The sequence below is a fragment of the Hemiscyllium ocellatum genome, chromosome 10 (assembly GCF_020745735.1).
Source record: "Hemiscyllium ocellatum isolate sHemOce1 chromosome 10, sHemOce1.pat.X.cur, whole genome shotgun sequence".
NCBI lineage: Eukaryota > Metazoa > Chordata > Chondrichthyes > Orectolobiformes > Hemiscylliidae > Hemiscyllium > Hemiscyllium ocellatum.
This window is the reverse complement of record NC_083410.1, coordinates 79,455,069-79,599,247: the sequence shown is the minus strand read 5'-3', so window position 1 is coordinate 79,599,247 and position 144,179 is coordinate 79,455,069. Positions and strand designations below refer to the sequence as shown.

Sequence of the window (144,179 nt, the reverse complement as noted above, 5' to 3'; positions counted from 1 at the left end):
CTGAAAGGATAAAACAAAGCAATTTTGATGAGTGGATAAGGCTATTAAAAATACATCAAACATACGATGCTCTTAGAGAGACAATTACTTTGGAGAAATTCAAAAATTTACTTCATGAGGTAGTGAGAACTCATGTGGAAGAGCAGAAAGTAAAAGTGGCACGATTAGCAGGTGAAATGGCTGATGATTATGAGTTGGTTCATAAATCAAAGTTTAACAAACAGCGAAATTCACAACTGATCTTGGAGGAACCTGTTTGGGAGAGGTCACAGCCCAGAGACGGATAAGTGAATAGTTTTAAGTATAGCCTTGCTATAAATCTTTCTTGATTATATGTTTTATTGAGACACGTCTCTTAAGTAATTAGTATTAAGTTAGCCTGGTGCAGTGTTTTGTAGAGGAATACAATTGTACTATTTTCTGATTCTGTAGATTGGAAGAAGCAAAAATGGCCTTTAGTAGAGTGATATCTTCTTCTTGTCAGATGTGGGAGTTTAGGGAGAGTTTACGCGTTACTCAGGATTATATCCGCAATAAATGCCATTGGTTGCAAATGCTATCAGATCAAATGGATTCATTGGAGCGACAGTTAGAGGCAATGAGGAATTTACTAGAGCAAGGGGTGTGATGGATGACAGTTTCAGGAAGGGAGAAAAGCCACAGATACATTCAGGTCAATGGGTTAACTCCAGGAAAATAGGAGAGGTAGGGTGGTAGTGCAGGAGTCTTCTGTGACTATCCCCATTTCAAACAAGTATTGGGAAAATGTAGGGGGTGATGGATTCTCAGGGGAATGTAGTACCAACAGCGAAGTTTCTGGTATTGGGACTGGCTCTAATGTCATGAGGAATACGTCGGGTTCCAAGCAATTGATTGTGACAGGGGACTCTCTAGTCAGACACAGATAAACGCCTCTGCTGCCAGCAGCAAAAAATCAGAATGGTGCCAGGATCAAGGATATCTCAGGGTGCAGAATGTTCTCAAAATGGGAGCGGGGCCAACAGGAGGTCATTGCACACATTGGAACCAATGACATAGGAAGGGAAAAGAATGAGATTCTGAAGGGAAAATAGAGGAAATTGTGCAGGAATTTAAAAAGGAGGTCCTCAAGGGTAGTAATGTTTGGATTACACCCAGTGCTGCAGGCTAGTGAGGGTAGGAACAGGAGGATAGAGATGTATACATGGCTGAGGAGCTGGTGTATGGGAGAAGGATTCGCATTTTTGGATCATTGCAATCTCTTCTGGGGTAGAAGTGCCCTATACAAGAAGGATGGATTGCATCTAAATTCTGAGGGGACTAATACTGGCAGGGAGATTTGCTAGTACTGCTTGGGAGGATTTAAACGAGTATGATGGAGGGGGGGAGAGGGGAAGTTACCCAGGGAGATAGTGAGGAAGGAGATCAATCTGATACTGGTACAGTTGAGAGAAGAAATGAGTCAAACAGTCAAGGCAGGCAGGCAGGACAAAGCAGAGAACCAGGTAGGACTGATAAATTCAACTGCATTTATTTCAATGCAAGAGGCCTAACAGGGAAGGCAGATGAACTCAGGGTATGGTTAGGAAAATGGGACTAGGATACCATCGTAATTACAGAAACATGGCTCAGGATGGGCAAGACTGGCAGCTTAATGTTCCAGGATACAAATGCAATAGGAAGGATAGAAAGGTGGGTGGGTGGGGGGCAAGAGAGGAGGGGGAGTGGCGTTTTTGATAAGGATAGCATTACTTAGGGAGGATATTCCAGGGAATACATCCAGGGAAATTATTTGAGTGGAACTGAGAAATAAGAAAGGGATGATCACCTGATTTGTATTATAGATCCCCTAATAGCCAGTGAGAAATTGGGAAACAAATTTGTAAGGAAATTTCAGTTATTTGTAAGAATAATAGGGTTGTTTTGGTAGAGGATTTTAACTTTCCAAACATCGACTGGGACTACCATAGTGTTAAGGGTTTAGATGGAGAGGAATTTTCTGATTTAGTATGTGGATGTATCTACGAGAGAACGTGCAAAACTTGACCTACTGTTGGGAAATAAAGCAGGGCAGTGGGGGAGCACTTTGGGGCCAGCGACCATAGTTCTATTAGTTTTAAAATAGTGAAGGAAATGGAGAGACCAGGTCTAAAAGTTAAAGTTCTAAATTGGAGAAAGGCTAATTTTGACAGTCTTAGTCAAGAACTTTCAAAAGTTGATTGGGGACAGATGTTTGCAGGCAATGGGTCAACTGGAAAATGGGAAGCTTTCAAAAATTAAATAATGAGAATCCAGAGAAAGTATATTCCTGTTAGCGTGAATGGAAAGGCTGGCAGGTGTAGGTAATGCTGATGACTAGAGAAATTGAGGTTTTGGTTAAGAAAAAGAGGGAAGCATCTGTCAGGTATAGACAGGATGGATTGAGTGAATCCTTAGAAGTGTATAAAGGCAGTAGGAGTACACTTAAGAGGGAAATCAGGAGGGCAAAAAGGGGACATGAGATAGCTTTGGCAAATAGGGTTAAAGAGAAACCAAAAGGTTTTTACAAATACATTAAGGACAATAGGGTAACTAGGGAGAGAATATAGCTACTCAAAGATCAGCGAGGCAGCCTTTGTGTGGAACCGCTGGAAATGGGGGAGATACTAAACAAATATTTTACATTAATGTTTACTGTGGAGAAGGATATGAAAGATATAGAATGTGGGGAAATAGATAGTGACTTATTGTAAAATATCCATATTACAGAGGAGGAAGTGCTGGATGTCTTGAAACGCATAAAAGTGGATAAATCCCCAGGACCTGATTAGGTGTACCCTAGAACTCTGTGGGAAGCTAGGGAAGTGATTGCTGAGATATTTGGAAGGCTGGAGATTGGCTAAAGTGGTACCACTATTTTGAAAAGGTGGTCAGGATAAGCCAGAAAATTATAGACCGGTAAGCCTGACATCAGTGATGGGCTTGTTGATAGGGAGGAATACTGAGGGATAGGATTTAAATGTATTTGGAAAGGCAAGGAGTGATTAGGGATAGTCAACATGGCTTTGTATGTGGGAAATCGTGTCTTATGAACTTGATTGAATTTTTTGAAGAAGTAACAAAGAAGATTGATGAGGTCAGAGTGTTGGATGTAATCTATATGGACTTCAATAAGGTGTTCAACAAGGTTCCCCTTTGGAGATTGGTTAGCAAAGCTAGATCTCATGGAATCCAGGGAGAACTAGCCATTTGGATACAAAACTGGCTCAAGGTAGATGACAGAGTGTAGCGGTGGAGAGTTGTTTTTCAAATTGAAGGCCTGTGACCAGTGGAGTGTCACAAGGATTGGGGCTGGGTCCTCTACTTTTCATCATTTATCTAAATGATTTGGATGTAAACGTAGGAGGTAAAATTAGTAAGCTTGCAGTTCACACCAAAATTGGATGTGTGGTGGTCAGCAAAGAAGGTTACCTCAGGTTACAACAGGATCTTGATCAGATGGGCCAATGGGCTGACGAATGTCAGTTGAGTTTAATGTAGGTAAATGTGAGATACTGCATTTTGGGAAACCAAATCTTAGCATGACTTATACAGATGGTAAGGTCCTTGGGAGTGTTGCTGAACAAAGAGACCTTGGAGTAAGGTTCATAGCTCCTTGAAAGTGGAGTTGCAGGTAGAAAGGATAGTGAAGAAGATGTTTGGTATGCTTTCCTTTACTGGTCAGAATATTGAGTAGGAGCTGGGAGGTCATGTTGCAGCTGTACAGGACGTTAGTAGGCCACTTTTGGAATATTGTGAGCAGTTCTGGTCTCCTTTCTATAGGAAAAATGTTGTGAAACTTGAAAGGGTTCAGAAAACATTTACAAAGATGTTGCCAGAGTTGGAGGTTTTAAGCTATAGGGAGAGGTTTAATAAGCTGGGGCTGTTTTCCCTGGAGCGTCAGAGGTTGAGGGGTGACCTTATGGAGGTTTATAAAATCATGAAGGGCATGGATAGGATAAATAGACAAAGTCTTTTTCTCTGGGGTGAGGGAGTCCATAACTAGAGGGCATAGTTTTACAGTGAGAGGGGAAAGATATAAAAGAGATTTAAGGAGCAACTTTTTCATACAAAGGGTGGTATGTGTATGGAATGAGCTGCCTCAGGGCTGAAGATAAATTGGATTGTGGGGATGGGACTGGGGAGAAGGTAGCTGGGAAAGCAATAGTTAGATGGAGGTGGGTGGTGATTCTGAGGTCAGAGTGGATGGTGCAGCAGATAGGTGGGAAGGAAGATGAACAGGTGGGACAGTTCAAGAAGGTGGTGCTGAGTTGGATGATTGAATCTGGGATGAGGTGGGGGGGAGGGGAGATGAGGATACTGGTGAAATCGACGTCGATGCCATATGGTTGCAAGGTAGAAGATGAGGTGTTCTTCCTCCAAGCGTCGGGTTGCTTGGATTTGGCAGTGGAGGAGGCCCAGGACTTGCATGTCCTTGGCAGGGTGGGAGGAGGAGTTGAAGTGGCCGGCCACAGGGTGTTGGGGTTGTTTGTTGCATGTGTCCCAGAGATGTTCCCTGAAACGTTCATGGGTAGGCGTCCTGTCTCCCCACTGTAGGTGAGAGGACCACTGATATTCATGAAGGAGAAATTGTTGAGTCAGAATTCAGAGTCCCCATATTTAGTTACGTGTCAAATTTTAGAGAAGGGTTAAACAGAACGTGGGGAGTTGGATAGACAGCATTTAAAATATCACATTATACAATCAAACAGGAAGCAGACGAGATATCAAAAACTCGCAGTTTTACGAACAAAGTTAGCATGTTAGTGTTACTTCCAGTGATAGCTGAACCTTTAAAAGCAAAATTTTATGGGCCTTATCATGTCAAAAGGAGATTGAATAAGGTGAACTATTTGATAATGACTGCAGACAAAAATAAATCTCACAGAGTGTCATGTGAATATGCTCAAAAAGTATTTTAATAGGGAAGAAAAGAAAAAGGAGCATGTATTACTGGTTACAACACAGAATAAATAACCAAGTTTAGAGGATTCTGCATTGAACATTCCGCAAGTTAAATTGGAGAATGAGAAAGTTGTGAAAAATTGGGATAATGAATTAAGTTAACTTCCAGAGGAAAATGGAAATAACCTGAAAGAGTTATTGCTATTATATAGGGAGATGTGTGGAAAGAAAGTGGGAAGGACTAAACTAATTATGCATGATGTAGATATAGAAAATGCTGTTCCAACTAAACATCATTCTTAAATACTTAACCCTCTAAATTTGGCACAATTTCAAAAAGAGATTGAACGCATGCTCCAAGCCAACAGAATCAAAGTGAGTTTCAGTGACTGGAGCTCACCCATAGTAATGGTGCCAAAACCAGATGGTAGCCAACAGTTATGTGTAGACTATCATAAAGTAAATGCATTTACAAAGTCTGATTCATATCCAATTCCACGTTTGGAAGACTATATTGAGAAGGTTCGACAAGCAATGTATGTTTCTCTAAGTTGGATTTTGGTGGGAACTTTATCTAAAAGAACAAAGACAATTTTGGCTTTTGTAATGCAGATGGAACTTTATCAATTTAAAGTCATGCCATTTGGTATGAAGAATGCAACAGTCACATTTCAAAGATTAACCAATAAAGTCATTTCTGGATTACCTAATTTTGTGGTATACATTAGTAATCTGGTGATTTTTAGTCACACATGGAAGGAACGTTTGCAGAATTTATTGGAATTATTCAATCGACTTCGGGAGGCAGGCTTGGTGATAAACCTGACTAAGAGTGAATTTGCCAAAGCTCAAGTCACCTTCCTGGACCATGTTATCAGACATGGACACATGGCCTAATGGAATGTGAAAACAGAAGTTATTGGGGAGTTTCCCACACCTTTGACGAAGAGAGCAGTACTAGGATTCCTGGGATTGAATGGGTTCTATCGGAAATTTGTCCCAAACTTTAACAGTGTGTGAGCTCCACTCACTGAATTACTAAAGAAATGCAGGATGATTCAGTGGACTGCAGATTGTCAGAAGGTATTTGACAGCCTGAAAGCCATGTTAACCACTTCCCCAGTATTAGCCACACCTAATTACGCAAACCATTCAAGATGGCTATCAATGCGAGTGATGTGGGTGTCAGTGTTGTACTCTTACAAGAAGACAATGAGAAGATAGAAAGATCTATCAGATATTTCTCCAGGAAATTGAACATTCATCAACAGAAACATTCAACAGTTGAGAAGGCGACCTTGAGCTTGGTGTTGGTATTACAACAGTTCAACATTTATATTGCCAGAAAATTGTCTGAGACAATCATATATACCGATCATAATCCATTAAAGGTTTTAGAGAAATTTAAGGACAGAAGTTCCAGACTCTTTAGATGAAGTTTTTTATTATAGCCATTCAATTTGAGAATTATACATGTGACAGAACAAGAGAATGTAATTGCTGATGAATTGTCGAGACTTGGATGAAAAAACTGAGGTGTTTAAGGGCAGGAGTAAACAGACTGAAATCGAATGTCATAGTTAATGTTTGTATGGTTGTAGACAATGTAATGTATATGTATTATTGTGTACTAACAGAGTAAGACTAAGGTGTTTACAATAAAGCCACCTTTGTACATTGATGGTTCATTTTTTTTAAGGGAGTAGGTGTGACAATGTTGTCACTTTAACAAAGTTATTTTGTCCTTGGGTCTTTTTAAAGAGAGGTTGTAAAGGCAGAGGTGCTGAGGGGTGTAGGAAGGGCCCAGTTTAACAATGGCAGGGGAGTGGCCAGTTCTCCCAGTTCAGGTTTTTTCTAGTTTGGTTTAGCTATGGCAATAACAAGACGCTGGAGTCCAGGAAAGGTTACAGTTTCCTGACTGCTTTTCTCTCTGAAATCTCTTTGGAAGTTGTTCCCTCTTGCCTGTAATAATCTGTGTTTCAATTTACATTTTTGCCAAGGGGTGTGTTTTTATGGGATGTTACTGGATTGGAACAGTTCCTCAGTTAAGTTGCTGTATCAGTTTAGTTAAGTTTTCCAGTAGTTAAGTTATTCTAAATTCTGTTTTCTGTTGTTCGTGTTTCAACTGTAGTGTTTAAATAAATTCTTTTGCTTAAAGCTGAGTGGTTTGACAAGCTGCGTCACAGCTGGAATATCCACTTCACATCTGCCTTTAAAATAAGAAAATGTTCAGGTCTCGGCTACCTTCTTAAAATATTTTGAGGGGGTCTGGCCTGGTCTAAAACAAGCTAGAAATTTCATCTCATTAAAATGTAGGTTGCTATTATACCATGGGAGGGACAGAAGTTAGATGCTGAGAATTCCTGATTTGAAGCTCAGAGTGGGTGGCTGGCAATTCCAGCTCATTTTGTACTCCTCTGGTCTGCCATCTCGGACATAGCACCAATGTCTGAGGGCACACTCCTGGGCAGTGGTCACATGTCCCCAATGCCCACAGCTATTTCACTCTCGTATCTACACCATGTGCCAGTAGCTAATGCAGAAAACACACTGCATGTGCTTCAGGCTAACGGCCATGTCTCAACACCTTAAAGGAGTAGTTCTCACTTAAGTCCAAGTCAGGTCTCACAGCGCAGTAATTCAAGGGCAACCTCTGAGATCAGTACCAAAACTTGGGCACAATCATGCATCTGGTTGATGCAGTCAAGGTGGGAGAGTTTGTACCTTCACAGTCTGGGGAGTGGTCATGGTCAGCCTCTGGGTCCAGTGCAGTTAGTGAATCTTGGGGAGTGGGCCCTGGTCAGCCTGTGGAGTTGCAGGAACACAGTTGACAGGGGTCTGGTCGCTCATCACTTGGAACTTATCAGGGGCCACTGCTGCAAGAGAGAGGCTGAGGAACCTAATGGTAGGGACTGGAGGCAGTACACTGGGATGAAAAAGGGGTTACAACCATGAAAGGGGACAACTCAGATGGAGTTTAATTTGGATAAATGCAGAATATTGTATTTTGGTAAAAACAAACAAGGGCAGGACTTATACAATTGAAAGTAGAGCTGTGGGTAGTGTTATAGAACAGAGAGAGACCGCGGGGTTCAGGTACAATTGAAAGTAGAGCTGTGGGTAGTGTTATAGAACAGAGAGAGACCGCGGGGTTCAGGTACAATTGAAAGTAGAGCTGTGGGTAGTGTTATAGAACAGAGAGAGACCGCGGGGTTCAGGTACAATTGAAAGTAGAGCTGTGGGTAGTGTTATAGAACAGAGAAAGACCGCGGGGTTCAGGTACAATTGAAAGTAGAGCTGTGGGTAGTATTATAGAACAGAGAGAGACCGCGGGGTTCAGGTACATAATTCTTTGAAATTTGCATCACATGTAGGCAGGATGATTATGAAGGCAGTTAGCATGCTTGCCTTCATTGCTTAGACCTTTGAATAGGAGTTGGGACGTCATGTTGAGGATGTACAGGATATTGGTGAGGCCTTTTCTAGAGTACTGTGTCCAATTCTGGTCACTCTATTATAGTCATAGATATCCCAACCCAGGGATATGGGGATTGTATTATAGACCCCCTAATAGTCAGAGGGAAATTGAGAAACAAATTTGTAAGGAGATCTCAGTTATCTGTAAGAATAATAGGGTGGTTATGGTAGAGGATTTTAACTTTCTAAACATAGACTGGGACTGCCATAGTGTTAAGGGTTTAGATGGAGAGGAATTTGTTAAGTGTGTACAAGACAGTTTTCTGATTCAGTATGTGGATGTTCCTATTAAAGAAGGTGCAAAACTTGACCCACTCTTGGGAAATAAGGCAGGGCAGGTGACTGAGGTGTCAGTAGGGGAGCATTTTAGGGCCAGTGATCATAATTGTATTAGTTTTAAAATAATGATGGAAAAAAATAGACCAGATCTAAAAGTTGAAGTTTTAAATTGGAGAAAGGCCAATTTTGATGGTATTAGGCAAGAACTTTCAAAATTTGATTGGGGGCAGATGTCCACAGGTAAAGGGATGGCTAAAAAATGGGAAGCCTTCAAAAATGAGATAGCGAGAGTCCAGAGAAAGTATATTCATGTTAGGGGGTAAGGAAAGGCTGGTAGGTGTAGGGAATGCTGGATGACTAGAGAAATTGAGGGTTTGGTTAAGAAAAAGAAGGAAGCATATATCAGGTATAGACAGGATAGATCGAGTGACTCTTTAGAAGAGTATAAAAGCAGTAGAATTATACTTAAGAGGGAAGCCAGGAGGGCAAACAGGAACGTGAGATAGCTTTGGCAAATATGGTTAAGGAAAATCCAAAAGGATTTTATGAATGCATTAAGGATAAAAGGGTAACTAGGGAGAGAATATGGCCCCTCAAAGATCAGCAAGGCAGCCTATGTGTGGAACTGCAGGAAATGGGGGAGATACTAAATGAGTATTTTGCATCATCGAATCCATGCAGCGTGGAAACTGGCCATTTGGCCCAACAAGTCCACACCGACCATCCAAAGAGTATCCCAACCAGATTCATTGCTCTACCCATAAAACTGTACATTTCCCCTGACTAATGCACCTAGTCCACACATTGCTGAACACTATGGGCAATTTAGTATGTCCAATTCACCTAACCTGCACATGGATGGTGGGAGAAAACTGGAGCACCTGGTGGAAACCCATGCAGACATGAGGAGAATGTGCAAACTCCACACAGACAGTCTCCTGAGGCTGGAATCTAACCCGCACTCTTGGTGCTGTGAGGCACCAGTCTTAATCACTGAGCCACCATGCAGCCCATCAGTGTTTACTGTGGAGAAGCACATGGAAGATATACAAAGTGGGGAAATAGATGATGACATCTTGAAAAATGTCCATATCAGAGGAGTTGGTGCTGAATGTCTTAAATCATATAAAAATTGACAAATCCCCAGGACCTGACCTGGTGTACCCTAGAACTCTGTGGGAAGCTTGGCAAGTGATTGCTGGTCCCCTTGCTGAGATATTTGTATCATCGATAGTCACAACTGAGGTGCCGGCAGACTGGAGGTTGGCTAATGTGTTTAAGAAAGGTGGTAAGGACAAGCCAGGGAACTATAGACTGGTGAACCTGACATGGGTGGTGGGCAGGTTGTTGGAGGGAATCCTGAGGGACAGGATTTACATGTATTTGAAAAGACAAGGACTGATTAGGGATAGTCAATGTGGCTTTGTGCATGGGAAATCATGTTGCACGAATTTGATTGAGCTTTTTGAAGAAGTAACAAAGAGGATTGACAAGGGCAGAGCGGTAAACATGATCGCACACTCCTCTAGCTTATCTCTCCACGCTTCAGGCTCACTGTCTTTATTCCTAATGAAGGGCTTTTGCCCGAAGTGTCGATTTCGCTGCTCCTTGGATGCTGCCTGAACTGCTGTGCTCTTCCAGCACCACTAATCCAGAATCTGCAGTCATTGTTTTTACCTCGATGATCTATACGGTTGTCAGTGAGGTGTTCGACAAGGTTCGTCATGGTAGACTGGTTAATAAGGTTAGATCTCATGGAATACAGGGAGAACTAGCTATTTAGATACAGAACTGACTCCAAGATAGAAGACAGAGGGTACTGGTGGAGGGTTGCCTTTCTGACTAAGGGCATGTGACCAGTGGTGTGCCACAAGGATTAGTTCGGGGTCCACTGCTTCTTGTCATTTATATAAATTATATGAATGTGAACATAGGAGGTATAGTTAGTAAGTCTGCAGATGACACCAAAAGTGGAGGCGTAGTGGACAGCGAAGAAAGTTACCTCAGAGTACAATGGGATCTGGATCAGATTGGCCAATGGGCTGAGGGAGTGGCAGATGGAGTTTAATTTAGATAAATGTTAGATCTGCATTTTGGAAAGGCAAGTCTTAGCAGGACATATACACTTAATGGAAAGGTCCTGGGCAGTGTTGCTGAACAAGGAGACCTTGAAGTACACGTTCACAATCCTTTGAAATGTTGGAGGAAACCAGATGCCGGCATGACAAAGGTGGCTGGTGCTGTGCTGTGGTGAACATTGTCCCCACAAAGTTCCTGCTGATCTCATGTCTGCTTGTGTATGTATACCTGTATGAAGTCACAAATGACTAACACCATGGTTCGTCTCCTGCCAGGGGCTGAGCTAGTGCCTGGTCTCCAGCAGTCCAGGGAGTGTCAGCTATGTTTCTCTGTTGACCAGCTGTGGAGACATTGCAGTGAAGTGCTCACCAGCACTTGAGTCTAATCTACCCAACAACAGGGAGTGCAACTGGCAGCTTTGCTGATGCTTCTTCTGAGGAATCCATGCTCAGTTTGGCTGGATAGCTGATTTGTAATGCAGAACGATGCCAACAGCACAGGTTCAACTCTCACATTGGCTGAAGTTTCCATGAAGGTTCTGCCTTCACAAGTTCTCTTCTCAGGTGTAGTGACCTTCAGGTTAAACTCATCACCAGTCATATCTCTCTAATGAGAGTGTTGGACCATGGCACTTTACCTTTATTTTCTTCTCCAGAGTACTAGAGGGGATGTGTGACATGACACCCTCTTGCCATGGGCAGGCCATAGGTATCTGAAGGACATAAAAGCCAAGGCACCACGTCCAAGTGATATAACAGGTGACTGTGGGGTTAATGTGAAAACTTCACTGCAAAGGTTTCTTACTCGGTTGGTGGGAGCATGAATATTTGGATGTCTGTACAGTAGCGGTGCCAGTCCTCTCCAGTGAGGTCTCAGATGCTTCACGTATAGGGAGATCAAGGAGATGGAGTTTGAACACCCCATCATCTTTCTTGGATACTCTGACCCTATTATGGGCCCTTCGGTCCTGGAATGAAAGAAAGGGAAGGATTGTTTGAGGTGGAAGTGTTTGGCACAATGTTAGTGTTGGTGCAGGTGGTACTGAGCTGCCTGAAACACTGTAGCCTATGAGGTGTAGGCGATATTAGGGAGGTGTGTCATGATTTGCTATGAATGAAGTGAAATGAATGTGCTTACATTCATATGAAGTGATATGAATGCCTTTGCATTAACAACATTTTTTGAGGACTTATGTCTGAAGGATTATGAAAATTGGTTCATTTGAAGTAGTGTTGAAATACCAGCTCATGTTTTAAAAATAAAATCACAAAAGGACAATGTACAACACTCTCTTTCAAAACTAGTTATTGGAAGCACATATTTTAAGCTAACAGCCAATGCTGGAAGTTTGTAGAACTGTTTGGATTTATTGGAAGTCTCATGTCAGAGTTTATGGCTGTTAGAAGTTCTTATCTCTTTTGATCTTATGTTCAGGACGTGTGTAACCTAATAAAAGAGAAAGAGCACAAATCCTCCTTTCCCACCTATTTTTGGGAAACCCTTTTGGAGAGTCCAGTGTGAGAGAGCTGAAGTACCAAAATGACTATTCTTCTGAAAAGTTTCTTGAAAACTTCCTCTTGACATCTCCTGTACAATCTGCATCTGAAGAGATTCTAGGGAGAACCAAATGTATCTAGTGACAAGCCTAATGACAACTGTCTATCTGCACCAGCAAGGCAGATCAAAGTTGTAATATTCCACACCCTATCATTTTTTCTTCAAGAACAAACAATAACTTAGTCAAAGTATTTTTGAAAGCTAATTATTGAACTTGATATTGAGCCCAGAGGGCTGCAAGATCTCCAAACGGAAAATGAGGTGTTATTCTTCCAGATTATGGTGAGCTTCACTGTAATGAAACTCCTGTCAGAGACAGCAGCAGAACATCTTCAAGGTGGGCATGCCTCGAAGACATGTGATAGTGAATTAAATACTAAATAAAAAAAACAAAATAACCACAGATGCTGTTACAGAAACAGAAATTGCTGGAAAAGCTTAGCAGGTCTGGCAGCACTTGTGAAGAGAAATCAACAAGGTTTGATGTATGGGGGAAATTTCTGTTTTTCTTTCTGATTTACAGCATCCACAATTCTTTCAGTTTTTATTTAGTATATAACTCACTACCATTTTCTTCTATGGCATGCCCATCTTTAAGAAATGTTGGTCCTCTCTCTGACAGGATTTCATTCCAGCGAAGCTCAGTATAATCTGGATTAAAAATCACCTCGTTTTCCATTTGGGGAACCTGCAGCCCTCAGCACTAAATATTGAGTTCAATAACTTAAGGGCTTGAACTCTCCTATGTGTTAGCTCCCACGCCTACACATCAGGCCTTGTTGATTTTTCTGTACAGATGCTCAGACTTGCTGAGCTTTTCCAGGAGTTGCTGTTTCATTTCTGATTTACAGCATCAACAGTTCTTTTAGTTTTTATTTAACTCTGTGCGAATGTCAACCTTAGAAGATGTGGGACCACAATGTGGTGAGCCCATCGCCCATTGCATTAGAAAGGCAAAAGAATACTGATTCCAGGAGCATACACAGAATCACAAAATTATTATGATGCAGAATGAGGCCATTGGGCCCATCGTGCCAACACTGGCTCTATTATATACTGCCAATCTCCTGCCTTTTCCCCCTTTCCCTGCACACCACTGCTATCCAAAAAAAACCAAACAATGCCCTCTTGAACACCTCAATTGAACCAGCCTCCATTACATTTCCAGGTAATGCATTCCATACACTAACTACGCAATGTGTGAAAGTTTTTCTCACATCACCCTTGCCTCATTTGCACATCATTTTAAATCTACGCCCTCATATTCTTTCTTCTTTATTAGCAGGAACAGCTTTTCCTTATCTACAGTACTCTATTCAGCCTATTCCTGAATTCAGAAACCTCCATCAAATCTCCTCTCAGCTTTCTTCTCTCCAAGGACAACAGTCCTAACTTCTTCAATCTTAATTTACCCTCATAGCTAAAGTCTCTCATTCCTGGAGCCATTCTTCTAAATCATTTCCACACTCTCTACAACGTATTCACATCTTTTCTATAATGTGAAGTCCACTGCACACAAACTAACAAGTATCTTGTACAAGTTCAATATCACCCTCTTGCTCTTTTAGTCTATACCCCTGTTGATAAATCTGAGAAGAGTGTCTGCTTTATTAACTGTTCTTTCTATCTGTCCTGTCACCTTCAATGATCTGTGCACATATATTTCAGATCCCTGTGCTTCTGTACCCTCCTTAGTATTGTACACCTTACTTTGTATTGTCTTTCATTTTCTTCCAACTAAAGTGCATTGCCTCACACTTCACTGCATTGAACTTCATCTGCCACCTATCCACCTGCTCTGCTAACATCCATTTTTTGAGACTCCTCACAGTTTACAATTCTTCCAGGTTTAATGCCATCTGAAAACTTTGAAATTGTCCCCTGCACACCAACATCCAGACTATTAGTGTAAGTCAGTAAAAGCAAATGTCCCAATTCAAATCATTGGGGAACAACTACAAACATTTTTCCAGCCTGAAAAATATCCACTGACCATTACTCTTTGTTTCCTTTCACTCAGACAATTTTGTATCCATGTTGCTAATGCCCCCGTTACATCATGAGCTATATCAAACACCTTTTGGAAATCCATGTATACCACATCAGCAGCGTTACCCTCATCGACTCTCTGTTACCTTTTCAGAAAACTCCAGAAAGTTAGGTAAACACGAATTCCCCTTCAGGGATCCTTTCTGACGCTTTCTAATCAACCCACATTTTTCTATTAATTCTATCCCAAATAATTGTTTCTCAAAGTTTATACACCCATAGAAGGCTTTGTGTCAGCTTTTATCAAAGACCCCACAGATCTGTGTCATATACAGTGTATTGGTCTGTTGTGTATTATGCTGTTTTCTTTTAAAATATCAGTAGGTTTTGCAGATGCATCCCTCAAAGGCTGAGTTATTTATCTCACCCATGCCGCCACTACTCTTGGATGTTTACTTCCCTGTTTTACACTTTCGATATCCAAAAATAATGGAAGGCAACAATGAGTGCTTTTCATCCAGTTAGTTCCAGCTTCCACCTCAGTGAGACCCGGAACATCAAGATTCCCTTTCTGGTAGCCTCTCCCATGAAACCTGTAGACTTTACACCCACCCAATATGTCTACATATCTTTATGGCATCTGACATATAAGGCTGCTGTGGTCATTCAGATGTGGACCCCTCTTGAAGCCACCCGGATTATTGATGAACACCCCTTTCCTGCATATCCCTGCTTGACTGCATTTCTCCCCTTTCAGATATTGGTGGCCCCTCAACAACCATCATCCCCCCTCACTCCCAGTCTACAAACCCCAGCTTTAAAGAATAGGTTCCCAAGTCTCATTCGTGCAACAGAGGGCTCCCTTGACCATGACACACACACACACACACACACACACGAAGTCTATGCAGGTGCATTCTATTTTGTTCAAAAAGCACACAATCTGTAGGCAGTCAGTCAATGTGACATTTTATAAATTCCTACTTTGCAAATAAAACCAGTCTGGCTCCAGGTTGGGACACAGACAGACTCTAACCTCACATCTTTAATGCATTGTCTGAGCTGAGATGTCACTTCTTTTTATATACTGATAAAACCTCAAGTTAACTTGGGACAGTGACTTGAAAGAAATTCTGGGATGTACATTTTGATCAATCGAAACCTGCAACCCCATTCTAAGTGATTAGAGACTTAACAGCCATCTAGGTTTGTTTAATACTTCACATCAATTGTATGATACTTTGATCTTTTACTTATAAATTTTGTGTCCTATATATCCTGCCCCACTAGCTACCTGACAAAGGTGCAGCGCTCCAAGAGCTTATATTTTCAAATAAACCTATTGGCGTATAACTTGGCGCCATGTCATTTTCAACTTCGTCCACCCCAGTCCAACACCAGCACCTCCACATCATGGCATAAAAAATATATGTTTTCCTAATCTCCTTTTGGCTCTTTTGCAAATTATCTCAATCTGTGTTCTCCTGTTATCCACCCTCTTGCTGATGGAATCATTTTCTCTATCTACTCTATTAAAACCAATCATAATTTTAAACACCTCCATTAAAACTGCTCTTAACCTTCTTTGCTGTGTGGTGTTTCTCCAGCTTCTCATCTGAATTAAAGTACCCCCTTTGGTCCAATACTATCTTCCTAGCTATTTATTACATTTCCACACTTTATGTCATCTGCAAATTTTGAACTGATGCCTTATACATTTAATTTCAAATCATTAATCAATAGCAGAAATTGGTGTAGGTTGTACAATAAACTCCTGAAACAATAAAGCTCTTTGCATTAGTTGATGTAGGTGCGATACAATTGCATGCACAATCTGTGTATTGGAGCACTGGAGAACTGACAAAAATGGGGACAGCTGCTGCTTTCCCCATTGATAGAAAGTTTTCAGTTATTTTCATTGGTACAACTTGAACTCCCATTTTCAGATGGTGAGCTGCTTCCCACTCAGACATTCATAGCGAGCAGGTCACAGATGAATCACCGGTTGTGGGGTATCAACCACAAGAGGTAATTAAATTAATTGTGCTCAACATGTATTTCCACACAAAATTTTGTAATGTTATGGGACCCAAAATATTTCAGCAAGATAGGAACTGCTATCAGCAAGGGACCCCCTCACCCACTTAAAACAAAGCTAATTTTATGTGACACACAAGGCCTGCCCTTGGCTTGCCATGCTTTGCAGAAGCAGTGAATATGTAAATCTTTCTTTGATCAATATACTACAGCAACATTAAATCAGATAAGTTGTTACGTTCTCAATAGAATGAAAACCAACCCCTACCACAGTGTTATATTAAATTCCATATCATTAAATGCAGGAAACAATTCTCATTAGTCAGTACAGAAACAGATCAGTCAACATTATCATGCTGATGATAATGTTCCACCGGAATTTTCTGATTCTTTTTAATTTAACAACAAACTTTGCTTCCTTGTTCTGCATTACCCAAAACCTTTCTGATTCAGAGCGTAGGCCAAGCATCAGTATGAAACCAAGAACCCTCAGGAAGAGATTTTTTTCTCTCTTCTTGCTTTTAGATTGTTTAGCTTTCCATGTTGAGCATAATTTAGGAAATTCACACCTTCAGCCAAAGATTAACCACAATAGTGTAAAGCGAAATGGAAGTGGTTGACAAGTGGTGTAAGTATTTTTATTTACCTATACATGAACTAAAGCAGTTGCACTCAGCTGTCTCATTGAAAGTAAAGGAATTTGTGTATAACATGAACTTGGAAACAAAAGTGTTCTGGATAATCTCTTCCAACAGGTCAGATATTTTGCTGCAAAGCAAAATGATTTATTTTTGTTCTGCTTGTGTTGACTATACCATTGTTCTTAAAATGCAAAAAAAAACCCCACAAAACTATTTGAACATTTATTTATCTTCTGTTGAGAGAAAGTTGTTGGAAATGTACAGAAAATCCTCCCACCAACTAAAAATGCTTGAACATTGAAGTCCTGCTGTTTCTGCCAAACATTTGAAACTATGCAGATGTCAATAACAGGACATTGCATTTTCATTCAACTTCACATCATATTGAACTAGGGTTCTGGTCATTGCTGACCTACCAGAAAGAATTTTTCAACCTTCAGTTAAAGTGTTTCATCAAGTGAGATTCTTGGTGCCTGGACCACAACGGCTTGGGGTGAATTTCTCATGCAATCTTTGCTCTTCACCTCATGAATTATACAACCTGGTTCCAGGGCATTATGTCTGGAGAATGTTATAGCAGACAGGTGGTGTTTGCTATGACTGGAACTTTGTGGTGCACATCACTAGCACCATATTTAAAGCTGCTCACTACTTCAGGTGAGGTAATCCAGGAAGAACTTATCACCCAATTCTGGTGCCCAAACTTCTACATTCAGGACACAGCCTAGAGAAAAGCAAGGCTTACTCCTTGCTTCGTGGGCAGGAACCCAGAGATCTTGATGGATAGCTCATGGAGTGGAAGTTTTGGACTGGTGTGGACAAAGCCAGAAGTCACACGACACCAGGTAATAATCCAACAGGTTTACTCAAAATCACAAACTTTAAGAGCACTGCTCCTTCGTCAGGTGAAGTGGAGGCAAGTGCACAGGAACAGAATTTGTAGGTAGAGAGATCAATCCAGGATAATTCCAGGCGATTATGAGTGTAATTATAAGTACGGATGCAGCTGACCAAAAGTGTCAAACGGTGAGAGTAAAATATCAACAGCTGAACAGTAAATGAAGGAATGACCTATGATCTGATTATAAAAAATCAAAAATAGTATGGTGATAGCGATAAACCAAATGGCTGGAATAACATGATAGGTATCAGAGTCACATGATGAAGGTCTAACCAAAATAACAAGGAATCTAAAACTGTACAAACTAATAAAGGTATAGAGATCATATAGTGTGACACAAACCCAAGATCAAAGTTGAGGCCGTCTTCATGACTATGGAACTTGGTTATCAGTTTCTGCTCAGCGATTCTGCATTATTGTGTATCTTGAAGGAGGACACTTACCCGAAGGTCAGAGGCCGAATGTCCGTGATTGCTGAAGTGTTCCTGACTGCTTGGCGATAGTTGCATGGTGTCCATTCATCAGTTGTTGTAGCGTCTGCATGGTCTCGTCAATATACCATGTCCAGGGGCATCCCTGCCTGCACCGTATGAGATAGACAACATTGCAAGGTAATTCCAGGTAATTATGAGTGTAAAAAAGTAGTACAAATACTGTGATTGGAGTGTCATCAGATTGAGTAACAAGTCTTTGCAGGTGATCAAAACTGTCAAGCAGCATGAGTAAAATGTCAACAGCAAATGTCGGTATTACCTATGATCTGAATGATTAAGACAGAAAGATAATTACAAAAAAATCAAAAATAAGATGGTGCTAGAGAAAACCAAATGGCTGGAACAACTTGATAGGTAAAAGAGTCACATAACGAAAGTCTAACCAAAATAACAAGTATTAACCACGTCCAAACACATGGATTTTAAACAAGTCCTCTAGCCTCTCAGGCTTAACAATGCATTGCTATATTATGCTCTTTCGAATATTTCTCTTGGTCATTGTCCCAATCCCCATTCTCATTATTATCCTCAGACTATTGATGTGATTCTCCCATTTTGTCTGCATTCAAGATATTACCACACCTCCCCCATGTCAGTTCCAGTGAAGGAGACAGCATGCCACAAGACTTAAGATCAAATATGTAAGAAAGGGCAAACTGAAGGGTGACCAGTTGGATGTCTTTAAATTATGCAAGAATCTGATAAAGTAGATGTAGAGATAATATCACTAACGGTGGGGGAAAATATAATTAGGAGTCATGAGCTTATATGTACAATAGGAACTTTAACTTTAGAGTGATTAGATTAAAATATTCAATCTCATAAAGGTTAAGATGACTAACAAATTCATTTAAGGAGAAGCAGAATAAATGAGTGAGGAGAAAGCAGTAGAAGGATAAGCTGATAGTTTTGATGGAGAAGGATGAGAGGAAGCAAGTGTGGCAACCAAACATCACCATGACTCTGCTGGATTGAATGAAGTAATTTCATGCTGTAAGCACCATGAAATAATTTCCTAAATATATTTTTTAAGATTTCTTTCAAAGAATCCAGACATGAGCTGGTGGGGCAAACTGCTCTCAGCAAAACAAGGAAACACTCAATCAAAAGCCAAACAAAATTGCTTCCTCATTCAGCTATTGCCCATTAGCTTAGAAAAATTATATAAATCATGCAATGTTTGTATTCACAAGTTTAAGTTTTATGGCAAAACAGAAAGAAATAAAATAATAGCATGCCAATCAGCATCTGTATATTGGAAAAGAAAATTAACATTGAGTGCATATTCTTCACTAAGATGCTAATGTGTTCATTTATGGACAATAGACTGATTTTTAACTTGGAAAAGCCCATGGATTTGGATGCAAGTCAGTGACAGAAAGGGAGGGGCTACGTGGTTAAAATCAACTTCTGCATTTACTTTAAATGTACTCAATTGCAAGTGCACAAACTCTTTGGGAGAAATTGTTTCCATTAACTATATGTGGATCATTCAGTTAAACTGGTTTTGTTTGTAGGAGTTGCTGCAGAAATGACATGTGTAGGCAACAATCTCCCTTTGGGCTTCACTCCAGAATTTTCATTAGGGTTTTTCTCCTTTAGTTTTCAACTCTATTGCCATGTGGATAGCTTGGGAGCCTGGTTCAGGAGTGCCAGGGTGTATGCACTTGGCAGTGGCCTTGCACAGCATGTCGGAGGGCTAAATTTCCCAAGTTCCTCTGAAACTTTAGCCTGGGGATGCACATTTCCTCTTCTTTTTCTGTAGTACGTATGTGGTGCAGACTGCTCTGACTGCTAAGATCTTCCTTGTTCGTGCCCTCAGGCCATTGCAGCAAGTCAGGTCTCTGCTGCAGACTGCTCCACCTCTACCTGTGTTTTGTCTTCTGGTTGTATTGACATCTTATTGTCTGTCAAGTTACAATGCACTAGTCTGTGCATATTTTACCAATAATCTTTTATTGACAGGCTTACGATTTCCACAGTTAACACCTCTATTCATGTGATCCTGTATCAACATTACAACTTGTGCTCTTCAGCTCATGCTGTTCACCATCACCCTACCGATGCAGGACCAGTCACAGCTATCTGGAAATGAGGTGGAATGCAGGTAACTGACAGAGTGGCCTGAGTGTGAGAAGTGGAAATACTTTGAGTGGAGCTTCCATTTGATCCCTCACATCATCATATCTGTCATGGCCCAACTGCATTGCATCTGTGCTGCAGTGTACCTAGTACAGATTACTGTGGTTCTCTGAGGTGAAAGATAAGAATCTATTAACTTAATGAATGTATCAGATATGTTGTGCATAGTGGTTTTGAGGCTGTGCATGGACCCATTGAAAAGAAATATTATGACAGTCCTGGTGCTGACCACTCCAGCAGTGGAATAGATCGCATTTCAGTGACCTGAGACTCACTGCCCTACAGCCTTGTGATCAAGCATTCCAATTACTTTGTCATCATGATAAAGTCCACTTTGAAGATCTGTTAGTGCACTGCTCATTTTCTGCTGTTCCTCCAGCCTACTCCAGGTTACAGCATCTGCAAATTAACAATTCTCCAGATCCTAATGGATTTTATCCTATGTCTTAAAAGAAGTAGCTTGTGAAATATTGATATATTGCCTTTAATTTTCCAAAACCCATTAAATTCAGGGAAGATTCCTTTAGAATGGAAAATAGCTAACATAATGCCTTTTTGCAAAAAAAGGGAGGCAGAAAGCAGAAAACTGTAAGTTAGCTTGACACCTTCCATTAGGAAACTGTTTGAAGCTATTAGTAAAGTTAGGGTGTGTGGCTAAGTTCAAAGTAATCAGAGTCCACATTGTTTTGTCAATGGAAGTGATATTTACCTAATTTGCAGGAGGTTTTCGAAGAATTAACTTGTGCTGTTGTTAAAGGGAAAATTTAGATTTCCAGAAGGCATTTGATTAGGTACCAGATTGAAGATTACTGCAGGAAATAATAGTCACGATTTGGAGATGGTGGTGTTGTACACCCTAGTCCAAAGTTAAAAATCACACACCAGGTTATAGTCCAACAGTTTAATTGGAAGCACACTAGCTTTCAGAGCGACGCTCTTTCATCAGGTGATAGTGGAGGGCTCGATCGTAACACAGAATTTATAGCAAAAATTCAGTTACATCACACTGTAAATGTTTGCTATAAATTCTGTGTTACAATCGAGCTCTCCACTATCACCTGATGAAGGAGCGTTGCTCTGAAAGCTAGTGTGCTTCCAATTAAACCTGTTGGACTATAACCTGGGGTTGTGTGATTTTTAACTTTGCAGGAAATAAAATATCATTCTGTAGGGGGTAGTCTATTGGCATGGGTAGAAAATTAGCTTGCTCACAGAAAGCAAAGAATGAGAATAGATGATTTTTTTCAGGCTGGCAGGATGTCACAAGTGGTGTGCCATTGGGGTCAGTTCTGGGGCCACAAGTCTATAATCTATATAAATCATTTGGAACAAGTGATTGAAGGTACGGTAGCTAAATTTGTGACAATCAAAGATAGGAACGCGAGTTGTGAAGAGGACATAAAGCTATAAAGGGATACAGATGGGTTAAGTGAGTGGGCCAAAATCTGGCAAATGGAGTACAATGAGGGAAAGTGTGAAATAGTCCATTTTAACAGAAAGAATAAAAAAAGGATATTTGTTAAATGATGAGAGTTTGCAGAGCTCTGCGATGCAGAAATATCTGGGTATCCCAGTGCATGAATTATAGATTAGTATGCAGGTACAGCAAGTTATCAGAAAAACTAACAGAATGTTATGTTTTATTGTGAGGGGAATTAAATGCAAGAGCAGGGATGTTATGCTTCAATTACAGAGAGCATTGGGGAAACCTCATTTGGAGTACTGTGTACTGTACTTATCATACATACGGAAGGATGTTGATGCATTGGATGCAGTTCAGAGATGGTTTACTAAGAGTCAAATGTGACTCAATTGAAACATAAGATCATTCGGGGTCATGACTGGATGGATGTTGAAAGGAGAATTTAGAAGTAGAGGTCATAATTTAAAAATAAGGGTGAGCCCATTTAAAACAGAGATGAGATTTTCTTTCTCCAAGAGGGTTGATGGTATTTAGATTTCCCTACCTCACCAGGCAATAGATAGAGAATCTTTAAATATTTATAGAACATAGAAAAATACAGTGCAGTACAGGCCCTTCGGCCCTCGATGTTGTGAGGTAGGAGAGATAGGTATATTCTTGATTAGGAAGGGGATGAAAGATTATTGGGAATATGCAGGACTGTAAAGATGAGGTTAAAATCAGATCAGCCACAGCCTTATTGAATAGCAGAGCCTGCTCGCTGGGCTGAATGGCCTACTCTGGTTCCTTGCTTGTATGCTTTTAATATTCACCCACATTAATATTGCTCAATACCTCTCTGATAACATTCATTTACCCCTTCCAACAATACCCACTCCCAATAATGCTCAAACACCTGTCAATAATAGTCATCAATCTCTCAATAATACTTAACCTTTCAACAATTTTCAACCCTGTTCACACAGCGTTCACCCAGCCAACCACCTAATAATTTAATCACCACTCCTGGCAATGTTTACGGGAAATGTTTACGTTCTCTCCAGCCAATGCTTACCTCATCTACCCATCATGTTCATTCTCCCTTGTGACAACATGTTCACTCCATTTGGGGTTATGAGGATATGCAGGGGTTTTTTTTCCCACTGGAACACAGGTGATTGAGGGGTGGAGGATGATCTTAAGGAGGGCAGTAAGACCTGACAGGCAGGGATGAACTGTATTGGGGTTAAGGGTGTGAGCATTGTCTGGGAGTGGGAGTGGGTGGGGGGGGGGGGGGGGGGGAGTGGATAGCTGAGGCATGGTGACCATCGTCAGGTATGAGGGAGAGGTTGACCATTGTTAAAAAGTGAACATTGCAGCAGGTCAGGCAGCATCCAAGGAGCAGGAGAATCGACGTTTTGGACATGAGCACTTCTTCAGGATTCCTGAAGAAGGGCTCATGCATGAAACATCGATTCTCCTGCTCCTTGGATGCTGCCTGACTTGCTGTGCTTTTCCAGCAACACATTTTCAGCTCTGATCTCCAGCATCTGCAGTCCTCACTTTCTCCTAAAAGTGAACATTGTAAGGTTTGAGGGGGTGAAATTGCCAGGATAAGGCCAAGCAGGTTTCTCATTCTGGAATTAACTCACCACTTGGCCTCCTATTTATTCACTACGTGATTCAAAGTGGAACTGACATGCTAAGTGGAAAAGTATAATGTATCTGCACTGGCTAGCATTTCTGGAACTGACCAGAAAACCTGGGCCTCAATTTTGCAAACAATTCAATCAAATTGTACTTCATCATAACTTTAGAAAGTAAGAATATATAGTGCTCAATGATCCAGTTCCAATTTCAATATTGCGGTTCCTCTTCTGAATGCCTTTTGTAGGGAAATAACTTCCATATATCATCTATATTTGAATGTTTCTATGATTTTAAACAAATGTGTAAGGGGTTTAAGACCCTAGAGTGACCTCTAGTGAGGATGAAATGGAGTTTCACCCTACTGGGCATAAATAACAATGTGTGCAATTAAGTTAGAGTGAAGACAGAAGCACATGGACAGAATAATTTTAATGTAACCACAATATTCAATACTATCTAAATGGAGTCAAGTTAGGTAAAGGGTAAATACAATGAGATCTAGGTGTTCTTATACGTCAGTCAATGAAAACAAGCATGCAGGTACAGCAGGCAGTGAAGAAAGCTAATGGCAGACTGGTCTTCATAATAAGAGGAATTGAATATAGGAGCAAAGATGTCCTTCTGCAGCTGTACAGGGCCCTGGTGTGACCGCACCTGGAGTACAGTGTGCAATTTTGGTCTCCAAATTTGAGGAAGGACATTCTGGCTATTGACAGGGTGCAGCATAGGTTCACAATGTCAATTCCCGGAATGGCGGACTACCTATGTTGAAAGATTGGAGCAACTGGGCTTGTATACACTTGAGTTTAGAAGGATGAGAGGGGATCTGATTGAGATGTATAAGATTATTAAAGGATTCGACACTCTGGAGGCAGGAAGCATGTTTCTGCTGATTGGTAAGTCCAGAACGAGAGGACACAGTTTAAAAATAAGGGGTAGACCATTTAGAGCAGAGTTGAGGAAAAACTTCTTTACCCAGAGAGTGGTGGGTGTATGGAATGCTCTGCCCCTGAAGGCAGTGGAGGCCAAGTCTCTGGATACTTTCATTAAAGAGCTGGATAGGGTTCTTAAGGATAGTGGAATCAAGGGTTATGGGGATAAGGCAGGAACAGGATACTGATTGTGAATGATCAGCCATGATTAGAATGAGTGGCCTACTCCTGCACCTATTGTCTATTGCCCAGTTGCTGATTACCACGTGCATTTAGCTTTAATAAGGAATAGAGTTCTAAAGAAGCCTAAGCTTAAAAACAGCCATTGACCTTGCCTTCTCCTCAACCAGTTTGTCTTGAAACCCAATTCTTAGATGTTGGAATAAAACTGCATGGCAATAGAGGAACAACAAAATCTTATAAATGCAAATTAATATGCAAATACAATCTATTATCTTAAGTTTATCTATTATCTTGGATTTTGCCACCAGCTGGGCGTCTTTAATTGATGCTATATGTTACCTTTCACAGCATAAGGAATAAAAAGTGGATAATGTCATAATAGAGAATCAGACTTTTATTATAGCTCACTAATATATACAAATATTACATCCACACAGACAATAATGTGTAAGTTGACATTAAACTATTTGGTTACAAACAGCAGTATGCTTACATGAGTGTGTCATGTTTCAACTGACCCCAAATAAAGGTTGTCATTCACATAGTCTGCCATTACATAATAGATGAGAGTGGTGCTGGAAAAGCACAGCAGGTCAGGCAGCATCTGAGGAGCAGGAGAATCAATGTTTTTCCCTTCCCAAATGGTTGAAGATGCCCTCCATCGGAGCGTGTCCACATCCTGCACCTCTGCCTCAAACCCCACCCCTTCAACTGCAACAAGGACAGAACCCCCTGGTCCTCACCTTCCACCCTACCAACCTTTCCATAAACCGCATCATTGGCCAACATTTCCACCACCTCTAAATGGACCCCTCCACCAGGGATATATTTCCCTCCTCACTCCTTTCCACAAAGACCGTTCCCTCTGTGACTACCTAGTCAGGTCCACACCCCCCAAACAACCCACCCTCCCCTCCTGACACCTTCCCCTGCCACTGCAGGAATTGCAAAACCTGTGCCCACACCACCCCCCTCATCTCCAACCAAGGCCCCAAAGGAGCCTTCCACATCCATCAAAGTTTCACCTGCACATCCATCAATGTCATTTATTGCATCCGTTGCTCCCGACGCGGTCTCCTTTACATTGGGGAGACTGGATGCCTTCTCGCAGAGCACTTTAGGGAACATCTCCAGGACACTCGCACCAAACAACCCTACCACCCCGTGGCCCAACATTTCAACTCCCCCTCCCACTCTGCTGAGGATGTGCAGGTCTTGGGCCTCCTCCACCGCTATTCCCTCACCACCTGATGCCTGGAGGAAGAATGCCTCATCTTCCACCTCAGGGCGGCACGGTGGCACAGTGGTTAGCACTGCTGCCTCACAGCGCCAGGGACCTGGGTTCAATTCCCGCCTCAGGCGACTGACTGTGTGGATTTTGCACGTTCTCCCCGTGTCTGCGTGGGTTTCCTCCGGGTGCTCCGGTTTCCTCCCACAGTCCAAAGATGTGCGGGTCAGGTGAATTGGCCATGCGAAATTGCCCGTAGTGTTAGGTAAGGGGTATATGTTGGGGTATGGGTGGGTTGCGGGTCGGTGTGGACTTGTTGGGCCGAAGGGCCTGTTTCCACACTGTAAGTAATCTAAACACATCAACCCCAGGGCATCAATGTGGACTTCACCAGTTTATTCATTTCCCCTTTCCCCACCTTACCCCAGTTTCGACCTTCCAGCTCAGCACCATCCTCATGACCTGTCCTACCTGCCAATCTTCCTTCCCACCTATCCGCTCCACCCTCCTCTCTGACCTATCACCTTTATCCCCGCCCCCATTCACCTATTGTACTCTTAGCTATCTTTGCCCCAGCCCCACCCCTCCCATTTATCTCTCCACCCGGAGGCTCCCTGCCTTCATTCCTGATGAAGGGCTTTTGTCCAAAACGTCGATTTTCCTGCTCCTCCAATGCTGCCTGACCTGCTCTGCTTTTCCAGCACCACTCTAGTCTAGACTCTGATCTTGAGCATCCGCAGTCCTCACTTTTGGCATTACATACTACCTATTGTTAGTCACAAATAGTCTCCATTAACAGCTATTCACTCTCCTAAGCAGATCGCTATCCACTCCTTTGTCTGTCCAACTGCTCCTTTCTCTCTTTGGGCTCTAACCCCACCTATTGTTTACTCCTTACCTCCTACCCGACATACAACCGACATTTTCCTAGTTACTATCAATTCTGATAAAGGATCCTCAGACCTAAAACTTTGACTCTGATTTCTCTTCACAGGTTTTCCAGCAATGACTGTTTTTATTCCTAATAAGATTACATTGAAGACCTTTATACCCTCAGGCCACATGCTATGATGCAATGTTTATTGCAATGTCAAACGCATATTTCTTAAAGGTATATCGATAGACTGTGACTCTAAAAGGGATATCGACACACTAATCATGGCGCATAAATTAACCCTTCAATCACCATATTATTTTAGTATATCTGTGTTGTACATTCTCCAAACCCAATATTCCTACAGTGCAGCACTCAAAACAAAATGAACTCTGGATTAATCTGATTGATCTCTATATAACTGGAAAATCACTTTCTTTCCTTTATCTTGAGTTAGAAAATGAAGCTGAGCATATCAATAACCACTCAGACCTCCTTGAATACTGTATATACTTGAGTAATAGTCAAATGTCTTTGACTACTTTTTTGGGTTAAATTTATGGGATTGACTATTACATGGATATTACTTTTGAGGGGCTGAAATTCATCCGTTATCATTAGAAGCTCAATTGATCTCTGAACAAATAAATAATGAAAACACAATGAATTATGATAATTCTGAAAACCTGGAGAACAGTGAGACACTGGCAGACTGACTCAAATATTAATCTGTGAAGAACTGAGGTCGATTTTTATGAGGTATGTGGAAAATTCTAGATTTTTTTGGCCAAAAATAGGATGTTAATGTTTACATGAGATTGACTATTACATGAGTATATGGTAAATCCTTTCCAATACATTGATGACCATTTCAGTGTTGCTTCTTGCTTTCATCCAGAACTAGAAAAAGTATTAATTCTGTTTTTACCATTCTCTCATGTTTCATAACTGACTCTTTCCTTCCCTTCCTAAATTTTTATCTTCATTTCCAGGGGCTGGGTATCCATCAATATTTCACCATAAACTTGACATTAGCTGATTATAGTGTTGATTTTCACTCTCTGCAGAGACAGGTAATTCCAAACAGCTCAGGAAATGGCAGGGTCACTTATCTCAGGCTTCCACATTAACATTACTAAATTGATGAACAGCATCCTGTATCGATGCATGTGTTAGAGGGGAGCAGGAAATGAGTCTCACCAAGACATAAACTTTAAAAGTACTGACTTCAAGAAGGGTGGTGACCATCCTGACAATTTTTTTTTTAGGTATTCATTAAGTCCAATAATTGTCAGAGGGACTTAGCACCTGTGGGAAGACTCTGGAAATAAAATCTGCTCCACAGGAATCCCATTTATCTTTTATTCAGTCCCAAAACTGGGGGGGTTCTCAATCCCTTGCTAATAATGTTTTCTCCCCACACTACCAGTGCACAGCAGTAGTGTTCATACTTTCCTCCAACATCTGTGTTGTGTGTATGTAAATGTGCAGTGACCCAGTAAAGACACCATGTGCAAAAAACTATATTCAATACTTCCACCACTAGGAAAATACACATATGACCAGTGAACCAGTAACAAGCAAAGCCCAACAGAGACAGTACTTACATCAAGAAAGTGAAGGGCGAGGCCAGAGATTAAATTAATAGTTATTTTTCATACAATGTATGTACTTGCTTTGCATTAATATGTCAAGAAGGTTAAAGTGGACGATTAATATAGATAAACTACCATTTACCAGAAATAAAAGTAAATTAACGTGCCCTCATTAGGGAAAGTCCTCTTTAGGAGGCAATACTTCTGATGAAAGATAAATCAGGAAAGCTACATGAAGAGAATAGATACAGGGCAGCAAGTCACAAACTATTAAGCTCAACACATTATTTGTCACATGTTCATTCGTTCTCTAGTATCAGTGACCACCCTTGACTGCCAGTTCTATGCTGCGCTTTTAAAAATTCATTCATGAAATGTAGGCATTGCAGAATGCTTTATGTAAGGCCCACATAAGAGATCATAATTTAAAATTAAAATGCATGCGTTTGGGGTAGTGTACTGACATGGATAGAGAACAGGTTTAGATTAGATTAGATTAGATTACTTACAGTGTGGAAACAGGCCCTTCGGCCCAACAAGTCCAAACCGACCCGCCGAAGCGCAACCCACCCATACCCCTACATTTACCCCATTACCTAACACTACGGGCAATTTAGCATGGCCAATTCACCTGACCCGCACATCTTTGGACTGTTGGTAGACAGGAAACAAAGAGTAGGAATAAACAAGTCATTTTCTGAGTGGCAGCTAGTGACTAGAGGGATACCGTAGGAATCAGTGCTTGGACTCCAGTTATTCATATTATATATTAATGATTTAGGTTAAGGATTTAACTGTAATATTTCCAAGTTTGCTAACAACGCATAGCTGAGTGAAGGGTGAACTGTCAGAAGGATACAGAGATACTTCACTATGAGTTGGTCAAGTTAAGAGAGTGGGCAAATGCATGACAGATGAAGTATATTGTGGATAAATATGAGGTTATCCACTTTGATAGCAAAGCAGGAAGGCAAATTATCTGAATTACAATAGATTGGGCCAAGGGTTAAGGATAGTCCTTGCACACCAATCATACAAAATAAGCACGTAAATGTGGCAAGTGGTGAAAAGGCAAATGGTATGTTAACCTGCATAGCAAATTTGAGTATATGTGTAGGGATGACTTACTGCAATTATCCAGGGCCTTGGTGAGATCACACCTGGAGTATAGTGTGCAGTTTTAATTTCCTTATGTGAGGATATTCTGGGCTATGTGGGACTGCAAAGACTTACCAAACTAACTGCTGGGATGGCAGGACTGACAAAAGAAAAGAAACTGGATCAGTTGGAACTATATTAACTGGAGATTAGAAAAATGAGGGAGGGATCTCAGAAACCTATAAACTTCTAATAGGAATAGTCAGAGTAAACATAGGAAGAATGTTCCTGATTGACCATGTAGAACAGAGATGAGGAGGAAGTTCTTCACTGGGAAAGTGATTAGCCTGAGGAATTCTATGCCAAATAAAGCAGTTGTGGCCAAAACATTGAATCTAACTCCTTGCAAACATTCAGTTCTTAGGGCTAAAGTGATCAAAACATAAAGGGAAAAAGCAGGAACAGGATATAAAGCTGGATGATTATACTTTGACCACAGCAGGCTCAAAGGGCCAAATGATCTACTCCTATTTTCTTTGTTAGTTTGCCATCAACATCGCTGGTTGCTAGATTATTGTCCATCCCTAGTAGCCCTTGAGAAGGCCCATTTCAGGTAGGTAGATTTGCATTGCCATTAAGAATGGAGTTCCTGTAGCTAATACATATGGCTATGATAAATCACTTCAAGATAGGTTATTAAGTATTAAGTTTTATGAACATCCATCTGAACTTAAAATACTATCTCTATTTCTCTCTCTATGGATGCTGCCAGAGTTTCCCCGGCATTTGGTTTTACTTTAATAACATCTCAGAATGAGGGTAATTCCTGCTCATCGCAAGAAGTTGCACTTGGAGTCTTTTAGGTTGGCATGGCTCTGTGGTGGAGTTGTCACAAGGTTCAGTTTGACCAGGAAAGTCTCCTGTGCTTATCATCCAAGACCTGAGGGGGGCTTAAATCCACAACTTCTGGCCCAGAGATAGGGGTGCTATGGCATCTCAAGGTTGTAATTCTTTTGTTTCTTTGAATTGGTTTTAAGTGGCTTGTCCACCTTGTTATCTAAGGCACTTTGCTCCGCCAGTTTCTAAGTCTAATGCCATTAAAAAAAATAACAATTTGCTTTTCTTGGATTATAAGTGATTATTTAATATTGAAATAGATCACCAGTCTGCCCACTGATCTCAAGTTACTTACATCCCTTTGAACTTCCTGATCCTATTCGAACTTGTGTGTCCCGATTTAGCGTCATCCACAAGCTTTAATATTTAACAACATAGTCCTTCATGGAGGTGATTAATTGATATAGTGAAAAGCTGAGGCTTGGAGAATACTACGCATCACATCTTCTTTACACTTTTGTAAGACCATATCAATTAGTATCTGATGATATTTGTTTGAAACTTGCAATCAATGAATCACATTGGTGAAGATCTCATAATGTTACGATAACCAATTATGTATTAAATATCAGGACAATCAGAAACTAAAAAAACAAGCATTTACATTGTGCCCTTTATGACTGCGGGATGCTCAAGCACATTGTAGTGAACTTAAAAAAACTTTCAACTGTAGTACATACATTGTAGGAAAATGCAATAGCATTGCACACCTGATGCTGTTTCAGGAAGAAATTGGCAAAAAACACAGATTTACGCGACTCTACCTTGAATGATGCAGAGATCTTAAACCTTCATCTAAGAGGATACACCTCCCTCAGTACGACATGCAGCATCAGCCTGAAGGGTGATTTTAAGTCTGTGTAAGTGAATGGAAGTTAAAATCCTGACCAATCTTCTGTTTGTGTGTCTCTTTCGCTATCTGCAATCCCAACTCATTTCTATTCTGTTTCTCAGATGTAATTATAACATATAATTTTTCCATTGATAATTAATTAGACCACATTCAAGATAACAAGGTATCCTCTAGTTTCTAAATAGGATAGAAAAGCATTCCAATATAATTTTATGACCAAAGCTTTTTAGATTTAATATATTGACGTATTGGGGAGAGGAGAGGAGAGGGGGTTGTGCATTTTAGCACTTTGCTTACAATGCAGGGTGCACTTTTAACTAACAAGTGATGGGCAAAATTACCAATGCCAAACCTAGCTTTTTGGCTGTAGCTGAGGCCTCCAATAACATGTTTAATAAAAGTATTCAAAATATTCAGGAAAAATCCAAATGAGCACTTTTGTGAAATATAAACTTTTTCAATTTTGTCATCCAGAACAATAGGCTTTTAAAAAAATAACAAAACAACATAATTCTCACTGCCTCGAGAACAGGTGTACACACTTTGAACAGAGGCTGTCAATTTATTTGAATGAAATACAAATGTTAATTAACAACTCCAGGAATCTCCATACTTTAGTTAATGCAATAAAAACAAGATAGTGTCCCTATGCAATTGACACACAGTTCCAGTTCCACAACAGGCTTTGCTCAAGGACACGCATAATAGATGATTTCAGTATTTAGCAATTTTGTATCCTGCCCACTCTTTTATACAGATGCTGAGCACACTGGGATAAAGGTCGAGGGGAAATGGCAGGTTTCTGATTTTCAAGAAAATGGCTGCACTTCATCTGTGAACCTAATGAACAACCGGCTCATCATATCGTAACCATTATGGTCTCAGTCAATGCCCACACAAACAAATCCAGCAGCAATCATAGAGTAAAAAAGTAGCGGGAAGTATATCTTTTTTTCTCATCACCATCTAATTCCAAAGTTAACTAAGTAGCATTAGCTGCTGCTCTACAATTTGGAATATTCTGAATATGAATACTAATTAATAGGTTGCCAAATGCCAAAAGAATTCAAATAAATTTAATACAAACCAATTTAACACTAGATGTTATTACCACTAGTTGATTAATGTTGCATTTTTTGAGAAACAGTTTAAAAGTTTTCATGCAGCTCTAAAAAGATTAGAGATTTTTGATAAGACTTTACGCAATAAAAACACATGGAATATTCAAAAAATAAATCTACATTAAAAATAATTTTTACTTAATATTTTTATATACATTACAATTTCGGACCAAACTGATCCTTTCTAAAGGAGTATAAGCCTCTTCTCGTGGATACTGGAAGACAGTCCGAGGACACTTTCAGACTCCCCCATAGGCACTATTCATCAGTACCATTCTGATTGCATCGGTTTTGAGTGTAACACATGGTCTTTGGTTTTCATTTGGATTAACTGATTTTAAGAAATTCAAGCAACTGTCTGCTAACGGAGGGATTCTATATCAGCCTAATTCCTTTTCCATTGCTTTAGAGCTTCTTCAGAACACCAGAAGTGACCAAAAAACTACTCATTTATCTGTACAGTGAACTAATTATTCATTATGAAGCTATTATGCAACTTCCTCTATATAATCTGCCACATCACTTAAGTGAGAAATGGTGTGGTCCAGTGTCAAATCGTCGACCTACAAAATATAAAACAAAAGTCACTAAAACATTTTCACAGAAAAAATAGCAAAGTTATTGCAAAATGTTTTAAAAATCACAAGGAATAACGCTGTTTAAACTAGTTTTCATCTAAAAGATTAGACTAATTTAAAATTGGCACAGCTATTTAGAAAATAAGTAAAAATATAGACTGCCATTAATAAACATTTAGCAGCTTCTTAGAGCAATGAAATATTTATATTCAGCTAATATTTAATCTGTAACTATTCATTGATAAGATTATATCCTCAAAAGTCACTTTATTAGATTTCAAAAGGCACACAGTTCTTGAATATTTTTATTTATACTCAGTAGTTCTGCAAACCTTATCATCAGTACAAAGATCATCCCCTTCCACAGAAATATCCTCTTCAATTTCTTCACCAATGCTCACTTCACTCTTGGTTTTATCTGAACGCTGACTGCCACTAAGACAAAGACAGAGTGACAATATCATTGGATTAGTACCACTGTTGTAAAAAGCAATCTGGTTCACTAAAGTCTCTTAGGGAGGAAAAGCTGTTATTCTTAGTCTGGTCTATATGTGGCTCCAAATCTCCAGCAGCATGGCTGACTTTTAACTGCCCTTTGAAATGGTTTGGTAAAATCAATAGGTTAAAGGGCAATTAGGGATGCGCAACACTGCTGGCCATGCCAAAGGCATTCACATCCCTTGAAGGAATGAAGACAAAAGAAAATGCAAGAGACTTTTTCAGGGATGTATGGTCAAAAGACTTCTTCAGGGGCTTCACAGGGAATGCAACTGTAGATATAAACGCAAAACATATTAGCGAGCTACAGTTCCTAGTTGTATTTCTCTGCTGATGATGCTCTAAATTACATAAGACCATAAGACATAGGAGTGGAAGTAAGGCCATTCGGCCCATCGAGTCCACTCCGCCATTCAACCATGGCTGATGGGCATTTCAATGCCACTTACCCGCATTCTCCCCGTAGCCCTTAATTCCTTGTGACATCAAGAATTTATCAATCTCTGCCTTGAAGACATTTAATGGCCTCCACTGCACTCTGCGGCAATGAATTCCACAGGCCCACCACTCTCTGGCTGAAGAAATGTCTCCGCATTTCTGTTCTGAATTTACCTCCTCTAATTCTAAGGCTGTGTCCACGGGTCCAAGTCTCCTCACCTAATGGAAACAATTTCCTAGCATCCACCCTTTCCAAGCCATGTATTATCTTGTACGTTTCTATTAAATGTCCCCTTAATCTTCTAAACTCCAATGAATACAATCCCAGGATCCTCAGCTGTTCCTCGTATGTTAGACCTACCATTCCAGGGATCATCCGTGTGAATCTCCGCTGGACGTGCTCCAGTGCCAGTATGTCCTTCCTGAGGTGTAGGGACCAAAACTAGACACAGTACTCCAAATGGGGCCTAACCAGAGCTTTATAAAGTCTCAGTAGCACAACGGTGCTTTTATATTCCAACCCTCTTGAGATAAATGACAACATTGCATTCGCTTTCTTAATCACGGACTCAACCTGCATGTTTACCTTTAGAGAATCCTTGACTAGCACTCCCAGATCCCTTTGTACTTTGGCTTTATGAATTTTCTCACCGTTTAGAAAGTAGTTCATGTTTGTATTCTTTTTTCCAAAATGCAAGACCTCGTATTTGCTCACACTGAATTCCATCAGCCATTTCCTGGACTACTCTCCCAAACTGTCTCGATCCTTCTGTAGTCTCCCCACTTCCTCAGTACTACCTGCCTGTCCACCTAACTTTGTATCATTGGCAAACTTCGCTAGAATGCCCCCAGTCCCTTCATCCAGATCATTAATACATAACATGAACAGCTGTGGCCCCAACACTGAACCCTGCGGGACACCGCTTGTCACCGGCTGCCATTCCGAAAAAGAAGCTTTTATCCCAACTCTCTGCCTTCTGTCAGACAGCCAATCCTCAATTCATCCCAGTAGCTCACCTCGACCTCCCGTGTGGCACCTGATCAAAGGCCTTTTGGAAGTCTAGATAGACCACATCCACTGAGTTTCCCTGGTCTAACCAACCTGTCACCTCTTCAAAGAATTAAATTACAGTACAATGTCCACCCTTGGCAGAAACAATTGGGTAAATAGATAACAAATTATTCTTACACCGTACTCGTCAGTTGAATACTGAATAAAACTACCTAGGACAATAGCAGATGCACGGAAACACCACCACCTCAAGTTTCCCTCAAAGTAATCAATCACCTGGATGTGAACTATATCGCCACTCCATCACAATTACGGGTCAGAAGTCTAGAACTCCCTTCCCAACATAACTGCAGTTGTAGCTATGTAACATGGGCTGCAGCAATTCAAGAAAAGTGACTCATCACCACCTTAAGGGCAATTAGGAATAGATTAAAAATGCATAGATGACAACAAAGAAAATCTAGAGTATAATCTTAATAAAGTGAAAAGGAGTGAAAAAAAACTATTAAGGCACTGCCTAATCTGGAATATCTAAGTCTCACAAATATCATCATGCTGCTGTTAACTCCAGCTTGCAACGAGGTCTTCCCGTTTCTGAATGTTTATAAATATTTACATTATCACTATTACTGTGGCCAGATCCAAATACAATACTCTATATGTTTTCTAAACAACTTGCCCTCTATGAATGTATGATACGAAGGTCAGAAACAGCAGCAGGAGTAGGCCATCTGGCCTGCTGAGCATGCTCTGCCAATATGATCATGGCTGATCTTTTGGGAAATCAGCTCAGCTTACCTACCTGCTCACCATAATCCTCAATTCCTTTATACCTATCTTCGCCTTAAAAGCACTCAACGAGGTAGCCTCAACTGCTTCATTACGTAGGGATCTTCACAGATTCACAACCCTTCGGATGAAGAAGTTCCTCCTCAACTCAGTTCTGAATCTGCTCACCTTTATTTTGAGGCTTTGCCCCTTCGTTCAAGTTTCATCTGCCAGTGGAAACAACCTCCTTGCTTCTATCTTATCCATTCCCTTCATGCTTTTATAAAACTCCCCCCTCATTGTTCGAAGTTCCAATGAGTATCGTACCAGTCTACTCAATCTCTCTCCTCATCAACCAGCCCTCTCAATTTCGGAATCAAATTAGTGAACCTCCTCTGCATCCCCTCCAGTGCCAATTAAGGAGACCAAAACTGTTCACTGTACTCCAGGTGTGGCCTCAACAGAATCTTATATAGCTGCAGCATAACCTCTCTGTTTTTAAACTCCATCCTTCTACCAATGCACTTGCAAACCAACGTTTTGTGATTCAATGCTTTTAAATTATTTTTAACTGCAAAAGACTCAATCAATGTTTCCAATATACTTGCCTTGGCTTTAGTGCAAACACATTACCATTCTTTCTCTAATATTAAAAGCAGTTTTCAATTCAGGTGACAAACTTCTGAATTATTTTATTTTCTCTTTGCTTATGCTCACAAGCAGACTCTAACAGCACAAATCTGATATCGAACCTTCACTGCATTTCAGAAACAATTCAGTATTCAAGTATTTCAACAGTCAGATCCTCAGATAAAAGTTATACCACTGACCAAATGATTTACTCAGTATCTGAAAGTATATCTTTTTGCCAGAATATGAAAGTAAACATGTAAGTTAGGATGATAAAACTTGCAATACCTGACAAAATCATCATCGTAATATTCTTCTTCATCACCTGCTCCTAAGGTAGAGATTTGAAATGAAAATTTTAGCAATATGTAATTGTGTTAAAATACTGTTTCTACTGACTGGTTATGTAATTATTTTGAATTGCTTATATTACTGTTACTGACTGAATTCCTGTGGAAACTTCTTTTCATTCACTACGTTATCAACCAGGCCAGACTCCTCAAAACATTTCAAGTAAGTTGCGTGGACCCTACCTTTGCAAGTTGTTTTAAGCAGGTGTAAGGTGGATAGTCTAGGACTGATGCAACTGGCCCAACCACTTAGCTTTAAGCAAAACAGAATGTATTTGCATGATTACAGAATGAAACAAACAAAAGGGAACTGAAAATAGAATAACAACCTATCTGAAAACACTCCTTTGTGAAAAATATCAAACACAGGAGAGATATCAAAGAGCGGGAGGATCAGCATGGACCTGCTTTTTTGAGTCCAGCAGCTTCACAATGGACTGGTTGCTAAAACCAAACTAAACCAGAGTAACATGAAGCTAGGAGAACTAGTCACTCCCATTTCATTGTACAAGAGTTTTTTCTAAACTTGAAAGCCTTTTGCCTGAGGCAGCATCTGTTAACTATAATCAAATTGGCCCTAAAACCCAAAGCCAGACCTCTCGGCAACTCTGCATTTTTACCCCTCTGAAAAAAAACAAGGACAACATAACCGTGTTAAAGGAGCAGCATCACAACTACTTTAGGATTCTCAACTTTAGTTTTATCACTGAGTATTATCAGCAAAGCAAGCAAAAAGTTAATTCCTGGCAATTTCAGTAATTACTGTTTGTATCAGCATCTATAAAAATTGGAAAGAGCAATTTAAAATTAATTCTGCATATTAGTCATTGATTCAATAGAAGACAGAATGCTGTAGTCAATACTTGCAAGTTAGGCAATGTGACTGAAAACCAAAAATGGAAAGTAGGACAAATGTATTTAAAAGAGTGACTTTATGCACAAGATTGAGTGCTTGACATTGGAGGAGAGAAACAGTGATATTCACAGAGAGTGGGCATGAGAAAACGTAACTAGAAAAGGAGAGGAAGAAGAACGCAAGAGTCAGACATCAACTATTAAGAAAAAAGAATTAGGAGACAGAATATTGGAAAAATGAGAAAATGCAGAAAGAAATGAGGTTTGCAGTTATCTCTTGATTAATGATGGATCAGGTAGATATATAGATGATAAATTAATGAAACGAAATTCCCAGTGAAAAACAGCCTTTTCAGTTTTAAATGAAAAAAATAAATAGAACACAGCTTCCAAACTAGTATCAAAATACAGGAAATCAGCCACCATAGAACTCAACTCCCTCTTCCCCAATAACATTCCCTTAATTCCCTTTACTCCACAACCAAGGAAAACTGAACCTATATAAAACATATCCATAGCATGTAGAAAATTAAGTTAGAAAATAAAATCTGAACTTTCAACATTTTGATAGATCATGAATTTAAAGAACAACTTTTTGAAATTTACTGAAACATTTTTTTGAGGTTTGAGAGGACAGAGGAACTGCACAGCACATTGCACTAGAACCTTTATCTCTAGAACCTGAGTCTAAATATAACCCAGACTGACAATAATAAAGGATATCACTCAAAATTCTTCCATAGCCACTCATCAACTAATAAGATAGACGACATAAATATTTTATTATTCACTATTTTAAAAACCAAATAATCTTGACTTACCTTTTATGTCAATATCTTTTACAGGTACTGCTCCTGCCAGAGACGCCAAGTTTGCATTCAGAGGGGGGGCATCTGAAAGGGATGTAAGGCCACCTGTTGGTTTACTGTTCAAATCTGCATGCCTAGTCATCAAAAAACAAATAAACAAACAAACAGTGAAGCAATTGATTTATTTCCAAGCTTTATACTTCAAACAAAAAAGGGTGCAAACACTGAGCTTGCAAAATTTTTGGTGAATGGAGAAGTTTATAGAAATTATTACAACTACCATTCCAATGTGTCAGAGCTGTTCTTTAACTAATGAGCCAGGTCTTTAAAAAGAAAATGCATCTTCACAACTTCTTCCCTTTGGGAAATAGTGGGGAAGTGGTGAAAAGAGTTGCGTGCTGAGCAAGCAAACTAGTTTTACAAGGGAAGCGATTACTATAACAGAAAATTAAATCTACTGTTTCCACATCCACCTATCATAGTAACAATAAACTCAAATGAAACAGCAATTGTACAATTCATTTACAAGTAATTTTATTTCCAAATAGCTGCTCTAAATAGATAACTATAGATTGTAATATCAAAATTATTTGTAAATGAGCATACATAACAGCTGCTATTTTACGATTTTAGATGCAAATATAGCCATGCTACACTAGGCTTGTTTCAAGTCATGTCTATGGATGTCACACTATATAGTGACTTAATCATTTACATCATAGTATTTCAGACTGGCACTGGTACCATTAAATTGGTTGATTTTAGTGAATTTTGCTTTTTGTTTCGTACCTCAATACAACTGTATATTGTGGTCAGTAGTTAGCACAATAGTTCTCAATTCCAAAGATAATTTGGGTAAGAAATCTGCTAAATACCGCATGAATCAAACAAATCATTAGATTGCATTTACAGGTGTTGGCTGACACATCACACTGGAGCTATCACCTTTTAGGGTTGCTGGTGAAGACTTCTTGCTGTCAGTACAAAGCCTATGCATTTGACTTCAGGCAGCTTTAATGTAATTATTTTCTTATTCAACTTCAGGTTCATCTGGCAAACTCTAGCAGTCACACCACACTTTGACCATGATCAGAAATGGTTTCTCTCATTGTATCTCTGCATCAACAAACTCACAGATCATCCACTATAGTTTCTACTCCACTAAGCCCACTACCTATCTCATTGTTCATGCTGATGCTCTTCTGGAGCCATGGGAATGTCAATGGCATATGTAATCATCTGTATCTCCCAAATGGTAGCCAGAACGTAATTGGAAATTTACTGTTTTTATCCAGTTTTACTTGCCAAAAACCATCCTTTCCATCGAGGGTAATAAGATTTTTGTCTTTTAAAATTGTGGCAAAATTCTTTTGATGGTTAGCATAGACTAGCGAGATATCTCCACAGCTTCACAGAGATTCTTTGTGTGGATGCACATACTTAGCTTTTCAGATATTTTTTCTGCTTTGGTACTGCTAATCTAGTCAAAGTTGCCACTTTGTCAGTTACTCACTTCTTTTCTGTTCTCTACCTTGTCAGGCTAGCTTGGAGGGCAGGTGGAACTTTCCTTAGCAGATGGTGAATTGTTCTTACATTCTCATCTACTTCAAGATATTCTACAGGAAGACATTTTAACAATGTAAATAGGGCGTTGTTCTCCTCGAAGGTCTGCTCTGCTGTCGATGGTTTGGCTGCAATATGTTGCAAAGCTTTTTTGGCATGTCGTGGATTAACAATCCAAGCTTTGAATTGCTTTGGCTGAGTAGCATTTGCTTGCTTTCCAGGTCTGGCACTCCAGAATCTCATTCTTGTCATTGTATTGAGCATGAAGAGAAATCTACCCTCTTGGCACAAATTTGGTGACATCATATAGCTTCAATCATTAGGGTTTGGAGGGATATGGGCCGGGTGCTGGCAGGGGATATAAGGGCGGCATGGATGGATTGGATCGAAGTATTAGATTAGATTAGATTAGATTACTTACAGTGTGGAAACAGGCCCTTCGGCCCAACCAGTCCACACCGACCCGCCGAAGCGCAACCCACCCATACCCCTACCCCTACATATACCCCTTACCTAACACTATGGGCAATTTAGCATGGCCAATTCACCTGACCCGCACATCTTTGGACTGTGGGAGGAAACCGGAGCACCCGGAGGAAACCCACGCAGACACAGGGAGAACGTGCAAACTCCACACAGTCAGTCGCCTGAGGTGGGAATTGAACCCAGGTCCCTGGCGCTGTGAGGCAGCAGTGCTAACCACTGTGCCACCGTGCCGTGGAAGTGTCTGTTTCCATGCTGTACATCTCTATGACTTCTTTTAAAGGGCTTCATTCTTGGTTGGCCAGGTTGAGCCACTTCATGCAGGTCTCTGCACCAACGCTGGACACCCTATGTTGTATTTACGTGCTTCTTCTGCGATCATCATTTCAACAGTCACCAAACCATTTATTAGCTCTCAACTTATTGACTGATGTTGTATGATGTCATGATTAGTCAATAAAGGCTAACATGCTATTCACCTTAATTACTTAATGTACCTGCTTGATAATTTTCTGCATTCCTTACAGGAGTACACCTTCTTAATATCAACACATACAAGTGTTATGAGTAAATGATCTTATACTTCACCTGCAACTTATTTATTTCTCTTTGGAGCCCCAGTGTCCTTCTCACTATTTATAGTGTTTTACATAATTCCAGCATATCTTTCCTGCTCATATGCTTTAGGCCACTATTATTAAAGAAAAAGATGCCACATACTCCCTTTACCACCCTTTTAAAAAAAAAGTGTGTACTTGAATCCATGAAACTTGCCAAAATTGACTCAGACAGTTTCTGGTAAAATTCAGCCCAGTAAGTCAGTTTAGTGATGTGGTCCTGAGAGCATGAGTTACAGTCAAATCCACTTTAACACTGTATGTGATTCTCAGCTATTTGTTTAAACAAATAAAACATACACAAGCCACCATATCTTTTTTAACAGCTGTCCAACATTTAAATGAGCTACGACAGTCTGTGGTTACTAACTTGTTATGCTGCCTTTGTATAACAGATGTATTTAGCTCTTTTTGCCAATGTATTAACTTTATCTGAGCAAGAAGTTTTATCCAGGTTAGGAAAGCACCAAGTAGCCATTTCAGTGAAGTTTCCTTTTCCATCTTATTAGGTGCCAGGACTCAAGCAATTCGAGCAATCAATTCAATGCGCATAATATTTAGGTGTGAAAACCACTTCATCAGATGCTGATGCTTAAGCTGTTTGATAGTCATAACTTAGTCATGTATTACTGATGTACAAACCCACTGGCAAAAACAAAACTACCACAGAAACACCAGGCTGAATTTTCACTTTTGGACTCGCTTGCTGCAAGTCAGGTCAGCTGCAGGTCAGGGTTCTTAAACTCGTGAATAAGTTTTATATTGGCTCTTTATCTAAGCCACAGTATAAGCACTCCACTTCCTGAACAATCAATGAATGGGTATGATCATGATCCATTCCAATTGCTGATAACAATATTTAAAAGGGACCTCCCAACAAGAGAGAGACAATGGGCGCACTCTGCAACTGCCAGCTGAGAGGCAATTATATTGATGGAGTCTTAAGAAGTGCAAGCTCTCCATTCTAATTCTCTGAAACATCGCTGGAGATCAATTTCTGAGCAGTAGGGGATTGTAGCATAATACTGTTCCCCTTGGACAGGAGGAAGAAACTTGTGTCTGTGTTTACACAGTGTTCTGTGCTTAATTCAGCATTGTCATGACTCTGGGGTACAGCACTGCAAATGAAGGCCCGCTACTCCCAGAGTAGTTACAAAAATTAAAGGTTTTTAAAAAGTACATGAAAATTCTCCAATATTTTTCTGATTTTCAAAAGGGTGAAGAAAACACACACCAGGCTTCTGACTTAACAACAAATACTATTTATTCCAAACAATTAGAGTCCAGCTACAGGTAAAGTTATAAACCTTAGAATTTAACACAATAAATTAAAACTAAGACTCTTATAAACCCCCCCTTAAGTACACACACAAACAGAGACAGGCAGGGAATGGGTGAAGAGAAAAGTGAAAAAAAAAGTTCTGTAGCTTTTGTTCACAAAATCTCTTGCGCTTGTTCTTGCTAAAGAAGTTTTCTTTCCACGTTCCCAAGTTTTCTATCCAAATGCTTCCAATGGTTTGCAAGGGTGACTACTTAACTTACAAAAATGGTATCTGTCTTATCAAATTAAAGTCCCAGCTTTATAGCAACAGCTAAAGGAAAGAAAATTTGATTTTTTTAAAGATTAGATTAGATTACTTACAGTGTGGAATATTCATGTTTAAAATGGGGTTTGGACTACAGACAACAAAGAGATAGCCCCTGAGCTGGTGAAGCTCTGATCACTTCTCTTATGTTTTGTTCCCAGGCTCAATCTGTTTAGTTTGCCTAAGAACCAATCATACTCTTACTGAAAGACAAAAAAGGCCCTGGTCATCGACAACTGGTCCTAGCCAACAGACAAATCAACTTCTTGTTGCCCATTGAAGATTCAAGTGAATACAGAATCACTCAGCTCCAGTTAGTCTGCAACCTAAACTTTAATTACTCCTTGGTCAAACAGCTATTTAAATGGTGCTAGACATGAATGTTAGGCTATTTGCTTTTCAAAACATACAAAAATCCTAGCCAAACACTGCTTTTAAAACAGTTATTTATTATTTCAGTTCGCAATTTTAAAAAGAATAAAAATACAAAAGACAAGGTTTTTTTAATAATATGAATTCTACTGTTGGCTTATCAAAACCAATACAGTTAAAACCAAATAGGAAACAGCTCAGTCAATAAAATAGCAAGGCAAGATATTGATTAACTTAATAGTTCTTCTCTGTATTTGAATGTTTTAATGTGAACTTCCAAAAATAGAACGAAACACAGATCGGTCACCTCAAGGGCTAGATGCACAAGAGTTCTATGGGGTGAAAGAAGAAAGTAGTAATTATAACATTAAGTGATAATATTGTGATTTTTCTTCCAATGCTTTTGCAATTTTTATGATTGCTTAAAATGGAGGGAAATGGATTTTTTTTTGTTTCAGTTTGAATTAGCAAATGGTTACTCTTAAAAGGTCAGAAGGCAACTTGGAATGGTGACCTGGTGCTTCCAAATAAACCTGTTGTCTGCAACTTGGTGTTGTGTGATTTCTAACTTTGTACACCCAGTCCAACACTGGGGTCTCCAAATCAGTTCACCAGAGTCAGGGAGCTGAATCCTGTCATATTTTGGCCATGTGTCATTTTGTAAGTTTCGCAGCAGGTTTCCCTCTGCAAGGTCCAGTGAGATTTCTTCCCGTATCATCCTAAACCATCTGTCTATTCCACCCTCCCCAACAAATATGGTACCCCTTTCATTCAGTGATATCTGAATAGACTCATTGTCACATTTGCCGTACCTGGAAAAACTTGGCACTGCTGGAATATCGTGGAATTAAGCTGATGCCCTCCTTTCTAAGCTAGTCATGTACTCAGTCAAGCACACAGACCACAGCTGTCCTGCATGATTCCTGAAACTTAAGTTGGATGTAATACAGAAGGATAAATTGGAGCCTTTGTTATCAGGGATTTGGGGGTTCCTGTGGCTGGTGTGATGCAGAGGAAAGATGTCCTCTTGTCCATGACCAATAAACTACACCACCAAACTCCACCAGTCTGTTCCAAGCTTGCCAACTGAGTCACTGAGGTCTCAGCCATTTAACAGAAACCAAGTAGTGCAAGGTGGTGGTCAACGACTGCTCCCACTCTGCCATGGTAACAGCCACCATCTTCTCTCTGTTACCTCATATCACTCCACCTGTGCTGGAGCCATCTCACACCAAGGCTCATGTTCTACTATTCTCATCATTCTCACTCTCTCATTGTCACATACCCCAACATGAATAAACTTGCATTGCCTCTGTACTGCCTACTCACTCAGTCAGGAAAACTCACTGCGTAGGTAGAGAGACTGGATCTGTTTGAACCGTATTCACTGGAACTTTGAACAATGAGAGGTCAATCTCATCTCAACCTGTAAACCATGGATAGGACTTGACATGGTAAATGCAGGAAGATGTTCTTGATGACTCTGGAATCCAGAGCCACAGGTTGTAGTGTAAGGGTATAGGGTAGGTCATTCAGGACTGAGATGAGGAGAAATTTCTTCATCCAGACAGTGGTGAGCTTGTGGAATTCTCTAACACAGGAAGTAGTTGAGACCAAAACACTGAAAGCTTTCAAGGAGTTAGATGTGATTCTTATGTTAAAAGAATCAAAGGGTATAGTGAGAAAGTGGGAACTGGGTATGAAGTTGGATGATCATCCATGAAGGTCTGAATGGTCTGTTCCTGCTCCTATTTTCTATATTTCTATGCTTTCATTCACCAGCCACTTTCTTCACTTTCACTCCCTCCCTCTCTCTCTCATTCCAGGAGAAAAGAGCCCAGGTGTGACACACTGCTTCACATTAGGCTTACAAGGTTAGGATCACGATCCTGAACACTCCAACTAGCTAACTATATCAAATCAGGAATCAGAGGTTGTACTTAACTTGTTGGAAATCACTTGACTAATGGATGTCTCTCTTGACATGACTGAGGATGGAGGACTGCTGAAAACTACAATAAATTTCCTCACTTTGTGTCTGCACTAAACAGCAAAGTAAGATAGAAGTACTGTGACCTGGTCACTCTGACTGAGGGAGCAAAGTCAGACAGACAAGGCAGAGATGCCGAGTGTGTCAGGTAGGCTCAAAGATAGCAAGCATTTAGCTCGGAGATGCAAGCTGTGAGCTGGGTGCCTGTTTCTGCATTTAAAGCAGCCTTACAGGAGCACTGCAAGACAATCGCTGGTATGCCCAGAGTTGCAACTTTAAAGTAGAGGGTAAGGTGCAAAAGAATCTGAGATATGCCAGGATAAATCAGAGAGGCTGGTAAATGTCCGATGCCAAGGACTATGGACATGGGCCGTGTGTGGCCAACATATATGATACATCCCGAGATGCTGACGTTAGGTGTCCAAGATGGAAGTTTGAAAGAGCAAGCGGTGAATTAGAGATGTCACATACCTGCTCTGACTTTCATGTCAGGAATTCTTGGCATCAAATTCCATGATAGGTAGGATAGGAAATTGCGTATTAATGAGTCAAAATGTGCAGTCAATGAGGGTGCGAAAAAGCAGTAAACACTTTTCATAGGCATTTCACCATTACCCACCAAGAGTAACGGCAACCTAACTGCTCCACAGGGGCCTAGGAATGACCACTTAACTAGAAGCAGTCACAATCCACTCCAACAGACCACTCAAATGTAAGAAACCTGTGAGGTAGCGGGGTATATGTGCCAGCCTGTTAGTAAGACTGAGACTATGTGGTTTCAAGACCGTCCTTCCTAGCTTACTCCTAGCAAATGTACAATCTCTGGAGAACAAGATGGACAAACTTCGATCACGACTCAGCTTCCGGCATGAACTGCGGGACTGCCACACACTCTGCTTCACAGAAACCTGGTTCAACTCATTCATTCCCGATTGTGTGCTTCAGGCTGATGGTTTTTCTATCCATCATAGGGAACGTACAGCGCCCTCGGGTAAGACAAAGGGTGGAGGGGTTTGCTTTTTAATTAACAACTTGTGGTGCACGGACATTGTAACTCTGGGCAGCCATTGCTCCCCAAACCTTGAATTCCTCACCATCAAATCCCACCCCTTTTATTTAACACAGAATTTACTGCTGCTATACTAACTGCTGTGTACATACCGCCAAAAGCAAATGGTTGAGGAAGCCTGGATGTGCTGTTCTCCACCATTAACACCCTGGAGACTGCTCTGGAGACGGAATGCCCCAAAGCCCTGTTTATTGTAACTGGTGATTTCAATCAAGCCAAGGTGTTGCCCAAGTACTACCAGAACATTACCTGCCCCACCAGGGGCCCAAACATTTTAGACCACTGCTACACCACCGTGAAAGATGCCTACTGCTCCAAGCCCGCCCTCACTTCGGGAACTCCGACCACAACGCTGTGTTTCTTCTCCAGGCTTAAAGGCAAAAGCTCAAGCAGGAGACCCCCCCTCATGGATACAAGTCCAGTGCTGGTCGGAGGAGGCAGAGGATCAACTCCGGTGCTGTCTGGAATCGGCTGTCTGGGCCATGTTCAAATAGTCCACAGGTACCTTGGACAAGAAGGCTGATAAAGTCTGTGATGGTGGTGCCAAGTATGTGGAGGACTGCATACTGAAGACGTCAATCCGGGTGTTCCCCAACAGGAAATCCTGGATGAATCAGGACGGACAGAACCTTCTAAAAACCAGGCGTGAGGCCTTCAGATCAGCAGACCCACTCAAATATAAGGAATTCAAGTATGACCTTCGCCGAGCCATTAAGACAGCCAAGGACCAATACCGATCCAAACTAGAGACCCAGACAGACACCTGGTGACTATGGCAGGGACTGAATTACACCACAGGTTCTAAAAAGAGACAGTGCAAGATAGCAGATGATGACACACCCCTCCCAGATCGTCTCAATGCCTTCTATGCTCGCTTTGTGCAGAATTCCGCCGGCAAGGAAACACCCATTCCGACAGGTCCTGATGAACCTATCCCAACAGTCAGTGCATCAGAGGTCAGATCAGTTTTCCTTCCTGTGAACCCAAGAAAAGCGATGGGACCAGACAGAGTACCAGGCCGTGCACTCAGAGCATGCACAGAACAACTGACAGAGGTCTACTTGGACATCTTCAACCTCTCCCTTCAGCAGGCCACTGTCCCTGACTGTTTCAAGAGGGCCAACATCATCCCTGTGCCTAAGAAGGCTCATACAGCATGTCTCAATGACTAACACCTAATTTCGGTGGTCTTGAAGTACTTTGAAAGGCAGGCCATGACATTAATCAACTCCAGCCTCCCCACTATTCTTGACCCATTCCAATTTGCCTATCGGACTGTAATGGAAAATTATCCATTTACTGTGAAATTTAAAGAGAATGTTTCTCTTTAATTCAACGCTGTGCTGAGCTTTGTAAACGATGCTTTGATGAAGGTTTGCAGTTAGCTTATCTCTGTTTGAAATCTGTAAACATTCAACTCGACCTTGCGATAGTCGAACTCAGCGAAAGCTGAAGAACTGTTATGTCTAGGACCAGGGGATGAGAGGATAACAACTTGAGTTTCGCCAGTCTTTGCACTTGAGAGTGTGATAAGGAACGCTATAAGGCAGGCGTCTGTATAATGTTTCGGTACACTTTGCATTGAGGCATCTGACTTAGCATAATGAGTCAAAATCCTGCAGGATTTTTAATAAAGACCCTTTCTTTGCTCTTGCTAATTATTGAGTCAAGTCAATTTAATTTCCACGACACGGACCAGCAGATCCACATCAGATGCCATATCGCTTGCCCTTCACTCCTCTCTAGAACACTTTAACACCAAGAACAGCTACATAAGAATCCTACTCATTGAAGGCTGAACTGCAATCAACACTATTATCCCCTTGAGACTGATTACTAAACTTAGTATTCTCAGACGAAGCCCCACTCTCTGCAACTGGATCTTCAATTTCCTGACCCACAGGCCACAATCAGTGAAGACTGGGGACAATATTTCATCCTCACTAACACTCAACACTGGAGCCCCGCAGGGGTGTGTACTCAGCCCCCTACTGTACTCACTGTGTACCCAATGTCAGCAAAACTAAAGAACTGATCATTGACATCAGAAAGAAAAGGGGAGAACCTGCCCCCATCTCCATCAAGAAAGCTGAGTTTGAGAGAGTTGGGAGCGTCAAGTTCCTAGGAGTGGTGATAACTGACAACCTGTCTTGGACTTCCCACATAGATACAACCATTAAGGCAGCACAATGCCTCTTTTTCCTCAGTTGGCTCATGAAATTTGGCATTTCCATAAGGACCCTCACCAACTTTTCCAGATGCATCATCGAAAGCATAATGTCCAGGTGCATAACTGTCTGGTATGGCAACTCCTCTGCCCAGGACTGTAAGAAACTACAGAAGATTGTGTGCACAGCCCAGGTCATCACGGAAGCCATCCGTTGACTCCATTTACATGGCCTATTGCTGCAGAAAAGCTGCCAACATCAAAGACCCACCCCACCCTGACAATGCTCTCCTACAACTTCTTCCATAAGGCAGTAGATGCAGAAACTTAAACAAATGCACCAGCAGGTTCAGGAACAACTTCTCCCTTGTCGTTATTAGACTGATGAATGAACTGACTTCAAATAATGCTGATCTTGCTAATGTTGATCTTCCCTAGGGCAGGCCCTGTGCAATGTAACCTATATGCCTCCACCCAGTTTTTTTAACCCTCTGATCAGTGTGTCCTTGCTCACAACGATCTGCTTGTACTAGTTGTAAACAAAGCTTTTCACTGTACTCAGATACACGGGAAAATAAGTCAAAATCATCAATAGGGAACAGGTAATGTAATATAATGATGTTGTTAATTCAAAAACAGAAATAAATTCTAAAATGTTGAATATAAACTCCTGTACTTTTCCAGCTGAAGTTTTGTTTGAATCAGTTTTTCATAGAATATAAAATGCATTGTGGTTATATTTACAATTTCAGATATTTATTGATTGTAAGCATACATTTTCTTGCTGACAGTAAAACAAAACCACTACAGGAACCAAGGCTTTCTATACACATTACATACAGGAAATGGTGCACAATGATATTGCAAAATCAAATCAATGGGGTCAAATGGATTTTACTGAAAAACAATTTTTATGGTATTTAGCCTTCAACATACAAATGTAAAAGTTTTAATTCTTCTGATAATCATATTTGAAGAAGGCTGAAAAATATTTTCCTGTTTGCAACTGACATTTTAAACAGCCAAGGTTTTAAGTTCTACTTTATAAGTGGCCTGCTTTTTCCACCAGAAATCCCCTTGTGATTTGCAAAATATTTCCACCTATCACCGTATGATCTAAACCATTGAATCATGCTGGTGATCTCACCTTTCTAGAGTACTCTGTCTACCAACTGCGTCTACAAAGGGATCCACTGCATCTTCTTCAGTATCACTGTTTTTACCAGAGTTACTGCTGTTTGAGAAAGTAAAGCAGAGCAGCAGCAGAAGCAAAGGAAAGAAATTAATACTTGTTGGTTTCACATAAACATTACAGTAATCATTAACAAGAGATAATGACTGGTAATGCTTAGAAGTTTTGAACTGGAAACTATTAAAAACAAGTAGCCTTTAAGCCTGAAATGAAATTTGTTTTCAATTATATGGATCTTTCTTGAACTTATGGCAATTAATTCATGTCAGTGTTGAATACTCTGATTCATTCATAAACTGTGCCAATTTAATCTGGTTAGGCAACTTACTTAAATTCATATTCTCTCTATTTTTTATATGTCAATAAAAAGAATTTAAATTGATGCTCAGCTCAAGAAAAATGTCAAAACATTTGGAAACCACAAAGCTTCAAGCACCTAATTCTGGGTTTTGACCTAACTTGATTTTCAATGAAGACTCCATAACTCAGAAGTAATTAAAAATGCATTTTGCACTTGGCTCTACTTTCAACTCATCACTCAGTTCTTTAGTATCACCACTTTATGGATTACTCATGTACAGGTACAAACAAGTGAGATACTTACGCTTTTTGAATGTCATTCTTTTTGCTACCTGAAGAACGCAACCCTGAAATACTTTTGTCTCCCTGTGATGGACTGATACACCAGTATAGAAAATAAACAGAACAAACAGTATCGGATTATGCAAAGAGAAAGAGAATAAATCAATAATAAGGTTGATTGCTACAAGATATGCAACATACTCATTCATCAGAGATGTTTAGGTTAGAGAATGTTGACAAACAATGACGATTTGCCTTATCAAAAATTAACGTTTCAAACTATGCCCTATGAAAAATGAACATATTGCAATAAATGATGAAGTAAACTAATGTTTCAAAATATAAATCAGTTAAAAGATTAAAAAGGTGCATTAGTGTAGTATATTTCATGCCCATGAGACATCTCAAAGAATGTCACAGTCAATGCAGTTCATTGATGACCTATAATGAAGGAAACTACCATTCTTACCTGATCTGGACTCGGACTCCAGATCCACAGCAACATGGTTAACTCTTAACAGTCCTCTGCAATGGGCAATAAATGCTGGCCAAGCCAGCGGCACCCTCCTCCACGAGTGAATTTTAAAAAAAACTTTTAAAAGTATACTCTGTTGTTGTAGGAGACCCATCAGCTAAAGTGTACACAGCAAACTTCCACAAACAGAAACATGATTATCATGTCATGTTTTCAACACTGTTTGCCTGGTGTTGAACAGGGTTATGTATTAGTAACGACACTGAGCACTACTCCCCTGCTCTTCTACAAAACAGTGCTGTGAGATCTTTTACATCATCCACCTAAGCAGGAAGACAGGGCTTATACCAACTCAGCCAAAGAATGACAACACCAAACACTGCAGTACTGAGAGAATGACGCACTGAGTAACGGCTTTGATTTTTGTTAGCAAAAGCCTTGTGGTGGGATTTAAACCTGGAACCTTGTGGCTTGGAAGTGAGAGTACTATCAACTGGACCACAACTGATCAAATCAGACCAGTACAATTCTAGAGAACTAGCAATGAGAAATTACCAACTCCATAACACCGCTAATTCAAAATGTTGGTAAATTTATTTATTCTACAGATACTGACTCTGAAGCCTAATATTTTCTGAGATGTATATCAGAGTGCATTGGTGGTAGTGGTTGGAGGTTATGGGTGGAATTGATCATAGATATGGTCAGGAAACCCAGTGCATGGGTTTTCCTGAATGCCCTGCAGTTTACCTTCAGTCAAAGTTTTTTTTGCCCAGTTTCCCATGGGATTGTATAATTCCTGCCTGTATAACTGAAAAAGCAAAGTTCAGTTGACTGGACAGATGGTTTGCGATACAGAGTGATGTCAGCAATGTTGGTTCAATTATTGCACTGACTATTGCTACCAGGAAGGCTGTTGCTTCTCAATCTCTTCCCTCACCCGAGGCATGGTGAGCCCTCAGATTAAACCACCACCAGTTATTTCTCTCCAATGAGAGCCCGATGGTTCTCTGAGACTATGGTGACTTTGCTTACAACTGCAGTAGGCAGTTTTAATCATATTGAGGCTGGGGAAGAAGAGTTTGGGTGTGGATTGGAACATAATGGAGGAATGGGAATTTTCAAAAACTTACCTTTTCGTGCCTGGAAAAAAATATTTTGCCTTATGATCCACAAACAGTTGCAATTCCACTTATCTTATGAACACAACCTTATCTGAATTCTTTAACTTGTCACATTTCCCAAGACCTCACGAAATAAACTAAAAATGACTAAACAAAAATTGTCCAATTAATCTTCTAAGAACCCTCACTCCCATCCTAAACCGACCCACATTCTGTCTTTTGCTGCAATTTTTCACAATCCTCTGGGTCTCTAGTGCATCTTTTAAATCTCCATTGTCTTTCATTGTTTCATTTGGTCTAGTGTCATTATCTCTCCTGTCAACTAATCAGCTCCTATGCTGGACTGTTCTTTTTTCTGCCAGCAGCATTTTCCCTGGTTCTGTTCCTCCTAAAGAAAAGTTCCTATCCATTTCTAGTAACAGCTTAGTAACCTGAAATGCTAACTCTATCTTCTGCCAAAAATGACAACTGGTTCTCCAGCATTTTCAGTTGACATTCTAATAAATTAGATGTGTTCTTAAAACCTGTATCAAGATAGCTTGAATGATTCTACAACATGTTAACTGCTAACAATACAAGATTTCCCATTGCTCACACTCTTATGAATAAGCCAGGTAGTTTCAGTGATTTTCAACCATGGTAATACTGGACATGGTTAATAATAGAAACGTGGGTACAATGCAACTAATGCCTGAACAACCCAATCAAAATAAAGGAAGACAGGAAGACAGTTGGTAGCGATATCACACAGTCAAACCAATGAGTGACTTTTATTGGAGGTTTTTGTTGGAAATTATTCTAATGAACTGTTCAAATGCAGTTGGTTGGCTGCCAACGTAAGACTGAGGTTGCACTTTAAGGTTGTACAATAGTATTTCAGGTTTTGTTTAAAAAAAACCCAGTAAAACCAGTGAATACCAGTGTCATTATAACTAAGCTTGTCAGTTTACTACCAGATAAAAGTAACATACAAACCCTTTTAATTGACAATGGCATTCTTTTACAGCTAAGATATTGCACTGAATTTGGCATTTCTTTTAAAAAAAGGAATTGTGGAAGAAACCATTTAAGTGAAATAAATTCTTCATCAAATGTTACATATTATGCTTGATAAAACCTTTTAAGAATCACAAACAAGCAGCAGCAGCTCCCCATTCACAATCTACTCAAATGATTAAGTATGATGCCCACCTTCATTCCTCTGTCAGTTTGACTCATACAAAACTCTAGTCTATGCATTCTGACTCACAAGAAGTCCCCTTCACACTTCACAGTGGTACTTAACTGACCCCCGTTGGCTCCTCATCAATCAATGGCTCAGTTCTAAAATTCTGATCTTAGCCTTCACATCGCATAATGGCCTTGCCATTCTAATCTTTGTCAACCTCTTCCAGTTTTCCCCACCTCCAAGCTGACAGTACTACTTCATCTCTAGCTCCTTGTGCATCTCCAGCTTTTATTCCTGCACTTTGAATTTCCAGCCCTGACTTCCCGAAATCTTGCTGCCTCTTTCCTTGGAATATAAAACCTCTTCCTTTGACCAAGCTTTTGGTGATCTGACCCAATTACACCTTGGGTCAAAGTCAAATTTTATCCACTACTCCTAGTGAAGTGCCTTTGGATTTAAAGTGGCTATGTTAATGCAATTATCTGCTTTAGTTACTACATCTATGTTTTTGCTTACCAGGCATAGATCTTCATTTGCTCAGGCAATGGGTCATCAAAGAATGAATCTTCATCATCGAGGCATAGCTTTTCATTTTTCTTTAGCTCTGGCAGACTGGATGTTGTATTAGGGATGAAGCCTTTCTTTGAATCACCAGTAGAAAGATTGGTTGCACTTTTTACTTCATCAGAGGCTACGCTGATATCTCTGAAGCTGATGTTAGTGAACTTTGGAAAAGTAGTAAAAATATAATTATATAAAACTAATGAACTAAATGGATTAGAACACATGTTTAAAGTAGCAAACTTCTAGAACCTACTACCTACAGATTAGCAGGATGCTTAAATAGACAGATGGAATACTATAATATTCTAACTTAAAACAATGACTACATATATGCATTAACTATGAAATGATAACACAAAAATCTAAGCTTCCATGCATTTTATCTTTGTTAGGTTAAACATAAAACAGGAATACTGAAGGTGACTGCTTTAATATGTATTAGTTTGGGTCCTATAAACTTAGGCTTTTGCAGGTCTAAATAGGAAAAAAGAAAAATATTGTAGATTACAAAATGCATAAATTTCCAAAACTACTATAATTATAACTGCACCAACTGCAGCCTTCTCTTAATTCTTAACACAATGCATAGTTGATAAACCGTTTGCGGATCTTAAAGCACACAACAATTTGAAAGTAATATCTATATTGATTTACACTGTGGAGAATTCCAATTAATTTGTGAAAGATATCAGTATGTTATTGTATTGCTTCCAAGATATAAATCTGTGTAAAGAGATGCTTGAATCATTGGGCTTTGGTACTATAATTAAATTTGGGTTTCATCAGGCATTTTAAACACAATACCATACTACCTAATAATGGCCTGCTTGTCACAGACATTTTTTTGATGGTTCAAATGAAACTTCAAATGTTAGAAAATCAAATACTTCATTGAATACATTGTACCCACAACATTAAGATGAAGGGACAACAGAAGGCTAAGCTCTGTACAACTGTACAGCTGACTATTCACCTGCTGTAGTGCCTTCACAGTTAGCATAGGTCAGCAAATAATATTGAACTGGCAAGGAGAATGTAAGTGTCATAGTACACTACTATATCACAGCAGATCTATATTACCAATCAGATGCTAAGTCTTATTATGAATTTAAAAAGTTTTTAAGACCATAAGAGGAACTTAGCACAATTGTGTGGTTTTCACAAATCTATTATATGGAGTAACTGCCAATATCAAAATAGTTTTCTTTAAAACAAATGATAGTCATCAAACATTTTCATTTCTGAAATGTATCTATTATGACTGCATATATGGGAAATTCACTGTTCTACCCTGGCATGCTAGAGTCTAGCAACAAACTCTTTATCTTAAAATGAACTCATTATTTTCACAATTTGCATAAACCTCAGTAACCAAATTATAAAGCATTTATTCAAATTGTAGAATACCCAGATTTTCTGAAATATCCATTGGTAGTCCCAATATGCTTTTAAGTATTCGCATATCATGCTTGAGTAAAGGCTAACGTTTGAATCATGACCAGGTTTGTAATAACATGCAGTTACCTTCTCACCAGTTTTCTCCTCGCTCTCTTTAACTTTATCAGTTCCTTTGTATCTAGGTATCTGAACATGAACATAAAAAAAAATTAACTAACGCTAAAGTTGGCAATTAATAAATGACTCCATGTCGGCAGCAGGTGAAAAGGTGAACAAATTCTTGGTAACAAATTCTAACTTAATGGAAATCAGTACCTACCAAGCAAAAAAGCAATTGAGATTACAGAAATTGAGCATCTAATGTTTACAGCCTTGAACAATGATACCGAGAGCTGCAAACTACATCTGAACCTAAACAAACTAAATCCAAACTAAACTACAGATAAAACCCACCAGGCTGGTTTGTGAGAACTTTTACTTATATTCAGTTAAAAATATTTTTAAAAAGATCAATACAAGGGAAATAAGATGGAATGCAACACTGACCTCCTCATCCTTGACAGGGACGCATAAAATAAATTTGGAAAATCAGTGAAGAAATTAATACCTCAGATTAGAATTAATGAACCAATCACAAGAGTATAAACACTTCGATTATTCCAATAAAGAGAAAGAAGTCAGGTTTATTTTTATTTGTACACAGGATTTGATGTCAATTAAATGGCTAACATCTATTGCTCCCTCACAATTATTTGTAGGAAGGTGGTGTCAACAATTTATTTAATCCAGAGCAGTTAATCTGACGTATGCAGTTTATATTCTACAAATACTTCCATAAAATATTAACAGCTACAAAGCAATTGTAATTTTCAGAATTTTAAACAGAGATTAGAGAGAAATCCATTCATGTATAAGGGAGTTGAGAGTTAGTGTGGTGGTGGTGGTGAGGGAGGGGTGCCTTAGGATTTAAGCCCACTAGCAGTCAGCCATCACCTCAAACTCTCAAATCTCTGTTCTTCAATTAAGTTTCCATGTCAATTTCAGAAGAGAACCTCCACTCATAGCATTCCAAAGTTGTTCCCTATCTCCCTCAATATTTAGGTTCTGAATATCCCAGACTAGAATCAGGTTAGAATTTATTGTCTATATCCAATTATCCTTGAGAAGGTGCTGGTGAGCTATCTTCTTGAACCTCTGCAATCCATGTGATGTATACACACTACAGTGTTTGCAGGAAGGGAGTTCCAAGATTTTGACTCAGCAACATTGAAGGAACAGTTTCAACTCATCTGCTGCCCTAGCCTTTACAGTTTGGAGAGTTTCTTCATGTGGAAGGTGCTAAGGACCTTAATCAATTATTGTAGTTCATCTTCAGGGAGCACACACTGCTACGGTTCTCTGCTAATGGTAAAAGGTGATAAATGGGATAGCAATCAAGTGGGTTGTTTTGTCATGAATGGCATCGAGCTTCTTGAGTATTATTGGGCAGGACTTGTGGTTTCGAGATGGTGGAAAAGCTCTGAGAAATCAGGAGGTGGGGTGAGTTACTGTAAAAGTTCCAGCCTTTAACCTGCTTTAGTAGCCACAGTCTAAGTTAGTTTCTGTTCAATGGAATGAGAGTTTAAATTTTATGTCTCTTTAACAGTCAAACAGGACATTCCAGAGTTGATTGAGAACAGGTGATATTTGGGTCTCCTGTGGTTCAGAGGTAGTGAGCCAGAAGGCCTGGATTCATGTCCCACCTGCTCCAGAGGTGTGTCATAACATTTTTACAAATTTAAAAAAAAGCAAAATACACTCATGGTATAGTGGCAGTACCCCACCTTCACCAAGAGTGTGCCATGACAGATCTGATCAAGTTGATGCAAATGAGAGTGGGCTCTTGGAGGCCCAGGTTCAAGTCCCACCAGACACGAAAACGTGTCATAGCATATCTGAACAGATTGATTGAAACATCTACAACCTTCATCCCCACCCCTATCCACCAACTGTACTCTTTGCTACCTTCTCCCACCCTCCTCTCTGACCTACCACCATCATTCCCACCCCCAGCCATCTATTATTGTCCTCTTTGCTAATTTCTTCCCAGCCCTAGCCCCTTCCCATTTATCTCTCCATCCCGGAGGCTCCCTGCTTTCATTCCTGATGAAGGGCTTTTGCCCCAAACATCGATTTTCCTGCTCCTCGGATGCTGCCTGATCTGTTGTGCTTTTTCAGTACCACTCTAATCTAGACTCTACATGTGACTCCAGACCCACAGCAAGGTGATTGCCCAGAGGACAGTTAAGAGTCAATCAGGGATGGGCAATAAATGCTACCTGAACTGTGATGCTCTCAACCTGCGAATTAATAAAGAAAAAACAAACAAACAATCTTCACATTTTTTTCATTAAATATTAATGAAATCTTTCTTAATAAATTCTACTTGATTCATAAATATTGTTTGTCCAAGTCAGCATTAAGACTTCAGTTTTATACCTCAAAACCTTTGGAACATCCAACAGCACTTAACTATGGATACATGGATGCAAAGCTCACCTCTGACATCCACAGATTCAGTTGAAGGCAATCACAAGTCAGAACACTTCTCAGCAAGACACAGAAATTTCACCTGGATGAACATTCAGACCAAGCTTGCCCAACTCAAGCCAGAAATGAAATCTTCTCATTCCTCACAACTCTACCACAACATGCACTATGCTTCCTAATACACAATTATAGTAGCTTACAAAGTTAAAAATCACACAACACTAGGTTATAGTCCAACAGGTTTTATTGGAAGCACAATAGACTTCGGGGCGCCGCTCCTGGGGACACAATCACCTGATGAAGGAGCGGCACTCCGAAAGCTAGCTTGTGTGATTTTTAACTTTGTACACCCCAGTCCAACACCAGCATCTCCAAATCATAGTAGCTTACAATACCTTGCTGTTGCAACACTCCCCTTCCCCATGTCAGTCCAATATTAATATAAATTTCTGTTAGCAAATTAGTAAGAACGCTTAGCCACTTTTGCTACATTTCACATCTAACTACAGGATAAAATCCATTAAAAGGTTTGGGGGGAAAATTTTAAAATGTGCTCAGTCTCTGGGAATGGCACATGTGGAAAAGAGAGGTAGGTATGAAGGGCAAGGAAAAGAAAAAAGTATTTTATTTAGTTTTTGTTTGTCACTAAATATAAAGTTTTGAAAAATAAAACTTCTGTTGATAGATTCCATGTCTGGCTTTACAAACCAACATGACTGCTATAAAAGCAGACTTTGAAAGACATGCTTGTCACCAGTCAATTGAATGTTACCTTGCAGAGCTTGAAACTAGAGTCATTTTATGTTGGAAAAGGCTGAAAAATATCCTGCCAAATGTACATCGTTCAAAAGAACAAAACATTGCAGATGCTGGCAATCTGAACTAAACAAAAATTGAATTAAAAAATACTCAGCAGTTCAGGCAGCACCTGTGGAGAGAGGAACAGAGTTAATGTTACTCATTCTGAAGAAGGTCATAACTTGAAATGCTAAATCTCCACAGGTGCTGCTATATTTTCTAAAAGTCCACTTTGTGATGAAGGATCACATATGAGAGCAGTATGAGGAGGTTGGCTGGTCGTGGCCTCACTTTCTGTTTCTGTAACTGCAGTGATTCACATTTATCCTTTCCTTTGGTACAATAGCAGATTTTCCCCAAATGGAGGAACAGCTTTTGAACATATAAAAAGGTGTTTATTTGCCACCAGAGGTCAATCTTTCCCTCCACCCATTCATTCTTTAAATCCGTTATTTCCTACCAGTAACTTCTAAGTTTCAGTCCATTAATCATTCCTAATAGCTTGATAAAGAACCCAGAGCTTGGGGCACAAGAAGCTGAGATGTCAGCTGGCCCTTAACATTCTTTGACTCATCATTGGAATCAAAATAAATTACAGATTCATGTTGAATTTCTGGAAACAATTCAAAGCCTACAGACATACAAGGCATTACGCAAAGGACACCCTAACCGGGTATCTAACTTGACAAACGTATAATTGCAGATTTCATATTGCACCATAAATAAGCCAAGCCACTATCAAAGATTAATTGCACCCACAATATTCACAATGTAAATACAGCAGTTTGTTAAACATGTTGAATCAATTGTCAAGGCTGACCCTTCTGCCACTTAACATTCAGTTTCCAGCTTTTCAGACAGTGAGGCTAGTTTAGAAACTGCAGTAAGTTTCAGTGTCTGAAGTGACATTACCATCCAGTTTTTGCTGATCTACATTTGCTTCCAATCCCACAAAATTTCAATTTAAACAACATGGATTATATGGCAATAGTAAAAGATTTAACATAGTAAAACATTCCAAGGTTCCAACATTCCATTCCTCACAGGAATGCCATCAACCTACGTTTGATAAGAGTCACAAGTATATTAAATGCCTCATCATCTGGCACGTACAGGGAATGGGCTGAAGTTGGTGGACAGGGGGTGTGGTGTACAGGAATCTGTTGATTGTAGGAGGAATAGACTCTCATAGAGGCTCCACACAATATACTCTAATCTTAAAGCTAAATCTCAATTTACTCACAGAGTTCAGGAAACTCAGTATTTCACTATGTGCATCAATGGAACTGGCACTGGCATCTTGAGCTGCAGATGTGGAGGGCTGAGGAGATAGGGATTTAGGCCCTGCAGCTCTCTTGAATAAATTCCTCATATCTGCCTGCTTGCATGCTTTCATTCTCTTGTGCAGATATTGGGAACATGACGTGGAAACTACATTACATTTGTGCAGTAAACTAATTTTGATGCTCAACAAATTTCAGACCATCATGAAACTCTTTCAACCCTGCTCTCTCTTGTCATCACTTCCCTCTTCTTGAACGTTAGACTTTAGATTCCCTACAGTGTGGAAACAGGCCCTTCAGCCCAACAAGTCCACACCAACCCTCCGAAGAGTAACCCACCCAAACCCACTTCCCTCTGACTAATGCACCTAACATTATGGGCAATTTAGCATGGCCAATCCACCTGACCGGCACATCTTTGGACTGTGGGAGGAAACTGGAGCACCCGGAGGAAACTCATACAGACATGGAGAGAATGTGCAAACTCCACACAGTCATCCAAGGCTGGAATTGAACCTAGGACCCTGGTGCTGTGAGGCAGCAGTGCTAATCACTGCACCACCGTACTGCCTCATGGTCACATCTCAAAACATTGTCTATAATTTCTGTATTTAAAGACATTGCAACAGAAGCATTATTGTTAACATCCAACCGTTCATCCAGTTCATTTCTGGAAATGTTTTTGACAGCACTAGCACAGTTCACTAATTCCATGATTTTTTCATGCATAGTCTTTACTTATTTGCTTTCTTGCACACAAAATCCATCAAAAATGTCTTTGTCTGACAACCCTTCTGCGAACATTATGAAAGGCCTTCAGTTTCACCAGCATCTTTGCAGTTTCACTTTTCACTTGGTTCCATGCACATAACATGTTAAAAACAGCATGTCTGATACAGTATCTGGACTGAAATTTATTAATTTTTGCTTGGTGGTTTGTCAGTTTTCCCATCAAATCATATGGATAAAATATTTCCAAAATACTGGATCACACCCATTGGCTGAATGAAACTTGTCACATTAGAATGGAGAAACACACAAAGATCTTGCCTTAACAAAGTTTTGCTTTCTTCAGACATTCTTATGTTTTAGCGCTGAAAAGGTGTTGCTGGAAAAGCACAGCAGGTCAGGCATCATCCAAGGAGCAGGAAAATCGATGTTTCGGGCCTGAGTCCTTTTTCATGCCCGGAACGTCGATTCTCCTGCTCCTTGGATGCTGCCTGATCTGCTATGCTTTTCCAGCAACACATTTTCAGCTCTGATCTCCAGCATCTGCAGTCCTCACTTTCTCCTATTCCCATGTTTTACAAATGTGTTTTTACACCAGGCACAAAAACATGATGAAACCATCATCAAGTAAAAATGTCTGCATCTATTTAAGCATCACGTCATAATTAAGTGGAAGATGTATTATGCCTTTGAACCATCTTAGTTTTACATATTTTCCAATAACAGTCAATTCCACTTTATATATTCCTGTGGCATTCCAAATACAAGTACGGTTTTTCAGTCTTTACTTTTCTTAAAGCCACAAACAACCTTTTCATCAGCACCAACTAAGGTTGCGCTTAGAAGCTATTGCCACATTAACCAACAGCATTATTGATTTGTTTGGCAGTTATCATAACTGTATTAAAAATTTCACAGAAATCTTTAGCTGATTTCATATCTGCAGATTTCTGTTCAACTGGCTTGTCGGCCTTTTGCGTCCCATGTTGTATCTTAAAATAAGTGAGCCATACTTGAGAAAGAGGTACACACCTCCATGATTTTCAGCTTCTCATAAAATTCCTTTGTCTTTTCCACCAACATTGGTCCAAAGATACATGCACCTTTGTGCTCTTTAATGAAAACTATTTGCATAGTGCACAACCTAAGCCTTTAAGCTTAGGAATATGAACCGTTATGCTTTTATCATTCACAAATTTCACACAAGTTTTTTTTAACTATCCACTTGTGCTTCAACTGCATAGAACATTGACAAATCAACACTGAATTCTTGAAGTAGAGAAGAGAAAAACAAAATTACAAATTCCTGGTCTTTGAAATAGAAACATGGAAATATGTGAAAGTCAAAACGACATTTTTATTTTAGTTTTTCCTTGGGAGTCGTCTTAGACTACCTGGCAGATTGATTGGGTAAGATTTTGGATATAATGAGATCACATATTGTAAAGGCCTTTCTGACAATAGGCAGTGCTGCTAGTCGCATCTGTGAGAAATACCACAGCAAGGGTGAACATATATGTATTGGATCTTGGCAGATCAAATTCAAAACTGATGTCTTTGAAAACTTTATTAAAACGTTCAATTTTCTTTGAAGGTTTTGCTGCCTGACAGGAATTGTAGGTGGTATGGTAAGGGATAACGGGTAAGATGCCTGTATTGGGATTAGTGGAGTTAAGCTTTAAAGCAGTTCTAAAAGATGAGAGGGGTAAGAAAGCAGGGATTGGAGGTCGAGGAGTGACTTTATAGAGGTTGATAAAATCATGAGGGGGATAGCTAAGGTGAATAGCTAACCTTTTTCCAAGGTTAGGGGAGTCCAAAACTAGATGGCATAGGTTTAAGGGGAGAGGGAAAGATTTAACAGGAACTTGCTGTGCAACATTTCCATACAGAGGGTGATGCAATAATGGAATGAATTGTCACAGGAAGTGGTAGAGGCAGGTACAGTTATAACTTTTAAAAGACATTTGGACAGGTACATGAATAGGAAAGTTTTAAAGGGATATGGGCCAAATGGAACTGGGATGAAAAAGATTGTCTTAGGAGAAAAAGGTTTACAAAAAGTTGGCCTATACTCACTGACATTTAGAAGGATCAGAGATAATCTTATTGAAACGTAAAATTATGAGAGGTCCTGACAGAGCTGATACTGAGAGGAGGTTTGCCCTCACTGGGCAATCTACAACGAAGAAGCAGAGTTTCAATATCACTCATTTAAGGCAGTGATGAGGCAAAACTTTTCTTATCTAATGATAGAACAGACTTCAAAGACTACATGGACAACTGCTGTTATCCAGGAACTCCATGTTTCTAGTGGTCTCTGGTTCCAATGACATGAAATTGTTCTGTTGAGTGGATACAGACTCAGCAACACTCCACATGCATAAGTGCACAATGGATTCTAACATGCTGCAAACATCATCTGGCGAGCCCAGAACATTCCAGTAGCATAAAAATTATGTGCTTGTGATTGTAATTCCTAAAAGGCAATGGAAGCCTGACTGTGCTGAGATAGAATTTCCTGTCATGAGGCCACAGATCACCATGATTCCCTTTTCATACACAGGTTTTGTAGCAGAAACTATTACTGTAAAGACTCTGGGTGGATAGGTCATCCTGTTGAGGGCTCTACTGTATCACTTAAGGTTTCGCTGTTGGTCATGTCTCCTTCCATTCTTTCTCCAGATCCAGAGAAAACCTGAGCAAGATCCCCACAACTTATCATTCCCCTTCTCCTTATGATACCAGGGAGATCTCCAGAAAGATATAGTGGGATAGACTCAATGTTTTTAATATATTGGTCAAGCTCTTAGGAATGTCCAGAAAAACAGTATCAGTGAAATCTGAATTAAATACTCAAAAATCTCCTACTGTGTCAAAATGCCTTTCCAAATGCAATACAGTCAGTCAATCTCAAGCAGCAAATGTGCATCAAAAGCTGAGTAAAACTTTTAAGTCGCATTCCCAATCCAAATCACTGAACCTATCAAAAACATAAATTGCAGGAAACATTCAGCATGTCTGGCAGCTGGAACTGGGTCTAAAAATAATGGTCATTCTACCTGATACATTAATTCTGCTTTCTCTCCACAGACACTGCCAGATTTCCTGAGTTTTCCAGCAATTTTGTTTTTGTTTTTGATTTTCAGCATCCACAGTTCTTTGATTTCTTTTGTTTAGCGTCTATCAGCATGTTCAACTGGTCATCCTGAACAATATTAAGCTTCTTGCAGTGCTGTTGGAGCCATACTGAGTCTGGGGAATTGAGACTACCCTAAACTCTGATGAATTATTTAACAAAACATTTTCCAAAAATGAATTTTAAAAGTATTTTGAATAAAATATTTAAGAACACAATTGATAATCCAATGCTGTGCATGAAACCAGGGTTAAAGAGTCCCATTATCTACAAACTGAGCTAATCCATCCATGGAGGAATGTCATGTGCAAAGACATTTTCATTTCAAGTCATATACAGTAATCCAGAGAAATATATTGCTTTGTGGTTAAAATTGAGGTGTTACGTAACAGTATTACCGCCTGGCTGGAAGCAAAACCCACCCTCCAATCCTGGCACTTTCCCCTGCCACCGCAGTAACTGTAAAACCTGTGCCCATACCTCCTCCCTCACCTCTATCCAACGCCCTAAAGGAGCCTTCCACATCCATCAAAGTTTTACCTGCTCATCCACTAATATCATTTATTGTATCCGTTGCTCCCGATGCGGTCTCCTCTATATAGGGGAGACTGGGCGCCTCCTAGCAGAGCGCTTGAGGGAACATCTCCGGGACACCCGCACCAATCAACCACACCGCCCGTGGCCCAACATTTCAACTTCCCCTCCCACTCTGCTGAGGATATGGAGGTCCTGGGCCTCCTTCCCCGCCGCTCCCTCACCACCAGATGCCTGGAGGAAGAACGCCTCATCTTCCGCCTCGGAACACTTCAACCCCAGGGCATCAATGTAGACTTCAACAGTCTCCTCATTTCTCCTTCCCCCACCTCACCCTAGTTCCAAAGTTCCAGCTCAGCACTAACCCCATGACTTGTCCTGACTTGTCCTACCTGCCTATCTCCTTTTCACCTATCAACTCCACCTGACCTATCACCTTCATCCCCTCCCCCACTCATCTATTGTACTCTATGGTACTTTCTCCCCACCCCCACCCTCCTCTAGCTTATCTCTCCACCCTTCAGGCTCTCTGCCCTTATTCCTGATGAAGGGCTTTTGCCCAAAACGTCAATTTCGCTGCTCCTTGAATGCTGCCTGAACTATTGTGCTCTGCCAACGCTACTAATCCAGAATCTGGTTTCCAGCATCTGCAGTCATTGTTTTTACCTCATTAAAAAGACAAGTACAAGGGACTTCCATTTGGAATAACATCTACACCTATGTTATTCCAACATGCTATGAATTAGATTTTGAGTGCAGCAGCATCATCTGGACAATATTTCAATCACGGGAATAAATGAGAAAACAGCACCTTGACAATTTAGATGCTACTTTGCTGAGACGCGAAGATTATGGGCTCAGAGTCAGGAAAGACAAATATGAATGTTTAAATCATCCATCAAGTTACTTACGTCATGTCATCAATGCCGAGGTGCTATACAAGTCACTTTCAAAAAAGTGAAAGCCATAACTGAAGCACCAGCACCTAAGATTGTTAAATTTGATTAATCTATAGAGGATAGAACAGTGTTACACTTGAGCAGGTCCTTTAGTCCACCATTTCTGCACTGACCATGATGCCATTCTAAACAAATCCCAGGCCTGCATATGATCCATATCCCGTACCTTTAGTTACGTCTTTTACTTGATTATCGATTATCGTGGGTTTGCTAACTTACTAGAGCAGGTTTGCCCCAAACCTTGCAGCCATTCTCAAACCAATACACAAATTATTGTGCCAAAAAAAATGGAAAATAGCAAGATCAATGTGAAGGAGTCTAAAAAAAGAGTCTAAGCCAAACAGATTTTATTAAAGTCAGAAGCCCTGACCCAAAGTTACTGTTGAAACTGCTCTCAACATATGGAGTTGGAGCATTTATGTCTCTTATTACCCAATGGTGAAGAAAAGCCAATATCTGGATCTTTTGAATGGTGAATGTTTTTCAGTGGTTGAGGTGTAGACTAAATGGCCTGACATTGCCATCAGGAAGCTGACAACTTCAAAGAAAACCACTGAAAAGACTGAAGCAGATCTTGCAAGATTTGATTATCTGGATCAATTGTTTGTGATAATGGCCCATAGTCTATATCACACGGGTTTACAGACTATGTAAAGCAGAGTGGAATTCAACATATCCAATCAGCTCTTTACCATCTAGCCACAAATTTGGCAGAAAGATTCGTTCAAAAAACAAACATTCCTTAAAAGCTTACTCTAGAACAGGGATCATTTGATGACTCTAAGTTCTCCAGCATTGCTCAGGGTAAAAAGCTGCACACAGCTTTTGATTTGCTGAAACCACCCATGACAAAAGACACTGCTGACAGCAAGCGGGATTTTCAAAAGGAGAACACGGCAAAATGCCACAATTTCCAAAAAAGATCAATAATTTTGGTGAGAAATTACACAACTGGTGAGATTAAATACCAGCCAGTACTGAAGATTGGACAGCACTATTAAACTACACAAGACACAATACGACATCATATGGAGTAGACATGCAGGTCAACTTCTGGTAACCAGAATGAGTGTGTCAGAGACATTAAATGAAGATCAAAAATAACTGCCGAATAGAGACTGGATATGTCCGAGGACAGAACAGTAAATAGAGCATCTGAGGCAGACAGTACCTTAGTGGAGAATGCCATGACCTTGTGTGAACCTCCAAAGCATTCTGCTGTCTCAAGAAAGGGTGTCAGAAGAGGTTCCTAGTACACCTAAAACACCAGAGGTTAAATCCAGCGAGAAAAATAAACAAATGCTTGAGGTGTGCCAATAGCCACACAGGAACAATGTCCTCTGGAATGACTTACCTTCTGATTACAGTATTTGATTGTAAATACTCCACATGTTTTCATTTGTGGAAGGGATATTTTCTTTGTGTATGTATGCTGGACTGTCACCAAGAGTCCAATCACAGAGTCATATAGCATAGAAACAGACCTTTCAGTTCATGCCTAACATATTCCCAAACTAAACTAGTCCCACCTGCCTGCTCCAGGCCCATATCCCTCCAAACCTTTCTTATTCATGTATCCATATAATCATCTTTTAAATCTTGTAATTGTACCCGCATCCACCACTTCCTCAGGAAGTTCATTCCACATGCGAACCACCCTGTGTAGAAAAACTTGCCTCTCGTGTCTTTTTTAAATCTTTCTCTTCTCACCTTAAAAACGTGCCCCCAATCTTGAAATTCACTATCTTACGGAAAAGATAACTACTATCAATTCTACCTAAACCTCTCATTATTTTATAAACTTCTATCAGGTCACTTCTCAACCTCCGACGCTCCAGTTTTGGATAAGAAACATCTTCATTTAACCTTGCTTCCTGTAAACATGTCCATAATAAAGTTCCTGCTGTTTTAACACTTTGGCCTCCTGGTCCATCTTGGAACTTAACATAAATGTTTATTCTCTTCATCACCAATGCTCAGATTATGTACATAAGATGCAAAGCAGAAATTCACCAAGGCACCTTAGACAGCACCTTCCAAACCTATTACGACTACCATTTAGAAGGACAAGGATGGCAAATACATGGGAACACCATCACCTGCAAGTTCCCCTCTACCCAACATCTTGACTTGGAAATATCACCAGTACATCAGTATTTTCACACCAAATGGCATTGAGTGTACCTGTAACAAATGGATTGCAGTAGTTTATGAAGACAGTTCACTAACCTCTCAAGGACAAATAAGAACAGGCAATAAATGCTGGTCCAGCTAGCAAGGATCACATTCCGTTAATTAATTAAAAAAGACAGGCTGTACAAAGGAAGGAAGGAAGGAAGGAAGGAAGGAAGGAGAAAGAGAGAGAGCGAAAGCGAGAGGAGGGAAGAGAAAGACAAGGAGAAAAAGACAGCAGTTCTGATTAGTATTCCCACTTCCAGTCAGAGATGTGCTTTACTTGGCCTAAAATAACGCTGGAGTGTGAGGCTTTAGCCAGTTCATGTTGAAAGCCAGTTTGAAGGTTCTGTAGGGCAGTCAAAAAGTTACGGATACAAATAATAAGGTTACGAGCCAAGCAGATGATGCACAATACTGATCACCATTTTAGAATTTGGCAGAATTCAATTTAAAAAAAGATTATAATTCACAATATTATCATAATTGGGACATGTCGTTTCATCCAAATCAGATTTGTCTATTAAAGATGTTGAATGAATGATATCATTGATTAGTATATTAGCTAAAAAGCCACCCTTTCTTAGCTAGTGACAAGAAATTTCTAACATTTTGAAGAGGTAACACATGCTGTGGATGAAGGAAATGGTTCTGTACTCAGAAGGCATTTGATTAAGTGCAACATTAAAGGCACTTGAAAATAAAACCTCATGATGTAGTGGGCAGCATATTGTCATGGACAGAAGATTGGCCAGCTAAGAGAAAATAGAGAATAGGTATAAATGGGTCTTTTTCAGGTTGGCAGTTGCAATGAGTGGTGTACCACAGGAATAAGTGCTCGGACCTCACCTGCTTACAACTTAGATAAATGACCTAGATCAAGGGACAAAAAATATGGTGACTGAATTGGCTGATTATAAAGAGTGCAGATAAAATGAAATTAAGCTTAGTGGGACAGGAACAAGAAGAAACAATAGATCTAGTAGGGCTGTCCTGTACATAGATTTTGGGAAGAAGGTAGAAACAGGTTGTGGAGATGTTGGGGAAAGCTGTGGAGCTCAAACCTCCAGAGCAGATGAGGTCTGTGACGGTCCTAGAATCAGTGTCTTGATGTTTAGTAGAACATAGAACAGTACAGCATAGGAACGAGTCCTTCAGCCCACAAATGTTGTGCCTAACATGATGCCAATTGAAGCCAATCCCTCTGCCTGCCCTTGGTTCATATCCCTCCATTCCTTGTGCTTATCTAAAAGTACCTTAAATGCCCTTGTCGTATCTACCTCGACCACCACCCCTGGCACTGCATTCCAGACTCCGACCACTGTCTGTGTAAAAAACAACTTGCCCCTCAGGTCTCCTTTGAATTTTCCCCTTCTCACCTTAAATGCACTCCTCCTAGTATCAGACATTTCAACTCTAGCAAAAGGATTCTGCCCATCAACCTATCTATGCATCTCAATGTTATAGACCTCTATCGTCTCCCCTCAGCCTCTGCCACTTATCAGAAATCAAAATGAGTCTTTCTAAACTCTCCTTATATCTCATATCCAATGTTCCAGGCAGCATCCTAATAAACCTCTTCTGTACCCTCACCATAGCTTCCACAATCCTTTCTATGATGTGACGACCAGAATTGAACATAATACTCTTAGTGGAGCCTAACCAAAGTCTTATAAAGCTGCAAAATGACATTCTAACATTTGTACTCAATTCCACGACCAAGAAAGACAAGTATACCATACCACTCCATTTACTTGCATGGCCACATTCAGGGTGCTATGGGCTTGAACCCCAATATCCATCTGTACATCAAAATTGAAGAGGGTCCTGCCATTAACTGTATACTTTTCCTTAACGTTTAATCGTCCAAACGCAATACTTCACACTTATCCGGATTAAACTCCACCGGCCATTTCTCTGCCAATATCTGCAACTGATCTATGTACCACTGTATCCTCGACAAGCTTCTACACTTTCTACAACTCCACCGATCTTTGTATCGTCTGCAAATTTACTAACCCACCCATCTACATTTTCATTCAAGTCATTTATATCACAAAGAGCAAGGTCCCTGTACTGATCCCTGCGGAACACTACTAGTTACAGACTTCCAACCTAAAAAACATCCTTCCATTACTACCCTCTGTCTTCTATGGGCAAGCCAACTCTGAATCCACATGGTCAAGTCGCTGTGGATCCCATGCACCTTAATCTTCAATAGTTGGGTCATGGTTTGGAGGAGATAGGAAGTATTGCTGGCATTCAGCCTCTGCAAGGTAGAGTTTAGTATGCTTGACGACAACAGCACCACCCTTAAAATGTTGGATTGATAACAATGCCAGGATCAGACCTGAGACCATACATAGTAAATTCAGAAAGAGTCATGTTAGAATATGTGACAAGAGCAGAGAAATTCAGAAGTTTGATGTCGTGCTCACAGTTCTTGATGAAAAGATTAAAAGCGTACAAGAGACCAAAGGGTCGTGTCTGTGTGGAAGGATAAAATTGCATATGGGTGAAAATGTCAATGAAGTGAGGAAAAAGGACCTAAAGAAGTGGGCATAGAAGCAAAAGTGACAAAAGAAGAGTTCAGCCTCATGTCACATCTGAAATTCATGAAGGCTGGAGTATAACTGGATAAAATGTAATCCTTTACTGAGCATAGATTATTCAGCATCAGACACCAAAAATCTACAAATCAGTAAGTTTGAATTCACCAACATTTAATTAAGAATAGGCTGTACTGCAAAATCTTTAATTATAGTCAAATCCTAACAATTCTAGTCTGCTTGAAACTTAAATTTATTTAAATTAATTTGTTGGATAAGTCAAATGTGATTCAAGATGTGGTACATCTTGGTGCCACCTAGTGACATAATCAATGCCTGCTAATTCAGTCATTTTGTGGTTGTGCTGAGAAAAATTATGTAAATAATGTAATAAAATGGGACCTAACTGGCTGGAAGGAATGAGCAGATAGTTTCAATCAAGCAACTTTGAATTACAAAATTTGACAGTAAACAAAAGAATAGGTACATTGTTCTGTCTCATATTATACAAAAATAAAATCTTAATGCTGGAGAAACTCAGCAAGTCTAGCAGCCTCTGTAGAGGGGGAAGTAAAGTTTGTGTTGCAAGCAATATTCTGCTTTAATATTATGCTGTAACAATTCCTCAGAATCCAAACTAATGATTTTTTAAAAAATAAACCACAAAATTCCACTGTACCTTTACCTAGTTTGCTTCATTAAAGTTATTTGATCGTTTAATTTCTAAATGAGAACAAAAACTGACTAGATCATCAGATTGTAAATGTTGCAAATTGAGTAATTTAAAGAAATATTATGATGACTTTATTCTGTCTATGCCAATTAAGTGAAACATCTTTACTTCAATAGTACATTTATGTTACTGATGCTGTAAATATAATTTGATTGAAAATCTTGTATGAATGATTATGATGTTTGTGAACAACCATATCAACAATGTAGGAAAACCTGCGTCCAAAGAAATTGCCAAAGTTAACAATACTCTTACCTTGGTCCCTGTACTTAAAGCAGCTTGCCTCCCTTCTGGGAGCTTGCCACGAGACTGTACAGTATCAGTAACAGCATCATCTTGGATTATCTAACATAGAAACAGACAAAAGCAGTTGCAAAGTTGCATTTTCCCTAAAAACCTGTGTTACAAGAAAATCATGCTATAACAAGCGACAAGATAACATCTCTTTTTTAAAATTCTTTTATAGGAGCTGATAAGCTCAAAATGGTGGTGGAGAGCCACCTTCTTGATCTGCAGCAGTCCATGTAGTGTGGGTACATCTGCACTGCTGTTAGGTGAGGAGTCGGAGAATTTGAACAGTGATAATGATGGAATAGAGATAAAGTTCCAAGAAAAAGGGGGTGTAACTTGGAGGACAATTTGGAGGTGGCACTGCCAAGCACCTGCTGCACTTGATGTGGAGGTGCTGGTGTTGGACTGGGGTGGACAAAATCAGAAGTCACATGACACCAGGTTATAGCCCCAACAGGTTTATTTGAAATCACAGGCTTTTGCAGTGCTGCTCCTTCGTCAGGTGAAGTTACTGCACTTGATAAAGAAGCAGCACTCAGAAAGCTTGAGATTTCAAATAAATCTGAAGCACTTGTCATTCTAGGTGATAGGAGCTGCAAGTCTGGAAAGTGCTGTTGAAGGACTATTGGCGATTCCTGTCGTTACCGCAATTCTTTAAGCAATAGGTCAAATGGCCTCCTTCTATGAAATTGATTTTGTCTCAGTTGTATGGTACACTGAAGGAAAACAAAGATTGTGCATTATAGTAGGATTTTGAAAGTTTAATGACAATTTGTTAATGCTCCTGTTACTGTTTAAGAAAAACAAATTACTGGATTCAATACAGCAAGTGTGGAGATAATAGGGAATACAAAGAGAGGAATATACGGGCAACATTTTTCAGATAGGGAATTCCCGGCCATGTCACCCGAAGACTCAGATTCAGTTGAGTGTACCTCTAATCACAGCAAACCAATTTAAAGACAATTTACTGGAGGTGGAACTTTAGAATTCTAATTAGTTAACGAGATATCAACATCTCTGTGGGCCTGCATTTATTCCAATACATAATTGCCCTCGAGATGCTGGTGATGAACTGCCTTCTTGAACTCTAACCCTATTACAGGTTGAAGTGTGGGGACAATCACAGTGCTGTTAGGAAGAAAGATCCAAGATTTTGGCTCACCAACAATTAAAAAAAAAACTGTGAAACAGTTTCAAGTCCCAATTGCCTGCAAATTGGAAGGGAATTTGCGGATGGTGCTGCTCCCAGGTATTTGCTGCCCTTGTCCTTCTAAGAGGTCATAAGTCGGATGATGTTGCTGATGCAGCCTTAGTGAGTTGCTGCAGTGCATCTTTTAGATAACACACATTGCTGCCATTGTGCATCAGCAGTGTTGAGGGTGAATGCTTAAGTTGGTTAATGAGATGCCAATCCAACTGACAACTTTAGCTTGGATGGTGTTGAGCTTTTTGTACATTGTTAGAGTCGTACTGCATTCTATAATTCCCTGATTTGTACCTTCCAGATGGTGGACAAGCCTTCGGGTGCAAGGGAGTGAGATACTTGCCACTTTCATAGCCTCTGAACGGTCTTGTAGCTTCAAGGTCAGGCATATTAGAGTGGGCACAGGACATTCTGATAGGGGAGGGTGAATAGCAAGCAGCCATGGTCCTTATTTGTGTTAATGGCATAGACAGGAAGAGAGATTACTTCCGTAGAATGAGAATTTAGGAAGTTCAGTACCAAGTTGAAAAGTAAGAGCTCTGGGGTTGTGATCTTCTGGCACAGGGTGTAATCGTGTGAGGTGAGAAATATTAATACAGGTTAACATGTGGCTAAAGAGCTGGCGAAAGAGGGAGCGCTTCAGAAATCTGGATCATTGGCATCTCTTCCAAGGCAGAAGGGACCTGTAGTCGGTCAGGTCGCACATTAATTTGGCGGAGCACTAATATCCTTGTAGGGAGTTTGTTATTACCACTTAGGAAGATTTAAAGTATTGTGGACGGAACAGGGAGAGAACCAGCAAAGTCAGTCAGCACGTAAAGTGACTGAGGACAAGGTAGAGGTTAAGGTTGAGAGTGTGGTGCTGAGAAAACGCAGGTCAGGCAGCATCCAAGGAGCAGGAGAATCGACATTTCAGGCATAAACCCTTCATCAGGAACAGGCTTGTAGCCAGGGGAGCTGGGAGATAAATGGGACAGGGTTGGGAGGGGGAGGTAGCTGAGAATGAGATAGATAGATGAAGGTGAGGGAGAAGGTGATAGGTCAGAGAGGAGGGTAGAGCGGATGGATGGGAAAGATGTCAGACAGGTCAGGAGAGCAGTGCCAAGTTGGAGGCTTGGGACTGAGATAATGTTGGGGGGTAGGAGAAATAAGGAAACTGGTGAAATCCACATTGATCCCATGTGGTTGCAGGGTCCCAAGGTCTTCCTCCAGGCATCAGACGATAAGGGTTTGGCAATGGAGGAGGCCTCAGGACCTGCATGTCTTTGGCGGAGCAGGAGAAGGAGTTGAAGTGTTCAGCCACGGGGCAGTGGGGTTGGTTGGTGCAGGTGTCCCAGAGATGTTCTCTGACATGATCATTAAGTTGGATCTTGTCTCCCGGCTGTAGAGAGACCACATGGGATGCAATGGATACAGTAGATGAGATTGGTGAGGTATAGGTAAAGTTTTGTTGGATGTGAAAAGATTATTGGGGCCTTGGACGGAGGTGGCAGGAGGATTTAGGCGCAGGTTTTGCATTTCCTGCAGTAGCAAAGGAAGGCACTGGGATTGGGGTGTGGGCTGGTGGGGGTCATAGATCTGACGAGAAGTCACGGAGAGAATGGTCTCTCTGGAACGCTAATAGGAGCAAGGAAGGAAAAATTTATCTGGTGGCGAAAGTGGCAGAGGTTGATGTGATATATATGGAGATTGGTGGGGTGGAAGGTGAAGACCGGGGTTTGTCCATATTGTGTTGGGAGGGGTAGGATTCAATGGCCGAGGTGTGGGACATGGAGGAGATGCGCTGGAGGGCATTGTCAATCACGTGGGAAGGGAAATTACGATCTTGGAAAAAGGAGGTCATCTGGGATTTTCCAAGGTGGAATTGGGAATAGAAAAGTAATCCAAGGTGGAGGACAAGAAAAATTTCTGGCTGTAACAGCTGTTCCTTTTTTGATGTATTTTAGGTTAGGAGGTGATTTCCTCGAATTCCAGGAGTAGCAATTACTGTTTCATATGCTGTTGCATTGTTTTGAACCTTTGGAAAAAAAAAGTTAAAACAACAGCAGTTTTAAAAAGGGAGAGGTAAGTGCAGGAGAGACAAAGAGAGAAAGAAACTGACAAAGCAGTGAACCTGCACAGTTACTGCCTTTGCTGTTTGAATTTGCTGGACACTGGAGTGCATCTGGGAAAATCAACAAGCAGTGAAATTCACAACTGATCTTTTTTGGGCGAAGTCACAGCATAGAAACAGATAAGTGAATAGTTTTAACTGGAGCAGTGTGTTGTAAAGGAATAAGACGGTGTTATTTTCTGGGTCTGTAGATTGTGAAGGAGCAGAAAATGTCTAAAGGAGAGCGATATGTGCTTCTTGTCAGATGTGAGAGTTTAAGGAGAGTTTACAGATTACTGTGGATTATACCTGCAATAAATGCCGTTAGTTGCGAATCCTATCAGATCGAATGGATCAGTTGGAGAGACAGTTAGAGGCAATGAGGAATTTGCAACAGCAACGATATGTGATGGATGGCGTTTATAGGGAAGGGAGAAAAAAAAAATCGCAGATACAGTCACATAGATGGGTTAAATCCAGGAAAGGCAAGAGAAGTAGGCAGTTAGTGTGGGAGCCATCTGTGGCTATCCCCATTTCAAACAAGTATGCTGTTTTGGAAAATGTTGGGGCTGATGGATTCTCAGGGCAAACGTAGCACAAACAGCCAAGTTTCCGGTATTGAGACTGACTCTAATGCAACAAGGGGTACATTGGGTTCCAAGAGGTCAATTGTGTTAGGGGACTCTCTAGTCTGAGGTACAGACAGACGCTTCTGTGGCCAGCAGCGAAAAATCAGAATGGTGTGTTGCTTCCCTGGTGCCAAGATCAAGGATGTCTCAGAGAGGGTGCAGAATGTTCTCAAGGGGTAGAGGCCAGCAAGAGGTCATTGTCCGCATTGGAACCACCAACATAGGAAGAGAAAAGGTTGAGATTTTGAAGATTTCAGAGATTTAGGCAGGAATTGAAAAATGAGATCCTTGAGAGTAGTAATATCTGGATTACTCCCAGTGCTACGAGCTAGTGGGGGCAGGAATAGGAGGATAGAGCAGATGAATGCATGGCTGAGGAGCTGACGTATGGGAGAAGGACTCACATTTTTGGATCATTGGAATCTCCTTTGGGGTAGAGGTGGCGTGTATAAAAACGACAGATTGCACCTAAATTGGAAGGGGACTAACATACTGGCAGGGCATTTGCTAAGCTGCTCGGGATGATTTAACTAGTAAGGTGGAGGGGGGGGGGCGGGAACCCAAGGAGATAGTGACGAAAGGGATCAATCTGAGGCTGGTACAGTTGAGAGCAGATGCGAGTCAAAAAGTCAGGGCAGGCAAGGAGAAGGTAGGACTAATAAATTAAACTGCATTTATTTCAATGCAAGGGGCCTAACAGGGAAGGCAGATGAACTCAAGGCACGGTTAGGAACATGGGACTGGGATATCATAGCAATGGCAGAAACATGGCTCTGGGATGGACAGGACTGGCAGATTAATGTTACAGGAAGGATAGGCGGGCAACAAAGGAGGGGCACTGAGGTTTTTGATAAGGGATAGCATTACAGCTGTACTGAGGGAGGATATTCCTGGAAATACATCCAGGGAAGTTATTTGGGTGGAACTGAGAAACAAGAAAGGGATGATCATCTTACTGGGATTGTATTATAGACCCCCTAATAATCAGAGGGAAATTGAGAAACAAATTTGTAAGGACATCTCAGCTTTTTGTAAGAATAATGGTGGTTATGGTAAGAGATTTTAACTTTCCAAATATAGACGGGGACTGCCGTAGTGTTAAGGGTTTAGATGGAGAGGAATTTGTTAAGTGTGTACAAGAAAAGTTTCTGATTCAGTATTTGGATGTACCTACTAGAGAAGGTGCAAAGCTTGACCTCCTCTTGGGAAATAAGGCAGGGGGGGTGACTGAGGTGTCAGTGGGGGAACACTTTGGGGCCAGCAACCATAATTCTATTAGTTTTCAAGTAGTGATTGGAAAGGACAGACCAGATCTAAAAGTTGAAGTTCTAAATTGGAGGAAGACCAATTTTGACAGTATTAGGCAAGAACTTTCAAAAGCTGACGGGGGGCAAATGTTGCAAATGTGTTGCTGGTCAAAGCACAGCAGGCCAGGCAGCATCTCAGGAATAGAGAATTCGACGTTTCGAGCATAAGCCCTTCATCAGGGGGGCAAATGTTCACAGGTAAACGGACAGCTGGAAAGTGGGAAGCCTTCAGAAATGAGATAACGAGAATCCAGAGAAAGTATCTTCCTATTAGGGTGGAAGGAAAGGCTGATAGGTATAGGGAATACTGGATCACGAAAGAAGTTGAGGGTTTGGTTAAGAAAAAGAAGGAAGCTTAAGTCAGGTATAGACAGGACAGATCGAGTGAATCCTTAGAAAAGTATAAAGGAGTATACTGAAAAGGGAAATCAGGAGGGCAAAAAGGGGACATGAAATAGCTTTGGCAAATAGAATTAAGGCGAATTCAAAGGGTTTTTACAAATACATTCAGGACAAAAAGTAACTAGGGAGAGAATAGGGCCCTCTAAGATCAGCAAGGCAGCCTTTGTGTGGAGCCGCAGAAAATGGGGGAGATACTAAACGAGTACTTTTGCACTAGTGTTTACTGTGGAAAAGGACATGGAAGACATTGAATGTAGGGAAATAGATGGTGACATCTTGAAAAATGTCCATATTACAAAGGAGCAAGTGCTGGATATCTTGAAACGCATAAAAGTTGATAAATCCCCAGGACCTGATCAGGTGTACCCAAGAACTCTGTGGGAAGCTGGGGAAGTGATTGCTGGGCCTCTTGCTGAGATATTTGCATCATCGATAGCCACAGGTGAGGTGCCAGAAGACTGGAGGTTGGATCACGTGGCGCCACTGTTTAAGAAGGGTGGTAAGGACAAGACAGGGAACTATAGACTGGTGAGCCTGACGTCAGTGGTGGGCAAGTTGTTGGAGGGAATCCTGAGAGACAGGATGTACATGAATTTGGAAAGGCAAGAACTGATTAGGGATAGTCAACATGGAAATCACGTCTCACAAACCTGATTGAGTTCTTTGAAGAAGTAACAAAGAACATTGATGAAGGCAGAGCGGTAGATGTGATCTATATGGATTTCAGTCAGGCGTTCAACAAGGTTCTCCATGGGAGATTGGTGAGCAAGGTTAGATCTATGGAATAGAGTGAGAACTAGCCCTTTGGATACAGAACTGGCTCAAAGGTAGAAGGCAGAGGGTGGTGGCGGAGGGTTGTTTTTCAGACTGGAGGCCTGTGACCAGTGGGTCCACTACTTTTCGTCATTTATATAAATGATTTGGATGTGAACATAAGAGGTATAGGTAGTATGTTTGCAGATGACACCAAAATTGGAGGTGTAGTGGACAGCGAAGAAGGTTACCTCAGATTACAACTGGATCATGATCAGATGGGCCAAAGGGCTGAGAAGTGGCAATTGGAGATTAATTCAGATAAATGCGAGGCGATGCATTTTGGGAAATCAAATCTTAGCAGGACTTAAACACTTAACGGTAAGGTTCTAGGGAGTGTTGCTGAACAAAGAGACCTTGGAGTGCAGGTTCATAGCTCCTTGAAAATGGACTTGCAGGTAGACAGGATAGTGAAGGTGGCGTTTGGTATGGTTTCCTTTATTGGTTAGAGTTTAAAATCTGATTGAAGATTAGAGTATAGGAGTTGGGAGGTCATGTTGCGGCTGTACAGGACATTGGTTTGGCCACTGTTGGAATATTGCGTGCAAGTCTGGTCTCCTTCCTATTGGAAAGATGTTATGAAACTTGAAAGGGTTCAGAAAAGATTTACAAGGATGTTGCCAGGCTTGGAGGATTTGAGCTACAGGGAGAGGCTGAATAGGCTGGGGCTGTTTTCCCTGGAATGTTGAAGGCTGAGGTTTACAAAATTATGAGGGGCATGGATAGGAGAAATAGACAAAGTCTTTTCCCTGGGGTGGGGGAGTCCAGAACTAGAGGGCATAGGTTTCGAGTGAGAAAGGAAAGATATAAAAGAGAGCGAAGAGGCAACTTTTTCATGCAGTGGGTGGTACGTGTATGGAATTAACTGCTAGAGGAAGTGGTGGAGGCTGGTACAATTGCAACATTTAAAAGGTATTTGGATGGGTATATGAATAGAAGGGTTTGGAGGGATATGGGCCAGGTGCTGGCAGATAGGATTAGATTGGGTTAGGATATTTGGTCTGCATGGACGGGTTGGACTGTAGGGTTCGTTTCCGTGCTGTACATCTCTAAGACTTTATGTGGTAGAGGTGGAGGAATTGAGAATAAGGGATTGGTGTTTTTACAGTAGGTATGGTGGAAGGAGGTGTAGTCTAGGTAGCTGAGGAAATCGGTGGTCTTGTAGTAGATGTCCGTGGTCAGTTGGTCACCGGAGATGGAGTTGGAGAGGTCCAGGAAGGGGTGGGAGCTGTCTGAGATGGTCCAGGTGAATTTGAGGTCAGATGAGAAGTGTTCAATTGGGACTCCTCCATCGCCAAACCTTACCACCCGATGCCTGCCTCATATTTTGCATTTGGAACCTGCAACCACACGGGCTCAATGTGGATTTCACCAGTTTCCTCATTTCCCCTCCCCACATATTTTTCAAGTTAAAAGCCTCCAACTCAGCACTGCCTTCCTGACCTGTCCATCACCTTTCCCATTTATCCGCTCCACTCTCCTCTCGGACTTATAACCTTCTCACTGACCTTCATCTGCCTATCTCACTCTCAGCTACCTTCCCCCAACCCAACTCATCTCCCCCCTCACCACCATTTATCTCTCAGCACCCCCGGCCCACAAGCCTATTTCTAGTGAAGGGATTACGCATTCTCCTGTTCCTCGGATGCTGCCTGACCTGCTGAGATTTTCCAGCACCACATTCTTGACTCTGATCTCCAGCATCTGCAGTCCTCACTTTCTCCTAGAAGGTAGAGGTTAAGTCAAGTAAGTGCAAAGGAAGAACAGGCAGGGCCAGATAACAAACATAATGGGACTGGCAATATTAAGTGAATTTATTTTACTGCAAGGAATACAACATGTAAAGCAGATGAGCTTAAACCTGGATCAGTTTATGGAACTATGATGTGGTCATTACAGAAAACTGGTTAAGAGAAGGGCAGGACTGGCAGATCAGTGTTCAGCGTATTGGTGTTTCAGGTGTCAGAAGGAGGAATGTAAAAGGGATGAGGGAGTTGCATTTTTGATTAAGGAGAGCTGCACTAAGAGTGGACAAAGGTGTGTAATACCTCAGTTATCTGTAAGAATAACAGGGTGGTTATGGTAGGGGATTTTATCTTTTCAAACATTGACTGGGACTGCCAGAGAGTTAACAGTTTCGAAGGACAGGAATTTGTTAAGCACGTACAAGAAAATTTTCTGATTCAGTATGTGGATGTACCTACTGGAGAAGGCGCAAAACTTGACCTATTCTTAGGGAATAAGACAGGGCAGGTGACTGAGGGGTCATTGGGGGAGCAGTTTGGGGCCAGTGACCATAATTCTATTAGTTTTAAAATAGTGGTGGAAAAAGATTGACCAGAACTAAAAGTTGAAGTTCTAAATTGGAGAAAGGCCAATTTTGAACGTATTAGGCAAGAACTTTCAAAAGCTGATTGGGGGCAGATGTTCGCAGGTAAATGGACAACAGTAAAATGGGAAGTCTTCAGAAATGAGATAACGAGAGTCCAGAGAAAGTATATTCTCGTTAGGTGAAAGGAAAGGCTGGTAGGTATAGAGAATGCTGGATGACTAAAGAAATTGCGGGGTTGGTTAAGAAAATGAAGGAGGCATATATCGGGTATAGACAGGATAGATTGAGTGAATACTTAGAAGAGTATACTTAAGAGAGAAATTAGGAGGACAAAAAGGGGACATGAGAAAGCTTTGGCAAGGAGAATACAAAGGGTTTATATGAATACATTAAGGACAAAAGGTTAACTAAGGAGAGAATAGGGCCCCTCAACGATCAGTAAGATGGCCTCTGTGGGGCGGCACGGTGGCTCAGTGGTTAGCACTGCTGCCTCACTGCACCAGGGACCCAGGTTCGATTCCAGCCTCAGGCGACTGTCTGTGTGGAGTTTGCACATTCTCCCCACTGTCTGCGTGGGTTTCCTCCGGGTGCTCCGGTTTCCTCCCACAATCCAAAGACGTGCAGGTTAGGTGAATTGGTCATGCTAAATTGCCCATAGTGTTGGGTGCATTGGGTCTGTGTGGATTACTCTTCGGAGGGTCGGTATGGACTTTTTGGGCCGAATAGCCTGCTTCCATACTGTAGGGAGTCTAATCTAAGGATGGCCTTTGTGTGGAGCTGCAGGAGATGTGGTAGATACTGAACGAGTATTTTGCAAAAGTGCTAACTGTCGAAATGGAAATGCAAGATATAGAACGATGGGAAAGAGCGATATCTTGAAAAATGTTCATATTACAGAGGCCGAAGTCTTGAAATGCATAAATGCTTAAAAGTGGATAGTTCCCCAGGACCTGATCAGGTGTACCCTAGAACTCTGTGTAAAGCTAGGGAAGTGATTGCTGGGCCTATTGCTGAGATATTTGTATCATCGATAGTCACAGGTGAGGTGCCGGAAGACTGGAGGATGGCAAACATGGTGCCACTATTTAAGAAAGATGGTAAGGACAAGCCAGGGAACAATAGACCAGTGAGCCTGACATCAGTGGTGGGCAAGTTGTGGGAGGGAATCCTGAGGGGCAGGACTTACACGTATTTGGAAAGGCAAGGACTGATTAGGGCTGTGTGTGTGGGAAATCATGTCTCACAAACTTGATTGAGTTTTTTGAAGAAGTAACAAAGGATTGATGAGGGCAGAGCGGCAGACGTGATCAACATGGACTTCAGTAAGACGTTCAACAAGGTTCTCCATGGGAGACTAGTTAGCAAGGTTAGATCTCATGGAATACAGGGAGAACTAGCCCTTTGGATATAGAACTGGCACAAAGGTAGAAGACTGGAGGCCTGTGACCAGTGGAGTGCCACGAGGATTGGTGCTGGATTCACTTCTTTTCGTCATTTATAGGAATGATATGGATATGAGCTTAGGAGGTATATAGTTTCTAAGTTTGCAGATGACACCAAAATTGGAAGTGTAATGGACAGCGAAGAAGGTTACCTCAGATTACAATAGGATCTTGATCAGATGAACCAATGGGCTGAGGAGTGGCATTTGGAGTTTAATTTAGATAAATGCATTTTCGGAAAGCAAATCTTAGCAGGACTTTTACACTTAATGGTAAGGTCCTAGGAGTGTTGCTGAACAAAGAGACCTTGGAGTGCAGGTTCATAGATCCTTGAAAGTAGAGTCGCAGGTAGATAGGATAGTGTAGAAAGTGTTTGGTATGCTTTTCTTTATTGGTTAGAGTATTGAGTACAGGAGTTGGGAGGTCGTGATGCGGCTTTACAAGACATTGGTAAGGCTACTTTTGGAATACTGTGTGCAATTCTGGTCTCCAACCTACTGGAAGGATGTTGTGAAACTTGAAAGGGTTCAGAAAGGATTTACAAAGGTGTTGCCAGGGTTGGAGGATTTGAGCTAAAGGAGAGGTTGAATAAGATAGGGCTGGTTTCCCTGGAGCATTGGAGGCTGAGGGGTGACCTTACAGAGGCTTATAAAATCATGAGCGGTATGGATAGGATAAATAGACAAAGTTTTTTCCCTGGGGTGGAGGACTCCATAGGTAGAGAGTATAGCTTTAGGGTGAGAGGGGAAGATATAAAAGAGATTTAAGGTGCAACTTTTTCACACAGAGGGTGGTGAGTGTGTGGAATGGACTGCCAGAGGAAGTGGTGGAGGTTAGTACAATTGGAATATTTAAAAGACATCTGGAAGGGTATATGAATAGGAAGGGTTTGGAGGGATATGGGCCAGTTGCTGGCAGGTGGGACTAGATTGGGTTGGGCTATCTGGTCATGATGGGTTAGGTGGACCAAAGGGCCTGTTTCTGTGCTATACATCTCTCTGATTCGAACTTGGAGGGCTCATCCAGCGAGGTCATTTGGGTAGAACTCAGGATTAAGAAAGAATATGAAATCAAAATGATGAAGTTACGCTATAGCCTCCTATCAGAGGTACAGGAACAGATATGTAGGCAGATCATGGAAAGATTTGAAAACAACATGGTGGTTGTCATTGATTCTTTTGATATCCTCAATACTGACTGGGACTCCCTTACTGCCAGGGGCTTAGATGAGGCAGAACTTATTAGATGTATCCAGGAAGACTTCTTAAAACAAAAGGTAGATGGTCCAACTAGGTAAGAGGCAAGGTGTTCAAAGTTTTAGTGAGGGAGCATTTTGGGAACAGTGATCATAATTTTGTAAGGTTCAAAATAGTTATGCATACAACTTGGGTGAAAGTGCTAAATTGTAGGAATGATAATTACAATAATATTCGGCAGGAACAGGAGAAATTAGGTTGGGGTGGTTTTTTGAGAATACATCCACAACTGAAATATGGGAGTCTTTTAAAGGCCAGCTGATCAGAGTTTAGGACCAGGATGTTCCTTTGAGGATGAAAGATAAGGCTGGCAAGATTCTGGAACCTTGGATGACAAGAGATATTGAAAGTCTAGTCAAAATAAAAAATGAAGCATATGTAAAGGTTTAGCAAACTAAAATCAAACAAGACCTTTCAAGAATATAAGAGGAAGCAGGAAAGAACTTCAGCAAGGAATTAGGAGGGCTAAAAGACACCACAAAATGTCCCTGGCAAGTAGGATTAACGAAAATCCCTTGGCATTTTATATATATTAGGGGCAAGGTGGGTAGCTAGGAAAAGTTAGGCCCATCAAGGGCAAAAGAATGAAGAGAAAATGGAACCAGGGAAAGTGGGTGAGGTCCTTAATGAGTGCTTTGTATTGGTATTCTCCAAGGAGGAGATGGATGATATTAAGATTATGAAGGGTATGTTGATATTTTAGGGAATGTCGATATTAAGGAGGTGGTAGCATCGGGTGTCTTGGAAATGTTAAGATAGATAAGTTCCCAGGGCCTGCTGGGACCTATCCCAAGATATTAAGGGAGGAGATTGTTGGGGCCACGACAGAGATATTTCTATACTCTTTAACCACAGGTGAGAGCCTAGAAAACTGGAGAACAGTTAATGTTATTTCTTTACTTAAGGAGTACAAGGATAATTCAGGAAATTATAGGCCAGTGAGCCTTACGTCAGTAGTAGAGAAATTATTGGAGAAGATTCTTACGGACAGGATTTACTTGCACTTGAAAAAGAATGGACTTATTAGGGACAGTTAGCATGGGGTTGAGGATAATGAGGAAGGTTGTCAAATGATACAGCAGGACATAGATCTGCTGCAAAGTTTGGTTGTGAAATCGCAGATTGAATTTAATCCAAATAAGTAAGAAGCGATGCATTTTAGGGGGTCAAACACAAGAGGAAATGGCAGGACACTTAGGAGCATTGATATACAGAGAGATTAGCGAGTTTGGAGATTTGTAGCTCATGTTGAAGTTCTGTATGTAAGTTTGTTCATTGAGCTGGAAGGTTTGTTTTCAGACGTTTTGTCACCACACTAGATAACATCATCAGTGAGCCTCCAGTGAAGCACTGATGTCATGGCCTGCTTTCTATGTTTTAGGTTTCCTTGGCTTGGTGATGTTATTTCTTGTAATGTCATTTCCAATTCTTTTTCTCAGAGGGTGATAGATGGGATCCAAATCGACGTGTTTGTTGATAGAGTTCCGGTTGGAATGCCATGCTTCTGGGAATTCTCGTGCATGTCTCTGTTTGGCTTGTCCTAGGATGGATGTATTGTCACAGTCAAAGTGGTGTCCTTTCTCATCTGTATGTAAGCTTACTAGTGATAGTGGGTCATGCCTTTTTGTGGCTAGTTGATGTTCATCTATCCTGGTGGCTAGTTTTCTGCCTGTTTGTCCAATGTAGTGTTTGTCACAGTTCTTGCAAGGTATTTTGTAAATGGCATTAATTTTGCTTGTTGGCTGTATAGGGTCTTTCAAATTCATTAGCTGCTGTTTTAGTGTATTGGTTAGTTTGTGGACAACCATGATGCCAAGACGTCTGAGTAGTCTTGCAGTCATTTCAGAGATTATAGCATCCCTACAGTGTGGAAACAGGCACTTCAGCCCAACAAGCCCACACCACCCTCCAAAGAGAATCCCACCCAAAGTCATTCCCTTACCCTACTATACATCTACCCCTAACTAACACATCCCTGAACACTATGGGCAATTTAGCATGGCCAGTTCACCTAACCTGCACATCTTTGAACTGCGGGAGTAAACCGGAGTACCCAGAGGAAATCCACACAGACATGGGGAGAATGTGCAAACTCCACACAGACAATTGCCCAAGGCTGGAATCAAATCTGGGTCCCTGGTGTTGTGAGGCAGCAGTGCTAACCACTGAGCCACCGTGCCACCCTTTGATGTAGGGGTGAGTGAGTAGAGTTTCTGGACACATTGTATCTACTTGTTTGGGTTTGTTGCTGAGGAATCAACGGACTGTGTTCATTAGGTACCCATTCTTTTTTAATACACTGTATACCCACAAACGAAGTTGTATTGGAACATAAGTTCAACGAGCCACCACACACTGCAGCATTCAGGAACTACAAAGAGCAGAAGAAAACCACCGATACAGCATATGGCATGAAACAGGCCTTTCGGCCCAACATGTCCATGGCGCCCAATTTTCAGATTTAAACTAGTCCCATTTGTTTATCCCATCCACGTACCTGTCCAAATATTAAATTACAAAATTGTAGTCACTTGTTCCAGATACTCACCTCCCTCTTAAAAAACAACTGTCCCTTTTGCATTTCTTCTCTCTTACCTTAAACGCATTCCCTTTAGATTTAGATTCCCCTACCATGGGTAAAAGCTGTTGACTATCTTAGAATTAGTGTTATTGTCACATGTATTCACCTATCTTATTTCTGCCTCTCATGACTTTGTAGACTTTTATAAAGGTCACCCTTCAATCTCCTACACTCCAGTGAAAAAAGTCCCAGCCTCTCTTTATAACTCAAACTTACCAGTCCAGGTAACATCTTAGTAAATCTTTATCCACTCTTTAATAAAAGATCCTCCCAGGAAGAGTGATCATTGCATGGTGGCATTTCAAATTCAGTTTGAGACAAGAGACTTTGGATCCCACCCAAGTTTTCAGATGTTAAAAAAAGAGATAATTACATAAGCATGAGGACAGATTTGGCCCTAGTGAACTGGACAGAAATATGAAAGATAAAATAGTTGGTGCACAGTAGCAGACATTTGAGATATTCAATTCCTTCCAACTAAATATATATTGCAGACAGATAGGTTCTAAGAAGGTAAAATAGTGCCCATTGCTAAGCAAGGAATTTAATAAAAGACCAAAGAACGAAAGCATACCATATTGCTAAGATCAGTGGCAGGCAGGAGCACTGGGAAACTTTTAAAGACCGACAAAGGGTTACCAAAACAAAAACAGAGTAAGAGGTTAATTATGAAAGAAAAGTAATGCAACAAACACTACATTGGACAAACAGCAGAAAACTAGCCACCAGGATACATGAACACCAACTAGCCACAAAAAGACACGACCCTCTCTCACTAGTATCCTCACATTTGGATGAGGAAAGACACCACTTTGACTGGGACAACACATTCATCCTCAGACAAGACAAACAAAGAGTAGCACAAGAATTCCTAGAAGCATGGCATTCCAACCGGAACTCTAATCAACAAACACATCAAGTTAGACCCCAACTAACACCCCCTGAGAAAAGGAACAGGAGGTGAGCTCACCACAGGAAATGACATCACCAACCCAAAGAAACCCAAACATATAAATAGAAAGCAGGAATTTTCAACATTGCTTCACCTGAGGCCCACTGAAGATGTTAACCAGTAGGATAATGAAACGTCTGGAAATGAACCTTGCAGTTCAGCAAGCAAACACTCTTATTCAGAAAGGAGAGATAGGCAGAAAGCAGGAAGTTATAGACCAGTTAGCTTAGCATCTATCATTGGGAAATTGATGGAATCTATTATTAATAGAGTAGTAAATGACATCTGGAAAATCCCAATGTAATCCATCAAAATCAGCATGGTTTTACAAAGGGTAAATTGTGTTTAACTAATGTGCTAGAGTTCTTCAAAGATGTAACAAATAAAGTTGATAATTAGGGTCCTGTAGATTTATATATCAGAGACTTCCAGAGACATTTGACAAGTTGCCACACAAAAATGTAATACATGAGGTAAGGTCACACTAGGTTAGGGGTAATATATTAGCTTGGAGAGGGGAGTGGCTAACCAGAAACAAAGCAGAGACTCAGGATAAATGGATATTTTTCAGGTTGGCAAGCTGCAACCAGTAGGGTACCACAGAGTTTGTTCCTCAGGCCTGCAAATGAAGACATGATTTCCCATGCACAAAACCATATTGACTATCCCTAATCAGTCAATGTCTTTCCAAATGAATGTTAAACCTATCTCTCAGAATCCCCTTCAACAAGTTACCTACCAATGACATCAGGGTCACCAGTATATCGTTCCAACTTTTTGTTATCACTTTTCTTAAATAATGGCACCATGTTAGCCATCCTCAACTCTTTTAGCACCTCACCCATGGCTGTCAGTGATATAAATATTTCAGCAAGGGGTCCAGCAATCTCACCCCGAGCTTCCCACAAAGTTCTGGGATCATCTAATCTGGTCCCAGGGATTTATCCAGCTTCATGTGTTTTAAGACCTCCAGCACATCTTCCTCTGTAATATGGCCACTTCTCAAATATCATTATTTATTTCCCCACATTCCCTAACTTTCATGTCCTTCTTCACGTTAAATACGGATGCAAAATATTTGTTCAGTGTCTCACCAATCTCCCGAGGTTCCACACATAGCATCATTGGATCCTTGCTGATCCATCAGGGGCCCTATTCTCTCCCTAGTTACTCTTTTGCCCATAAATATATTTGTAGAATCTCTTTAGATTATCCTTAACCCGACTTGCCAAAGCTAACGCACATCACTTTTTCGCCCTCCTGATTTCCCTCAAGTATACTCCTACTGTTCTTACACTCATCTCGCGATTCACTATCTAAACCTACAAATGCTTCCTTCTTTCTCTTGACCAGAATCACAGTTTTTCTAGTCATCCAGCATGCCCTGCACTTTCCATCCTTGTCTTAACAGGAATATACTGTCTTTACCCTGAAGGCGTTCCAGCATCCAACTGTCCCTTTACCTGTGAACAGCTTCTCCCAATCAAATTTTGAAAGTTCCTGCCTAATATTGTGAAAATGGCCTTACTCTAATTTAGAACTTTAACTTTTAGATCAAGTCTATCCTTTTCCATCACTATTTTAAAACTAATAGAATTATGATCACTTGCCCCAAACTGCTCCCCCATTGACATTTCAGTCACTTGCCCTGGCTTATTTCCCCAACAGGTGGTCAAAGTTTGCTCTTTGTCTAATAGGAACATCCACATATTGAATAATAAAACTTTCACATACACACTTAAAATTCCTCTCCATCCAAGCGCTTAACACTATGGCAGACCCAGTTTATGTTTGGAAAGTTAAAATCCCCTCCTTTTACAACTGGATTATTCTTACAGCTATCGGAAATTGCCTGGTATATTTGCTTCTCGCTGGACTATTTGAGGGCCCTATAGTACAGGCCCAGTAAGGAGATAATCACTTTGTTATTTCTCAGTTCTACACATATAACTTCCCTGGACATTTTCCCAGGAATACCCTCACTTAAAAACGTCACTTCCCTTCCAATAGCATCTATTCCGTGGAACACTGAGTCCTCCCCCTTCCTGACCCATGTTTTTGTAATAGCTATGATATCCCAGTCCCACATTTCCAATCATGACAAAAGTTCATCTGCCTTACCAGTTAGGCTTCTTGCACAGAAATAACTATAGTTTAATTTATCAGTATTACCTCATTCTCTCCCATGCTCTTGCCTGCCTGGACTATTTAACTTGCTCTCCTTATCTACTGTACTAGCTTCACACATCTCTTTTTTATCTTATCACAATCGATTACTTGGAACCTGATATTCCCTTTACTCTAGTAAAGCCAGTCAGGGTACAGAAACCTGTGTCAGTGTGATATTTCCCCAAGAAGCGTAAATCTCTAAGTTGATTGAGTATTTTGACAAGATGACAAAAGATAATTGATGAAGGCAGAGCAGTAAATACTGTCTATACAGACTTCAGCAAGACATTGGACAATGTTCCGCATGACAGACTGGTTAGATCACATGGAATCTAGGGGGAGTGAGCCAATTGGATACAAAATTGCAATTCTGGTCTCCCTGCATTTGGAAAGATGTTGTTAAACTTGAAAGGGTGCAGAAAAGATTTGCAAGGATGTTGCTGGGAATGGAGTTTGTGAACTATAGGGAGGGGCTGAATAGACTAGGGCTTCTTTCCCTGAAACATTGGAAGCTGAGGAGTGACCTTATAGAGGTGCATAAAATCATGAGGTGCATGGGTAGGGTGATTGGTCAAGGTCTTTATCCCGGAATAGGGAGACCAAAACTAGAAGGTATAGGTTTAAGGTGACAGGGGAAAGATTTAAAAGGGACCTGCATTGAGAGAGTGATGCGTGTATGGAACAAGCTGCCAGAGGCGGTGGTGAAGGTGGGTACAGTTATAACATTTAGGAGTCATCTGGATGGATACATTGAATAGGAAGGATTTGGAGGGAGAAGGGCCAAATACTGGCAAATGGGACCTAACTCAGTTTAGGTTATCTGATTGGCACAGAAGTGTTGGACCAAAGGGTTTGTTTCTGTGTTGTACAACTCTATTACCTTATAACTACTGCCAATCTATTTCAATGATAAGAATACACAGTAGCTAAATTTGCAGATGACACTAAAATCAGGAAAAGTAAGTTGCAATGAAGAAATAAGAAATTTACAAACCGAAGGATTAGATGAATGAGCCAATATGTGACTAATGAAGTTTAACTTGGTTAAGTGTGTAGAATTGACAAAGTGGACATACAGCAGATGTTTCCCCTTATAGGGCAATCTAAAATGAGAAGTCATAGTTTTAGGCTAAGGATGGCATATTTAAAATAGTTATGATCAGGAATTACTTCTATTAAAGTGTTGTGAATCTGTGGAATTTCCAACTAGAGTGGACTGGATGCTGGGATATTGAATAAATTTGAGGAGGAGGAGATGGTCAGACTTTTTAATTAGTCATGGGCATTGGGCAAGTAAGAGGCCAAGATGAGATCCGCCATGACTGTATTAAATGATAAAGTGGTTTGAGGAGGTGAATTGCCTACATCACTCCTAATTCTCATGTACCACAATGAATTCAAATTTTTTTCACTCTTGCTTAGCTGAACATTCCTTTGGCCATTTTAAAACTTGCTGTGAAGATGCAATACACTTATACTGACTAACTTTTGAAAGTTTGCAGAAAATGGATTTATTTCAAGTTTTTTGAATATACTGGAAATGGTTTCTTTAAACAAGGTCAATTAAAATTCACTGTAGACGAGTTTTTTTTAAAGAAGGAATCTTGTAAATCACCTAACTGTTTACTTTGCTGCCAACTCCTGCTAGAGTGACTGGCTTAGAGAGAGTAGCTTACATTATCTGATTTAATCAGAACAAGCTAAGAACAAGCTGAGATATAGTAATTTTGCTGCTCACATGATATTTCTTGCACGTCTGAAAAGAAAACCCTCTTATTGAGTTCAGGGTGAAACCCATTTCCTCTTTTGATGTCACAATTCAAGCAATATTTCAAGTTTGCATTTCCTGAGCAAGCAGTGTCAGCAAGACATTAAAGCCAAAAATACGAGATTAGTGATTTGACCAGATCAGCAAGAACAGCAGAGCAAGAAACTCCGAAGTATTTACACTTTGTCATTTTGCCTTCAAGAATAACCGAAGTATTTTCTTTTTCAGAAAGCTAATCTCTGCAGAAAAATGTTTTTTTTCACATCTTTTCCAGAAAACAGAGATAGAGTGAGAGTGACAGTGTGTGTGTGTTTTTTAGGAATATTCAGAGGGATATTTATACTTCTATATTACAGGATATGACGTGTATAACCAATTATTGCATCTTTACTGAATAAAATTTGTTTTCATAGTAAACCAAGAATTTTGTTTAACTTTGATAATTTTTCAAAACCAGATACAGACATGGTTTTAAATTGGTCATCTTGGCATTTCAACAGGCAGGTGGAAATGTTTGATGAATAACCAGGATGTCTCTATGCATATCATTATTTCCGTCTGCTGAGATAATGCCTAAAGTGACCAAAGTAAAACACAGCATTAATAGAATCTTTTGACTGCTTCTTCTACAATTTTACGTCATTATTGGGGGGGGGGGGGGTTAGAAAAACTGTGAATGTACTGTTCAAATGAATGCACATACCTGTTTACTTCAGAATCTCAAATGTAAATTTTTGCTTGGAGGATTGTTTATGTTCATTGGCTTTTTTTTAGTCCAGGCATCAATTTTTGAAGTCTCTAAAGGACAGTGGACTGTTTTTAGTATTCAGAACAACTATAGGTATGTCAGGAATAAACGGATGACTAGGGTAGGTATCGGTCCAGTCAAGGATAGTAGTGGGAAGTTGTGTGTGGAGGCGGAGGAGATTGGAGAGACACTAAATCAATACTTTTCATCAGTATTCACTCAGGAACAGGACACTGTTGCTGATGTGAATATGGAGTCACAAATGATTAGAATGGATGGCCTGGAAATATGCAGGGAAGAGGTTCTGGGAATATTGGAAAGGATGAAAATAGATAAGTCTCCTGGGCCTGATGGCATTTACCCTAGGATCCTATGGGAAGCTAGGGAGGAGATAGCAGAGCCATTGGCCTGGATTTTTATGTCGTCATTGTCAACGGGAATAGTACCAGAGGACTGGAGGATAGCGAATGTGGTCCCCTTGTTCAAGAAAGGGAGTAGGGATAGCCCTAGTAACTATAGGCCAGTGAGTCCGACTTCAGTGGTGGGCAAAGTCTTAGAGAGAATGGTAAGGGATAAGATTTATGAACATCTGGATAGGAATAACGTGATCAAGGATAGCCAGCATGGTTTTGTGAAGGGCAGGTCGTGCCTCACAAACCTTATTGAGTTCTTTGAGAAGGTGACTAAGGAAGTGGACGAGGGTAAAGCAGTAGATGTTGTGTATATGGATTTTAGTAAGGCGTTCGATAAGGTTCCCCATGGTAGGCCAATGCTAAAACTACGGAGGTATGGCATTGAGGATACATTAGAGGTTTGGATTAGGAATTGGCTGGCTGGAAGGAGACAGAGGGTAGTAGTTGATGGACTATGTTCATCTTGGAGTGCAGTTACTAGCGGTGTACCACAAGGATCTGTTTTGGGACCATTGCTTTTTGTTATCTTTATAAATGATCTAGAGGAAGGGCTTGAAAGCTGGGTAAGCAAGTTTGCGGATGACACAAAAGTCGGTGGAGTTGTGGATAGTGAGGAAGGAAGTGGTAGGTTACAGCGGGATATAGATAAGTTGCAGAGCTGGGCAGAAATGTGGCAAATGGAATTCAATGTAGCTAAGTGTGAAGTCATTCACTTTGGTAGGAGTAACAAGAAGATGGATTACTGGGCTAATGGTAGGCTACTTGGTAGTGTGGATGAGCAGAGGGATCTTGGTGTCCATGTACACAGATCTCTGAAAGTTGCCACCCAGGTAAATAGTGCTGTGAGGAAGGCATATGGTGTACTGGGCTTTATTGGTAGAGGAATTGAGTTCCGGAGTCCTGAGGTCATTTTGCAACTGTATAAGACTCTGGTGCGGCCTCATCTGGAGTATTGTGTGCAGTTTTGGTCGCCATACTATAGGAAGGATGTGGAGGCATTGGAACGAGTGCAGAGGAGGTTTACCAGGATGTTGCCTGGAATGGTAGGAAAATCTTATGAGGAAAGGCTGAGGCACTTGGGGCTGTTCTCATTGGAGAAGAGAAGGTTTAGGGGAGATTTGATAGAGGTGTATAAGATGATTAGGGGTTTAGATAGGGTCGACACTGAGAACCTTCTACCGCTAATGGAGTCAGGTGTTACTAGGGGACACAGCTTTAAATTAAGGGGTGGTAGGTATAGGACAGATGTTAGGGGTAGATTCTTTACACAGCGGGTTGTGAGTTCATGGAATGCCCTGCCAGTAGCAGTGGTGAACTCTCCTTCTTTAGGGTCATTTAAGCAGGCATTGGATAGGCATTTGGAAGTTATTGGGCTAGTGTAGGTTAGGTAGGATTCGGTCGGCGCAACATCGAGGGCCGAAGGGCCTGTACTGCGCTGTATCTTTCTATGTTCTATGTTCTAACTAGTTATAGAATTCCAGAGTCAGGGTTTAGAAGACTCCTGACTGCATGTTTCTTTTTTCAAATCTCGGTATACATAATGGACATGGGAGTTTTTTTCTCAAACAAATACATCATTATTATTTTTAATTACAAAAATTGGTCTTACCACACTTCTGCACTGGACGAACAATCTTTTGTACATTCCCAGAAACTCATCAAAATCAACCACTAATTCAACAAACAAGAAATAAAGCAAATCACTTTAAATCTTAACTGGATAAATAGTAATTTTAAAATATTTTTGATATGCAACCTGCTGACATATCTAATATTGTATCAAGTGAATGACAAAGCACAATAATAACTTTCTTCATTGCCATTTCTTGCTTGCTGAGGTTAGTTATCCTGCTGATTTCCTTATCTACAGGAATTGTAATTGCCCCTGGCTGAATATGACAAAATGGCTATTAGAAGTTTTCTTTTTAACTGTCACAGACAAAAGAAAATATAGCTGATGTAGCATTTCATATAGCTCAAATCATGGCCTTCATAGACAAACAAAATGCTGGAGTCTTAGTAAGATGGGACTAGAATGTATACAGTAAGACTCTGTTAAGGCAGCTCAGGTGAAAACCATCTGATTTGAGATTTCTGATTTTTGTGTGAAGTAGAAAAGGGAAGCTTGATCCACCTGAGATGAGGCTTTTAAAACAAAACTACATATTAGAATTGACAAATTTAAACTTCTATCCTTGTACAAATGTATTAGATATTGGGGAACTAAATTTCTGAAGGCAGTTAGCCTTGGATGAAGATACCAATTTCAACAAACGCTCTTGAAGAAATTGTTTTCTCTCGTCAGCAAGATTAGGACACAGTGGCTCAGTGGTTAGCACTGCTGCATCACGGAGCCAGGGACCCTGGTTCGATTCGATTCTTGGGCAATTGTCTGTGTGAGGTTTGCATGCTCTCCCAGTGTCTGCATGGGTTTCTTCCAAGTACTCCAGTTTCCATCCACAGTCCAAAGATGTGCAGGTTAGGTGGATTGGCAATGCTAAATTGCCACTTAGTGTCTAGGGATGTGCAGGCTAAGTGGATTAGCCATGGAAAATGAAGGCTTATGATGGTGAGGAGGTGGGGTTATTGTAGGTCTGGGTGGGATGCTCTTCAGAGGGTTGGTGTGGACTCCATGGGCTGAATGGCCTGGTTCCAATCTGCAGGGATTCTATGTAGAACTAAGAGACAAATAACATGGCGGGGGGCAGAAACAAATTTTTGAAACAGGGTCACTATGACCTTGAGTGAATAAACAAGTCAGTTAGGAGGGGAAGTTGTTAACGAAATTGTTAGTTTTGTCACAGAATCATAATATTAGGTTTAATTATGTATAATTTTATTAATAACTTTATATTAGAGCTGATATTATAAATATTATAACAATTGGTAGAAATTCACATCATTTTTAATCTTCTGTACTAACATCAGCAAGGGATATGAATTGCATGACCTAATTTGAAAATTCGTTAGTAATAACGAAATACATGATGTGGCTGGCAAATGTCCAGGAAGGGTCATAACAATCGATGTTGGACTGTGGTCGATAATTGTAGGAGCCCAAGGACAGGTAATAAGGAGTCTGGCAAACATCGCAAGATGCTGGGATGACCCAAGATGGATCAAGTTGTCCATCATTGAACGTGAATTCACAGGATTAGTTCACAGGACATCACAAGCACTGATGTCAATGTTGATTGTAACTATTGTAATGCAGTAGGTACAAATATCCTGTACTTTACTGGGAAAGGTAGATCTGAAAAATGTGTTGCTGGAAATGGTCAGGCAGCATCCAAGGAGCAGGAGAATCGACATTTCGGGCAAAAGCCCTTTTTCAGGAAAGGTAGACTGTCACTGACCTGTGACCTGAACTGTAATTAAGAGGGCAACTGGGCCCAATGTGAAAGCTAAATTCAGAGCAGTCTCTGACCTTTCCCACACTTGTGGTAAAGGAGCTTCAAATAAAGATCAATTTGTGCTGCTGAACATGGGACTCAAGACTCCTCCAATATTTACCCCAATTTTTCTTGTAAATTTGACCAAATTCCCTCAATCTTCTTGATCATAGCAAGATGTATTTACATACCTAAATATTATCACATAACCCATTGCCTACAGAGAGCAACCATCTTGTCATTCTTACAAACTCTTCAGAATCAGCCAGATCTTTCAATGTCAACAATGGTGAACATCAAAACTTTTGTTGTTGTGAATCAGCATCCCAGGAAGTCCTAAACCACACAGACATATAATAATTATTCAAGAAGTCTAAACTTCTGAGAGGTAGTTTTGCACTACCTGGTAACCTCCAAATATGCTCCCGAATTAGACTCAGGATCAGAGACTTCCCAAGCAACATTTGTTCTCGAGTTTTCCACTTTCAATTACTGACCTATATTAGAAATTTATAGCAAAGCCCCTTCCTTGGTGTCAAGTCCTGGGGTGGGACTCTAACAGAAAGCTTCTGCTTAAGAGGCAAGTATGCCACTAAATGTATATGAGAAGAGGGATTTTGGTGTCCTTTTATACTAATCACGGAAAGTTAGCACACCTGTCTAGCATCAACTTTGCGAAGTAAACAGTACATTAACTTTTGCCATGAGGCTTGAAGGATTTCTTATGTCGGTGAAGCATTATTTTTAATATAGCATCATTACCCAAGTTATTGTTGGAGGAACAAAGAAATCTTTCTGCAATTATATAGGGATTTTGAGAGACCGAGAGTATTGTGCAAAATTTTTACCTAAAATAGTATACTTCCTTTGGAAAAGACAGAACAATGGTTTCCTAGATGTACTGCTTATATGAGAAGACTGTCCTATGAATGAAGGTGAAGTAGAATTGCCCCGTATTCTCCAGAATTTTACAAAAATGAAGGGTTACTTCAATGAAAAACAAAAGGTCATACAGGGTTTGACAAAATAAATGCTAAAAATGTTTCCCGTTGAACTTGGGGCGATGGTCTCAATAATGAGCATGTTTAAGACTGCGATCAATAGATCTTTTGAGAGCGCCAATGGAAGTCAAAAGGATATAGGAAGAAAGTAGAGTTAACAGAGATAATCAGGCGTAATACAGAATTGCCCAGCAGTTTAGAGCCGCTGAATATTCTACTCCTAATTTCTCTCATTCTTTATGAAACTGCACATTTTTTAGATTTATCAAATGATTACCAAGACAGGAAAGTTCCCTTTTTGTTGAAGTATGAATGTCAAAGTAGAATGAATCTTCAGAGGTACATCTAACAATATTAGCAATAAAATAAACACGCTAGAAAGATTAAACATTAATTTTACTGGGATCAGATTACAAAATTCCAATTACTTCAGCAGCCTTAAATCTATTTTAAAAGCTTATTGTCAAATATACTTACCATTATTAAAAGCTTTAGATTCATCATTTACATATTTGTCCAGCATATTCCTATCAGTGAAACAAATTACGGTTACAATGGTTAAAATGCAACAAAAATCAAGGTTTGAAACAAAGTGCAATTGCAAAATAAACAGTGAAAACTGACTTACTTGTGAAAGCGAGGAAAGAGGTTTATGAATAGTTCCTTCAGTTCTTCTTTACTTATCTCACCATTTTTGTCCTAAAATCAAGGCAGGCCATGGACTTTTTAAGACATTAGATCAAATGCACATTTCCAAATTTTTGATGAACAGAGAACACTTCCAAAAGATTCATATTCCTTGCCTGTACACTAACTGAGCTAAATCTAGTATTTAATTGAATATTGAAAAAACAGAATTCAAAAGGATTCTCCTGAATTACAAAATATCACTCCTCATGATTTCTTGCATTGAGTCTGTATATTAAAGTTCAAGTTCATAAAATCATTTGTTATGGGCCTGAGATTTTCTGACATGCTCACCTGGTGAGCAATCACAAGCAGTGATTAAAAAACAGTTTATTTTATTTTCATGTTGTACTATATTTTTATATTTGATTGTTTGGTGTAAATTTACACATTTTAATTACACATTCATAAAAATAGATCTTTATGACAATAGTGGTAAAACTTTAACCTCACAAATCAATGAATAACAAAAGGGCATCAAAATACGTATGAAATTGCAATATACACAAAATGCAGCACGTATTTACAATCCAATTTAAACTGGCAGGAAAAGTTAAAACTCACTTTATCATAAAATTCAAACTTTTTCTTGGCTTCTGCTATATGTTTTGCTGACAACTCCTGAAAAACAAAATGAGGAAAAAATATTTGAATTGTTACACGGTTGCAAATTTAAGTTAGGCAGCAAAATATTTACCATCCCTCTGTTACGTTTTGTTGTACACTAAAACAATGTCAACAATTTCAAGTTTCTGAGAAATTGTGATATTGGGGTAACATTGGTTCATGCAGCTATGGTAGGCTCTCATAATGTGCATAAACAAGACAGACAAGAAGCCATTCAGCACATCTAGCTTGCACCGGCTCCTTCAAATAAATAGACGAACCATTCAAATCTTTTTCATATTTCTGCAAACGTTTTCTCCATTAAGTAGCTATCCAAAATCCCTTTGAAGGCTATTAGTGAATCTATATTCACGTACCAGATAGACTGATTCAATTCCAAAATGCTCTTGTTAAAATAAAAATTTCCACATTTCACAAATATGGTCATCAACTTTAGTCACTGGAAATAGTCACGCGCCCATCCACCAGCCCATTTATTGCCCCATTGAAATCTATTACTATCTCCCTTAAGTTCTGTCTCATTCACAAATTTCAACACTGCGCTTGTAACTCTAAGTCACTCCAAGCTTTGCTCACTACTTACGTTCCCCACATCCCCCTCATTCTGTCATTCCTCACTCACCCATTCTGCACCCCTACTGCAGTCACCAATTCCAATCCTGCTTTCAGTTCCATCTTGGCTATTTAATTCCACCGGTATCCAGAGACGATGGGTGAGAAAGCCATTAAAAGAATAAAGAAGTTACTAAAAATATTCAGCATTGAGCTCAAGGCAGATCTTGAGGAGCCTGTATTCATCTTGTAATGACACAGGTGTGGTTTACTGGAGTTGTACCTACATCTGCAGCTTTCAACTCATTTTGCCAATGTATCTACACTACAGTGACGAGAACAACTTCCCTCCGCCGCCTACAAAAATGTTAAGAATGTCATTTTAAAAATAGTCAGTGAGGAATCCCTCTGCTTTGCTGGTGACGTCAAGATCTATGCACTCTCTCACTTTCTACCAGTAAAATTTCACAATTCTCAGAAAATACCTGCTAATTGCTTCATTTAAATCTGAATTAGTTTCCCAGTGCTGCTGGTGGTTTGTCACTAGCATGTTGAACTACCTCCCAGGAAATACAAGAGGAATTAGAACATGTCAGCATTCCCAGTCACGCATTTTCTAATTTTCCTCATCCACATCCCCTCACTCTTTGCACCTCAGATATGCCTCTAATTCAATGACGTGGTAAAATGACAAAAAAAAACTCCCATTGGATCACTTATTGAAAAGCTACTAAATTTGTATCTCAAAATAATTATTCAGGCTGAGAATAGAAAGAAGACCACATTGGGATGTACATCCCAGTAACCTGTAGGAAACAATAACATTATCACAAGTCATTCAAAGTGAGGCATAAATTATTTAGTACCTTAGGAACATAATTGAGTGAGTCACCCTGCAACAAAAAGAGCACATCATTATTGTGATATTCTTATGAACTCCCCACCACCAACTTTGTGTTAATGTCCAGCCAATACATTTAGTTTCTTTTTAGAAATTACTTTTAAAAGTGTTACATTTAAAATTGCTTTTCAATTTGTGCTTTGAATATTGAATCTTAAAATGTAATATCTTAAGCATTCAAAATTATACAGAATCGTATACTTTTCCTTATCACGTTAGACAGAAACAACAGTAGTGATGATTTCTGGCTTGTAAACAGAATGTTGTTTTAACATTTAAATACTTATTCAAGCAGTTTTCCTAGTAGCCTTCAGAATAGAGATACCTCCAACAAGTTTACTCCTGAGTAGACTAACTCAGGAGTAAATGATGAGCTCTAATTTGCCTCAGCATCATGGAAAGAGCAGAGTTGAAAAATCAGTCAGCATTGTCATTGCTAATCGTAACTTATCAACTTCTAATTCTGACAACTAAGAAATGGACCAAAACATTTTAACATCAATTTTGAAGGAAGATTTAAAAACTTAAAAGGAATTTTATCCTTGTTTATTTCTTAAGTACAAAATTAATTGGGGTATAATAATGAAAGTTAGGTATGAGAAAAAGTACAGGTATAAATAAGTTAACAGAAGTTAAAACAGCTATATCTGACTGACAAACGTCTTTGAAAGAGGTATAACGACAGTCCCGCAATATATGTAGTTCTGGACTTTCTGAAAGCTTTAAAAAAAAAGGTCTTACATGATCATAAAGCATAAAACAGGCCCATTGGTCCAACATGTCTACGTTGACCAAATTACAACAATCCCATTTATCTGCACTTCATCCATCACCTACTATACTCTGGTTAAATGCTCATCCAGATACTTCTTCAATGTTGCAAGTGTACCTGCCTCTGCCACCCTCTCAGGCAGCATGTACCATTTGTCTACCATTATCGGGTGAAAATACTTCCTCAGATCTCCTCTAAACCACTTACTCTTCACCTTAAATTTATGCACTCTGATCTTAGACACATCTGCTTTGGGGAAAAGATTATTATCGACCCTATACCTCTCAAACATCATTTAATACCTCCCCTGCTCCAAAGAAAACAAATCCAGCCTCCTCATAACTGAGACTTCCCATAACAGACAACATCCCACTGAGTTCTCTCTGCACTGAACAGGGTGTAATCATGTCCTTCCAGTAGTGTGGTGACTAAAATTACACACATATGCAATCTATGATCTAACCAATGGTTTATAAAGTTGTAAGACTTCCGTGCTCCTATATTCTATGTCCCCGCTAATGAAGTAATTGTTAAAAAAATCCACTTCTTCACTGATAAACAATTCTCTATCAATCAACATTACTTTTTGAAATTAGCACCAAAGGCAACAGCTAAGGAAATAAGCATATTACTTATATAATAGAATATTCAAGGTACTTACGTCAGAGGGGAAAGTGTCTTTTTCTTTTTGTTGACCGTTTCTTATCACCTCCAACAATAATGGTACTCCCTTCGAATCATCTCCTTCATGAATTCCTAGTTCCCTTGCAAGATTATCTCGCCCATCAAGTCCAGTGAACTAAGTACAAAACAAAGCAACCAATAGAAACTGAAGACTTGATAATTTGTAAATATCATAAATTATGTTGACAGGCATGGTGAATGCACTTTTTGGAAACAGTGGCATAATCCAGAGGCGCAGGACAATACACTGGATATATAAGTCAAATCCTACCATGGCAGCATGTGGAATTTAAGTTTAGCATGACAATGCTGCGACTTTGAGAAGTTATTTTGTCCATTTTTTTTAAAAGGAGATTTTAAGGCAAAGGTCCGAGTGAAGACCATAAAGTGAACAGCTTGGGGGCCTTGGTTTGGTTTTAAAAGTTGGAACAATAGGAGCAGCCTTCTAACAGACCAGAATTTCTAGTTTTTTTTAAGTTTAGCTTTAAGCTGTTGGTGCTAAATTCTCAACAGGGCAGAAGCTGCTGGGGTTTTGAAGTCGTAGAAGCTATCCTTTCCCTTTCTCAGTCACAGCAAGAAGCTGGAGTGTCTCTCTATTGCTGGGTTTGTGACGATGCTGCACCCTTAACAAAATTAGTTTGTCCTTGGCTTTTTTCTCCCCCAGAGCGGTTGCAAAGACACAGCTTCCGGGATGTTGAGTTTTTAAGGGTTGTAGGGCCAATTTGATTATGGCTAACAAGTACTGCTTCAGGCAAAAGGTTTTCAAGTTTTAAAAAAACACCTTTTACAATGAAAGGGGAGCAGCCAGTTCTCCCAGCTCAGCTTTTCTTTATTTTTGAGGTAAAAACAATGACTGCAGATGCTGGAAACCAGATTCTGGATTAGTGATGAAGGGCTTTTGTCCGAAACGTCAATTTCGCTGCACTTTGGATGCTGCTTGAACTGCTGTGCTCTTCCAGCACCACTAATCCAGAATTTTCTTTACTTTTAGCAGTCTGGCTGTTCAGAGCAAGCAGTTTGTTTTGAGGCTGCTGGTCAAAGAAAGAGCTACATGGCAGAAGATGTTTCACTGTGAATCTCTCTGTGACAGAAATCTATTTTTCTGAATTTGCCAAGGGTGCGTTTATAGGATGTTACTACATTGGAACAGTTAGTTAGGTATAGTTACTGTCTATTATTCTGTTCAGTTTTCCAATACAGTCAAGTTAGTCTAAGTTCTTTCTTCGTATTTTAACTATCGTGTTTAAATAAACTGTATTTTGCTTAATGTCAAGTAGTTTGACCAGTCACATTAGACTCAAGAAGCTTGACATCATCCAGGACAAAGCAGCTCACTTGATTGGCACGGCATCCACTCCCTCCACCACTGACGCTCAGTAGCAACAGTGTGTACTATCCACAAGATGTACTGCAGAAATTCACAAAAGATCCTGAGACAGCACTTTCCAAACTCAGGACCACTTCTATCTAGAAGGACAAGGGCAGCAGATATACGGGAACACCACCACCTTCAAGTTCCCCTCCAAAACACTCACCATCCTGACTTGGAAATCTATCATCGTTCCTTCACTGTCACAGGATCAGAATCCTGGAATTCCTTCCTTCCGTGTATGTAGAGTCAGAGGAGATAGGGGAAGCACTAAATGAATACTTTCTGTCAGTATTCACACTAGAAAAAGACAATGTGGTCGAGTGCAATACTGAGGTACATGGTACAGGACTAGATAGGATTAAGGTGCATAAGGAGGTGGTATTAGCAATTCTGAAAAGTGTAAAAATAAATAAGTCCCCTGGGCTGGATGAGATTTATACTGGGTCTCTTTGGGAAGCCACGGAGGAGACTGCAGAGCCTTTGGCTTTGATCTTTATGTCATCATTGTCTACAGAATGAGTGCCAGAAGACTGGAGGATAGCAAATGTTGTCCCCTTATTCAAGAAGGGGAGTAGAGACAACCCTGGTAATTACAGACCAGTGAGCCTTACTTCAGTTGTGGGTAAAGTGTTGGAAAGGGTTATATAACAGATAGGATTTGAAATCTTCTGATTAGGGATAGTCAACATGGTTTTGTGAAGGGTAGGTCGTGCCCCACAAACCTTATTGAGTTCTTTGAGAAGGTTTCCAAACAGATGGATGAGCGTAAAGCAGTTGATGTGGTGTATATGGACCTCAGTAAGGTGTTTGATAAGGTTCCCCACGGTGGCTATTGCACAAAATACGGAGGCATGGGATGGAGGGTGATTTAGCGGTTTGGATCAGAAATTGGCTGGCTGAAAGAAGACAAAGGGTGGTTGTTGATGGGAAATATTTATCCTTAAGTTCAGTTACTAGTGGGGTATCACAAGGATCTGTTTTGGGTCCACTGTTGTACAGCATTTATATAAATGACTTGGAGGAGAGCCTAGAATGATGGTTTCATTAATTTGCAGATGACACGAAGGTCAATAGAGTTGTGGATAGTGACGAAGGACGGTATAGTTACAGAGACATAGATAAGCTGCAGAGCTGGGCTGAGAGGTGGCAAATGGAGTTTAATGCAGAAAAGTGAGGGGATTCATTTTGGAAGGAGTAACAGGAGTGCAGGGTACTGGGCTAATGGCAAGATTCTTGGTAGTGTAGATGAGCAGAGAGATGTCAGTGTCCAGGTACACAGATCCTTGAAAGCTGCCACCCAGGTTGATAGCGTTGTTAAGAAAGCATACATGTATTAGGTTTTATTGGTAGAGAGATTGAGTTTTGGAACCATGAGATCATGCTGCAGCTGTATAGAAGTCTGGTGCAGCTACATTTGGAGTATTGCGTACAGTTCTGGTCACCGCATTATAGGAATAATTGGAAGCTTTGGAAAGGGTTCAGAGGAGATTTAGTAGGATGTTGCCTGGTATGGAGGGAAGGTCTCACGAGGAAAGACTAAGGGACTTAAGGCTGTTTTTGTTCAAGAGAAGAAGGATGAAAGGCGACTTAATTGAGACATAAGATAATCAGAGGGTTAGATAAGTTGGACAGTGAGAGCCTTTTTCCTCAGATAGTGATAGCTAGCACGAGGGGACATAGCTTTAAATAGAGGGGTGACAGGTATAGGACAGATGTCAGAGGTAATTTCTTTACTCGGAGTAGTAGGGGCATGGAACGCACTACCTGCAACAGTAGTAAACACACCAACTTTAAGGGCATTGGATAGGCATATGGACAAGAATGGAATAGTGTAGGTTACATGGGCGTCAGCTTGGTTCCACAGGTTGGTGCAACATCGAGGGCCAAAGGGCCTGTACTGCGCTGTAATGTTTTATGTTCTAATGGTATTGTGGGTCAACCCACAGCAGGTGAACTGCAGCGGTTCAAGAAGGCAGCTCACCACCTTCTCAAGGGCAACTAGGGACAGGCAATAAATGCTGTCTAGCCAATGATGCCCACATCCCACAAAAATGAATAAATTAAAAAACGCCATCTGGAACACAGCACTTTACGTTTGCCTTTATGAAAAAGGTTAGAATTTAGCCCACCTTCTTCAAATATTTTGCAAGAGCCTGGCCTTGTCCCTAACTTTAGTTAATTAATAAAACTCGAATTTGTTTAATGTTTATCACTACTGACAATATCCAAATTCTCATAAAAACAGTTGTACAAAATCACTACAGAAAATTAAAAATGGGATAAAACCAGACAAAACCCCCAGCACAGACCTAGGCACCAGAAGCAACATTGGTCAAGGTGTGCCCAGTCAACACTGCGAAGTTTCCTTACTAATAACTGGGGACTTGTACCAAAACCACAAGAGCTATCTTATAGATTAGTCAAGCTTGATATAGTGGTTCTCATCAAACAACACCATACACAAAAAGCCCAAGCCACCTCTATCATCATGTCCTGTCCCAACAGCAAGACAGACCCACAGAGACACTACTGCAGAGATACAATAAAACGTTGGAAACCAAAGGTGAGGTATTTGGAAATTTAAAAATGTGATGGTGAGAAATTTGCAATGAACTTACAAATATTACAATTGTGACCACATTGCCAAAATATTTATTTGGCTGTGAAGCACAAAGTAGTATCTTGAGGTTATGAAAAGGATTATGGAAATGCAAATTCTTTACATCCCCTCTTTCTGCATTGGGATGACATTTTTAAAGAAAAGACATTTTTTCACCATTAAGTTTTGTCAGAAATAAAAATATAGCTGAAAGAGTAACAAGCTCAATATCTTGAATAAGGCTTGACCAACCTAAAGTCTTATGACTTAATGTTTACATTTTTAAAAAGTGAAATTGACTTACCGTGTTTGTTTCTGGTCGGAATACTGCCAAAGTAAAGTCCAGATTGAAAAATTGGAGAAATTCAGCAACAAGACCAGCCACCAAACGCCCTACGAAAGAAAACTGTCTGTCAAATTCTGAACAAATTTACCGGTATGTTTCATATATGATTTGGAGATGCCGGTGTTGGACTGGGGTGTACAAAGCTAGTGTGCTTCTAATTAAACCTGTTGGACTATAACCTGGTGTGGTGTGATTTTTAACCTAGTTTCATATATGGAATGGTTACAGCAAAAGAGGATATCATTTGGCCAACTGTGTTAACCCTGGCTCGATGCAGAGAAACTCAACTAATTTACACTACTGTCCTTTCTGCATAGCCTTAACTTGTTTTCTCTTCAAGTAGCTATTCAGTTTCCTCTTTGAAGATATGGGTTAAATCTGCCTTTACCATACTCAGATAGTGCATTCCATATTCTAATCACTCATTGCATAAAATAGGTTTTGTTCCTTTGCCATTCACCTTTAATCAGTGCCTTCTGCTTCTTTACCCTTTCAAAATGGAATGACATCCTGCTCGGGAGATTTGTTAAAATCTCTGTTCAGATTATTTTCTGATAACCACTGGAGATGGGACTTGAATGCCAGCATTCTGACCAGAGGCAGGTACACCATCACTGCATCACATGAGCCCCAGTATCTATTATAATCAAGTTGTTGCTCAGATATGGTATGACACACCTCTGGGGCAGATAGAACTTGAACCTGGGCGTCCTGGCTCACAGGCATGGTCACTATCACTGCACCACAAGTCTCGTTAGAATGTCATTTTGCAGGTCTCATCATGTCTAGAAATTTCCAAATTAACTTGTTCAGAGTTGTTAAGACTGCATCAAAGGGCTTTTAACTTGGCTAAGATAGATTCATGACCTTTCTGCCACAAGATAGATCTGTTATCCAGTCTGGGCATATTTTGCAATCAACCTGTTTAGAATTATCATGACAAACCTCTGGAGCAGGACTTGAAGCCAGGTTTCCTGGATCAGAGGTAGCAACACTGTAACTACTACACTACATGACAAGAATGCTCAGCAAATATCAATAGCTTCTAATCTACCTGCTCGGATGCGCTATTGTAAACTTATGGAGTAGGTGGGCCTTGAACTTTGGCCTTCTGACTCCTATATAGGGATACTCCCATTGAGCTACAAGAGATTTTATCATCTACTTTGGAGTAAGATATTTTTTAAATCAACCTGCTCAGAAATACAGTTAAAAATACACAACACCAGGTTATAGTCCAACAAGTTTAATTGGAAGCACACTAGCTTTCCGAGCGACGCTCCTTCATCAGGTGATTGTGCCTGATGAAGGAGCGTTGTTCCGAAAGCTAGTGTGCTTCCAATTAAACCTGTTGGACTATAACCTGGTGTTGTGTGATTTTTAACTGTGTACACCCCAGTCCAACACCGGCATCTCCAAATCATGCTCAGAAATATTAATACATACCTCTGAAGCAGGAGGTACTTGAAATTAGGCCTGCTGGCTCCACATTAGGGACACTACGATGACACCTCATGAGCCCTTTGCAGGAGGTACCTTTCAGATCAAGGTAACACTGGACTCAGAAGAGCCTGTTCCACATAGTTTTTCTCATTTTACATATTTCTGGACTCAGAGTCATGCAGCACAGAAACAGACCCTTCAGTCCAACATGTCCATGCTGACCAAGTTTCTCAAATGAAAATAGGCCCACTTGCCTGCTTTTGGCCCATATCTCACTAAACCTTTCCTATTCATGCACCTGTCCAAATGTCTTTTCAATGTTGTAACTGTATCTGCATCTACCACGTCTTCTAGCAGTTCATTCCATATATAGAACAGCAGCTCATTTTCCACTTGGGAGTTCCACAAGTTTTTGGACTCACCATCGGTGTGAAAAAGTTATCCTTCAGGTCCCTTGTAAATCTTTCTCCTCTCACTTTAAAAATATGCCCTCTAGTTTTGAACTCCCCCACCCTAGAGAAAAGACTTTTGCTATTCACCTGACCTACGCTTTATTAACCTCGATAAAGTGACCCGTCAACATCCCACACTCCAGTGAAAAAGGCCCCAGCCTACCCTTATAACTCAAACTCTCTAGTCCTGAGGTGGAAAGTAACCCAAGCCTCCTGGCTCGGACAAAGGGACACTATTACTGCTCCAATAGAAATCTGCCAAATATTTTAAGGATTGTTATGAATCAACCTGTTCACAGATGTTATTGCACACCTCTGGATCAGGTGGGACCTAAACCCAGGTTTCCTAAGTCAGAGATAGGGACACTACCAGTGCACTACAAGAGCCCTCAGACGTCTACTTTGGATATTTTGAATCAACCTGTTTAGGAATGTTATTACAAACGCTTGAGCAGTTGGAACCTGAATCCAGGCCTTCTGGATCAAAGATTGAGACAATATCACTGCATCACAAGAGCCCTAGCTCTTCAGGATAATATTTTCTAATCACCCTATTCAAGAATGTTATTAGACACCTCTGCAGCAGATGAGACTTGAACCTGTGTCTCCTGTTTTAAAAGTAGGGACATTACCACTATGCCACAAGAATCCTTCCTACATTAGAGAGGTCCCAGTGATTTTGAATGCCCGTAACAAATTTACTCTCAAATTAAAACACCAAAAGAACTGCAAATGCTGGAAATCAGAAACAAAAACAGAAATTGCTGTAAAACCTCAGCAGGGCTTGCTGCATAGAGTCATAGAAATGTATAACATGGAAACAGACCCTTCGGTTCAACCCGTCCATGCCGACCAGATATCCCAACCCAATCTAGTCCCACTTGCCAGCACCCGGACCATATCCCTCCAAACCCTTCTTATTCATGTACCCATCCAGAAGCATTTTAAATGTTGCAATTGTACCAGCCTCCATCACTTCCTCTGGCAGCTCATTCCATACATGTACCATCCTCGGTGTGAAAAAGTTGCCCCTTAGGTCTCTCTTATATCTTTCCCCTCTCATCTCCACATTTCTTCATGGTTGCCTCCTCCGTTGCTAATAGGAGCTTCCTATTTTCAATTTCAAGCCATTTACCATATCCAAGGCAGGGGAGGGGAATGGGTGTCTGCTGGTGGCATCCAGCTGGAAGTGGCAGACATGACGGCTAATGATTCTCTGGATGCTGGTGGGATAGTAGTTGAGGACAAGGGGGTTCCTGGACCTGTTGTGGGAGGGATGAGAAATGTAAGAGATGGATCAAACCCAGCTGAGGGCCCTGTCAACTATGATCCTCAATTGAGGAAGGTGGTGGACATTTCAGAAGTCCCCTTGTCGAAGTGACGTCAGAAAAGATGCAACTGAGACAGAGAAACTGGGAGAACAGAATAGTGTTTTTACAGGAAGTAAGGGTGTGAGGATGTACAGTGAAGGTAACTGTAGGAGTCAGTTGGCTTGTAGTGGAAATTGGTGACCAGGATATTCCCAGAAATAGAAACAGAGATGTCAAGGAAAGGAAGGGAGGAGTCAGAGATGGATTAAGTGAAGGTGAGAGTGGGGTGGAAATTGGAAGTGTAATTGATAATCATTTCCATTTTCGACGAGAGAGGTGAGCAGCACCGATGTTATCATCAATGTACCAGAGAACAGTTGTAGGTGGAGGCTGGAATAGGACTTGAACAAGGAACGTTCGACGTATCCCACAAAGAGACAGACGTAACTAGGGGCCATGCAGAAATCCATGGCCACCTCCGACCTGAAGAATAAGTTACTCTCGAAAGTCTCTTCTCAGAGAACAGCCGTTTCTCCAATCAATTCATGTAACTCATGTCCTTTATTGCCTGATCAAATTTTATAAATCTTTCTGTATACTCTCTCACTCCTTCACATCTCATGTACAGTAAGGAACTCAGAATGGGACACAATAATTTAGTTGAGTTGTCATGTTTTATGAAGATTTCCAATAACCTCCTGTCTAATGCACTACATACCCTTATTCATACAGCTTAGGATTCTGTTTACCTTATTAACCATTTTCTCAACCACCTACCACCTTTAATGATTTGTGTGAAGAAACCTCCAGGATCCTCTACCCTTGGAACTGCTTTATTTTGCTTTGCATCGTTCTTCCTTTCAAAATATATTACTTCACACTTCTCTGGATTAAAGTTAATCATGAAATCCTTCACTATTCTCCTCTTCATTATTCACAACACTTATATATGTCATGTCAAATTCAAATTTTTGAAGTGCTTTGCAAATCCAAATCTAAGTAATTAATGTAAGTCTGTAAAAGCCATGGTCCTGGTATCACTCACACCTCCTGCACTCCAAAATAATAACTTAATCACTACTATAAATAGCATAATACTGCATATAGTGGAAATCTGAAAGTACCATGGAGGCAGAAATAGAGTTAATGTGCCATATCAATAACCTTTCATGCCTATGTTACTGATCTAACATATTAACTCTATTCTCTCTCCACAGATGCTGCTGATTTTAACTTTACCACTTTTCCATTTCGTATCACCCAGCTAACTTCAGAGGCATGCTGCACGGCCTCTTCATTCCATTTCTACCAGATTAGTTTGACAAAAATGTTGAAATTGGAGAATTCTTTGAAAAGTAAAAATAACAAGCAATCTTCGCTGCCTAGCAGAACAATCCAAAATTGCACATTAAAATAAACAGACTTCAAAAGCTCATGGTCAACATCCTAAGACAAATCTGAAAGAAAAAGTGGTAGGAAGAGAAAGTCAGAGAGATCAAACAATGTGCAGAGCAACATCAGATTGTACCAAAGTCAAATGGACAAAATTCCCTTTGCATATCTGGCTTTTTAATGATAATAATGTTCAGACAATGCTAGAAGAAATCATTTTCAACAAATCTTTGAAGTGAATCCACAATGAAGTTACTCTCCCGGTATCCTCCAACAGAATCCATTGGTGAACCTCCATTGATGGGAGAGCATCAAAAAGAAATCAAATTGATTTTAAAAAGCCTTTCAGATTTGATGGCATTCAAGCTGTGGTCCTTAAAGTGGGAGGGTTTTATTTAGCTAATACCAAAACTCCAGGAACCCATCCTAATGATTCAGGAAGAAAAGAAATTCTTCCCTAACTTCAGGAATGCAACAATTGTAACTATCTCTAAGAAAGCAAGTTATTCATGTTGTGGAAACAAATAAGGTTTATTATCGTCCATAGCATAGAAAATCCTGACTCTCATGCTCCTGAATTGCTTACATCCTGAGACTGAGTAATCCACCTGGAGACATCAAGTGTGGCTTTAGACTGTTCTCAGAAAACCTTCAGTATGCTGTACTGCCAGACAAATTCAAGAAAAATGCCAAAATCAACACCAGGAATCCTTCACTGCATTAATTGGTCTGACCAAAGCATTTCACTCTAATTTACAAAGCTCTGCGATTGCAGTCCAAAGATCTGGATCTCTGACAAACTACATCATAATTCTGCAATTATGTCATTTGAGTTGGAGATCTGAAACACAGCTACAAAATCCAAACCAGGATTAAGGAAGACTATATGTACTAAATAACACCTAGAATGGAAAACTAGTTTCAGTCACCTTAGTGCCAAAATGACCACAGAATCCTTACAGTGCAAAAACAGCCTATTTGACACAAGTCCACACCAACCCTCTGAAGAGTATCCCACCCAGACCCATTCCCTTATCCTATTATTCTACATTTCCCCTGATTAATGAATGCACCTAATCTACACATCCCTGAACACTATGGGAAATTTAGCTTGGTCAATTCACTTAAACTCCATATTCTTGGAGAAAACCCATGCAGACAGGGTAAGAAAGTGCAAACTTAACACAGACAGTTACCCGAGAGCTGGAATCGAACCCGGGTCCCTGGCACTGTGAGGCAGCAGTGCTAACCACTGAGTGTTGCCCCAAAGTTGCAACAACTGGTATTTACCAATAAAATTCTTCATAAATGATAGAAATATAGTGTACTGATAGCTTGTCATCTCACACTTAGTCGTAGATCTGTACAGCAATGGAAACAGACCCTTTAGTCCAACTCGTCCATGCCAACCAAATATCCTGAATTAATTTAGTCCCACTTGCCAGCATTTGGCCCATATCCCTCTAAATCATTCCTATACATTTACCCATCCAAATGCCTTGTAACACGTTGTTCTGGCAGCTCATTCTACACATGGGCATCACACTCTGCATGAACAAATTGTCTTTTAGGTCCCTTTTAAATCTTTCCCCTCTTACCTTAAAACCTACACCTTCTAGTTTTGGACTCCATGCCTCTGGGAAAAGATCTTGGCTATTCATCTTATGTATACCCCTCTGGATTTTATAATCCTCTGTAAGGTCACCTCTCAGCCTCCAACATTCCAAGGAAATTAGCCCAGCCTATTCAGCCTCTCCCTGTAGTTCAAACCCTCCAGCCCTGGCAACATCCTTGTAAATCTTATATGAACCCTCACATTACACAATATCTTTCATATAGCAGGGTGACCAGAATTGAATGCAATATTCCAAAAGGGGCCTAACCAATGTCCTATACGGCTGCCACATGACCTTCCAACTCATATACTCAAGCCACTGACCAATAAAGGCAAACATACCACACACCTTCTTCACTACCCTGTCTGCCTGTGACTCCACTTTCAAGGAACAATGAACCTGCACTCCAAGGAAACTATGTTCAATAACACTCTCCAGGACCTTACCATTAAGGGTATAAGTCCTGCCCCGATTTGCCTTACCAAAATGCAACATCTCAGACTAAACTCTAGACTAAACTCTAGACTAAACTCTAGACTAAACTCTAGACTAAACTCTAGACTAAACTCTAGACTAAACTCTAGACTAAACTCCTCGGCCCACCAGCCCATCTGATCAAAATCCTGAGGTAACCTTCTTGGCTGTCAATTACAACACCAATTTTGGTGGTCATCTGTGAACTTATTAACCATCCCTCCTATGTTCACATCCAAGTCATTTATATAAAAATGACAAAAAGCAGTGGGTGTGTATAGTGGAAAAACTATACTACACCATCCTGGTCATCGTTGGTGTCTCTGGTAAATTATGTAAAGTGCTGCATTAAATCATACTTATTTCCACTCTGATTTTAATTGCATTTAGCAAGGAAAATGCTAGGTAATAGTGTCCTCTAGTACTTGCTGAGTTTAAAGTGAATAGTTTGTCAATTATGAGGTTCCTCACTAATATACAGCATTGTTTTTTTTTCTATACTGTGCAGAATGGCTTCGCATGGAGGCCCCATTGACAAAGTTTGCCACGGCATTAGCCCTGGTTGGTCTAGAAAGAGTTTTGCAAGACCATACTCTCTCTATGGTAGTTCAAAGCCTGCTATCAGTCAGATGGGTTTTTTGAACAAACCCCCACCTTCTAGTGACATCTGGGTGTTTCCCATTCCTTGATGTAAAGGTATTTTGTTGGTGGATCTTCCTCAGGGAGCTTGCTCCAAATGGGAGCACAGATACAACGTGAGCAGGTCATTATGGAGTGAAAGGGAGGGTCAACATCTGTGAACCAAACATCGAGAAATATCTTTCTTCAAGGACACTCCACTAAAATTCAAACACATGAAAGTCAATGCTGATGGACTGGAACAGGTTCAGATGGTCAAAAAACATTTCTCCTGTTGTTAGATGCTGTCTTCCCAACTCAAATAGGCAAAATCCCAGGGAGGAAGAAAAATGTTTCAAAGACAGTCAAGGCTCTCCATGGATCATGGCAGCACTGGCATCAATGCTGGGAGGAGCTTTTCACCGATCTTTCAAAATGGCTACAACTTGTTCATCAAGCTGAATCATAGTTTGATACATATAACTTATTGAAAAGGCAAAGCAGTGGAAAAGAATAAGAAGATACAAATCCTGGACTCTGGATCTCACAATCTTGTGGCACACCCTGCCCCACATAACCAAAAAGATCCACAGATCAACCTGTTCAAGCACAGTCCTAACCAATGGCAAAAATACGAAGAAGACATTACTTGAAATTTAAGCACAGCTAACAACATTTCCATTGTATTAACTTTGCTGATAAACTCATTATGTGCTGTTTTATCAAACTCCATTTGGAAGTCCAGGTTCAGCACAACTATTACATTCAACCTTCTCTGCTAGCTCATAAAAAAAATACAAGTTAAATTATCAATTTGCCTTTAGCAAATCCATGTTAGCTTTCCTTTATTGGGAGAAAGTGAGGACTGCAGATGCTGGAGATCAGAGCTGAAAAATGTGTTGCTGGAAAAGTGCAGCTTAATTGGTCCAAATTTAAGGTGACAAAATTTAATCTCAGATCATCGGTTCTTAGTTTTGTTTTCCCATATCCAATGTTAAAACTGACTTGTCTGTAATTGCTAGGTTCATCCATACTTACTTCTCTGAATGAAAAAGGTGCATTATTTGCAATCGTAAATCCTGTAGTACTACTTATGTATCCAAGGAGGATTTGAAGGTTATGGCCAGTACCTCCACTGTTCCTATTTTTCAAATTCCTCAGTATCCACAGATGCATCTCATCTGATTCTGGAAAATTATCAACTTTCAGTACACTCCAGATTTCCTAATACCTCAAATTTTATCAACTGTTACCCGATCTCCTGTTTCAGCTCCTAACTTATCACAGCACCTGCTTCCTTGGCAAAAACATATGCAAAGAACTCATTTTGCATCTCATCCACCTCTCTGTCTCTATGCACGCATTGCCCTTTTGATCTCTAATGAGCCCTGCTCACTCTTACTGTTTAAATGCCTTTCAGTGACTTTTAAATTCTCTTTTTATCTTAGCTTGTAGTCTCTTTCCATGTTTTCTTTTTGGTTCTCTTTCTCCACTTTCCCTTATCATCATTCTACATACAGTCGCGTTCTTACTTATACAAACAACTTGACAACTGTTATTTCTCATCAATTATTTTTTCGCTATAAAATTTGTCATCCAGACAGCTTTGGTTTAGTTTGTCTTATGTTTCATTTCATGGAAAAATATTACTTACAACCAGAAACATAGCTCACATTTCAAGACAATCCATTGCTCCCTTAGAATTTTGTCTGTCAATTTTTGATTCCAATTTATCAAAGTCAGTTCTGTTCTCACAATATTGAAATCACACCACCCCTTCCCTCCTCCACCACCTTCAATGATTTTTCCACTAACTTTCTCATTATCCTTTTCCAGAGCTCACCTAAACTTTATGATATTGTGATCACTCTCTCTTAGTTGGCCTCTCATGCCCCAAATGTGAATGGAAAAATGCCTCAATTTCTTGTTGATTTAGAAACATAATGATCTAGAAAAATTTTCCAAATATGTTTCAGAAGCTATATCCCCCCCTTATATTACAATATTCCAGTGCATGTAGTAGGATAGAGCAGTTTTAATTTAACTTACAAATCCAATTAAAATAGTACTTACCATCCTCTGTGTTCAAAAATGTCTTCAAGCTCTCATTAACCAATGGCGTTTTATTCTATAAAATAAATTAGAAATAGCTACTTGAAGTCCACTTTCTACATGATTAAAATTCGTCTTCCTTTGTAATGCATTTTTTAAAAAAAACTTACCTTGTGATTTATTTGCTACTTATGTTTTATCGTTAACTTTGTCCCCTATTCTGTCAAAGATTAATTTGGCTATATAGTTCTTTTCTGATGCCTCTAGTTGACTTTACCTTTCCTTCTCAAAATCTATTTTTTAAACACTTGTAATTGTGTTTTGTTAAGTAAACGTTAGTGTAATTGTAAACTAGAAACAAACATAGAACATAGAAAAATACAGCGCAGTACAGGCCCTTCGGCCCTCAATGTTGCGCCGACCGACATCTGAGATGCTGGTAGGAAGCTTTTCCTGAGCAATTTTCACATTCTAGTTATGCAAAGAAATGATGGAAAGAGGCTGAATAACAAAAAAAAAAGCATGGAAATTACTGTATTTGATAGTGGAATCCAATGGTTTCTTATTCATCTGAGAAACTAACCTCTACATACATTTAGCTAATCTTTTTAACTTAGTTAAGTTACCACTAGTGCTTTAAGCTATGCAACATTTGCTAAATAATAACTAATCACACAAACAAATATTGCATATACACAATTTCTAATTTTAAAAAGCTTTTTTCAAACAATCATTCAATGGCTGGAGCACTGCCTCCCGCATCATTGCCTTCCATAACACTGTAGGCAAACACTGAATTTAGCATGTGCTACATGAATACAATTCTGATTTTTGACAATTAAACAAAATGTACAGCAATTAATACTTAACAGTTAATTAAAATGACTCAATGTTTTGCAAAAACACTCACCTCTACTCTCTCCTGTTCTTCAAGAGCCAAGAATACAGCTGCCCGTAATTCAGCCTGAAATAAGAAATGCGTAGTTTGATTTCATTCTAGTTTCTATCGTCTCAAACTCAAGAAGATCATTTTTCACATCTAAAAAGGCTACAAAACATATTCAAGTAAGCTAATTCTCCATTTAGACCCTTTAGTAGCTCGTGATTCACATTTGTAAACCAACGAGTAACAAAAATACTTTATCACTTTTTCAAACACTCCAACACTCAACACATGTTCCATCTAGATTTATCCATTCAATGGGCATTTGCTCTTTGTTTACACAAAAGTACATGTTTAAAATGTTTTTGTAAAAAAAATTGTTTTTTCTGGATTGTTTTGATTGGTTAAAGACAGGGCTTTCTTAACTGTGGGATCATGAGTTGAGTTTCTTGGGTCTTGAATTCCAGGGCAGTAATGGCTGCTGTAGAGCTCTGACTGAGTGTCAATAGCTACGAGATCCCTTTAAATTCTCACGATTTTTAACAGTGGATACGTACTAACTGAGGAATCTCTAAGGCACAACTACTGCTCCAAAATGTCAAAAATCACATGACACTAGGTTATAGACCAACAGGTTTATTTGAAACTGCAAGCTTTTGGAGCCCTCGCTCCTTCCTCAGGCAGCTAGTGAGAGAGAATACATTGATTTGTTACTATAAATTCTACATCCAAAGAGTAATACAAATTATGCAATGTATTGAACAAACCGAGCTAGCTATTAAGTCTTTAATCAGTTAGAATGGAGGTGCAGGTTTCCATTGATTAATATGTAAATCCCTGCCCCAAGATAACTTCAGGTTTTATCAGAATAAACGTGAACCTTAGGTCAGACAATGCATTTTAGGTGCAAGGCCATGTTCCAAGTCTGTTTGTATCTCATCCTGGAGGCAGACTGGTGTTATTTCCAAAGTAGGAATTTATAAAATGCCACAATGACTGATTATCTACAGACTGTACTTTTTTAACAAAATTGAATATCCCCTGCAAATTCAAATCTGCAAATGCAATTTCACCCCATAAATTTGCATATGAGGGAGGGAGAGGATGCATGCATGCTTTAGAGAGACGGAGTGTGTGCAAGTATGACAGAATATGTGTATGTGCGCTTGAGAGCGTGTGCAAATGTGAGGGAATATGTGAGTGTGTGTATGAGAGAAGGTGAGAGGATGGCACAGCAGCACAGTGGTTAGCACTGCTGCCTCACAGCGCCAGAGACCTGGGTTCAATTCCACCTCAGGTAACTGTCTATGTGGAGCTTGCACATTCTCCCCATGTCAGCACTGGTTTCCTCCGGGTTCCTCCCACAGTCCAAAAACGTGCAGGTCAGGTGAATTGACCGTGCTAAATTGCCCGGAATGTTAGGTGTAGGGGAATCTGGGTGGGTTACTCTTCGGAGGGTCGGTGAGGACTTGTTAGACCGAAGGGCCTGTTTCCACACTGTAAGTAATCTAATAAGCTTATTTTGAAATGGAGTCTCTGGATTTAATATTGGAGGATAAGGAAATGGCAGAAGAATGGAAGAGATTTGTATTACCTTCACTAGGGAGGACACAAGTAACATCCCAGAAGTAATTGTAACTCAGGGATTGAAATGGTGCCTGTGGGGAGCAATAAACTTACTGAATAAAATCACAATTCTCAAGAAAACAGTACGGAGTAAATCACTGGAACTGCAAGTTGACAAGTCCCCAGGTCCTGATGGATTTCATCCATGATCTTAAACAATGTAACCAGTGAAACAAATAATGCATTGTTTTTGAAAAATAAAACCAATTAGATTCAGGGAAGGTGCCTTCAAAGTAGAAAATTGCTAACGTAACTCTTGCATTCAGAAAGGGTGGCAAAAAGTAGGAAACTACACACCAGTTAGCTTAATGCCTGCTTTAGGGACAATGTTAAAGCTGTTACTACATACATTATAATTAGATAAGTTCAATGTAATCAGGCGGAGAGAACGTGATTTTGTCAAAGGGAAATAATGTTTAACTAATTTACTGGCATTCTTTTATGAATAAACAGAAACCAATGGATGTATTATATTTAGATTTCCAAAAAGAATTTGATAAGGTGCTATATTAAAGGTTATTACAGAAATAAAGTCTCATGATGTATGGGGCAACACCTTGGTATGGATAGAAGGTTAGCTTGCTATCAAGAAGCAGGGAATAAAAATAAGTAAGCCTTTTTCAGGCTAGCAAGATGTTATAAGTGATATGCAACTGGCATTAGTGCTGAGTCCTCAACTCTTTATAATTCACAGAAATGATTTGTATGAAGAAATAAAAAATATAGCAGCTAAGTTTGCTGATTACACAAAGATAGATAGGAAAGTGAGTGGTGAAGAGTTCATAAGGTGTTTACAAAGAATATGGATAGGTTATGTGAGTGGTCAAAATTCTGGCAAATGGAGTCAAATTGTCTGTTTTGGCAGAAAAACCAAAAAAGCATGACAGTTTGCAGAGCTCTGAGATGCAGAGAGATCTAGGTATCCAATGCGTGAATCATAGAATAAGAGTATGAAGGAACAACAAGTAAACAAGAAAGTTAATGGAATGTTATGTTCTATTGTGAGAGGAATTCAATGAAAGAGTAGGGAGGTTATTCTTCAGTTATATAGGGCATTAATGGGACCACATGTAGAATACTGTGTGCTAAAGAGGATGTTAATGCATTACAATAATTGCACAGACGGTTTACTAAACTAAAACCTGGGATGAGAGGGTTGCCTTATGTGTAAAGGCTGGATAGGTTAGTATCCACTGGAGGTTAGAAGAGTCAGAGCTGACTCAACTGAAACATACAAGACCCAAAAGGGACTTTGCTGGGTCGATGTTGAAAGCATTTTTCTTCTTGTGGGAGAATGTACAGCTAGATATCATACTTGTAAAATAACCAAGTACCCATTTAAAACGAAGATGATGAAACATTTTTTTCACTGAGGATTAAGAATCTTTGGAATTATCCTCCTTAAAATACAGTGGATTAAAATTTTCAAGTTTTGTTTTTAAAAGGGACAGGTAAATAGATTCTAGATTACTAAGGGTACAAGATTTTTGGGGATATACAGAGTTGAGGTTAAAATCAGATCAGCCATGATTTATTGAATGGTGGAGCAGGCTCGAAGGGCTGAGTGACTTACTCTTGTCTTTATGCCTGTATACATTTGATAAAGCAGCAACTAGAAACTTGTCACAATAGATGCCTTTAAGAGTGATTTGTTCGGTGCCGTTTCTCTTGAAGAGGGGTGTTGGCAACCTGGTCCCAAGGTGTCCGCTCCATAGAAATCACAGTAAATAACTTTAGGTTTTTTAAAAAGTTAGACAAAAGAAGCATGAATGAGTGGAATCGGACTCAGGCAGGTTTCAGTTTTGTTTTCAGTTGTTGAAGTCAGGAGTTTATTTGGAGTTGAAGCTGCTATATACAGTTCTCTCTCTGCTGCTACAAAGCGCTCGAGTTCTCTCTCTGCTGCGAGCTTTATTTGGTTGATGTTCCTTTCTCCTGGACTGGAGGAGATAAAAGAGAGAGAAATGTGTTTTGCTGAATTTGCCTCTGCCAAGGGTATGTGTTTGGAAATCTGCTGGTGGTGATCTACTGAAACTGATGATGAGTAGTTAAATAATATATTATTAAGTATTTCGATAAGAGTTTAAGTTGTGCCAATTCTTCTTAATTGTTTGTATTAACTGTAGTGTAAGAATAAAGCATGTTTTGTTTAAAGCCGAGTATTGAATCACATCTGGAACAAGCACTTTATGCTTGCCTTTAAATACAAGTTAGGGTCCTTGATATATTTTGAGGGGGTTTGGTCTGGTCTGCAACACTAGTCTCAGTAATTGTGACAATAAAACTGCCAGATTATACAAAAATGGATTTCTAACGCCTTGTAAGAAAGGAAATCTGTTGCTCTTAATTGGTCTGGCCTATATGAACAGTTCCAAACCAATATCATTGACTCTCAACTGTCCCCATAAGTTTAGAAATGGCCTAGCAAGCCACTGACTTATACAAATAACAAAAGTACAACTGGGCATACCATCAGGCATCAATCCTGGCACTGAATACAATAATAGGCATTGCCCAGGCACCTTTGCAAACCCTCCCCAAATTCTTGAGACGTGCCAAACTGGAAGAATTTTCCCCACAGACTTGTCAACCAATGGCCTGACATAGTTATACTCTCAAACTTAGACCTTTCAAGCAGTGCCCTAGATGGCTCCATCACCATCATTCTGCCTCACTGTGCATTTTCGCACAGATTGCAGAAAGTTCTCAATATTAACTCCAAATTCTACAAAAGTTTCTTGCCCATGTCTGACCTGATGACATGAAAACTCCCTCTGCTTACAACCTACTCTTCCAATGAAACGGTAGTTTCATTATTGCATACATCTTAGAAACACTGATTGTATTAAGGAGGCAGTGTCTGAGACAGGATTTTTGATAGGGAATTTCAAAATCTATAAAGAGTGATCCTAAACTGAGTCAATATGTAATCTTTGTGGGTAGGAACTCCAATCAGATCTAAATGGGAAAATTTGGTAAGTTGTGCAGCTAAAACCTGGGCATCCATGCAGGTATCCAAATTTTCACAACCACTGGATGTCACAGCTCTCCTTACAGCCAATGAAGTAATTTTGAAGTGTAGTCACTGGTAAATACGAAAACATCCAATATTCAAATCAGAAACTACGATAAAGCCGGCACCACAAAGTCATTGTGGAGACAGGATGGCAAGGACTGGAAACTAGACATACCAGTTTGTAAGGTTAACAGGAGGGATACAGAAAACAGCAAAGGGAGAGTAGCATTACTGATTAGAAACAGAATCACTTCTATGAAAAGGGAGAATGTAATGATGCAATATGGACTTTATGATGGAACTGAAACCACATTAGCTGTCATATGTAGACCACCTGGTAGCAACTCAGATGTGCTAGATTGTATAAATGGCGAAAATAGGGAATTATATAGCAAAGTCTAGATTAGAGTGGTGCTGGAAAAGCACAGCAGTTCAGGCAGCATCCGAGGTGCAGCAAAATCAACGTTTTGGGCAAAAGCCCTTCATCAGGAATACAGGCAGAGAGCCTGAAGGGTGGGGAGTTAAGTGAAAGGAGGGTGGGGGGTGGGGAGAAAGTAACATAGAGTACAATAGGTGAGTGGGGGAGGGGATGAAGGTGATAGGTTCCGACCTCACCATCAAGCCAGCAGATAAAGGGGGCGCAGTGGTAGTCTGGTGCACTGACCTCTACATCGCTGAAGCCAAACACCAACTCGAGGACACCTCTTCCTACTGCCCCCTTGACCATGAACCTCCCCCCGCCAAAAATCACCAAACCATCATCTCCCAGACAATACAGAACCTTATCATCTCAGGAGATCTCCCACCCACAGCTTCCAACCTCATAGTCCGGGAACCCCGCACTGCCGGGTTCTACCTCCTTCCCAAGATCCACAAACCTGACCACCCCAGCCGACCCATTGTCTCAGCATGCTCTCTTCCCACCCTACCTCCTGCAAAAATGCCATCCCATATTCCCAATTTCTCCACCTCTGCCATATCTGCTCCCAGGAGGACTAGTTCCATCACAGAACACACCAGATGGCCTCCTTCTTTAGAGACCGCAATTTCCATTCCCACGTGGTTAAAGATGCCCTCTAACGCATCTCGTCCGCATCCCGCACCTCCGCCCTCAGACCCCACCCCTCCAACCATAACAAGGACAGAACGCCCCTGGTGCTCACCTTCCACCTTACCAACCTTCGCATAAACCAAATCATCCGCCGACATTTCCGGCATCTCCAAACGGACCCCACCACCAGGGATATATTCCCCTCCCCACCCCTTTCCGCCTTCCGCAAAGACAATTCCCTCCGTGACTACCTGGTCAGGTCCACGCCCTCCCACAACCCACCCTCCCGTCCTGGCACCTTCCCCTGCCACCACAGGAATTGCAAAGCCTGTGCCCACAACTCCACCCTCACCTCCATCCAAGGCCCTAAAGGAGCTTTCCACATCCAAAGTTTTACCTGCACATTCACTAATATCATTTATTGTATCCGTTGCTCCCGATGCGGTCTCCTCTCTATTGGGGAGAGTGGACGACTCCTACCAGAGCGCTTTAGGGAACATCTCTGGAACACCCTCACCAATCAACCACACCGCCCTGTGGCCCAACATTTCAACTCCCCCTCCCACTCTGCCGAGAACATGGAGGTCCTGGGCCTCCTTCACCGCCGCTCCCTCACCACCAGACGCCTGGAGGAAGAACGCCTCATCTTCCGCCTCGGAATACTTCAACCCCAGGGCATCAATGTGGACTTCAACAGTTTCTTCATTTCCCCTTCCCCCACCACACCCCAGTTCCAAACTTTCAGCTCAGCACTGTTCCCATGACTTGTCCTACCTGCCTATCTTCTTTTCCACCTATCCACTCCCCCCTTACCTATCACCATCATCCCCTCCCCCATTCACCTATTGTACTCTATGCTACTTTTTCCCCACCCCCACCCTCCTCTCACTTATCTCTCCACCCTTCAGCCTCTCTGCCTGTATTCCTGATGAAGGGCTTTTGCCCGAAACATCGATTTTACTGCTCCTTGGATGCTGCCTGAACTGCTGTGCTTCTCCAGCACCACTCTAATCTAGACTCTGGTTTCCAGCATGTGCAGTCATTGTTTTTACCAACTATATAGCAAAGGTAGAGTAGTAATAATGAGGGATTTTATCTTAACATAGGTGCTTGTCTGTCCCAGTCTATCAGTAAGGTTGCGAATTTCTAGAGTTTGTCCTGGATAGTTCCTACAACAATATCTCTTGGATGCAAAAAGGGTCAAGCAATATTGGACCTAGTAATGAACAATGGGCCGGATTTAACTAGTGAACTCGCTGTTCATCAGCATTTGTCAAATAGTGATCTTAATATGATCAAGTTTCATGCTGCATTTGTAAGAGGTAAGCAAAGATCAATAGTAGAATTTTGAATTAAGTCAAGCAGCCTTTCATGGAATGAGGCAGACATGCATATTAAACTGGGAAGCTCTGCTCATAGGTAATACAATCAAGGAACAGTGGAGCATAGTCAAAGAAACATTTAATGCTATTCAGAAGCAGTGTACACCAATGATTACGAAAAGACCCACCTCACTAAGCAGTCACGGATATCTGAAGTGGTAAAGTGAGGCGTAAAATTAAAAGAAAGGGTTTATAAAAACACCAAGAACAGCTCAGCTTCTACAAAATGGGATGAATATTGAGGGTCAACAAAGTAGCCTATAAGAGCAGCTAAAAAAGAATATAAACAGGAAACTTGCAAGGAACATAAAAGACAATAGAAGAGATTTCATAATTATATAAAACAAAAGCGGCTGGTTAAGATAACTGTTGGCCCAGTGAAGGCTGAGAGTGGGAATACTGTCAATGACCATGGAGAAATAGAAGACATGTTAAATGATTATTTTGCATCAGTGTTCACAAAAGAAAAAGGAGGTTAGCTAGCCAGAAGTCCCAAAGAAAATTAGAAGATCAGGGAAAGGGTTTAAATAAATTTGAAGTAAATCAATAACGGGAAAATTAATGTAACTAAAGAATGATAAATCTCCAGGACCTGATGGTATTAAAAGGAGGTAGGAGAGCATGTTGAAAGATTTGTGGTTAGGGCGTCCTCAGAGTTCCCTGAATTCAGGAATTGGACCTCTGAATTGGAAATCTGCTCATATCATATGTGAGAGGGGGAAACCAGGGAATTGCAGACCAGTTCACCTAACATCCGTGGTGAAGAAATTTTTGAAGTCTAGAATCAAGTATAGAATGACTGATCATCTCAAAAAAAACTCAGGGGAGTCAACATGGATTCATGAAGGATAGGTCATGCCCGACAGACCTCAGCGTTTTTTGAAGAGGGGATAAACGTGGTGGACAGAGGTAAGTCAAAGGATGTTGTTTATATGGAATTTCAGAAGGCTATTGATAAAATCCCACGCAAGAGACTTTACTAAGATGGAAGCCCATGGAATGGAGGGCAAATTACTGACATGGATAGGAAATTGACTGAGTGGCAGAAAACAGTTGGAATAAAAGGGCAAGTACTGAAACTTACAGGGCATGCCTCGTGGTGTTCCGCAGGGATTCATACTGGAGCCACAATTATTCACAATATTCATTAACATCTAGATTAATGGCATAAAAATTCACATGTTGAAGACAGCATAATATTACAACAGGAATTGACAAATTAGGTAAATAACAAAGCTGTGGTAGATGGATTTTAATATAAGCAAGAGTGATGTAATCCATTTCAAACAGGAAAAGGATAGATCAGAGTACTTTTTAAAGCACAAGGTTGAATACAGCGGATGTCCAACAAGATTTGCAGGTTTCACTCATAGCCCTTAAAATGTCACAAACAGGTGCAGAAAATCATCAAAAGCCAAATCAAAAAGCCTTCATATCTAAAGGGCTGGGAGGTTGCAGGAATGCAGATATTATATAAAAACCCAGTAAGACCCCACATGAAGTACATAAACAGATCTAGGTCCCACATCTTAGGAAAGTGTTTTGGCCCTGGACAGAGTTCAATGCAGGTTTAAAAGGATGATACCTAGACTTCATTCAGGGGTTAAGTTATGAGGAGAGGTTAGACAAATTAGCCAAAATTCTAGAGAAGAAGGGTCTAAGGGGTGACCTAAGGTTTTCAGGATATTAATAGGGAAAGACAGGGTAGATGAAGATAAACTATTTAAAATCTGATTGAAGATTTGTAGCTCGGGTATCCGTTGTTGTGGTTCTGCTCGCCGAGCTGGAAGTTTTTGCTGCAAACGTTTCGTTCCCTGGCTAGGGAACATCATCAGTGCTGTTGGAGCCTCGTGTGAAGCGCTGCTTTGATGTTTCTTCCGGTATTTATATTGGTTTGTTCTTGCCGCTTCCGGGTGTCAGTTTCAGCTGCAGTGGTTTGTATATGGTGTCCAGGTCAATGTGTCTGTTGATGGAGTTTGGGGATGAATGCCATGCTTCTGGGAATTCTCTGGCTGTTCTCTGTCTGGCTTGTCCTATGATAGTGGTGTTTTCCCAGTCAAATTCATGTTGCTGGTTGTCTGAGTGTTCATCCCCAAACTCCATCAACAGAGTCGTAACAGCACACAAGCCAACATCCACGCTCAGACAACAACTCACTAGAACAAAGGACCCAATACCCAGCATGAGCCAAACTAACGTAGTTTACAAAATACCATGCAAGGACTGCACAAAACACTATATAGGACAAACAGGAAGACAGCTAACAATCCGCATCCATGAACATCAGCTAGCCACAAAACGACACGACCAGCTATGTCTAGTAGCCATACACTCAGACAACCAGCAACATGAATTTGACTGGGAAAACACCACTATCATACAAATCACTGCAGCTGAAACTGACACCCGGAAGCGGCAAGAACAAACCAATATAAATACCAGAAGAAACATCAAAGCGGCGCTTCACACGAGGCTCCAATAGCACTGATGATGTTCCCTAGCCAGGGAACGAAACGTTTGCAGCAAAAACTTCCAGCTCGGCGAGCAGAACCACAACAAGATAAACTATTCCTAATAGATTACATCTGCTGGTCCTAGAATCTTCAACTAAGAATTAAGGCTAGGCCATTCAGCAGACATGTTAGAAAGGTCTTCTTCATGAAAAATGCAGTGGAGGTTTGGAACGCTCATCCTCAATTGGCAGTCGATGCTAATTTAATTGTTAAAATTTAAACTTGAGATAGACAAATGTTTATTAAGCAAGGGATATAGGCCCAAGGCAGGCATATGGAGTTAGTCCACAAACCAGCCATGATTTAACTGAATAGCAGAGCGGGCTCAAGAGACCGAATGGCCTCCTCCTATTCTTATGTTCCGAATACAGCATTCAGTTTGCGTGCAGTAAGTTGCCAATAAAAACATTTTGACCAGATGATTTTTTTTGTGTGATGTTGACTGAGGGGTAAATATTGAGGCAAGACACTAGGGATAATGCCTCTTCAGTGACAGAACAGTATTCCACCACAATCCACAAACTCTTGGCCCTACATGTTATCTTATCGTACCATCATGCCAAAAAAGACTAAACAAGAGGGAAGTCACACAACATCCTGACTAGCAAATATACCATTGTGCCTTCACTTTTTACATATTATGTTTCTTGATTACAACTGGCTCCAATTAACACTGCTAGGAACAAGTGGGGCCATACTTGGCTGCCTCCAAGCTACCAAGAAAACAAACTTTAAAAAGAGTCAAATCAATGACAGAAGGGATTGATATTTAACTTGATCTTCACTTCACTTTTAATATAACTTCAGAGGGAGTTGAAGTAGATTTTTCATGCATTGATTCCATGGTTATTACAAGAGACACCAAATTCAATGCATTTGATCTGGAGGTGGAAGGAAAAATAATTATGGCCCTGAACATTAAAACTAAATCACTAAAAAGGTATGGGTGCTAAATATTAAAAATAATTAAAACTATTGTTTACCTATACAGGATAAAGTTGAAACTTGCAACAGGAAACTTTGCAATTATTTTGATAACGATTCTAATATCATTTACATAACATCGGCAGGTTTAAAAGGCTGAAAGCCAATAAATTCCCAAAGATCATATGTACCCAAGAGCACTGAGTGAAATTAAAGACAAAGTCTACATAGAGATGATTGTTATAATGAGGAAATACCAAACAAAACAAGTCCCATTGGATTGGAAGCAGGTCACTAGGGAAACCATTTAAAAAAAAAAGGCAACAAAGCAAACCCAGATAAAGCTTCATTAGGTTTGCATTAACAATCAGCAAAATAATGGAACTGATCATTAAGTACAAACATGGGGATTACCTAGTAATAACCTTGTAATTAGTATCAATATGTTTTTAAGTTTATTTATGGCTTAATTCATGTCCTGGTATACCTCTAGAAGTCAAGTTGTAAATTCCTATATTTAAGAATATTTTAAAATTTGCAGATATCAAAGTATAATTTATGGTCTTGACTTATCAAAAGTTATTTTTCAAACTTTTTTCTGTTGCTTCATATTTGAGATGTGGCAGACTACATTTCACTGGATTCAGTCTTCAGGTTTTACTGTTCAATAAATTTGCTAAACAACACTATGAAGCAATGGGCAAATAGCTTTACAGAAGGTACTAAAGTCTCTTCTATAAGAAGTAATCAAAAGTTTGAAAATGTTTCATGAAGCTATGACAGAAATACTACTTCTTGTACCTATTCTTTTTCTCTCAATTATGATAGCTTCCTGGCATGATTATCTTTCTTCAAAAAGCTTTGTTCATATTGGAGAATGACAACAAACATATTGGTATTTTGTTGTGGTTCTGTTCGCCGAGCGGGGAATTTGTGTTGCAGACTTTTCATCCCCTGTCTAGGTGATATCCTCAGTGCTTGGGAGCCTCCTGTGAAGCGCTTTGGTGATGTTTCCTACGGTATTTATAGTGGTTTGTCTCTGCCGCTTCTGGTTGTCAGTTCCAGCTGTCCGCTGCAGTGGCCGGTATATTGGGTTCAGGTCGATGTGTTTGTTGATAGAATCTGTGGATGAGTGCCATGCCTCTAGAAATTCCTTAGCTGTTCTCTGTTTGGCTCGTCCTATAATAGTCATGTTGTCCCAGTTGAACTCATGTTGCTTGTCATCTGCGTGTGTGGCTACTAAGAATAGCTGGTCTTGTCGTTTCGTGGCTAGTTGGTGTTCATGGATACTGATCGTTAGCTGTCTTCCTGTTTGTCCTATGTAGTGTTTTGTGCAGCCCTTGCATGGGATTTTGTACACTACGTTGGTTTCGCTCATGCTGGGTATCGGGCCCCTTGTCCTGGTGAGTTGTAGTCTGAGAATGGCTGTTGGTTTGTGTGCTGTTATGAGTCCTAGCGGTCATAGTAGTCTGGCTGTCAGTTCAGAAATGTTCTTGATGTTTAAAGTCTGGTTGAAGATTTGTACCTCGGGTGTCCGTTGTTGTGGTTCTGTTCGCCGAGCTGGAAGTTTTTGCTGCAAACGTTTCGTTCCCTGGCTAGGGAACATCATCAGTGCTGTTGGAGCCTCCTGTGAAGCGCTGCTTTGATGTTTCTTCCGGTATTTATAGTGGTTTGTTCTTGCCGCTTCCGGGTGTCAGTTTCAGCTGTAGTAGTTTGTATGTGGGGTCCAGGTCGATGTGTCTGTTGATGGATGTTCTTGCCGTTTCCGGGTGTCAGTTTCAGCTGTAGTGGTTTGTATATGGGGTCCAGGTCTATGTGTCTGTTAATGGAGTTTGTGGATGAATGCCATGCCTCTAGGAATTCCCTGGCTGTTCTCTGTCTGGCTTGTTCTTGATGTATGGTAACGTGGCTAGTTCTTTGGGTTGTGGCATGTCCTCATTCCGTTGTCTTTCCCTTAGGCATCTGTTGATGAAACTGCGGGGAATCTGTTTTTGGCGAATACATTGTATAGGTGTCCCTCCTCTTTTTGCAGTTCTGGGTGTGCTGCAGTGTGTTGTGGCCCTTTTGAACAGTGTCAACACAGGAATTCTTGGACATCATCAGAAATATACATATAGCCAAGGAAGAAACTATGGTCTCATTAATGGCACTATTCACCTCTATCGACAAAACCCTAGCCAGAGAAACAATAGCCAACCTGCTGGACATACAGAACAGACAACAAGACGGTGAACCTATCAACAAAGACTGCATACTCAAACTACTGGACCTGTGCCTCACAACACACTTCACACTCAACAACCAAATATATGAACAACGGCACACCCATGGGCTCACCCATCTTTGGACTCATAGCAGAAGCTATAATGCAAAGATTAGAACAAACAAACTTAACGCAAATTCAACCCAAACTCTGGGTCAGATATGTAGATGACACCTTTATAATCATTAAAAACACAGAAATAGAAAACACACACCGGATCATCATCGCCACAGTCACAGGAATCCGAATCACTACTGAGGAAGAAAAGAACAACCAACTCCCATTCCTAGACGTGATGGTACAGAGAACACCGAACGGAAAATTTACCACAAAGGTATACCGGAAAACCCCACACACACAGACCAAGTCCTGAACTACGAAAGCAACCATCCCAACACACATAAAAGAAGTTGCATCAAGACACTGTTCAAAAGGATCACAACACACTGCAGTATACCAGAACTGCAAAAAGAGGAAGAAGAACACCTATACAATATATTCGCCAAAAACGGATACCCGCGCAATTTAATCAACAAATGCCTAAGGGAAAGACAACAGAATGAGGACATGCCACAACCCAAAGAACTAGCCACACTACCATACATCAAGAACATTTCTGAACTGACAGCCAGACTACTATGACCACTAGGAATCATAACAGCACACAAACCAACAGCCACTCTCAGACTACAACTCACCAGGACAAAGGGCCCGATACCCAGCATGAGCAAAACCAACAGTGTACAAAATCCCATGCAAGGACTGCACAAAACACTTCAAACAGGAAGACGGCTAACAATCCGTATCCATGAACACCAACTAGCCACGAAACGACATGACCAGCTATGCTTAGTAGCCACACACGCAGATGACAAGCAACAGGAGTTCGACTGGGACAACATGACTATTATAGGACAAGCCAAACAGAGAACAGCCAGGGAGTTCCTAGAGGCTTGGCACTCATCCACAGATTCTATCAACAAACACATTGACCTGGACCCAATATACCGGTCACTGCAGCGGACAGCTGGAACTGACAACCGGAAGCGGCAGAGACAAACCACTATAAATGCCGGAGGGAACATCACAGAAGTGCTTCACAGAAGGCTGCCAAGCACTAAGGATGTCACCTAGACAGGGGACGAAACGTTTGCAACACAAATTCCCCGCTCAGCGAACAGAACCACAGCAACGAGCACCTGAGCTACAAATCTTCTCACAAACTTTAAACATTAGTATTTTTTTCAAAAACAGGACAGGAATGATAATAATCAAATTCACATTGAACAATATCATATATACTGTACTACTGCCACACTTGGTGCTTCCATCACGTGGTGTTCAACATGGAGGAATACTGATTCATCAATCAAGAGAGGGATAGGGTCAATATGTGTAGTAATCAGTCAGAGGATTTTCATGGCATTGGGTCAAACATGGGCATGAGACTTCATAGTGTCTAGAGTCAGCGCCTAGAACTGTCAGGGCAACTTCTTCCTGACTGTGTACCTCTGTGCTGCCACAACTGCTGCGTCTGTTCCTAGGACAAAGTCATTCTCATAAATTATACCTTACAGACAATATCACACTGCTGCTCAACTAAACTTTGTCACAGCTTTCCCAATTTTAGCATGGCTTCCAGATGTTAGTAAACAGGAATTCGCAGAATTGATAGGATTTGCTGTTTGTTTGTTTTTAGTCCCTAGATCATTGCCAGGTGTTCTGGCTGGTTTCAATCCAATTTTTAAAACATTGGTTAGGTACAGCTAATGAGTATTTCAGAGTCAACCATGGAACTGCATCTGGGAAGACCAAGTAAGAAGGATAGATTTCCTTCCCCAAAAAGATAATTAGTAAACCAGTAAGTTTTTAAACGACAATGGTTTTCCTGGTCATCATTTGACATTTAATTCCCAATTTTTACAATTATTCTGCTTTGATGGGATTTTAATCCAGATCCCCAGAATATTACCTACGTCTCTGGGTTATTAATATGATGACAAAATCTCTATGATGTCACCACCAGCCTACTTGGATGCATACCAATACTTACTCCATAAGAGAGAGTTGAAACAAATAGTACACATTTGGAATCGTCTATTATCTTACAGCATCCTAGCAGAACAGTCAGGGAGCACACATATTTCCCATTTATGCACTGGACAAAATAGCTGAGGACTATCAAGATTAAATTTGATTAGGATGTTAAATTGCTCTGCATGCATTTTTTGAACAGGTACAATTTCAATGCTTAGTTGGTGAACAAAGTCTGGAATTCAGGGCATAATTTCTGCAGACATTACCTGACAGTTGGATACAAGAATATATTGAGAGGGCTCTTGTGGGACAGTGATAGTATCAAATGATACTGAGTGATTAACCTGGTATTCAAATCTCACCTGGGAGAAAGTGAGGACTGAGATGCTGGAGATCAGAGCTAAAAAAGGTGTTGCTGGAAGAGCGCAGCAGGTCAGGCAGCATCCAAGGAACAGGAGATTCGACGTTTCGGGCATAAGACCTTCTTCAGGAATGAGGAAAGTGTTCAAAGTTTGGGAGAAGATGTGTAGCTCAGGTGCTCGTTGTTGTGGTTCTGTTCGCCGAGCTGGGAGTTTTTGTTGCAAACGTTTCGTCCCCTTTCTAGGTGACATCCTCAATGCTTGGGAGCCTCCTGTGAAGCGCTTCTGTGATGTTTCCTCCAGCATTTATAGTGGCTTGTCTCTGCCGCTTCCGGTTGTCAGTTGCTGTCTGCCCTCACCCCACTCCGGCCTATCACCCTCACCTTGACCTCCTTCCACCTAACGCATCTCCAACGCCCCTCCCCCAAGTCCCTCCTCCCTACCTTTTATCTTAGCCTGCTGGACACACTTTCCTCATTCCTGACGAAGGGCTTATGCCCGAAACGTCGAATCTCCTGTTCCTTGGATGCTGCCTGACCTGCTGCGCTTTTCCAGCAACACATTTTCAGTTCAAGTCTCACCTGTTTCACATCCACATTACAACACATTTGAACACATTGATTAAAAAAAATTACTCAAGAACATATTTCCAAGATCAATGCCTATCATATGTCAGTTGCAAGCAGATATTTTTATAGCTCTCAACATTAAACTGATGGAGCCATGGGTTAATGGGATACAGGAGAACTGTATTCAGTGGTCAGGATATTTGTTCTCTCACAATTTCTCTTTAACTGCCAATTCAAGAGGAAGAATAGAAAGAGACATGTGGGGCTTTGTGCAATTGCGGTATCTCCATGGTGAAAAAAATTAAAGTCCATGCGCTTTTGAACCTCTGCCATACTGTACATTCTAATAATTTAGTCCCCAGGAAGTGAGGGGACTTCCAAAGTGTGGCAGATGACTGACATGGTTATTCTGACCCATTACGGGTCATAGAGTTGTACAGCCGAAAACAGACCATTCGGTCGAACGTATCTGCACCGACCAGATATCCTAAATTAATCTAGTTCCATTTGCCAGCATTTGGCCGATATCCTTCTAAACCCTTCCTATTCATATACCCATCCAGATGCTTTTTCAATGTTGTAATTGTACCGGCCTCCACCACCTCCTCTGGCAGCTCATTCCATACACGCACAACTCTGTGTGAAAAAGTTGCCCCTTAGGTCCCTTTTAAATCTTTCCCCTCTCCACTCAAACTTAAGCACTCTAGTTTTGGACTCCCCTATCCTGGTGAAAGACCTTGACTATTCACCTTATCTATGCCCGCTTGATTTTGTACATGCCTAAGGGCACCTCGCATTCTCCAGGGAAAATAGCTCCAGCCTATTCAGTCTCTCCCTATAGCTCAAACCTTCCAACCCTGGCAACATCCTTGTGAAACTTGAAAGGGTTTAGAAAAGATTCACAACATCTTCGTACCAGAACTGAATACAGTATTGCAAAAGTAGACTAACCAATGTCATGTACAGCAGCAACATGACAACCCATCCCCTACATATTTAAGGAGCCTGGAGGAACAGAACTATAATAGTTTAAACACATCCATAGGTTTCTCGTCTCTCTCTCTCTCCCTTAACACCCTCCAGCCCTACAAACTTGAAAGGGTTCAAAAAAGATTTACAAGGATGTTGCCAGGCCTGGAGGATTTGAGCTATAGGAAGAGGTTGAATAGGTTGGGGCTGCTTTCCCTGGACCGTCGAAGGCCGATGGATGACCTTTTAGAGGTTTAATAAATCATGAGAGGCATGGATAGGATAAATAGACAAGGTATTTTCCCTGGTGTGGGAGAGTCCAGAACTAGAGGGCATAGGTTTAGGGTGAGAGGGGAAAGATATAAAGGAGACCCAAGGAGCAACTTTTTCACACAGAGGATGGTACATGTATGGAATGAGCTGCCAGAGGAAGTGGTGGAGGCTAGTACAACTGCAACATTGAAAAGGCATCTGGATGGGTATATGATAGGAAGGGTTTGGAGGGACATGGGTCAAGTGCTAGCAGGTGAGACTACATTGGGTTGGGATATCTGGTTGGCATGGACGGGTTGGACCAAAAGGTCTATTTTCGTGCTGTATATCTCTATGACTCTTTGTAAAGTTTTGTTTCATTGACTGATCTTTAGAAACAACTTTCCCTCTTCTTATCCTACCAATGATAATGCTTTCAAGGGCCCAAATTTAAGATCCCCTCTTTGAACCCATTTCATCCAGAGTTTCATTCTTCTTAAAATTCACCACTTTGACTAAATTCTAATCACCCCCTTATTATCTATCATATTTAATGTGGCATCATAATAGGATCAGGCTTCTACTTACACCCTATCACCAGCGTATGAATGTCAAACGTGGACATCGACATTTAATGCAGATACTAGAAGGATGAAATTTTAAAAAAGTGCATCAGTGTTTAAAATAGAGACACTTTTCTTCCAGGAATTCCTATCTTGCAGTTCTCTCCAAAGAGACTTGCATTTAACTCTTTTATTGTTTTGTATCTCTTCTTGTGATCAATTAGATATCTAGCAGACTTTACTTTTCACAGCCAGATCTCCTTTCTCAACAACAACCACATTACACTCCTAATACAATGTTCGGATTATATCCTTGGTTAACTAATGCGTTAAAGCATATTAGACGCATGCAGGAAAGTGGAAATAAGGCCACAATCAAATCAATCTTACCAAATGCCATAGTAACTTTTGAGCAGCCAAATGGCCTGCCCCTGCACTAAATGGTTTTTCAAAGATCAGTTCTGAGGCAAGGTCATTGACCTAAAACATTAACTTTTTTTCCCCTCCACCGATGTTGCTTGCTACAAAAAAGTGGATACAATATTTTCTGTTTTTAATATCATTAATTGTTGTTTCTTAAGTAAAAGAAGAATGCTGACAACGCGATGGTAGTATGACGCACTGTCCTCAACACCACTGAAGGCAGACTCCAACTCACCAAACTATCATCTCCATGACCATCCACAATCTCATCACCTCAGGTGATCTCCCACCCTCAGCCTACAATCTCAGTCCCCCAACCCGCACCGCCCGGTTCTCTCTCTTGCCAAAAATCCACAAAGTCGACCAATTGTCTCTGCCTGCTCCTGCCGCACCTGAACTTATCTCGGCTTAACTTTACTCCATCCTGTCCTTCTTGGTCCAGGAACTCCCTACGTACGTTCGATACACCACCCATGCTTTCCACCTCCTCATGACTTCCAATTCCCTGGCCCCCAAAACCTCATCATGGACCCAGAGTCCCTCTATACCTGCATTCCCCATAAGAAAGGCCCAAAAGTCCTCAATTTCTTCCTCTTCCACCAACTTAACCAGGCCCCCTCCACTGATACCCTCATTCAATTGACAGAACCGGTCCTTACCCACAATGTCTCCTTTCAATCCTCCCACTTCATACAAATCAGATTGGTAGCTATGGGTACCCACATGGGTCCCAGCTACGTCTGCCTCTTTATAGGATGCGTCCACCTTTTCCGCCATCACATTGATGACTATGTTGGCACTGCCACACGGTCCTGCATGGAGCTTGAACATTTATTCATCACACTAACAACTGCCACCCAGACCTCAAATTTACTTGGTTCATCTCTGACAGCTCCCTCCCCTTCCTGGATCCCTCTGTTTCCATCTCCGGTGACTAATAACACACTGACATCTCCTCCAAACCCACTATTGCCACAGCTATCTGGACTACACCTCCTCTCACCGCCCCCTTCTGTAAAAATGCAATGCCCTACTCCCAATTCCTCCACCACTGTACCTGCTCTCAGGTTGAACAATTTCTACTCCAGGACATCCTAAATATCCGCCTACATCAAGGGCCATAATATTCTCTCCCCAGTGATCAATGGTGCTCTCAATCACATCTCTTCCATTTCCCACACTTCTGACCTCGAGCCCCAACCCCCAACCACAAAGACAGAATCCCCTGATCCTCCGCGGCTTTCACCACCTAGTCAGACCCTACCACTGAAAATATATTTCCCTCCCTATCTGCATTCTATAGGGACCATTCCCTCCTCGACTTCCTCTTAGGTCCACACTCACCACTTTCTCCACTCCTGGCACCTTCCCCAACCTCCATAAGAGGTGCAAAACTTGCTGACAAACCTCCTCCCCCACCTCAGTCTTTGGCCCCCAAGGATAATTTCAAATCAGCAGAGATTTACTTGTACATCCTCCAACCTCATTTACACTAGTCCGGTGCTCTCGATGTGGTCTCTACGGTGGACAGACTAAATGCAAACTCACAGAATGGCTCAGGGAATATCTCTGGTCCATATGCATGAACCAACCCCACCTTCCCACAGCCATCTACTTCAACTGTTCCCCCCCAACCAAATGAGTGCATATCCATTCTGGGTCTCCTCCACCATCTACAAATTGCAGGAGGAACACTTTCTGCCTTGGAGCTTACAGCCACACAGCGTGAACACTGTATTCGCCAGTTTCCAAATCTCCCCTCTCCACATCCCATCCCAGACCCAACCCTCTGACTCCGATCCACCCTCTTGGCCTGACCTACCTATCCATCTTACTTCCCACCTATCCGCTCCACTCTTCCCACTGATCTATCACTATCATCTCCCACCTCTCACCTACCTTTCCCCTAGCCTCTCCCCATTTATCTTTCAATCCCTTTTTCCCTCTGAAGGATCCTGCTTGAAATGTTGACTCTCTTACTCCTTGGATGCTGCCTGACCTGCTGTGCCTTTTCCAGCACCATGCTTTATCATCAAAGAAGAATGCCAGACATTATGGCAGTGACACTATGAGATAAATTCACTACTCATGCTTTCATAGTGATTTTCTATCCCAGTCAACAGACAGACCAATCATTTGCAAAACAATACTTAAGACAATCTATCACTTCCTCCACATAGAGCATATATTGTCCCCAGCAATTACTTGCTAACAAGTATGCTTGTCCACCTATAAAATTCCATGTCACTGATCATGGATTCTGTTGGTCTTTGTGTAACCAATAAGCTCAATCTTACATCCACATCTCTCACCACATATTTGGCAGGGGTTTCCACCAAGCAGAAATGGTCCTTGGCCTTGAGAACATTGGTGTTCCTTTCTCTGGTTCCCTTTCTGTACTTGCTCTAGCCAACAGGTGTGCTCGAAGAATTGTGTCCATTTGTACAGGAATTTCTTCGAAGTTGACTTCTTCTGAACGAGGGTCTACTATGCCTTGATATCTGTCTTGTGTTTCTTGAAGGAAACAAATCTTAAGGGAGTCGTTGAAACATTTCCTTTGTCCTCTGGCATGAGTACTTTGTTACAGCTGAGAGAAGATTAGCTTTAGTAAATGGAACTCAGGCACCCTTAAGCATATGCCAACCCAGCTGACTTGGTTTTGTATGACCGTGGCTTGGGCTATTAGCTGCTTCAACAATACTTTTGTGAGCATGTCTGTTTTCCCACCTGATGCAGCAAATCCATCTCAAAAAGTGTTAATTGTACTTCGCAAGGGTCTTCGGGTAGCGTCCATACATAGTCTAAGTTTCAAGCCATATGGATGAGTTAGAAAGATGATTGCTTTAAAAGAAGTGAAGCTAAGTATGCTAAAAGCTTTGAACAGGTTTAGCACATTAAAAATCAGGGAATTTCTTCCACTTTTGGGTTCAATTCACTTCCTTGTAAGAGTTTTCACATTTGATTTCTCTTAATGGGTGCAATGAGAACTTGGTGTGCAGGGGAAGTGTAGAGTAAACGTACTGAGTTCGACAAAGCAGCTGTGAAAAATAAAAGGGCAAGGGGAAAGGTCTCAGAAACAGAAATTGCTAGAGAAACTCAGCAGGTCTGTCACCATTTATAGAGAGAAAGCAGGCATTTTGGATCCGATGACCATTCACAGAGTCATGGAGATTCACAAGGACAGAACTTCAGTCCAACCGATCCATGCTGACCAAGTTTCCCAAACTAAACTAGTCCCATTTGTCTACATCTGGTCCATATCACTCTAAACCTTCCCTATTCATGTTTATTCCTGCCCAAATATCTTTTAAGTTGTAACTGTACCTGCATCTACTTTGAGGTGATGTGTGCATTCAGGGCCATTATGAGCACAACTTATCTATAATAACTGAATAATTTATTATGTCAGTACAATGAAAATCACCAATGAGCACAGGCTCAATTAACGTGCTTACCACAATAGCTATAACAAGCATATACAAATGTTGTGGAGTTGAAATTGACAAAAAGACTGATCAAAGTACTGTATTCATACAAAAAAACCATCCTCAGCATTTGACATCACATAAGGAAGCCAGATTTATGTTTATATTACATATTTCAAAATCACAGGGCATTCTAAAGTGTTTACAAATAGTTAAGTACTTTTTAAATGTAGCCACTGTTGTGTAGAAAACTTGACAGCTAATTCGCACACAGAAAAATTCTTCAAAGAGCATCATCACGAAAATTGAGTCTAGTCCACCATTTATTATAATCATATCTGACTGTCATCTTAAAGCTACATTCCTGCCAAAATTCCGATAGTTTTTCAACCCGTAACTTGCTCAAAATCTATACACTTTTGTCCTCAAAATATTCAGACTCGTCTTCCAGCATCTTTTCAGGAAGAGAGTTTTAAAGGCCGATGACCCTCTTTGAGAAAATGTGTCACCTCATCTGTTTAAATTCCTCAAAACTGATAGCAACTGGGTTAAAAAGTGGCATTTATCTTGATAATAAGAGTGAAGATGTCAAGACCTGAAATGATGATAAACCTCAACATGCTTGTTGCTGAAGAGCTGTCGACATGAGCTAAAAGCCCAAAGGGACGCCTCCAAGTTCATCCATTTGACAAACTCGTTATCGGGTGACACAAGCCTTGTTGGCACCTCAAGCCTCTACAAATCAGTGGCCCCTACAACAAATGGCGGCGTCGACCTGCGGCCTTGGGTGATGGTGCATTACCTTGATCTTGTTGAGGACGCCGCTATTCTCCAGGGTTTGCACCAGTAAGTCCCGCAGCTCCGTGTCTTCCTCTGCCGACATTTTACCAAGACAACCGTCCAAGCTTCGCTAGTGCTCTATTCACAGCGGCACTTTGACAATGTCAAGTTTTCTTTAAAATATACGGAGAGTCAGCCGCAACATTTTCTAAATAATCGTTGGCGCGTGCGTGTTAAATAAAAGAATGTTATTGACGTTTGAGGCGGTTTGACGAAATGTAAGGCGCGAATGGAGCGCTAACTGTCTGTTAAAGGGAGCGCGCGAGTAGCGCTGTCGGCGGCGGTTCGCCGTACGCGGGCATACAGCAGAAGTTTACAGTCTATATAACTGAAATGATATATTGAAAAACACCTAAACTGTTTGTTCAGTCTCTCATCTTTCAGAACGGGCATGTTGGTTTCAGTTCTTTCATGTGCATATACCAGAACTTTCTCAAAGTTACATTCTGAACTTTAACAGTAGGTGCCATGTTGGCCCAGGTAAGGCATTGAAGGTGTGAGGTGCCCTGTCTGAGGCTGTCCAGCCCCAATGTTCAGACTGATTCTAATCCAAAAAAAGATTTACAGAATCGTACATGGATTCGTGCAAATTTTGAGTTTATACTCCGCAACCACCTAATAAAGGAGCAACCCTCTGAAAGCTAGTGCTTCCAAGTAAACCTGTTGGACTATAATCTGGTGTTGTTGTGATTTTTAACTTTGCAAATTCTGTGTTATATGATCTTATACTCCACAACTACCTGATGAAGGACAAGTGCTCCGAAAGCTAGTACTTCTAAATAAACCTGCTGGATTATAAACTGGTGTGGTGATTTTTAACTCTCTATTGAATTCTCTATTCCTGAGATGCTGCCTGGCCTGCTGTGCTTTGACCAGCAACACATTTGCAGCTGTGATCTCCAGCATCTGCAGACCTCATTTTTTACTCGAAGATTTTAACCTACTGCGAATCCTCTTACAAGGATGCCTTCCTTGAAGAAGCTCTCTTCCTCCCTCTACAAGGATTTCAGTGAGTCCCTCTCTCACTGCACCCCCCAGGTCATCTCCTCTGCACAGAAGAATTCTCTATTCCTGAGATGCTGCCTGGCCTGCTGTGCTTTGACCAGCAACACATTTGCAGCTGTGATCTCCAGCATCTGCAGACCTCATTTTTTACTCGTTGTGATTGTTAACTTCATTTTATCTAACACTCTTATAACTCAATAACTACATCAAAAACCTCAAGAAATTTTGCCTCTATAGTTTCTTTAACATTTCCATGTAAAGAGCAAGGCTGTACAAATCTCTTAGTAATTCTTGTTGCAGTTTGAGTTCTGCAAATTTAAAGATGTTAAGTTCACTTTGAAAACAAAGTTCTTCCGGGAGTTTAATGTATAACTTATTTTCAATTTAAATTAATGGATTGTGTCAAATTTGATTACTGTATGTGATTGAAATGTTGCACAAAAATGTATAATTTATCATGACATTAAGTGCTGTGTATATATGGTAATAAAGAAATAGTATTACAGATGTGTGTTCAGGTTAGGTTTTTTTCAGCTGCTTTGTGTTGCAATAGTCTGAAAACAGATTTGAGGGGGGGGGTCCCAGGTCATATTTTTCAATGTATTTATAAACAATTTCAAAACCCTTTAAAATATTCTGCTTTAAGAAAATGTTTAATAACTTAAATAACTAATTTAGTCAGGGTAAATGACTAAATTAAATTATACTAATGAATACCATATGCAAACACGCCAGGAAGCAATATGGCAGATAATTAAATATTTAATTATCATTTCTTCAGTTGCACTTATGATTCTATGACTATTTGCAAATATATTCTTTCTGGAACAGAAATATATCGTGGATACCTTCCTTCATTTTTTTTAGAACATTCTTTAGGATACTTTTAAATTGTTTAAAATTTTCTTCAGACCTTTTTACCTGAGAAGTGCAGAAAAGCAAACATTGGACTTGCAATGGGCGTAATGGTGCATAAACTTGAATTATAAAAAGAAGAGCTTTACCGCAGAAAAGAGCTAGTTAAACAATAAATGCAAAATATTTTGATCCTGCAATTACTCATTTTATTAATTATTTATCAACAAAATCGTAAGACAAGATGTGGAATTATGTTGCTTTCTGAAGGCCAGGAGAATTTGTTTCAGGAATATAATGGAACCAGTACCTACAGTGATATAAACACTTTTTTCTTTCATGGATACAAATACTTATCGAAATACATGGACAAGTATAAAAATTCCCACATCTTGAAGGAATAAGAGAGTATGCCCATAGGAATAGGTTGAAAAATAGAAAACAAAATATGTAGAATTTTAAAAGTGGCTTCAACTACAATGTAGGAGTGAGAAAGTATGCATGAGGGTGAAATGCATGCTTTGTTCATTAACTGGAACTTCTGTACAGGATAGCATTAGTTACATAGTGTAATACACTGTAACCTCTATAGAGTGGTAGGATTGTGACCAAAACATTTCTGGATTTCAGAATTATCTGGATTATAGAACGATATTGTCACGGCATGTAGCACGGAAACAGACCCTTCAGTTGAACTCGTCCATGAATGTTTAACCATGTAAGAGAACTGGAAAACACCACAGATATAAATATTTACCTGTTGGATAAGTGATTGAAACAAATAACATTTCACTTATACAAATTGCATTCTCTACATTTCTACTCTCAAGGAACAAATCAATATTAGTTTCTTGGGTGCACTCAAACATTTCTGAGTGACTAGTGTTTCCAAACTATGTTGATTTTTCTCACAGTTAATAAAGAAGGTTGTTATGTAGTAGGCAAAGTAACATTGTTACATATTCATTTCTTCAGTTGCACTTATGATTCTATGACTATAAAACCTACAGCACAGAAGAGGTCCTCTGGCCCATCAAGTCTGTACTGCCAAAATATACTTGCCATATTATACTTACACTTTGAATTTTATGACAAGTACTTTTTAAAAGTTGTGATATTTTCCACTTCAAGTACCCTCCCAGGCAGCACATTTCAGAGTCCAACCACTCTGAGTCAAAAGATTTTCCTGAAATCTCCTCTAAACCTCTTGCCTTTCACTTTAAAATGATGTCCCCCTTTTATTGACCCTTCAACTAAGGGGGACAGCTACTTTATATTCACCCTGGGTCCATGCCCCCTCAATTTTATACACTTCAGATCATGTACCCCTTAGCCTTCTCTGCTGATCCATTCTTTTGCTTTCTGGCATTCACTGAGCTCATGCCAAGAATAATGAATCACAAAATATCCAGACAGTTACAATAGTGATTTGTTCAGGACTGTAACATAATTAAAGAAATGTGACAAGGTTATAAAACTTAAACAACATTGAAATTGTAAATGCACTAAAGGCTGGCCTGATTGACCATGTGCCTTAACACGGGGAAGATTCTGCACTTTACTGCCAATGATCTCAGCATTTTGCCAGGAATAGCCTTGCAAAATTAGCCCTCAGATATTCTGAGGTCACAGCTTTTGAATACTATGGAAATGTTGATGTTTTGATGCAGGAACAGGATATTGATTGTGGATGATCAGCCATGATCATAATGAATGGTGGTGCTGGCTCAAAGGGCCAAATGGCCTATTCCTGCACCTACTGTCTATTTTGTCCACTTTACACATTGTTCAGGAAGTGTCTGTAATCAAAGCTACAAATCATAACATTTTAACAATGGTGGAATGAAAAGGAAAAATACAAGTATTAGAAGTGCCAAGTATGAAGTTCCAGAGAAAGACAGGGCCAATGGGACAGAATTATAATCATAGAGATATACAGCATGGAAACATACCTTTCAGTCCAACTCATCCATGCCAATCAGATATCCTAACCCAATCTAATCCCACCTGCCAGCAACTGGCCTATAGCCCACCAAACCCTTCCTATTCATATACTCATCCAAATGCCTTTTAAATGTTGCAATTGTACCAGTCTCCACCATTTCCTCTGACAGCTCATTTCATACACTTACCAACCTTTGCATGAAAAATTGCCCCTTAGACCTCTTTTTGTATATTTCCCCTCTCATCCTAAACCTATGCCCTTTAGTTCTGGACTTCCCTACCCCAGGGGAAAGACTTTGCTTATTTATCTTGTCTATGCTCATGATTTTATAAACCTCTATAAGATCACCCCTCAGCTTCCGACGTTCCAGGGAAAATAGCCATAACCTATTCAATTTCTCCCTCTAGTTCAAATCCTCCAACATCCTTGTAAATCTTTTCTGAACTCTTACAAGTTTCACAATATTTTTCCGATAGGAAGGAGACCAGAACAGCATGCAATATTCCAAGTGGCCTAACCAATGTCCTGTACAGCTGTAACATGACTCCCAACTCCTGTACTCAATACTCTGACCAATAAAGAAAAGTATACCAAATGCCTTCTTCACTGTCCTATCTACCTGCAACCCCACTTTCAAGGAGCTATGAACCTGCACTCCAAGGTGTTTTTGTTCAGCAACACTCCCTAAGACCTTACCATTAAGTGTATAAGTCCTGCCAAGATTTGCTTTCCCAAAATGCAGCACCTCACATATATCTAAATGAAACTCCATTTGTCACTCCGCAGCCTACTGGCCCATCTGATCAAGATCCCGTTGTACTCTGAGTTAACCTTCTTCATTGTCCTCTACACCTTCAATTTTGGTGTCATCTGCTAACTTACTAACTATACCTCTTATGCTCACATCCAAATCATTTATATAAAGCTTTCAGAAAGCTTTTGATAAAGTCCAACATAGGAGGTTAGTGAGCAAAATTAGGGCGCATGGTATTGGGGGCAAAGTATTAACTTGGATTGAAAGTTGGTTGGCTGACAGGAAACAAAGAGTAGTGATAAACGACTCCATTTCGGAATGGCAGGCAGTGACCAGTGGGGTACCGCAGGGATCAGTGCTGGGACGGCAGCTTTTTACAATATATATTAATGATGTAGAAGATGGTATTAGTAATAACATTAGTAAATTTGCTGATGATACTAAGCTGGGTGGCAGGGTGAAATGTGAGGAGGATGTTAGGAGATAACAGGGTGACCTGGACAGGTTAGGTGAGTGGTCAGATGCATGGCAGATGCAGTTTAATGTGGATAAATGTATGGTTATCCACTTTGGTGGCAAGAATAGGAAGGCAGATTACCATCTGAATTGAATCAATTTAGGTAAAGGGGCAATACAAAGAGATCTGGGTGTTCTTGTACACCAGTCAATGAAGGTAAGCATGCAGATACAGCAGGTAGTGAAAAAGACTAATAGTATGCTGGCCTTCATAGCAAGAGGGCTTGAGTATAGAAGCAAAGAGGTTCTTCTACAGCTGTACAGGGCCCTGGTGAGACCACACCTGGAGTACTGTGTGCAGTTCTGGTCTCCAAATTTGAGGAAAGACATTCTGGCTATTGAGGGAGTGCAGCGTAGGTTCACGAGGTCAATTTCTGGAATGGTGGGACTACTTTACGCTGAAAGACTGGAGCGACTGGGCTTGTATACCCTTGAGTTTAGAAGACTGAGAGGGGATCTGATTGAGACATATAAGATTATTAAAGGATTGGACACTCTGGCAGCAGGAAACATGTTTCCGCTGATGGGTGAGTGCCAAACCAGAGGACACAGCTTCAAAATACAGGGTAGACCATTTAGGACAGAGATGAGGAGAAACATCTTCATCCAGAGAGTGGTGGCTGTGTGGAATGCTCTGCCCCAGAGGGCAGTGGAAGCCCAGTCTTTGGATTCATTTAAGAAAGAGTTGGATAGAGCTCTCAAGGATAGTGGAATCAAGGGTTATGGAGATAAGGCAGGAAGTGGATACTGATTTAGGATGATCAGCCATGATCATATTGAATAGTGGTGCAGGCTCGAAGGGCAGAATGGCCTACTCCTGCATCTAATCTCTATAAATGATGAAAAGTAGTGGACCCAGCACTGATCGTTGTGGCACTCCATTGGTCACAGGCCTCCAGTCTGAAAAACAACCCACCACCACCCTCTGTCTTCCACCTTTGAGCCAGTTCTGTATCCAAATGGCTAGGTCCCCCTGTAATTCTGATGAAAACTTTGCAAAGTGTTTCAGAAGGTGGCTAACCCACTATGCACTTCACACAGTGTATTTGTTCTGTGTTGTGGTTTTGTTCACCGAGCTGGGAGTTTTTGTTGCAAACGTTTCGTCCCCTTTCTAGGTGACATCCTCAGTGCTTGGGAGCCTCCTGTGAAGCGCTTCTGTGCTGATTCCTCCAGCATTTATAGTGGTTTGAATCTGCCGCTTCCGGTTATCAGTTGCTGTCCGCTGCAGTGGCCGGTATATAGGGTCTAGGTCGATGTGACACATTCTGAAGGATGATTTTGACTCTGTTTGTGTACCACTTACCCTTCCCTGCAATACATTGGGAATATTCAAGCATTCTCCATCTTTCTCACATTGTATTTTAATTCTTTCTACTTCATTTCCTCACTCAGCCAGTGAAATTAAAAATTTGACAAGCCTGTTCTCAATTTTATTTTGTTTAGAATCAATGGATATGGCTTTTAATAGATTGAGATTAGATTCCAAAATTCAATTTAACTTTAAGCAAAATACATTATGCCTAAATATGAAACCATTTTCAGGTACAAATATGTTCATCAGTACAAGAAATGGCATTTAACCAGACAGTGCACTCAGCTGTTCCACAATGGAGTATCAATTCTCAGCCTGCTGAGGTATGTCTCTTCTTACTGCATACGTAGCTGCAGAAAAATAGACCTTATTAACAATGTCTAACACACAATCCATAGCATGATCAGAAAGATAGTTGAATCCTGAAATGTCCAGGCATTTCACCATCAGTTCATTAATTGGTTAGCTGCAGCATACACAATATATGGATAATTCATAGTTAATCTGCATTGGCTAGGTAATGTATGGCAAATTTGATTAGTTTCTTGAAGTAATTGTCATCTACTGACAGCATCTGCAGTACTGACAAGTCGCCAGGTCTGGACCAGATTTGTCCTCAGCCGCTTTGGGAAACGAGAAATGTAATTGCTTCGCCGGTTGCGAAGATCTTTTCATCCTCGCTCTCCACTGGAGTCGTACCTGAGGACTGGAGAGAGGCAAATGTAATTCCTCTCTTCAAGAAAGGAAATCAGGAAATCCCCAGCAATTACTGACCAGTAAGTCTCACATCTGTCATCTGCATTGTGTTAGAAAGGATTCTGAGGGATAGGATTTATGACCATCTGGAACAGCATGGCTTGATTAAAAGAAGTCAACACAGCTTTGTGAGGGACAGGTCATGCCTCACAAACCTTAGAGTTCTTTGAGGATGTGACTAGAAAAGTTGATGAGGGTCAAGCTGTGGATGTGGTGTATATGGACTTCAGCAAGGCATTTGATAAGGTTCCCCATGGTAGGCTCATTCAAAAGGTCAGGAGGAATTAGATTACTTAGTATGGAAACAGGCCCTTCGGCCCAACAAGTCCACACTGACCCGCCGAAGCGCAACCCACCCATTCCTCCCTTTACCTAACGCTATGGACAATTTAGCATGGCCAATTCACCTGACCTGCACATCTTTGGACTGTGGGAGGAAACCGGAGCAAACCCACGCAGACACGGGGAGAACGTGCAAACTCCACACAGTCAGCCGCCCGAGTCGGGAATTGAACCCGGGTCTCTGGCGCTGTGAGACAGCAGTGCTAACCACTGTGCCACCCACATGGGATCCCCGAATGGGATTCAGGGGAACATAGCTGTCTGGATACAGAATTGGCTGGCCAACAGAAGACAGCGAATGATAGTAGAAGGAAAATATTCTGCCTGGAAGTTTGTGGCGAGTGGTGTTCCACAGGGCTCTGTCCTTGGGCCTCTATTGTTTGTAATTTTTCTTAATGACGTGGATGGGGGAATTGAAGGATGGGTCAGCAAGTTTGCAGATGACACAAAGGCTGGAGGTGTTGTTGACAGTATAGAGGGCTGTTGTAGGCTGCAGCAGGACATTGACAGGATGCAGAGATGGGTTGAGAGGTGGCAGATGGAGTTCAACCTGAATAAATGCATTTTGGAAGGTCGAATTTGAAAGCCGAATACAGGATTAAGGATAGGATTCTTGGCAGTGTGGAGGAACAGAGGGACCTTGAGGTGCAGGTACATCGATCCCTTAAAATGGCCACCCAAGTGGACAGGGTTATTAAGAAAGCATATGATGTTTTGGCTTTCATTCACAGGGGTATTGAGTTTAAGAGTCGTGAGATCTTGTTGCAACTCCAAAAAACTTTGGTTAGACAGCATTTGGAATACTGTGTCCAGCTCTGGTCGCCCTATTATAAGAAAGATGTGGATACTTTGGAGAGGGTTCAGAGGAG

The 144,179-nt window shown here is 40.6% G+C and overlaps 1 protein-coding gene across 5 annotated transcripts; it reads right to left on the bottom strand.

The window, feature by feature from the left end:
- Positions 1–32,448: 32,448 nt before the first annotated feature.
- cep43 (centrosomal protein 43) lies at positions 32,449–135,946 on the bottom strand. 5 transcript variants are annotated; one of them, XM_060830999.1, is made up of 20 exons: positions 135,788–135,946; positions 113,644–113,697; positions 112,755–112,809; positions 103,335–103,423; positions 99,037–99,174; positions 97,569–97,595; positions 96,088–96,144; positions 95,465–95,535; positions 95,314–95,363; positions 92,053–92,114; positions 78,440–78,505; positions 70,297–70,386; positions 54,746–54,805; positions 53,174–53,382; positions 49,913–49,984; positions 49,264–49,350; positions 38,282–38,403; positions 36,544–36,586; positions 33,242–33,344; positions 32,449–32,894 (listed from the first exon to the last, which is right to left on the bottom strand). In XM_060830999.1, the coding sequence occupies exons 1-20, from the start codon at positions 135,866–135,868 to the stop codon at positions 32,820–32,822; spliced, it is 1,611 nt and encodes a 536-aa protein (XP_060686982.1). In that variant the 5' UTR covers positions 135,869–135,946; the 3' UTR covers positions 32,449–32,819. The 5 variants fall into 5 exon arrangements, with proteins under 5 accessions (XP_060686982.1, XP_060686983.1, XP_060686984.1 ...); XM_060831000.1 differs by having other exon boundaries at positions 49,264–49,347; XM_060831001.1 differs by lacking the exon at positions 78,440–78,505.
- Positions 135,947–144,179: the final 8,233 nt, after the last annotated feature.

Coding starts and splice junctions, on each gene's coding strand:
- cep43 (XM_060830999.1), bottom strand. CDS start 135,868: ATGTCGGCAGAGGAAGACACGGAGCTGCGGGACTTACTGGTGCAAACC. Junction 97,596..99,036: donor AAGACACTTTCCCCTCTGAC/GTAAGTACCTTG, acceptor TTTTTGTTGCAG/GGTGACTCACTCAATTATGT. Junction 92,115..95,313: donor ATCTAAAGCTTTTAATAATG/GTAAGTATATTT, acceptor TTGTTGAATTAG/TGGTTGATTTTGATGAGTTT.